The sequence below is a fragment of the Nothobranchius furzeri genome, chromosome 9 (genome assembly GCF_043380555.1).
Source record: "Nothobranchius furzeri strain GRZ-AD chromosome 9, NfurGRZ-RIMD1, whole genome shotgun sequence".
Taxonomy (NCBI): Eukaryota; Metazoa; Chordata; class Actinopteri; order Cyprinodontiformes; family Nothobranchiidae; genus Nothobranchius; species Nothobranchius furzeri.
This window is the reverse complement of record NC_091749.1, coordinates 73,204,444-73,348,622: the sequence shown is the minus strand read 5'-3', so window position 1 is coordinate 73,348,622 and position 144,179 is coordinate 73,204,444. Positions and strand designations below refer to the sequence as shown.

The 144,179-nt window shown below is 43.4% G+C and overlaps 3 protein-coding genes across 5 annotated transcripts; 2 read left to right on the top strand and 1 right to left on the bottom strand.

The window, feature by feature from the left end:
* Positions 1–61,026: 61,026 nt before the first annotated feature.
* On the top strand, positions 61,027–63,276 carry LOC107381262 (ribonuclease P protein subunit p25-like protein). 2 transcript variants are annotated; one of them, XM_070555173.1, is made up of 2 exons: positions 61,027–61,350; positions 61,558–63,276. In XM_070555173.1, exon 2 carries the CDS (start codon positions 61,875–61,877, stop codon positions 62,709–62,711), a length of 837 nt encoding a protein of 278 aa, XP_070411274.1. In that variant the 5' UTR covers positions 61,027–61,350; positions 61,558–61,874; the 3' UTR covers positions 62,712–63,276. The 2 variants fall into 2 exon arrangements, with proteins under 2 accessions (XP_070411274.1, XP_015808334.3); XM_015952848.3 differs by having other exon boundaries at positions 61,027–61,389.
* A 2,646-nt stretch (positions 63,277–65,922) lies between these two features.
* dpep2 (dipeptidase 2) lies at positions 65,923–85,117 on the top strand. 2 transcript variants are annotated; one of them, XM_070555172.1, is made up of 11 exons: positions 65,923–66,035; positions 72,158–72,306; positions 72,385–72,511; positions 72,608–72,737; positions 72,897–73,047; positions 73,123–73,192; positions 74,057–74,233; positions 79,916–80,000; positions 80,091–80,166; positions 81,889–82,024; positions 84,654–85,117. In XM_070555172.1, the coding sequence occupies exons 2-11, from the start codon at positions 72,161–72,163 to the stop codon at positions 84,834–84,836; spliced, it is 1,281 nt and encodes a 426-aa protein (XP_070411273.1). In that variant the 5' UTR covers positions 65,923–66,035; positions 72,158–72,160; the 3' UTR covers positions 84,837–85,117. The 2 variants fall into 2 exon arrangements, with proteins under 2 accessions (XP_070411273.1, XP_015808332.1); XM_015952846.2 differs by lacking the exon at positions 65,923–66,035 and adding an exon at positions 71,748–71,827.
* A 2,128-nt stretch (positions 85,118–87,245) lies between these two features.
* slc12a4 (solute carrier family 12 member 4) lies at positions 87,246–108,438 on the bottom strand. The gene is made up of 24 exons (XM_015952845.3): positions 108,133–108,438; positions 99,277–99,374; positions 99,067–99,198; positions 98,599–98,745; positions 98,457–98,511; positions 98,034–98,164; positions 96,356–96,597; positions 95,931–96,145; positions 94,556–94,720; positions 93,574–93,672; positions 93,431–93,488; positions 93,127–93,301; positions 92,898–93,016; positions 92,720–92,818; positions 92,422–92,541; positions 92,181–92,285; positions 91,673–91,841; positions 89,610–89,805; positions 89,185–89,354; positions 88,879–89,010; positions 88,287–88,394; positions 87,969–88,156; positions 87,718–87,851; positions 87,246–87,641 (listed from the first exon to the last, which is right to left on the bottom strand). Exons 1-24 carry the CDS (start codon positions 108,266–108,268, stop codon positions 87,550–87,552), a joined length of 3,285 nt encoding a protein of 1,094 aa, XP_015808331.1. The 5' UTR covers positions 108,269–108,438; the 3' UTR covers positions 87,246–87,549.
* Between the last annotated feature and the right edge of the window lie 35,741 nt (positions 108,439–144,179).

The window sequence follows — 144,179 nt, the reverse complement described above, 5'->3', positions numbered from 1 at the left end:
ATGTAGTGGAAGACGTGGGAGGAGGAGACGAGAGACATTTAGGTCTGAGGTGATGCAGACAGGTGGGACTTATACACGTTGCTCTCCGGCTGCATTGTTTGCCAACACAAAAACAAGAAGTGGATTTACTAACGTCATAAAACCTCCAATACTCGAGTAGCGATCAACCAGAAACAGCTTAAAATGACCTTAATGCTGAACAATACTGACCAGGTGGAGCTGATCAGTTAATCTTTAGTCTTCTCATTTATTTTGAGCACTTTCGATAATGATGCCACATTATGATTCCCAGCAGTAATGGTCACATGTAACTTTAACAGGAAGGAATGCTAGGACAGCAGTAGAGGTTGATAAAGCCATCTAGAAGTATCATATTAGCGCAACAAGGACTCGACAAACACCGATCCTAAATGTAACTTTAAAAATGGCATTTGTATAACGCTTTAAGTCAGAGGACTCCACAGAGTTCCACGTTAAAGTCACACAAAGTCCTGGATCTGACCTTGGACGTCCTCCCCGTTTAATGTGCTCAGAAAATCTCCAGAACAAGGCAACACCAGCCTAGACCACCTCCACGGACTGTTTTTGATTTGCAGGAGCTTTGGCTAAATTTAAAGTTTGTCCAAGATGGTGAAGCATCCAACCGTGTGTCCAAGGCAGGGTCCGGAAAGAGGGGAAGGCTGTCGCTGCTGCTTGCATCCAGGATTCTGTTCCTCTCATCAGGTTCAAAATCATGTGACCATGTGAGTGCTGGAAGGTTCTAGAGTCCTAGAACTGCCCAAGGTGCTTTACAATGCAATCCACCCACTCTCTCTCTCTCACACACACACACACACACCCTGGTGAGGCGCTACAGTGCAGCCACAGCTGCCCTGGGGTTCACTGACTGAGGCGAGGCTGCTGAGTACCGGCGTCCCCCGTCCCAGTGACGAGGCAGGCTGGTCGGGTGTCTTGCCCGGGATCTATCCCACAACCCTCTGATTGCTGGACAACCCGCTCTACCCCACCAGCTGGTGCTGCCCCTTTTACCCAGATAGATTTATGGAACACACTCCTGGTCCATCACTTCATCTTCCGCTCCATCCCATTTCTACTCAAACATTCACCGAGATTCCTGAACTCCGCCGTTGAAGTGCCAGAAAAATATTGTAACACCCAAAACCTTCTGTTGATGAAATCAGCAGAACACCTGAGTCACCATGGCCGACCTGGGCGGAGTAAAGAGGGCGTGACTGTACCAAACAGACAGTTGGCCATGTGGTGTGTTTGGAGCTTGACTCATCTGAGCAGCAGGAGCCCAGCGAGTTCTGTCCGTCTTGGTCAACAGCCTCGATCCGTCCCACAGAGAGGGCTGTCCATCAACGCCTGCTTAACACTTGAGATAATAGGTCATTAAAGTTTTCCTCCAATCAATGAGTCCAATCGAGTAATCAAGGCTGAATGAAGCCAAAGCAGCACGGCTCCCGCTGGGACCGAACAGCCTGTAGTAAGAATTGGACTGCTTTCCTCAGTAGACGTGCACAGAAACACTCAACAGAAAACGTAGCTTCTGTTTTCTGAAATGAAATTATTTCATGGTAAAACTATGGGATGGTCAGGATGGTGTTGCAAAAACAGTACATTTATAAAAGAAAGTGTCTTCCAAAGCACGGAGATGCATCGCTCACAGGAACGCTAAACAAACATCCCTTCCGTTTAAATGGATTTTTATGATTTCCAGCAGTGAAAGCTCTGTTAATACTCCTCGAACACTTCCTGATGTCGTCGCAGAGAAATAAGTTCATAATAAAAATATTAATAATTTAGAGACGGGCGCTCTTGCATGCAAGCTGGAGCGGCGTCAGTGAGCGAGCTGGTGTGTCCGAGCACTTGAGTGATTAGGGATTGTTGGCTGAGAGCTGAGGTGAAAACACGGGCCTGGTGACGGCGAGAAGTGAGGGATCGAGCACTATTATCAAAAACGGCTGCTGCTCCCCATCGTGACCTCACAGCTTTGTCCAGTCAAGCTGTTCCTTTGTGTGTGTGTGTGTGTGTGTGTGTGTGTGTGTGTGTGTGTGTGTGTGTGTGTGTGTGTGTTTCATCTTTTCTTGATTCTATACCCTTTTTTTTGGTTTATGGGAAAAGAGATGAAGAGGAAGAAGATACGGGAACAATTTAGAGGTGAGAGCTCCGCCCACTTTATCGTCATCTTTTAAAAACACGAATCAAATTTCCAAACCTTTATATCTCATCTGCGTCATCATTTATCTTTCTGCTAGGGGAATTAATCACGCCAGATCCACATTAAAACTCTTCCTTTCAAGTCTCGCTATGCTCTTTTACAACCTTACAAGGAATAAAAGGCACCAAGACACATATTTCTCCCACTAACCCAACAGTGGTTTGCTCCTGTAGGAGCAGGAGAACACAATGCCAGCATGGTTCATAAAAAGACACATCACTGCAGGGGAGTGTGCCTAATTCTGCTCTGAGAGTAGCTCTCGTAAAGAGACATTGTGGCTAGCCATACTAATAGAGCTGTGAGGGGAGAATGATGCAACTCAGAGGCAATGCCTTCATTTGCCCTTGGTTTTGTCTAGGAACAGCCACTGTGTTCCAGAGCTGATTGGCCCGTTTACCTTTAGACATGGGCCAACCACTCGCCTCTGAGGTATGAGGTAGCTGGATTTAGTTCCGTTGTGTTCCTTTGTCGGCCTGGGTAGGTCACGCGAAGACGATGCAATCCCCGCGGCTGCAGGCGTAACTCTGGAGTGTTTGAGTCCGGTTACAGTTCTCGCTGCCTGTAATGGTTTCTTTTGCCTTTCACGTTGCTCTTTAATGTTTAAATTTATTCTCATCGAGACGTGTTTGCAGTTCCGTCCGGGATGCTGTTTGTATCGTAGCAACCTGTGCTGCAACAGGAGAAGTTCAGAGAAGCTACTTATTAACCTGTTGCTATGACTACAGCTGCAGGCAACAACTCAGATTTCTTAACCCTCACTCCCAACGCTGCAGCCCCACATCAACAGAGACAGACGATGCTCACTACATTTGGTAAAGGGAAGGTTTGCAGCCTCATCTCTCTCTCTCTCTCTCTCTCTCTCTCTCTCTCTCTCTCTCTCTCTCTCTCTCTCTCTCTCTCTCTCTGTGTGTGTGTGTGTGTGTGTGTGTGTGTGTGTGTGTGTAACAGTTTGCCTTTTTGGTAAATCCCTTGCAAAGTTCTCTGATCCACAAACTTAGAAACATGATTTCAATTGAAGCTGAATAAAAATGCATTTTTTTCCTTCACAAAGTCTTGGCCAAACTTCACTGCATGAATATAAACGTGTTGCATTTGCAACGCACCACGAGCTCAATCACTCAGGTGTGCAGACGCGACCGAGTGCAGATGTTTCCGGGTTTTTTCTGTCTACCTCCACACAGGAGCACTGAGCGGAGACAAATGCTTTCAGCACGCAGGTTGAAGGGTGAGTGTGAACTGATTTGAATTGATATTATTCCAGGCAAAATCAATGTGTGTTTTTTTAACAGCTGCAATTACGCCCCTCACGTCAATTCATCAGGAGATTTGCATGAGGTAATTGTTGGCGCAATGTCTAGTGATGCATTTTTATTACGTTTCAATTAGGAACTGAATCCAATTAGGGGAGTCACTCCAATCAACAAACAGGAGTCTCTTCTGAAGGCGAAGCCTCCGGCGTGAAGAGGCTGCTGAGCCAGAGGACAGCCACGGCACCAGAGGTCCTTCTATTGTTTCACTCACTCTCATTTGCATTACTTATCACAGTGATGTTTATTTTTCTATTTGTTTCCTTCACAAAAATACAAAGTAAACTCATTTACAGTAAATTAAGAGAACCAGTCTGAGAAATTATGAACCAATGAATTCCTCCTTTTTAATTTATTCATAGATGAGTTTTGTTTGGTTGCATTAAAACTGCAACGTAATCAGACAGGCAAGAAAATCATTAATGACAAATTACAAAATACTTCAGTTATTTTTTTATTTTAATTTATTTCTTGAAACATTTCAGATCCATGAGTAACTTCTGTGACTCTGGACAACAGAACCACGTTTACGAACCACAGCTGAACCTCGTTAGTAAGCACACGCCTGGTGTTTGCTCCTGCGGCTGATGAATGAGTGAAACACACACACACACACACACACACACACACACACACACACACACACACACACACACACACACACACACACTTGGAACAGGTCAGAGGTAAAGGTGTGTGATCGTGTTAGTTCTAACACTTCCAGCACACTAAGAAAAGCTGAATGTTGGATTTTGAGGTCCTATTCCCTGACGTGTTATTAGCAGCATTTTTAAACCAGAGGAACACTTTATAGAAGACAACAATAAAAGGGATGCAGAAGCAGGAGTACTTGATCAGGCCAGAGCAGAGTGCAGTGCCGTGGGTACAGTGCTACTGCCCCCTAGGGGCTGAGCGAGGAACACTAGTCTGACAACAGCAGATGGCTCCTACAGCTTCAGCACCGAAGAGCGCCGTTCCCATCAACGAGGAAGCTTGTGAAGCGTAAGCTGTCCCATGGGTTTCTATCATCAGCACACTAATCGGATCAGTGTTGGGGGAAAAAAGTGACAGCTTGTGTTTTATACGGCCACCAGCGCTAATAAACAGAGAGCTGTTACTGTCTTTGTAGCATCTGCAACCTCTGTGGCAATAAGAAGCCCTCTAGAAGATCTATAACATCTACAGCTGGATTTACCTTCACCATTCTAATGCCGCGTTATAATTCCCTGTTCTTTAATTGCATGTTCAATATTGCTGCTTTAAAATCAGTGGAAACACAAATGCTGAGGTTTACTCAGAAACTTTTCAGCTCCATGTCGCCCCAGGAGGTTACACACTTTTAAGTCTTCACTTTCCTGTTTTAGGATAATAGTCAGCTTTTCAAAAAGTGCATGATTTCCCATTTTCCTCTGTCAGTCTGCACGTGCAGAGCAAACACACACACACAGAAACTCTCAAGCACATGCACAAACACACATGCTAAGAAGCTGTTGCAGCAAATGGGGGTGTGCAGATTGCCCACTTAGACTGTTGCATTATCCTTTTACATTCACCTTCCTTCTGCGGCCTCTTTGTGCCAGTGCTCACACATCCTCCCTCCGTCAGGCGTGTGCATCTATTTCCTGTTCCTATTGTCCTGTCTCTTGTCATCATTTCACCCGTCCCTCATCTCTCTGCCATCATCAAGGACCCACTGGCCTCCTACGTAGCACCGGTGGAGAGAAGGGTCTGTATCTCAGCAACGCACCTAGCAACCATTCCTCGTAACTGTGGATTATAACCTGTTGCCAAGGGAAACGGTGATCAGGGATTGATTTTGTTTTTGTTCTGTGATAAAATTCAAAGTGAAGATGATTAACAAATAAATAATACATGAAGACAACGACATTTGTGAATGATGTTAATAAACGTTTGAGTCTGAAAACGTCTGATCTGCCACAGGATTGATTTAAAACACCAAATGTTCATTTTTTATTTTGCTTTTGATAATTCTGCTTATGCTAGTTTAAAGTTACTTTGCTGCTATAAACCAGAACATGTCTTCAACACAAGAAGACAACCATTTAAAGGTGGTTTATAAATAAAGGCATTCAGCCGTGTCACCAGACAACTTTAAAAGATTTGACTGCTTCTAAAAGGTGTCTTTTGTTTTAAATGCTGCTCATTTTCTTTCAAATTAAGTTTTAGTGTCAGACCTTTGGGATACAGATGTTAGTGTGTACACTATTAGCAAAAGAAAACTGAGCTCAAACAAAGGTGGAGGGCAGATGCTAGCACGCTGATGCCATCCCTTGTCCCTCTTCTTTGCGGTCCCTGCACTCTGATGAGTGCTTTTACATGGCTACGTAAACTTGTCATTAAACTAACACACTATTTTCCATCACCTCTGAGCTAAATTACCACACTCTCCTTGGCACCCTGTGGACCAGCTTGTGGAAATGAAAGCCCACAATTCCCCTGCTATCACCTCTCTAGTCTCTCGCAAGTGCACTAATGATAGCCTGCCATCAGAGAGCCGGTGGAATGGAGCAGTAATGTCCTTGGAAAGTGTTGGCTGGTGAGCGTGCTGCAGGAGAGGGGCCTGCTCTGTGGCTCGCTCGCTCGCTCACTCACTCTCCCCCCGGTGTGAATAGCCTGCATCCAGCAGCCTCCGTGTTAATGGGCAGATAGGTTGAACCCTGATGGCTGGATGCTTGTGATGGGGTCCTGGATCTGACAGGGGTCTGGACCATTAGCTCGCCTGTGTTCACACCAGAGAGTGCTGATGCAGGCATGGACACACACACACACACACACACACACACACACACACACACACACTTGTATTTATATGTTTGTGTGGACCTCCATTGACTTCCATTTATTTTATTTACTCTACTATGCCTAATCCTCACCATAACCCTCACTTTAACCAAGGGTGTTCTATTCCTGACCCTAACCTCAACTAACCTAAACCAACAGTTGATTCACACCATACCATTAAAACCGAGTTTGAGGGTGCTTAGCGTTGTGTGAAGCAGCAACATGCCCCACAAAGTAGAAATATCCACACAGGTTAACGTCAAAAACTGTCCACATAAAACTATAAACACACACACACACACACACACAGTAAACTACAGTGACTGAAGATCGGTTGTTGTTTTGAAAGTGGATGTTTGCCAGGTCTATCTTTGGCTGAAACAGCGTTATGGAGCTGCTTTATTCTAATTTCGGTCTCATGATGCACCAACTGTTTTTAATGAGTGATATATCTGGACTGGAAACAGGACAGTTCAGCACCTGGACTTTCCAGTTGTGAAAATGATGCATGCCATGTGTGCTAATGTACCCAAATAGCAAAAGGAATGCGGGATTTCAAACAAAACCATTTTAAATGAGCTTCAGCCCACCTAATGTGTGTCTGATTTCCTGTTATACAGTTTATATTTTTATGTTTCCCCTGCATGGTTGAATTTTAACTTTGTGGATGCACATGCTAACCAAGACTGAAAGTAGTATTTCTGACTACAAACACTATCGAGCAAACATACGCAAACATGTTTGTATTAACCACCTACTTTCCCCACCTGGTGCATTTTTATGGAGGCCACTTTCACCAGTGTGACTTATTTAGGAAAAAGTTGAATGTTCTCCAGATGAATCAGCATCACTGATGCACCAACAACAATTGTCACCACCACTTACACTTGCAGAGAGCTGATAAAGGTGCACAACGTGAACTTGACCAAATGTAGTCAGCTTTGCTACCAACTGTCCCATAAATCCAACTTTCAAAGCTGCTGATAACCAACAGGCATGTTTTCCACCAACAAGTGCAGATCCAAGTACCACTTGCTTGTGTGGTGAGGTGTTGCATCTATTTGGGCTGCACTGGGACCGTTTTACCAAATAGGTGGGTAGCATTCATCTATCTAGCCTAACTGAACTAACGCGTGTTAACCTCTGGCCAGTAGGTCAGCAGTTAGCTGCTAGCTGCACGAGAGAGCCAGTAGATCAGTGGTTAGCTGCTAGCTGCACGAGAGGGCCAGTAGATCAGCGGTTAGCTGCTAGCTGCACGAGAGGGCCAGTAGATCAGCGGTTAGCTGCTAGCTGCACGAGAGGGCCAGTAGATCAGCGGTTAGCTGCTAGCTGCACGAGAGGGCCAGAGTTAAGAAGCTGCTGCTGCAAAAAAAAAAAAAAAAAAAAAAAAAAAAACTGAAATGGAGAGAGAGAGTTGGATTCTCAGGCCCTGCTCCATGACTGTGCTGGCACCATGACAACCCATCTGTAAATCTGTCTAAATAAAAACCAGTTTATTATCAATCTGATTCTGATCCCCATGCCTCTTATATGATTCAGTGTTTTATTCAAATATTGTGAAAAAAACCAAATACGGTCAAAATAAAAGGCTTATGAGTAACCTCAGGGACCCGCTGGGGGTGTAGGGACTAAGAAGATCACCAATGTAAGATGGTGCTTGTCCATGTAAGGCCCTATAGACCAGAACCAGGATCTTGAAATGAACCCTGAAGTTGACTGGCAGCCAGTGAAGCTGGAGGAGAAGCGGGGTGATGTGGGTGTGTTTGGAGGACTTGGTCAGAAGCGAAGAAAGGACAACAAGAGAACTGACTTGGGAGTCTATGTGACTTGGGAGAGGGATTCCTTGTGTGTTCAGCTGGATGTCTAGGTGAATGGACCAGCATCTTCATCAAACGGCACAAAAAATATATCATAAAAGTTCATTCAAAAATAATTTGGCTCCTTATTAGAAACAATGTATCCTTGCAGCATAAAATGAATATAAATATTAGAAATAATACAGAAATAAAATGCCTAAACAGCATGCTGGGTGACACTTGGTAACAATACGAGCAGTAATAATAAAACCACTCAGGTCCCGCTGCTTTATCGCCACCTTATGGTCACTCTGGATACTGCATGAGCACAAGAAAGAAAATTATACATTTTCATTTAAATCACATTTTGACATTTCAGAAAACACATTGTAATGATATAACTGTCCCGTGTAATGTGCCAAAAAGTGTTCATGTACTGACTGAGGAACGTAACTGTTGGGTTTTAAGCATCAATACTTTATTACTCTTGACTGTTTCGTGTCCAGCAGGATGTCGGTAACGGTGTCCATGAGCAGAAAGGGTGTAATGCATCTTCTCTCCACTTGAGGGCAGTATGTCTTTAGGCCAAACTAAGTGGACACAGTACAACTCACTCACTCCTGGGAGCAAAGGATTAGCTGGTGGTCCAGCACAATCAAAGAGTGTTGTATGTAAATCATGTTAATCCATGATGGAAGAGGACGGCTATGCCATTCTGATTTCATGCCCAGTCAGCCAACTGGAAATGGACCTCCAGCCAGCAGACCCCCGTGTTTGAATAGTAAAGGAGAGAAAGACCTTTGTAAATAAGTCATGCAGTGTCACTGTTGCTGCAAATGTGGCTTCAGAGGGGCGACTTCTGGTTCTTTCTACCATGTCTGTGTTCTTTAGACACGCCTGCAGTCCCAAATTAGAAAAGCCCCTCTTGCTGAGTTACTACACGGTAGTTGGTCAGATACAAGTTGTAGGAACTGTTTAAATAAACTTGGACAGGTGTCTGTATGTTTGCTGGTTTTGTTTTGAGCGTAGTTTTCCACTTGTCCCATTATGATCACAGCCACACTTTGCCATTCCAGTCAGGCGGTTGGCCTCTTGGGGACGATGGGAGCTTAGCAGTGAGGGAGAGAGAGTAAGTAAATAATTTGAGAGAGGAGATAGGGACACAATTAAACTGGCACATGCAAATGCTGGCTAAATAGGATGTGTGGGGGAGTGGAAACCTTCTCAAGCAGCTAATTGATCAATTAAGAAAGCACAGGCCATTCCTGCAGGGGGGCCAAGGTGAGGAGGGAGAATAGGTGCAAGATAAGGTGCTAATGAATCATCTGTCAGCAAACTATGAATTTAGAAAAGATCGTTCTACAAACATAAAAACACTTGGTTCTGATGTGCACTGGTCGCTGAGACAAAACAAGGGTATAGCATCATCTTGTTGTAGGAATAGTTTTGATTTGGACAATAATCAAATGTTAGCGATGTTCATTTTTTTGTGAGTGTTGTTGCACTCGATGGTTTGATTTAAGACTGTAAAACAGTTTTCCCCACATTTTCTATTAGAGTGGGAACAGGTTTCGCGTCTGCTTTCACATGCACATCGTTGTAATAGGCAGATAATATGGTTGTGCATGAGGCTGCCAAAAAATGGATGACCCTAGGAAATGGGTCACCTTGAAGGCAGCACATGTTGCCATAAAACAGTACTTTTCCGTGTCATTGCTCCTGCTCCATAGGTGTAAACGGACTTTGTCAAAGGGGCGGATACGGTGCACGGTGTGGGACGGCTGTCTGCAGAGCACAGAGGAGTCAATGCAGTAAAATGTATAAAACACTTAAACACATTATTTTATAGTAATCTTTAGAAAAGCCATCAGTGAAAAACAGCTATTAAGTATTTTATCATCACCTTAAACTTCTATTGGGCCTTCTATTAAAACTCCTACTAATTATTAGATCATTTATTATTTCTATGCCACATCATTAGAATTTTAATTTCAGATACATTGTTGGTAAACTAAGCAGTTGAATTTGTTCCATTGTTTCTTTCTGCACACCGCGTGATGAAGACTTGTTTTTACCTTAACTCTGTAGCCTTCCTCGGAACACCGCCGACTTCAGTCTCCGTATATCTGTGCCAAAACAAGGCTGCTGAACTAATGATCAGTATGATTTATTATATTTTAGACTCGTCAGGGAAACACATTTATGTTCTCCCAGGTCTCTGTACTTATGAACGAGAACAGTAAATTAATCTGTATTAAATAAAATCATCACAGTCTGATTTAGCCTTAAAGTCGACCCTTTTTAAATGTCTTCTGGCTTTTAAATGGGATTTAAATGTCATGCAAATTCTCCCCAGGGTGATGTCAACATGTGTTGGTGATACTTTGAGATCCTTCGATGTGAAGGCCTTTCACTTGTGCACTTTGCAGTTCTTTGAGGCACTTTGTGAGATCATTTCACCGGCGTTTTATTGCAGAAGAAAAGAACAATGATATGACTTAGATATGTAAGAGCATCCTTGCCATTTCCGTTGCACCTGGAAGACTCAAGCTCTTAGACTTTGTCTTACTGTGATCACATCTGGCCTCGTAACGCGGTCCTGTATAAAATGCATTGTCCCCTTTCTTCAGAAGAGGGTAATACATTGACTAGAGACGTGCTCTGATGTTCTAAGCGTCTGGAGAAGTGGCGCTGAACACGACTGGTTCCAAAGCTGACAACCAGGTGGACAGGTCCCCACCCTCATTCCCTCTGTCTTTCATTTGAATAATGCATGCTAATTACCTACTTGCCAAGAGCAGAACTGTCACCCCACAGGCCTCAGCAGGCATTAAAAAGGAACATATGAACACACACACACACACACACACACACACACACACACACACACACACACACACACACACACGCACACACACATAGAGTGGTTGTCACCGCTGCAATTCTGCCTACATCTTAAAAACTGGCACATTTACAATAGAAACTTCAGAGTCTAGTTGATGGACTCGGGGGATTCCTTTATCAAAAGAGCCTGTCAGGACGGTATGTAGGCTAATGACAGACCACATCCACCACTCTGCTAAAGGAGCTGAGCAAGGCACTTCTTAATGCTTCACCAATGAACACTTGTCTCTTGTGATGGAGACTGACAGCAAGGGTGATATCATATCCAACTATGGCCAACGTATTTTTACAGTGGCTTATTATGTCACAGGCAGGGTTGCAGTGCAGACTAGATTTTATTACAAAAGCTAATGAACCCAACTTTTGTAATTTGGATAATTTCCAGTCCTGATACTGATAAGTACCATCTAAATCACCCAAGGTCACCTTACAAGACGTGATTAAAACAACAAGAGGAGGTTGGCCAGTTGTCTTTTCAGTTACAATTTCAGGATAGAGAGCTCACAGTTAAAGAAGTCAGGACGAGGGAATAGCTGGGTGTCATCTGCATAGTAATGAGAATTTTACGGTTTTCCTACAAAATCCTTGACCAGGGGAGGGATGTAGATTTTCAACAAAGAGGCCTTAGAAAAGAGCACTGTGGGACTCCAGGAGTTACGGGAAGAGATCAAATTTAAACCAGTCAGAGACGGAAGGTCTAACAGGTGCGTTTCCACTGTTGGAACTTCAGGGTATATTTAAAGGAACTTCCCGGCGTGTGTGTGTCTTCCCTTAACCGGGCCGGCCAAATGGCCACTTTCCAGAACCTTTCCAGGCCATTTTCCAGGGGTTAGGGCGAAGTAGGTACCTTTGATCTACTCACGCTGATTGGTTGTAACTCAGTAGGAAATTACATCAGCAGACGTTGTCCTAAACAACTGACATTAGTAAAATTAGAAGAGTTGCTTGTGAAGCAGAATGGAAGCAAAAAATAAAAACAAGCACCAGTCGCACTTACATGTTCGTTACTGAACTCCCGACACCGGAAAACAACTTGATTCATGGGGTTTTGCTGTCTCACGGAGCTTCTTCCGGTCAGTGAATGCCACATTTTACATCACGCAGCTGCTCTCGTGCTCCGAATGGATGAAATGATGATGTACTTCAGCAGAATGAAACCTTTAATGTTAGGAATTATTATTGTGGCTGCTTTTTGCCACTGATCAGTGACATCATTCACTGCCGAAGGGCGATGTGCTGACGTCCTGAAAGGGCTGAATTTGAATGTTGACACCACAGCTGAGAGGACAGAGACGTCGTATTTCCCCCTCCCAGAATTTACCCTGAAGTTCCAACAATGGAAACATGCTGAAGGCTGCATTTGGATCGAGGAGGATACAGCAGGGACAGTAATCTAGAATGTGTTGTGATGAGACTTTAGCTTTGCCTGACTTAAAATGTTAAAGTGGTAGGATCCAGATTAACAGTTTTATAAAATAATTCTTGTTGACAAAGCGACAGATGTATAAACATGCAACATTTTGCTAGTTTGGATGAGATGAGACTTGGTCTTCCTACGCAAGCAATGAGTAAATAAAATTGATCTGTAAAACTGTTTGGCCTAAAATCTTACAGAGAAGCACCAATCTAAGGCTGAAAAATAATGTGTGAGCTACTAAATCTGCAGATCTTTATGGACACACACTTTACACATTCAAACAGCTCCATTCACACACACAAACACATCCATTTAAATACATTTGTCAGTTTCTATTCACTCTGACTCACGCCACCAACCCGGTCCACTTGAATACCATTTGGCATGACGATGGCGTAGCGGGGGACTAATGCTTATTCCTACCTTTGCAGAGTCTCACCAACAGTTTTATCATGGGAGCTCAGAGGTTTTTCATTCCATTCATTTGAGGCTTGGTGACACAGAAAAACCCAGTTGGCTAAACCTGCAATTCCAGTGATGAGCTTCCTGGCTGCTTACCCAAAACAGAGGTAGAACCATTAAAACTGTGTGGGTGTGGGCTCCTGTGTGTTTATGTGCCCACGTGATCATTGACTAAATGTAGCTGCCAGCCTTAGCGGCTCATCTTCCAATCCATCAGCACAATCCACAGTGATCCGAGGATAACTTTACGGCCCTGCCTGCCTGTCTGTCTGTCGGTGAAAGACCTCCCATTGGTATGCGTGGTAGAGTGCTATCTCAACAATAATTTGGGGATAAAATCGATGATGCTGCTAGTGCATGGCCCGTGGTTTTAACTGGCTCCATCAGTAGCTTTGGGAGGTGTGTGTGCACGTGTGCGTGCGTGAACGTGCATGACAGATATTCAACAGCTGTGTTGGCAGAGGGCCATGTGCGAATAGGATGGGGATGTTGACAGGGTTGTCCGTTATAGCTGCAAGTGACACATGAGCAGCAATGAAGCTGGTCTGTTCCGTTACCATCACAACGTCGCCAGTTTGCAAAAGCTCAGAGTTCAGCCCTAGAATAATGGATTTCTACTTGGAGGATTCCACTTGATCACATCTCAGTTGAATCTCCATTAAGACGTCAACGCTGTGGTTAATGCATTTGAGATTCTCCCCCTCGTCCTGCTAAACTGTTATTTATGACACTTATTAGGAAGCATAACCCAGCCATCAATTAATGTCCTGCAGGCATGCTAAGCAATTGGGCACATTGGTATAAGACCAAATGTACTGGAACGTCCATTAATTCTCCAATCTACACACAAGAGCTCACATTCAAATGAGCACACTAATGCATTTCTTTAGAGGCATCACACGCGTACATATTTGCAATTTTCTCAGGGTGCATTCTGAGAAATTGTCTAATGTATCATAAAATGGAGATTCTTGCTTGCTTCATAGAAGTGAGACATGATTCCAGAATGGTTTTGAAACTGTTGATATAAAATTATTAAATCACAAACTTTTTGACTGAATCAGCCTGAAAATCTGTATGATCCAATTTCCGTGGATGTTCAGGATTTCATGGATTGTGGTGGGCTGCACAGTGGCACAGTGGTTAGCACTGTTGCCTTGCCTTGGGTCTCTCTGCATACTCCAGGTTCCTCCCATGGTCCAAAAACATGACTGTCAGGTTGACTGGCCTCTCTAATTTGTCCTTAGGTGGGAGTTTGCATGGCTGTTTGTCTTGTGTGTCTCTGTGTTTTCCTGTGATGGACTGGCAACCTGTCCAAGGTGTTTCCTGCCTGTTTGCTGGAAGTAGTCGCCAGCCCCCCGTGACCCTGCGTGGATAAGCAGGTATAGAAAGCGAACGGAGTGATTGTTGGATTACGTGTCTAATGAAAACCTTACATACATTTCGATTCTGGCTTCTTCGATGAAAATATTGTATCACCATTAGATAAAGAAGTGGGTTGTAACATTTACTTGTGTAACTTAAAAAATATATATCCTATGAGTAGTTTACTGCATAGTACTTTTATTTAGAAATACACTGTTTACACATCAGTGTTTCATGACTCACTTGTTGTCAGGCAAATTAGGTTTCTGTAACTACTTGACAATCTGCATGGAGCATCTAGAAAAATAGACTTCATGCAGAAATATTCAGGAGATTTACATCTGGATCTGCACCGCACCGCAGCCAGTGTGAATGCTCGATTTTTGGTCTTTGCCGGAGTCGTATGGACATCATTTCACATGTAAATGTATTTCTTCTGCCTTGATTAGTTATTTTAAAATGTAGTTAGTCATTGTTTCAATATACCCCTTTTGTTCATTAAACCAGAATAGTTTGCACATACCATTATAGTTATGATTAAAAAGAAATACATCAAGAGGTACAAGCAGCAACCCCTTGCTCTGTAGAAAGAGAGAGAAACACACACACACACACACACACACACACACACACACACACACACACACACACACCAGAATCAAGATATCACAGCGCCAAAATCCATTTGGTTTTATAACAGTAACAATGTTTACTGAAAAGCACACAATAATCAGTGCAGGGTGCATTTAGTGCCAACCACGCCCCAACATAAGGTATGAAAATCATCTGAGTCGATACTTGTGAGAACAGAGGGGCACCACTGAGTGGTTTCATTTTTAAAAAAAGGATCCTCTGATCCTATTGCATAAAAATGTTTTTTATTTTTTATTTATTTTCATGTTGACAGAGGCAGTCATGTCTTAAATTCAGCGAGAGCTTTGGCTTTAAACCCGGACCACACTGTGTGCTTTTGACGGTCCTTGAAAAATCTGTCATCTTGAAAAGAATCATGACAATAAAAGTGAACATGAGGGTGATTTGCAAGTCTGTGGCCATCCAGTGTGACCAGCTCTGGAACAGCTTATTGACAACTCTCTACCAACAGTCTTGAAGCACTCCTTGAAAATCTCCCACTCCTGACTACAATCGACCAATGAAAATACACCCAGGGAGTGACTGGAACAGCTAGTCAGGAGAGTGCAACATGAGAGAAGAATTAGCAACATTAGCAACAGTGGAAGCTACACACAGGAACTTGTGGAGTTCCAAGTCTAATAAAATAAGTGTTAATGGCAGAAGTCAGCATAACAGATCACTGCACAAGAGAAAGCCATGTAATGGACTGGGACAACACAAGAATCATAAACACCGAACAACAGAAATACAAAACATGGATGAAGGAAGCTATAGAGATAAGAAGACGTGGATGTGGGACCATGAACAGGGATGATGGAGTTTACTCGTTGGATCGAGCATGGGACTGCATCATCGGAGAGGGGAGAGCGAGCAGCAGAGGGCGACAACGTCCTCTGCTGCCCGCGGATAAACGGAGAAGGAAGTGACGCGCCACCATCAGCGTCAGCCTGACGAAGTTTGCAGCCGTAAACGAAACGTTGCAGGTAAATAAAACCTTTCTGTGTTTTAAAGATGAACTAAAAGAATTTCAACACAGCAGAACACACCAAAGATGTTAATGGCAGAACTTGTTTCTCTTTTCATCGTTTTGGTTAGCTGTCAGCCTTAAGAGATGGATGCTTTTCGAGGGGTGTGCTCCTGACATTAGCTCGTCCTGCTAGAGCAAGACGTGCAGTTTGGCTCACTGAAATCTTGGACCGTACAGTGTGTCACCTCGCTAGAGTTAGAGTTAGGTTTGCTAGGTTTGGTCGGCTGGTACAGCAAATTCATCCCACATTTTGCTGGCAGAGGAGCCATCCTGACTGACATCACAAAGACTTCAGCGCCTGCCGAGGTGAAATGGACAGCTGACTGTGACAGAGCCTTTAAGGACTTGAAGACAGCTGTCACAAGTAAGTCTGTTCTTCACAGCCCTGATTTGAGCCATCCCTTCATTCACCAAACTGACGCTTCTGCAGTTGGGCTTGGAGCTGTGCTTTTGCAGGATGTGAAAGGAGAGAGGAAACCAGTCCTGTTCCTGAGCCAAAAACTCCTGGATCGAGAGACTCGCTACTCGACTGTGGAAAAGGAGTGTCTGGCCTTAAAGTGGGCAGTTAGGACCCTGATGTACTACCTGTTGGGACGTAACTTCTTCTTGGAAATGGACCACCGGGCTCTGCAATGGCTCAACCGATGAAAGACTCAAACACTCGTCTCACAGGGTGGTATCTGTCTCTCCAGCCTTATGACTTTACAATTCAGTATCGTTCAGGGAAGGCCAACCTGGTGGCCGACTGCATTTCCAAGCTGCATGAAACTTGAGGTTCGGTATTCTTGGGTGACGGGGGAGGAGATGTAACAATGAGACGCTGTTACATACATATTTAATTACGTTTATTGTTGAAGTAAATAAAAACATTGATAAAATAGGTACGCAGCAACAAAGTTGTAAATGAAGTGTATTTTGGTTGAGTATTGTTTTGGTTTGCAGATTCCTTTTACCTTTGGGTGTCTGTAAAGGGAAATAGTTCATTGTTGATAAATGGGCAAACAATAGTTCATCTTTTTTTTTGCATAACATTTACCTTACCCATGTTGTCTCCATGCAGGTGTGCGCAGACACAATCTTCTCCGGGGGTTTGTGCACACTTAGATGGTTCTGGGACTGTACCGACACAAAGTGGGTTGAGGAGAAGTTGTGTGGCATTGTGTTGTTTTCTGCTTGAATTTGTAGTGATTATTGTGACTGAATAAGTTAAGCTTGTTTGTTCAGTTTATGAATGTATTTTAGTTCTTTTACATGAACAGGTTTTTGCTTTTCCTTTAGAGGTTGTACTGTTTTCCCCTTGAATGGGTTCTCCCAATTTACTGTAGGTCACCTGTATAAATTGTCTGTCTCCCCGTTGTTCTGGGTTGGTATCACCGTTGGAGAATAAAAATGAAAAGAAGCTTGCACTGATGTCCATCTTTCCTTGATTTATGCTGCTGTTTGGGTCAATACCTTATACTTTGGGGGTGTGTGTGTGTGTGTGTGTGTGTGTGGCCTGTGGGGCAGAGGTTTCTATCAGAGCTGAGACTGAATGATGAATATGTGCAGAAGAAGGGGAAACAGCAACCCTCCTTATGTGTGTCTGTCTGTGCTGCATTCTGGTGCCGATTTAAGTATCTGAACAAAGAAAAATCTATGCACAAGTTCACGCGTTTGTAGCCCTCGACTCCACAAACAAGTGTGTATAGGACCACTGTAACACACGTGTGTGTGTGGGATTCAAAGAAAAAAGCTCCTTCTCCCTTTCTCATCTCCCTCGCCCTCGCTCATCCTGACACCTTCCATGCCCTCTTCGTCACACTGCTGCCTCTCATCACAAACCTAATCGTCTCACCCCCTCGGCAACTACGTGCTGTGTGAATTAAAGCGCCCCTGCCCTCTTCTTTTTTCTTTCTTATTCTTCTTTGTCTTCTTTTCACCTTCCACTTATACCTCCTCTTCATCCACCTAATAATTTTTGCTTCTTGTAAAGAATGGCTGTCCAACTTTAAGTGGCCACGGCGTCAATAATGTGTTTACTAATCTCCATTTAGCTATTGAGCTTCTGACATTTTCAATTTGTGTTTACAAATTGCAAACATTAGCATGTAAATGTGGAGGATGCCTCACAGGGCTTCCATACTCTTTGAAAAGGGGTCATGAAATAAGACAACAGAGTCGTGGCACAGCTTCCTCTCAACCATTTGTGTGCATCAGCACTCTATGTCTAAAATAATTTTCTTGCTAAGGGGCTTAGATATGTGCACAAAATATCTGTGGTGGAAACGTGTTTTTACTTAGGCTCAGTGGGTCATTTATGTGACACATGAGGCCACAGATAATCACATTAAAGTACTATTTGTATGCATGTGATACGATACAGTTACACTATATAATACCATCAGAGTAAAACAAAACAACATTTTTAACTTAGATAAACATTTTTGCTGAGCTTTGCTTTTATTACCACGATTGGAAAAATTACAGTTTTAAATGACCAACAGGAGCTGGAAAAAAAGAACACATTTTCCGTTAAGTCACTGGATTCCTGACATGTCTGCTTGTGAATGTCTCTTTGATAAATATCAGGAACATCATCAGTTTTTAAAATGAGTTTAGTGACAAAATCCAACAGCTTTTAGATCAAATTTGCAAAGAAGTGGTTTGAATTATGGAGCCTGCACAACCGTGTCCTCTGGTGTTTTGAAGGGACGCCGCAATAAATCCACTTCTGTCACAGTTTTACATCGTTGGATAAGAAATGAAAAATGAAACACAACCTGTCCTGGTCTGCAATCTTTGTATTAAGAGTAAAAAAACACCAACAGGCTCCTTCTTTTTGCTTCTATAGTGCTTTTTACCCACCGTGTACCCGCATCACTTCACAGCTTCTGAGCAGTGTTGTGCATGCGCAGATTTTGCAATAGAAAACAAATAAATCACATTTTCACTTCTTAAAATTTCTAAAATTAATACAAACTCCCAGACTTAACTAGTTCGTGTTCATTTGTAATAAAAAATAAATGTTGATAACGATGTCGTCATTTGATTGGCTGCATCTTTTCTTTCATAGCCCGTTTACATCCTTGTAATTCCCATGCTCCCACCATGCTCTCACCATGCTCCCACCATGCTCCCACCATGCTCCCACCATGCTCCCACCATGCTCCCACCATGCTCCCACCATGCTCCCACCATGCTCCCACCATGCTCCCACCATGTTCCCACCATGCTCCCACCATGCTCCCACCATGTTCCCACCATGCTCCTACCATGCTCCCACCATGCTCCCACCATGCTCTCACCATGCTCCCACCATGCTTGCACATGCTGCATCTGAACAGGCTACATTTACAGTAAAATACATGTAAGGGTTGTTGTAGGGCCCAAGGTGTAGGTGAAGCTCCAGAGGCAGGTTGGTAAACTCAAAAAATACTTTAACCCTTTCATGCATGACCAGTGTTGGGAGTAACGAGGTACAAAAGTAATTAATTACTGTAATGCATTGCTTTTTGCTGTAATGTGGTAATGTAAGGCATTACAGGGAAAGACAATGGTAATATTTACTCAGTACAATTGTCAGTAACGCAGTAATTACAATACATTTTTAAACCCAGAATCAAGATGTGGGTTTCCTAAAAATTCAAATTGCGGGAAGCCTGAAAAAAGATCCAGTATCCACATATATGACGTCATTAATGGACTCAGCTTTGCGGGCATTCTATGAGCAGAAAGGACGCAGCGGAAACGGCTCAAATACTCCAGCTGCGTCCTGCGCGCGGCCGCTGTTATATTCACAAAATCGCTCCACCAAAACAAAGTCATTCGTTTGCGATCGTTTGTATCAGCCCATATTCTCTGGTACTTCATGTACTTTTCAGCTGAGTTTGTAATCTGTGCCCCGGTGATTTCAACTCATTGCTGCTGGAGCACAGCGCATATTAAGCTTTTTTATTTTTTGTTTGTTTTTTGCGTTCGGTAGATGCCTTTGGCTGATTAGTTAGAAAGTAGGAAATCTAGGAAACAGTTTTTCTGGAAGACGGAGAAAACATGCAGCATGCAGGAAGGTGAGAGAGAGAAAGAGCCGGAAATTATTCAAATAAAATCAAGAAAACAAAACAAAGTGCTTGAAAAGGAAAAAAACTAGGTAGATTTATCCCCAACACACATTTTTACCAGTGAAAAGCAATAATATATAAGCATTTAATATTTATACATGTGATAGAATCAGATCTCCCCAGAAGTCAGCCCCACATCCAGGGCCGTATCAAGGCATTTGGGGACCAAGGCAAATATAGGCTTGGAGCCCCCACCACCTCACTCCCTGCTCAGATGGCCCTATAAGACGGCAGCGTGCTGAGAGTACAGATTGTTGTTGCTTTTATTTAATAAACAATCATTTTAAAGCGCTGTTATTATATCTGACTGTTTTTAACAGCAACCCTAGCTCAGACACCACATCACCTTCCACATATATGTCATGAGCTCGCTGAGCGTCACATGACCAGATTCATGTTGAAGTTGTTTTGGTGAAAGTTACTTAAAGTTATGCAAAAGTAGTGTAATGCCTTACATTTAAAATCAGTAATATTGTAATGTAATGAATTACTTTAAAATGAGGGTAACAAGTAATAAATAATGCATTACAGTTTTGAAGTAACTTGCTAACACTGTGCATGACAGCCATTACAGAGGACAGCCAGCTATACTTGTTTTTATATGTTTGCTATTAAGCACAGCTGACAAATGGTGGATAAGCCTGGGTAACTTAAACTTTGGGAAATGATTACAAAACAGGAACAGGCGAGCTGATTACTGATGGACTACAGATGCAAGGGAAATGGATCTAAAGGAACACAAGAGAACATCTTACAAAGGTGCAGAAGCAATGACTGAATAAAGTGACACAAAAGAATAATCTATCATAACATTTATAATCTAGTCAAAGTGTTCCACTTGACAAAGTTTTGTCTTAAAAAACTAATATAGAGACTGAAATGCAGCCTTTGATCAAAGTCCACTTCTAAACACCACAGGGTGCACACTCAAACACGTTTTACTTCAATCAGAGGGTTTTTGAGTCATTTTTGAGTGAGTTCACCTGTAAGGTGTAGTATTATTTACTGTTTCCTGGAACAGTTTCTGTTTCAGGACTGATCAGCTAACAGCTAGCTTGAGCGCAGCCAAGCAGTGTTCATTTTGAGTGAACATTTTAGTTTAGTTATAGTCTTTTGACTAATTTTTTTTTTTAGTCACAATTTAGTCGTTTAACTTGTTTTTAACTTAGTAGACTAAAATAAATGTCGATGCAATAATTTTCTGTAGAAGAAATGTTGACTACACCTACCTGAAGATGTAAAGGACAATGACAAATTCATGTTTCACACTTTGGACCAATAAAACTCTATATTTGTAATTGTTATTATTGTTGAAAAATAACTAAATAAACACTGACCATTTGAAATTGTGTCTCTCATTATAAATAAAGTAAACAAGTATGTATAACATGCAGTAATATTTGTAAACATGACATGAAATGACATCATACTCTTAAAATATTCAAATGGATTACTTTAATAATGCAAGGAGGAAAACAAAAGGTAAGAATTATCTTCAAAAGTATTTATCAGAGTTTTCCCTGCACTCTTTTACCAAGGAAGGTTATTTCTAACAGAAAAAGACAACCCTAGCTCTGATAGCTCTAGGACACTTAAGGCTTAGAAAGTCGGTCAGAGCAGCGCCAGCGAAAGAAAAGCAAAAAATAATCAACAGATGCACCAACACACTCCCCGTGCCCTGACCCCGCCCCACCTGTTTGCTGCTTCGACCGTGGACGTGCACTCACCAAGCAAATACTTGTCAGGTCACCACATGTATCATCATTCGTCACACTGGGCATCGGGAGTTAGAGCGGGTTGTCCAGTAATCCGAGGGTTATAGGCTCAATCCCGACTCCTGGCAGAGAATGCTACTGTTGTGTCCTTGGGCAAGACACCTCACCTTGCCTGCTGGGGGTGGTCGGGGCGACCTGGGGCACCTGTGCTCGGCACATTGCCCCAGGGCAGCTGTAGCTGCATTATGGAGTGTGTGCGTGAATGGATGAATGATTTACTGTAGTGTGAAGCGCTTTGGTGTGCTCTGACTCTGAGAGGTGTGGAGGCTTCTGCCTCAGCTGTGGGCATTTTCTCCCTTTAGACATAAATTGTTCAGCAGTTACCGGCAGCTCGTTTAAACAGCGGCTGGCTCCGGTCTCTGATTAGTTCTTTTGTCTGTTCCTCACATCGTTCGTGTCTTCTGGTTGGATTTTTATTAATGTCAATGTTTGTTGTTGTCTTTTATGTTCACACTTTATTTATAAAACCCTTTGCATAAAAAAGGCATTTTAAACAGCACTGACCCATTCAAGGGCCAACAAAGTGTACATTAGGACAAATAAAACAGAAGATAAAAGCAAACGATGCTAGTAAAAGAACACACTATAAAAATAAGATAAATGACCTAAACATAGGGCTAACTCACGTGCTGAGGGAACGTCTTCATCCGCCACGGCAGCGAGGGTGCTTGTCTGACCTCGAGTGGAAGGCCATTCCACAGCTTAGGGCAAACCTGGGCATTTTACGGCCCGCGGGCCACATACGGCCCTTTGGTTGACTTTGACCGGCTCGCGTAAGGTTAATTTGAAATTACAAAATTAATGTATTTTCTCATTTTACCTCATGCATGGACTAAGGCTGCATTGCTTTTATTTTGAAGTTGGTTTTTACGTGCACAATGACGCAATACGTATAGCAACAAGTGCCTGTGGTTGACATGGTGATTGTAGCCCCAGAAATGTCCGCTCATGCAAAAACAAAAAAGAACGATGCCGAATGCAGGATTTTCAACAAAAATTGGACTGCTAAGTATTTTTTTACTGAAGTCGGAGGTAAAGCCGTGTTTGGTTTGCGGGAAGGAGATTTCCGTGTTTAAGGACTACAATTTGAGTCGGCATTACGACAAGAAACACTCGGAAAAATACAAGAACTTGTCTGATGCTGAGAGGGCACGGACATCCGAAGCTTTGCTAGCAAAGTTGCAAAAGCAGCAAGGCTTTTTTACTAAGCTTCACACATCCAGGGATGCAGCAACCAGGACCAGCTTTGTGATATATCCCACAAAATAGCTAAGAACAGCAAGCCGTTTTCGGAGGGAGAGTTTGTCAAAGAGTGCATGGTGGACTCTGCCGCACTAATATGTCCTGAAAAAAGGCGCATTTGAGCAAATCCCGCTGTCCAGGCGAACCGTGACCAGGAGGATCGAGGACATTGCGGGGAACCCGGAGCTTCAGCTGCAACGTGAAGTGGCAAGTTTTGACTTTTTCTCATTGGCCTTAGACGAGAGCTGTGATGTCCGCGACACAGCCCAGCTGCTCGTATTTGTCCGGGGATAACGGACTTCAAGCTCACAGAGAAGCTGGCAGCAATGCGGTCGATGAAAGGGACAACGACAGGGAGTGATCTTTTTACAGAGGTAAATGCGTGCACGGACACTCTGGGATTGAAATGGGAGAGACTGTCAGGTGTCACAACAGACGGTTGTCCAAATCTTACAGGGAAAAATGTCGGACTTTTGAAACGCATGCAAGATAAAGTGACAGAAATCGATGCAGATCAAAAATAGATGTTTTTGCATTGTTTTATACACCAACGTGTGTTGTGCAAGCCAGTGCTAAAAATCAACCATGTTACTGATATTTTTACTAAAATAATAAACTTCATCAGGGCGCGGGCGATGGATCACAGACAGTTTGTGGCTCTTTTGGAGGACTCCACACAGCTGTCAGATGGCTCAGCCTGGGGAAAGTGCTGAAGAGGGTTTGGGACTTGAAAGCAGAGATTCGAGAGTTTTGCGAGAGGAAAGGCAAAGACATTCCAGAGCTCTCAGACGAGGATTGGATGGAAGATTTAGCATTTGCTGTTGATGTGACTGCACTGATGAATGAACTGAACACCAAACTGCAAGGCAAGGGCCTTTTTGTTCATGAAATGCACAGCCTCGTGAAGGCCTTCATGAGAAAGCTGCAGCTTCCTTCAAGTCAACTGGAGAGCAACACTCACTCACATGCACACCCTGAACGAAGTCACACCATCAGATGATCACCTCAGCAGGTGCTCATCCATGTTAGGAGCATTACATGGTGAGTTTTCAAGGCGTTTTGAAGATCTCAGAACAATGGAGGATGAAATGCACATGATTTCCTCTCCCTTTACCTGCAGTGTGGATAATGCACCCAGTGATGTGCAGCTGGAGCTCATTGACCTTCAGTCTGATGCAGTACTGGCAGAGCACTTTAAGTCAGGATCTCTGCTGGATTTCTTCTCTTCTCTTAAGGAGGAGAACTTTCCAAACCTGAGGAGACATGCTGAGAAGATATTGGTTCTCTTCGGCTCTACCTACATTTGTGAACAAACATTTTCAATGATAAGTTTACAAAATCCAGGTATAGATCCTCTCTCACTGATGATCATTAGTCAGCTGTGCTTCGCATCTCCACCTCAGACATTCAACCTGACTTTGATGCACTCGTTAAAGCCCAGCAGAGACTAGATTTCTCTCACTGAATAAGAAAAAAAATCGCTTAAAAACACAAAATAAAGTGTTTGGACCAAAAATGTAGGCAGCTAGCAGTGAACTGGGACACTTTTTTTTAAAACCTCTTTCTCAAGATCACAGTTCAGTGATTTTATTTTACAGACAACACTGTGTGTCTGTAGAATGCCAAGAACCTCTTTCCAACAATATTTGAAACTCAAAATGAGTTTTGGAGTGAATGTGACTGAAACTGTTAACTAACATGTGTAGAAATTAAAACGAACAGCGTGTGTCATTAGGGAAATAGCGAGCGAGCGGCATTGATGCAGGATTGCGCATGCGCCGTGAGCGGTTCTGATACTTTTTGGGTCGCAGCTGCTCGCAGCGCCGCTTCAACAGTGCGATACCCTCACGAGGGACGAGCGAAATATTAAACCCGCCAGAAGTTTCTGCGAGCTCACGACTGCTGAACGGCAGCTGGTCACGTGGTGTTAATCGCCTCTCGTAACCCTCTGTACACTACACGACCGCTCGGCGCAAAACTCGCCCCGATGTCGTGGATTCTTGCACGACTGGAAAATCGGCTCAAAAAAGTGAAAAAGTTGCACAGTGTACGCCCGGCTTAAGTGTTTTTCTCCCCAGAAGAAGCTACAACGATGTTCTGCTGAGCTGTGGTGGCCTCATGGAGGAGGCCATCGGCTAGCACACTGCTGCTAACCACTAAAACATTCTCTCTCTCCTGATAATAACTTTATGCTTTCCTTGACGTTGGATGTGCTACTACTAGTTTACCCGTTTAATTATAGATTCACTAGGATAAATACAATAAAGTTTATCTCTCACCAAATAGAATATTTACTAAGCAATCACGGTGTAACCATGGACACAATGCTTGGTTTGTGTGTGTGTGTGTGTGTGTGTGTGTGTGTGTGTGTGTGTGTGTGTGTGTGTGTGTGTGTGTGTCTGCTCTGTTTTCTCGATCCCCAGTGAGTCGTGGAGGATGGCTGCTTATACTGAGCCAGGATCCTCTGGAGGTTTCTTCCTGTTAAATGGGAGTTTTCCTCTCCACTGTCGCTATATGCTTGCTTGGTATAAGGATTGCTGTACTTGATGCAATTTGCTGGGTTCCTCATGTCCATCCATCCATTTTCTGAACCCGCTTCGTCCACGCAGGGTTGCGGGGGTGGGCTGGTGCCTATCTCCAGCGGTCAACGGGCAATCAGGCGGGGCACACCCTGGACAGAGAGCCAGTCCATCGCAGGGCAACACAGAGACACACACACACTCACACCTAAGGACAATTTAGACAGAGCAATCAACCTAACAGTCATGTTTTATGGACTGTGGGAGGAAGCCGGAGTACCCAGAGAGAACCCACGCATGCACAGGGAGAACATGAAAACAAACTCCATGCAGAAAGATCCCAGGCCGGGAAGCGAACCCAGGACCTTCTTGCTGCAAGGCAACAGCTCTAACCACTGCGCAGCCGGTTCCTTATATAGGAAACATTTTTTCTGATTGGCTTAATGAACTGACCTGAATTGGAATGTTTATTATGTGAAGTGCCTTGAGACGACTCTTGTCGTGATTTGGCGCTTAATAAATAAAATAGAATTGAATTGAATTAATTCTAAACCAGCTTCATTCTCCAAAGTTTCTGCTTAGTACTTTTTTTTCCTGACAGGCTCACCAAATATGTAGAGAGGTGATTATTGTATGTATTTGGGTGCTTTTAAAGCTTAATATACTACTCTACACTTTGACCAATGTGACTGAATTTCCATCTAAATATGGAAATCCAGTCTGATTGGTCTTTAATGTTTAACCAGAAGATTTAGAATTCTTTGTTTATTTAGGGATTGTAGAACACTTTGTACTGATGCAAGAAGAGATTCAGGTTTATACAAAGTAGGAATTTATTTTCCAAACAATTAAAAACATGACAAGTTAACTAATACTACTGTGATGGATGGATCTAGGTGGTTGGAAGGTGATGTGTGGTGACTGTACGTGAATGTGAGGTTATCAGAACTTTTGTATCTAGAAGAACTGAGTTCTGGGTGTCAAAATAATTGGTTTGCATTAAACTATGAAGTTGGTTCTTATCAAAAAGACATCAGACCCCATCTGTCATGTATACGTACCCCAAGTGGAGACTCTCTTTTGGATCCGAGACGTCGGCGGGTCGGGTGACCCCAAGGTACCAAAGTTGGTAGGAAAAACCACAGTACGACCAGGTCAGTCCAGAGTCGTCTCCAGGTCACGGCAGGTTGGAACTAGTTTGCGTCTCGAATGGATTCTTAAGGAATCTTGCTGTGTCCGCTGCAGGCAGCTTTTAGCAGGGTTTTGACAGCTTGTCAAAAATGCTCAGAGTTAAAGAGGTTTCGCTCCAGACGGCCGTTCCGTAGCTCTCTCTAGAACTGAGTCACCATCTCGTGAGCTCTGTTTTAATATTGTCATATTATGAATTCTTGTCCATTCGGAACGTACCATGTTAAGGGATATCACCAAGAACCTCAGAACATCACGCCTTCTTTCAGATACTGGATGCTCTGATTAGGGGTAAAGAAATATCTATGTGTCATGAGTTTAACTTAACTTTAATGGACATTGTGTCTGAGTGTAGGTGATGATCTCCTTGTCATATCAAACATTACTGATTACCATATATATATAAATCATTCAATGTAATAATTCATTTCATTTCAAACGTTCAGTAGTTCAAGCACAGATTAATCAAAATATTATTGTTCATTTCATAGTCACTCTTATAACAGTCCAGTCCAGCCTAGATAAGCAGGCAGGCTTGGCACAGAAGGACCTTGAGAAGGGAACAGTTTGTTGACAGCATGTTATCATGTGTTCCGAGCTGCAGAGAGGCCCGGACTCCAGCTGATGGAATGGCAGGACCCGGCAGATTAAAGGCCACAAATGTAGACCCCTGTCTCCATATGACCAACTACTGAAGGGGTCAAACTGTACATGAAAAACTGACCATTTCTGGACATTACACCTCTCAATATACTTTTACTGATTCACAGGTAAGTACTTGGATGTAAGTCATTATGTACAAGCGTAATCTCACAGTTGGAAACCAAATGTAGTACTTCCTTGAGGAAAAATCCATCAGTAATCACAATAAAGCTTTTAAAAAGTTCATAAATTAATGTTTTCACAACCTGCAGTTCTATTTTGGAAACCTAATTTTTTAAATTGTATTTATTTATTTCATTCTGATCACTTAAAATCACGACCCATCAAATTCTGAAAATGATTAAAAACAAAGTTCCAACAAAACGTTTTGTGGGTTTAAACAATAAGCGACTGCTACTCCAGTCCTGTCCTAGCTTCCCGTTACACTTTCAACAAATAGTAGATTACACCAAAAATGCATTTTCAGACACGCGCTCAATAACTGCATTATATGTTTTTAGTTAAACATTTAAAGGATTTTTTTTTCTATTTCTAAACAAAAGTTTGGTTTTGGATAAACGTCTATATAGATAATTTATTTCTGTAAAACCAAGATTTAACTTTATTCATTACAATCTCCAATAGCTGCTTTAAATCCTCCCCAAAACAGAAACGTTTTGTGTCATTTGCAAATACAAGACACACCAGAGTATTTGTCCCTCTACACAGGTCATCAGTGTATTAAATAAATAACTGTTATCTAGGAAAACTGTAGAGGTAGAGTTAATAAATACCACCTTAATATAAATGGATAACGTTGGCTATTTTCTTTTTGCCTGAGAAGATACCTGCTATGATGATAAATTACATAAAAATGTTGTTGGAGACACAATTACTTTCCTTAGTCATGTCAGTGTCATCACAATCTGATCACAGTTCATACACCACCCCTATAACCCTACGTTCTTCTTCTGTATGAAGAAGAAAATCATTTGTTTGCTTTTAGCTTGTCCGTAAGGTCCAACCACACCCATATCAAAAACAGATTGCAATCATTTTAAAAACTGTCCCGCATTTTGCTCCAACTCGTGATGCATACACAAGTGAATGACCAAGGAATTCCATATGAATGACTCAGTAATGAACCATTTATGCGTAACATACAACAGGGGCGGATGTAGGACTGAAGAAGATCCGGGGCTTAACACACACATGCACGTGCACACACACATGACACGCACTAGTCAACATCATATATATATATATATATATATATATATATATATATATATATATATATATATATGTCTTGTACCACATAATTTTTAATCTGAAGCTACATATTAAGCATATTCAGGGCAGAGTATTGTTCCTGTTAGTGTTTAGTGTGAGATGATAGTAAATATTCCTTTTCTTTCTCCAACAACTTTACCTGATAGTAAGCTAACTTTAGGCAAACCAGCAACACAACAAATATTTTCAAATAAGACCCACAAACCTGAGTCAACACCAGTCTCATCAAAGCTGCGGTTCTGTCGTTGTACTTTTGGTCTAAAAAACGTCCTTATGTCCATCTTCACTCATGCGTTTCAGGCAGAGAGTGTAGAAGCAGCCGGCTGCTGAAGGGCTTCTTCTTCAGTGGTGGAGGCTCAGGCAGGCTGTATACAAACTACTGCCAGCTGCGCCCTCTCTGTTGGACTTTGGTACTGCATGTTACTTCCGCGATTTAGATCCGGGGCTTTCCATGAAAGATCCGGGGCTTCAGCCCAAGTAGCCGGACCTATTGTGAGAACATTTCAGATTGCTATTGGCAAAACCTTACAATGCTACTGTAGCGTCCAGCAATGGTCAGTTTGGGCACTGTCTGACCTTTCACCATCTATTCAACATCTGGTCAGAAAGAAGACACAACATTGCATGTGTTCCCTTTAAATGAGTCTTCCTTCATACCAGATGGGATTCACAGACTCTGCAAGTCTGAAAGATAAACGATAACTTTCTTTCCCAAGGTCCCATCTGTCTGCCTCCAGAAGAAACAACTCCAGCTCGAATCAGTTGCTAAATTCAAGAATGATTTCCTAAATCAGTATGAACTTCTTCCATGATTTATAATCTAGATAATCATTAAATAAACATTCGTTTATCACTACTTATAATAATTATAGTATAATGAAATGCTTCATCTGTGCTCACTGAATGGATGTTATGTTATGATGTCTACTAGAACCTGCCACGTGTTCACCATGTTATGACGACGAGGTCCTCACATCTGCACTCACACCATAACAAGTACGGCTAAGTTAAACCCTGACACACGTAGAATTAACCAGTCAGGACGTCCTGTATCAAGAAGGCGTTTTTCTGAGTTGTCTTGGTAAAACATCTCCAAACTTGTCAGCCTCTGATTGGCTGTGCAAATCATAACAGCTAAACCTTAAACCTGGATCATCCTGAGCGATTCGACAGTTCTAGAGAATCGCTCAGACCGTCCACCTGCAGCAAAACCTCTTTAACCATCAAAGATTTAGACACGTCGTCAAAACCTTTATGCACCTGTGAAGCTGATGAGCGAACAGTTCCTGCAGAAACAACGCTGCTCCTTAAGAGTTCCATCCAGCTGCCGTGACCCGAGACATCTCTGGACCGAAGAGTCGGTACCACGGTGTTCTACCGCCCTCCGGTGCCAGCCGTCAGCCGACCCCTGCGACTTTCGGATCCACCAAGAGTGTCTCTCTGAAACGGGTGAAGTAGACATGACAGAAAGCGTCTGATGTGTTTATGAAAGATAACAACTTCATAGTTTAGAGCAAACCAAATTCTTTTTCATCCGGAGACGCCGCTCTCCGAGATTCGGAAGTTCTGACCATCATCCCACTGACTCATAGGTTCCTTCATCACGTTTAGTTACATCCACTCACAGTAAATGCTTAGTTACTTAGTCATGTTTTAAATTGTTTGTAAGAAAAATTCTTACTTTTATTAACTTGACTCTTTCTTGAAATAACACGAAGCGTGGTTGATCACTGAAAAAGCAAAGAACCTAGATCTTCTGAATTAAATCCTAGAATCTTCTGCATAATTACAGTAAAGACTTTGCAGGTTAATGTTTAATATTTATATAGAATATTACATCTTCCTGGTCATAACAGATGAAATCATCACTTTGCCTCCGCTACACAACAGAGTGTTGCAGAGGCAGTGTTGTTCCTTTGCACGTTTCGTCACATCGCTCATGGGACTGCCGCCTCACCCATGAAGCACGTTGAAAATCCTGTAATTTATCAATTTTATTTACTTGATTTCACAGTAAATGGTAATGGTTGGCTGCACTAACAGAGAAGGGTGTAAACTCAACTTTTCATTTTTAAAAATAATTCAGATGAGACAGAAGCCCTCAAAGTCTTTTCTAACTTGCAGTAGCAGCTGAACCCGGTCACCGGCGGAGTGAATTCTGGTAAATCCGGCAACTTGTTTACATCAGTGAACAACAGCAGCAGGGAGAACGTGAGCTAACGTTAAGCTAACTTACACTTAACTTTGGTTAAAAAAAAAAAAGCTCTCTATGAGCCCACCTAGGTGTGCGAAACTTTCCCACTTCAATTCTGGTCCTGGAGGGCCGGTATCCAGCAGGTTTTAGTATTAACCTGCTTCAACACACCTGATTTCAGTCAGCAGGTGATTAACAGGCTTCTGCAGAGCCTGATGAGCTGCTGCACAGGTGATTCAACCACTGTATCTAGTGTGTTGAAGCAGAGAAACCTCTGAAATGTGCTGGATATCGACCCTTGAGGCCCAGAATTGAATACCCCTGCTGTACACTATGGTGGACCCCTGTCATCAGGTAAAGGGTCAGTAGCACATGTGAGACCTGCAACAGGGACCAAGAAGAAGACATATCAGAGGCTGCATGCATGTGTGTATAATTATTACAAACACATCTATGGTGTTTATTCCCTTAGACTTAGAGACAAAGACTCATTCAAACGTTGAGATTAAGAAAAATGTATTGGTTTAAAGACAAGAAGGAGATCCACGAGGGACTGATTAGTTTTGGTTTGCAAGCTTACTTTATTATAAACTGTGGCCTTTAAATTTAATGTTCGATTTTTACAGCAAAGCATACATTTTTTATCAGCAATGGCTTCTGACAAAGGTGGGAATCTGCAAACGCTTGTGTGTCCTGAGTCTGCAGGGTGCAGAGCAGACAACCCACCCTCAAGGAGTGATGACGTAAAGGTTTCTCTTTATCATAAAGTACCTGATGTTTACTTGAAATAAAAAAAATGTCAGTTTAAAGTTCACACAATGTTCTATCATCAGTCGTAAACTAAACTCATTTAAATTTGTTGTGAAGTCGACTTGAATCACAAATTTAGCATATCGTCCTGCAGCTGCACTTTGGACCAACACTTTGTTTGCAACAGTTTTTTTTCTGCTTGTGGCACACACACACACACACACACACACACACACACACACACACACACACACACACACACACACACACACACACACACACACACACACATGCCGATGCTTTGACTTTGAAACATTACAGGCTCCGTTTCCTCCAGCTGAGCAGCAGACAATACAAAGTAAAAGGAAAGAGCGTATCATAAACCAGCTACTTAGCTTCCCTCAGAAGTCTTTTCAATCAAACAAGAAGCCCTAATTCATTTTCTCCTCCAGCCTGCAGTTGCTTGCAGTTGAAACCACGATTACACGGACAGACGGGGTGACTTAATTCTCATAAAAGGAAAATGAAAAGCAGAGTCTATGTTCAGAGGTTCAAACTGTTTGGTGCAAGTGTGGCTGTGTAGACTGTAACAGAGACTGCCTGTGGCTGGGGAGACGAGTAAGGCAGGAGTAATCTATAACTGAGAGGCTAGTAATGAGAAAGATGTGCCAGCCGTCTGCTCACTGTGATAAGATGAGGAAGTTCCCTCAGGGCCTAAAACATCTTTGACCCAAACAACAACAAAGACAACAAACGGGTAATAACCCATTTGTTGTCCCATCGTTTGGATGCGCCCAAACATCCCCACTTTTCCCCTTTTCATGCAGATTCACTCATTTTTTCTCTCATCATTCTCTTCCCGTCTCACTCGACCTTTTTGTCTTCTGTTTTCCTCTCTTCACGACGTCCTCCTCGCCACCATTCTCCTCTCCCTTCTCTCGTATCTAAATCCCGATCAGCACAAAGCCGTTCTGTCCTCCAATCGGTTTCATCTGCGTTTTTACATTAGCTAAAGAAAAATGTGGGGTAATTAAGGGGAGTGTGGCCAAGCATGATGGGAAGAGGCTTCACCCAGCTGCTGATGTGGAACCGGGGGGAAAGAAAGAAAAAGAAGGGATGGAGGGGAGAGGGTGGGGAGCGCAGGGGCAAGGACAGAAAAAAAGCAGACAAAGGGCAAGAATGGAAACGGGAGAACACAGAGACTGAGATGGGGGGGGGGGGGGGATTGCTTGAATGGCCACAGGAAATGAAAGGCTGGAGCGTGAGGGTCGCAGTCGTTTCAGCAGTCCTCTCTCTCTCTCTCCAGTGTTGTGGGAACGCACACGTTGTCAGAATGGAAATGAGACTAATGTCGTGTTAATGTGGTCCGAGTCACACTGCACCGATATGAGGACCTCGACTGCCATCATCCGCCTAATCCCCTGCGTCCACTTAAACGGCCCATTCAGGACGAGAGCAGCACGAGGGAGCGATCGGAGCGATGACTCCAGCATTGTTTCACACTAGGTCGATTTTTATGTTCTTCAGACGGGCTGAATAACACGTTCTAATGAAGTAGACAAGAGATGGCCCTCTTCGTAGACCAAATGATATTACAGAGGCTCTGAGACTGATCACATTTTACTCTCACTGCATTCTCTTTCCGAGCATGCTTGACATTTCGAAATGATTCGAGTCGTTCACACACATTAGGATCAAGGGCAAACGCCTGTGCAGTAAAAGAAACACTTTTAAATCTCATTACAAAGATCCCCTGCACCCTCGGTGAGACAACCTACCCCTCTAACATTTTCAGCATTAGCGCTGATCTTTAGGTTTGCAGCGAAATGCCTAAATGTGTGTGCGATGGCCTGAATTCACACAAAAACAACACCCGTTCTCCCTGTGCAGACGTTCATTTCACACACAAAGAGCTGAAGCAGAAACCAGCAGACCAGAGAGACCCAACTCAGAGTATATTTCCTAAAACATGCCGACCGCCCTGCCGCCAAGCTGCGCTAACATTAATTTTCTGCTGAAACAGCCACTGGCCTATGAGAGCCCAGAGCTGAAATATCAATTATACTGTTCTCCCTGGCAGAGAGTGAAAAGCTTTAATCTTCACACAACCAATCGAAACGTTATGTGGACTGGACTGGAAAAAGCGCATTGTTGGCCACACTTGAAAAAAGGGTCCGTTTTCACCCATCTAGTTAACACGGACACAAAGGAGGTATGTTAGTCGCTGGTTGTTGTTCTCCTTCCTACATGCATGAGGACACAGCCGCCCACGAGCAAATAAACACGTTTATCCATCTTCTCCTGATCCCCGATGCCCCGAAGAGTGTTGCTCCAGACCGGAAAACAACTTTATATCCCGATTCCAGCCTAAAATACTGATACAAATCAAACCTCTATAAGAACAGAGGACAATAAATCGTCAAGTTAAACATGAACAAAGCAACCGCCCCTCTTCCTCCCCACTGCCACACGGGCATTATACAGCTACGTCCTCCCAGCTCCACGGTCTCTTCACCGAGCACCGACGGCCCCCGTTGAGCGGTGGGAGCAGCCTCACTGGCTGGCATGTGAAGACTGTAATTTTCCGCCACACTTCCCCTGCTGTTTGCCGGCTCTTTTCTTGGTACCATGGAGATAGCAGGAGAGCGAGCGGTGAACAAGGTGCGGGCCTCGGCAGCTCTCCTGGCTCCCCGATTATTAATGCAGCACCAGCCAGCGTGGCCGCCGGGTCAAAGCAGCAATCAGCACACACTAAATAAGATCATTCACAGCCTCTTTAAAGGCAAACACACACACACACACACACACGGGTGAAAGAAGGTGCTTTTGAATGGAAGGCACATGTAAACACGCGCAGTCATAACAGACTGAATAATTAAGCAGATTTATAAATATTACATATACCTTTAACATAAATATGCAACATGCCAAAATAAAGTTTTACCCTCTGTGGGAAAGCCGGGTGTCTTGTAAAACAGAAGGACACGTTTTAACTATTTCTGCTGTTAAAGGAAAAACTCAGATTACAAATGTAATAGACTGGCACAGGCAGCTACAACATACCACTGTTAGCGCTAACCCTCTGAATAATCCTCAAACTGGTGACTCCGCATGACGTGATGCAGGAAAGAACAACAAGAGGCGATTATATCGGGCAGCTTGATTATGGCTAAAATCCCAGTTATGTAGCATGACTGCTTGTTGAGTTGGACAGGTCACTAGTCCAACAGCGACACACAACAAGTCACACACTAACCCTACAGACATAGTCACAAATGTTTCTGGGTTGTAGGAGTAAACCAGAGGACCTGCAGATGAGCCACACACCTGGGGAGAACTGAGATTTGAACCTGCAACTTTCTTCCTGGAGGCTGCAAGGCAATTGTTCTAGCAGTAGTGCCACTATGCTTTCATGTGCTCTTATGTTCTTTAAAACTTATTTTTTCAAATATTTGGATAAAATTAAAAGTACACATCCCACAAAAGCCCAGGGGGCCTCATTTATCAACCGTACTTGTCCACAGCTCTCGTGTGTTGGAACAAATTGACTCATTGTGTTGTGGTCATCATTTTGCACTTGTGCAAGATTTTCCTATAAAAGTCAGCATTTCTCAGACCATGCCTACAAACAGCACTGACCTCCCTGATGGAGATCCTTCTGGAGCAACGCTGTGATGTGGAACCCTTTGTGGAGCGGGAAACTAAACGCACAAATCTGATTCCAGTCCATGTTCGCTTATTGACAACTAAAAGAAGAACCCTCAGGACCTCCTCCACTCCCATAAAGAGCAAGTCACCCCCAAATCTACTTTTTTCCTGATAAACTAAATAAATGTGTGTCTAATCGTGCTGCAGACACGTGTAGTCAATAGTTTTGTGTCAGGCGTGCTGGTGAGTGAGACGGAGGTGAGGATCCACACGCGGGTGAAGAAGGAGGCAGGCAGGCAGACAGGAACATTAAAACTGGGATTTTAATCGGGAACACACTAACATAGACACAATGATCCAACACGAGACACAGAACTGAAGGGGTTTAACTACAAGAGGGCTGGGAGCTTGGGTGATTGGAAAACGAGAGGCAGGTGGGGGCAATTAACAGAGACACATGGCTGAACCAAACGGGGAGACAGGACAGGGTGTGACATTTTGCAGGTGTCGACTTCAGAACACCAGGAGGCGTCGACATCAGGACTGGAAGAGGCATCCACCACAGGACTGGAAGAGGGGCCGACCTCCGTCGACTTCCAGTCCAGGGGCGTCGACCTCCGGTCCGGGGCATCAACTTCTGGTCCAGGGGTGTCGGCCTCTGGACCGCCGACTTCAGGACCGTCGGCCTCTGGACCGCCGACTTCCGGACCGCCGACTTCAGGACCGCCGACTTCTGGACCATCGACTTCTGGACCCCCGACTTCTGGACCGCCGACTTCTGGACCGCCGACCTCTGGACCGCCGACTTCTGGACCACGGACCGAATTGGAGGAGCTGGAAACTGGGAGAGCAGGGAGGACAGACTGCCCAGCCGGAGCTCCTGGAGACTGAGGGTACGATGAAGCTGGGCCAGCTCAGCTCGGAAATCAGTGAGCTCTGCTGGGTGGCCTGCAGGCTCGATCCTTTGGTCCTGTGACGAGGGAGCTGCTGACTGGACCGACACCTTCTCCTGGTGATGCGGGGAGGATAGGGTGTCCAGCTGGAACTCCTGGAGGCTGACGAGCTGACAGATCTGGCCAAGCTCCGCCTGGAGACCGGCGAGCTCTGTCAGCTGGGCTGTAGGCGTGGTTCCTCCGCCTGCAGATGACGGAGGCGCTGATTGGACCGGAGGCGGGACTGCTGGTCTGACTGGGGGCGGGTCCAAGCTGGTGCGCCTAGCCGGGGCAGCGGCGAGCTTGCGGCTCCGTCCTGGGACACAGGGTTGTGGTGGAGCCCGGCATCCTTCCCCATGCCGTGGGCCAACTCCGGGGGAGCACACAGCCAGTCTGGTGCCCACGTAGCAGGAGCGGTCTGGCAGCGTCTCCCGGTCCAACCTCTTCTCTGGCTCCGGGAGGGTGGAGAGGATCGCCAAGGCTGAAGTTCGGTGGTGGCGCCTGCGGCGAGGCGACGCCGGAGGAGGAGAAGCCGGCCGGTGGTCCGAGGAGAGGAATTGGAGCAGGCACTCCCAGGGGAGAATCTCCCCGCTGGATCCTTTAGTGGGTTTGATCATTCTGTCAGACGTGCTGGTGAGTGAGACGGAGGTGAGGATCCACACGCGGGTGAAGAAGGAGGCATGCAGGCAGACAGGAACATTAAAACAGGGATTTTAATCGGGAACACGCTGACATAGAAACAATGATCCAACACGAGACACAGAAATGAAGGGGTTTAGCTACAAGGGGGCTGGGGGCTTGGGTGATTGGAAAACGAGAAGCAGGTGGGAGCAATTAACAGAGACACATGGCTGAACCAAACGGGGAGACAGGACAGGGTGTGACATTTTGCACTTTATTGCGTTTCTGTTAAAATTGTAATGTTCTGCCTAAAACTGTCAGTGTTGTGCCGTTGTCATGTAAAAACTCTGTACTGCACTGAATTTATATCTGCCATCACTATTGGCTAAAGGGTACCCTAGAACGTTAGCTGGTACCATACCATACCATACCAACTTTATTTATGAAGCACATTTAAAAACGGCATGGCAGCCGACCAAAGTGCTGTACAGAATAAAAAGTAAAAACACAATATAAAACAATACACGGTCAACAATAAAATACACAACAAGGCTGACAATCACGGTCAATAAAAGTCAAGGATTTAAAAATGCCCGGTCGTAAAAGTGAGCCTTAGGCAGCGACTTGAAACAGAGGAGGGATGGTGCCGGCCTCACTGAAAGAGGAAGAGAATTCCAGAGTGTCGGAGCAGCATAGACAAAAGCACGCTGACCCCGCGTTTTGTATTTCATTGTTGGAACACGAAGCAGCAGGCAATCAGCAGATCTCAACGCCCGGTTTGGCACATAACAAGTCACAAGATCCGACAGGTAATCCGGAGCCAGACCATTCAGGGCCTTAAAAACAAAAGTCAGGATTTTAAACTTGACTCTGAAGTTTACGGGTAGCCAGTGGAGCTGCGTCAGTACAGGTGTGATATGGTCTCTTCTAGGGGTGTTTGTTAAAAACCTGGCTGCCGTGTTCTGTACGACCTGAAGCCTGTTAAGAGCGGAGGCAGGTAAACCAATTAAAATAGAATTTGCGTAATCCAGTCGGGAGATGATAAAAAGCATGAATTACAGATTCCAGGTGCGCTCGTTTCCGGATCGGTTTGAAGCTAACTAGTCTGCGCAGCTGATAAAAACACGATCTGACCACTGCGTTAATCTGAGGGCCCATGGAAAACTGTGTATCCAGTTTCATCCTCAGGTTGGTAACACACTGCTTGAGGTCATATGGGAGAAGGTCCAAATCAGAGGATAAGTGTGTGGTTTTGTTAGGGGTTATCAGGAATGCCTCAGGCTTAGAATTGTTCAGATTAAGAAAATTGTTGGCAAGCCAAACCCTCACTTCAGCCAAACGTTGGTCCAGAAGAGAGAGGGAGCCTGGTTTGTTCAAAACCAGGTAGATCTGGCAATTGTCTGCATAAATGTGATAGCCCAGGCCATATTTCCTCAGGATGAAACCCAGGGGGAGGATGTAAATTGAAAACAGTAGAGGCCCATGCACAGATCCCTGCGGGACTCCCCATGGAAGTGGAAGGAATGTAGAGGAACAATTACCCAACTGAACCTGGAAAACTCTCTTTGACAGGTATGAGCAGAACCACTGAAGTGAGGTACCCCTAAGCCCTACCCATGACTCAAGTCTGTCCAGCAAAATATTGTGGTCAACGGTATCAAATGCTGCAGAAAGATCTAATAGTAGGAGCAAAACAGGAGACCCAGAGTCAGAAGCCACCAGCATGTCATTGGTCACGCGACGAAGGGCTGATACTGTGAAGTGGCCTAAACCCAGACTGGAACAATGATGTCACAATGTCGTTGTGAGCCTGTTTGTGTGTGTGTATTTGTTAGCGGCTCCGCCCTCTCGGTCTGCCAGGCAACAGCATTTGTTGCATTTTTCAAACAGGAAGTGGGAGTGGAGTAAGAATCTGGTAGGGAGTGACTTGCTCTTTAACAAACATGCGTTGCCAAGGTAAACAGCTCGGAAGAAGCTTTTCCAAACAAGAACAAAACCGACTCCAAACAGAACATCATATAAATCCTTAAATGTAAACTGTGAATGACAACAGAATGGAACATTCGGTCTGTTATTCAACGTATTTTCTTCCAATTTTATTTATTGCTGACAGAGACCTCCCCTCTGTCTCTACACTTCTGCAGCCAGTGCCTCGATCCCACCTGCAGTTCAGTTTGTTTTCCCCCATGGGAAGAGCGCAGGCACTCTCCTCATGAGCTGAAGACGTGGTGTGACCAAATATGGTTAATTGAGGTAGTTTCTGATTGTAAATGACACGAGAGTGTCACAGGTGGGATGTATCAACAGACAATTACAGAGGAACGTGTGTAAGAGGGGCCACCGCGTGTTTGATGAACCACCAAAGAGTTCCCGAGCGCAGCCGCAGCTGCAGCTCACCATTTCCCACGGGGATGGGCCAGATGTGGAGAGGAATTTCTCCAGTGTGTGATGGCTAATGGAACTTCAACTTAAATCAGGATTTTGACTGTTTGTATGAACATTTTAAATTTCATTCATTCAGTTTCTACGAATGTCTGATGAATGAGGCCCCAGGTCTTAGGTGGATGCTCATCATACTCAGATCATACTCATACAAATATTTATCAAAAACTGATGTCTAAGAAAGTAATAAAAATCCTTAATTTTACACATTTTATTTTACTTTAAGTCTAAAAATAGAATGCATTCTTCTCTAGAAAAATAGCATAACTTTAAAGAAGTTAAATATTCTTAAATAAAGCCAGTTCAGGTGTCTCGGGCATCTGGTTAGGCCTCCTGGACACCTCCCTGGTGAGGTTTACCGGGCACGTCCAGCTGGGAGGAAACGTAAAGGAAGACCCAGGACACGCTGGAGAGACCGTGTCCCTCGGCTGGCCAGGGATCGCCTTGGGATTCCCCGGAGGAGCTGGCACAAGTGGCTGGGGAGAGGGAGGTCTGGGCCTCCCCGCTTATGGCTGCTGCTCCCGCGACCCGACCCTGAATAAGCGGAGGAGGATGGATGGATGGATTCTTAAATATGAACCTGATGTTCTTGTTTTTAGTTTAAAACATCGGCCAAAAGGTTAAACAAAAGTTACTTGGCTAGAAATCTTAAAACTAGCAAAAAAAAAAAAACCCTAATATTTGATTATTTTGCTAGTTCAAACTATTCTACTCAAGTAACTTTTGCTTACCCCACTGGCAGAATTTTTACTCAGAAGAAGAATATCTGGCTCAAATTCAAGAATGTTTACATTCATTTAAGTAATGCTGTTTTCTATAGAGAAAGATTTGCTTTCTTTTTTGACTAAAATGTCTAAAAATGAGGATTTTTCACTTCCTTAGAAGAAAAATCTAGATACGTCACCACAAACGTGTGACACTATTTCTGATGAGAAGGAAGTGCTCGTCGTGTGAAAGGCAAAATAAATAAATAAATAAATAAATACTGTTTATAAAGCAATCAATAATTTTTTCATTCCTTTATTTTTTCATTGATTTCAAGCCAAAAGTGAATCTGAAATTCAAATTTCAATGCTTCTACTTCACCACTCTGTGTTCAATACTGATTAAGTTGTGTTTCACAGTCGAGGGGCTGCTGCTGCTTCTAACTCCAACCAAAAAATCCTGCGTGGGGTGGGGGGTGGGGAATGGGGGGTGCTTGTCATGTCACAGGCAAGTGAGTAGAAATCAATAGGAAGAAGGCTGAAGTGTAAATGTATTATTAACTCTTTGTTCCGTGTCCATTTCACTGTATTCCATACCGCTTTGATTCCCAATGGGCAACCTGAAGCACAATAGATTTCCAGGTGAGTGCTCTGCAGAAATCCATTGGTAATTTCAACCTGATCAATTATCCAGCCAAGCTCATCACATTCTCGGTTTTGTTTGTTTTAGTGCATTGCTGTGTGTGCACCATTGACAAGTTGTTTTCTAAGCAGATTTTTATAAGTCGTGCTGCGTTTTCCACATCTTCTCAGTCAAACCTGCAACCTGATTATTTAGACTTAAATCAAAGACCTCAAAAACACAAGAAAGGAGATTTTTATCCACCAAATTAGTTAAATGAACTATCATTCAGAAGAGTCACGTGGGACCGCCGAGGAAGATGGCCGCACGTTAGAGGCGCTCCTAAAACCTGTCGATTAATGATCTGAATCTGAAACATACACTCCAGCTGTAGTCATAAATTGGACACCCCTTGTCGACTTTTTAAGTTTTGCGAGGAGTACCGTCTTTGGAAAATGGCCGGTAATAACAAGGTAAACTTTTTTTAAGGGAGCTACCACGAGGAAGAAGCAAGCTAGCATTAGCCTTGCACTGGAGACGCCGTAAAATGCGCCTGCATCTGAGGCCGCCTCTCCAACAGCAGTGGAGGAAGGTATGGGGACCGAGAGCAAAAAGGACATTTTTGAGGAAATTAAGAAAATGAATGCTACTCTTCAGGTCGTAGCAAAAGATGTCACCACTATTAAAGAAACCACGAAATAATTTAAAGACTTGGTGGAAGACATAAAAGTGAGGTTAGGAGAGGCGGAACAACGTATCTCAGAAATGGAAGATGCTAGCGTTCTTACCGAAGCAAAAGTGGATAAAGTCCAGTAAAGGTTGGAGGCGTTGTGGTCACGAGTGGAGGACTTTGAAAACCGTAGTAGGAGAAATAACGTACAGATAATTGGACTTAAAGAAGGGGTGGAGGCACCCAGGAACGTCGACAAATATGTGACGGAGATTCTGGCCAAAGCACTTGAGCTTTCGGGAAGTGAATTTGAAATTGAACGTGCGCATCGTTCCCTGGTGCCAATGCTGGAACCTAACAAGCCTCCCAGGGCGATATTGGTCCGCTTTCTACGTTCATCTGCCAGGGAGAAAGTACTACGGGTGGCCAGAGAGAAGCGTGGAGTCGTCTGGCAAAGCGTCAAGCTTTCCTTCTTTGAAGATGTTACAAGGGAGCTGGCGGAGAAGAGGAAGGCTTTCAACTCGGTGAAGAAGCGTCTCCGAGAGCTACAAGTGAAGCATGGGTCGGTGTATCCTGCAACGCTCATCTTTACGTGGAACGGACAAAAGAAAGTATTCAAAGACGGGAAGGAGACCGAGAAGTTTCTGCAGGAGTCGACTTAGAGGAGTGCAGGACATGAAGTAACAGATCGGAGAAGTGTATGCGAATTTTAAAATACGGTAAATAAACAATGGGCATCACGGGGTTGCGGCGGTTGTGCTGCTGTTGGACGATTAGTGTGTCTGACGGAACAAGGGCAGTTTAGTGTCTCAAGCTAAAGTTAGGTTTGGTTGGGAGGGGAGGGAGGGGGTGTTTAAAGATGCTGTTTTGGGTTGTTCTGCAAGGAAGGGTGTTTGTTTGGTTCAGGGTTTATTTATTTTTTATTTTTTTAAAGGCAGCTAGTTTGACAGGACCAGATGGGCTTTGTAATATTGAGTGCCTATGTATATATTTGTGTTGTGTTCTAAAGCGCACAAGGCGTGTCCTTACCCCATTTCTATTAGAAAGCGATGAACAGGTATACTAAAATAATATCATGGAACATAAAAGGATGTGGGGACCCAATTAAAAGGAGGAAGGTTCTAACATACTTAAAATCTAAAAACACAGATATAGCATTTATTCAGGAATCCCACAGTGCTGGGGAGGAAGAGGCAAAAAAGTTTAAACGAGACTGGGTGGGCTCCGTTTTTCATAGTTCATATTCAAGTAGACAAAATGGTGTTTTGATCCTTATTAATAAAAAGCTAAGCTTCGTGTTGCTGAAAGAATATAATGATAAAAAAGGGTGCATTATATGCTTAGAAGCCTTAATTAATGGGGTTCGAACAGTATTGTGTAATATTTATGCACCTAATAAAGAAGAGCCAGCTTTTTTTCACAGAATTAACAAGATAATAGGAGATCGTGAGGGACAGGTAATATTGGCCGGAGATTTCAACTAGGTGATGGATGGGATACTTGATAAGAGCAAACCCAAGGGTAGGCCTACACCCAGGGATAGAGAGGCTATTCAATTATTGATGGAGGATCTGTGCCTAGTAGACATTTGGAGGTTAGTTAACCCTAGTTCAAGGGAATATACATTTTACTCCAATTGTCACAAAAATTATTCAAGAATAAATTTCGCCTTAATATCAAAGTCTTTGGTTGATTCAGTGGTAGACTGTGAGATTGGTGCCATTGCTATTAGTGGCCATGCTACGGTAGAGTTGCAAATTGACTTAAGCTTGGTTTATGTTTGACGCATTCACTTTCCGCGCGGTGATGCGGCTCGCGGATGGAACGTGCTTCACAACTCGCAGCGTTTATGGTTTGTGCGGCTCGTCTCTGCGGTGAGCCAATATTCTCCCAAACTGTAGGGGGCAGCATGGAGCTCTACGGCATGCATCCAACACTACACCATAGTAGAAGTAGAAATGACTGTTTACAACATGGCATTTCAGCATTTTTAACAGCGTCCTCGTCTTTTCCGACAGTGCGAGCTATTTCTCTCCAGGTATTATTAACAACATGTTGATCACGGTGATCTCTGAGAGCTGAATCATACAAATGTCTGTGTTTACGAACCTCTGCCATACTAGTTCTTGCCGGTCCGCCATGTTTTTCCACGTCCGTCCGTCTGCGTGGTTAGAAATTTTCCGAGGTGCGCGTTGCGGGAATCTTCGGCCATGCGGAGACGCGGTGGAGGGGCGTGGTTGTTAAAATGACGCAAAATGACGCAACTTTTCCACGTGGAGCCGTGCGAACCTCGCGGACGCGTCAAGCATAAACCAACCTTTAAACACAGATAGAATAAAAAGGGGTCGCTGGAGGCTTAACACAATGTTGTTGCAGAACAAAAGTTTTAGTGAAGAGTTAACAAAGGATCTGAAAATTTTCTTCGAAATCAATATGGGCTCCACAGATAAAGCAGCCACAGTTTGGGAAGCATCTAAAGCATATATAAGAGGAAAGATAATTGCATATGCAACAAAAGTTAAGTAAAGTGACCTAGAACGGGAAAAAACTTTAGATAAAAAATACGAGAGCTGGAGAAGGATTTAGCGAGACAATATTCAAATTATAAATACCAGACTATATGTTAATTGAAATACCAGCTGAATGACATTTATAACAAAAAGGCAGAGTATGCTTTATTTAGGCTTAAAACGAAATTTTATGAAGGTGGCGAAAAGAATGGTAGACTATTGACAAGGCAACTGAAGCAGCAAGATAAAGGTAATAATATAGCTATGAATAAGAAAGACAGCCAAGTGGTAACCTCATCAAAAGAAATAAATTCAATTTTCAAATCATTTTATCAAGATTTGTATACTTCTGCTGGTGCACTTAATGAGGGGGAGGTGAAGACATTTTTTTCAGGTCTACAATTACCAACTCTTTCTGAGGAACAGAAAACAAGACTGGATATACCTATAACTGAAGAAGGAGTTAGAGCTGCGATCTCTTCAATGAAAAACGGGAAATCACCAGGTTTGGATGGCTTCCCGATAGAGTATTATAAGAAATATATTGATATTTTAGCGCCAGTCCTGCATAAAGTTTATCTTGAGGCACTGGAATCAGACTCCTTACCGAGCACACTTAATGAGGCACTAATCTCCCTTATTCCTAAAAAGGATAAGGATCTATCGGATCCATCAAATTATCGGCCAGTAAGCCTTTAAGGCGTAGACTGCAAAATTTTGACAAAGGTTTTGGCCTTCCGCGTTGAACAAATATTACCAGATATCATCAATGGTGATCAGGTTGGTTTTGTTAAGAATAGGTCTTCAGGTGATAACATTAAAAGACTCCTTCATCTCATGCATAAAAGCTAATCTAGTCTAGCCCTGGTTGCGGCCTTCTCGCTGGATGCTGAGTAGGCTTTTGATCGGATGGAGAGGGGATTCCTTGTGACGACCCTTGAAAGGTCCGGGTTTGGGCCTAGATTTTGTAATTGGATCAAAACTGTATATGCAAGTCCAAGAGCAGCAGTTTTGACAAACAGAGTGGTATCAGAGTTTTTTCATCTCACTCGTGGGACCCGGCAGGGGTGTTCTTTATCCCCGCTGCTCTTCATAATATTTTTGGAACCACTGGCCTTGGCTATTCGGGCCAACAGGGATGTCAAAGGGGTGCATGCTGGGGGTATGGAGCACAAGTTATTTCTATATGCTGATGACATCTTAGCAGTATTAACGGATCCGATACAGTCTCTACCAGCGCTACTCACATGTGTTGAGTCATTTTCAAGGTTGTCAGGTTATAAGATAAACTGGTACAAATCGGAAGGCATGCCACTTTCAGCATCATGTCATTCTAGATGCATTACTCCATTCACTCAGGTATGAAGTATTTAGGAATAATAGTAAAACCAAAACTAGAAGATATTATACTTTCAAATATGGAACCTCTCCTCCTAAAGATAAAAACAAATTTGGATAAATGGGGTAAATTGAATCTTACACTATGGGGTAAGATTAATGTGATTAAAATGATGGTGGCCCCACAGTTCAATTATGTTTCCATGATGTTACCTGTGAGAATTCCTTTACATATATTTAGTGAGTTTGAGAAGTTCATTAAAGATTTTTTGTGGAATAACAAAAAGCCAAGAGTGAATATAAAAAAAATGTGGGCCTCTAAAGACACTGGGGGAATGGCCCTACCAAATGTGAAGTTGTATAATTTAGCTTTTGAAATGTCAAGACTGGCCAAGCACTGGACGGGTTCGGACCCTGAGCTGAGCTGGATGAAGATCGAACAGGAACTAGTGAGCCCTTTTACACCCTTGGATGTTCTCTCTCCGGGCTCAGCAAGTAATGGACAAGACTTTTATGATAACACAGTGCTCGGGTATTCAAAAGCTGTCTGGGTAGAGGTGCACAAGATGTGTGGAGCATCTCACTTAAGACAACCTTACACCTCACTATGGAACAACACTGCTGTACAGATTGGGCGGAAAACAGTGTTTTGGAAGGAATGGCTTGTCAAAGGTATACACAGGATAAGTGATCTTTACTCGGGGGTGGGGGGTGGGGGGTGTGTGTGGGGGGGGGGGGGTTATGTCTTTCGCTGAAATAACCCAAAAAAATGGTTTGATAAGAGAAAATAATTTTTGGAAGTATTTACAAATAAGGGACTGTATTACCAAAGGAAAATTTAGTCAAAGCTCAAATATGATGGTGGAGTTTTTAGAATTGCCCAGTACAGCACATAGAGCAGCTGTTTTCTACAAACTGTTTAACAATCCAAAGAAAGAAATATGTGAAAACTTGAGGATTATATGGCAGAGGGATTTGAGTTGTGCAATTTCTAAAGAAAACTCGGGTAGAATTTTGTCATTCTCGGATAAATATATGAGAGGTCAGGGGTAAATTTATTCAGTACAAATTAATACACAGGTGGTACTTCACTCCGTCCAAACTTTATAGAATGGGAATCAGTACCAGTAATAGGTGTTGGAAATGTAGTTCAGATCCAGGGACATTTCTGTATGCTATTTGGGAATGTGGGAAAGTTGATCCCTTTTGGCAAAAAGTATTGGACAAAATAGGTAGGTGGATTGGGAGGATAATACCCTTGTCACCAAGATTGTGTTTTTTAGGGGATCGGTCGGTGTTGCCTGGGGTTTCAAAATATGATTTTGTGGTTATAAGGGTGGGGGGTGATTGCAGCGGCCCGAGTTATCCTCAGCGTATGGAAGCAACCATCTCCTCCACAATATAATACAGGGTATCTGCAGGTTTAAGGGAGCCAAATTCAAGACTTTTTAAGACATTTTTAAGGCCACTTTGACCAAATTTAAGCTTTTTTTTTAATTAAATTTAAGCTATAATTTCCAGCTATTGCCTGGAACCCGTGCTAACCATGTCGCAAATGTGGGATTAGCCATCCAGTTACCATTAATGTTGCGCTTCCCCATGGTACAAGCTCCCACTAGCATGCTCATCTAAAAATGGCCCCCTTTTCACAACCAACCAAACGTGTACGGTTCCGCTTACGCCAATGTCATACACAAAAAATGCTGAACACTAACTAGAAATTCACGAAAATTTTATAGAAATAAAATAATTTTGTTTATTGGGTCTTTGGTAATTTAAGACCTTTGGAAACTGTATTTAAGGATTATTTGTCATTTTTAAGGATTTTTAAGGCCTTAAATTTGGAAAAGCAAATTTAAGACGTTTTAAGGACCCGCGGATACCCTGATAATAGGTGGGAAGAAAATATGCTGAAAATGGTGGCATATGAAATTTTTTTGGCTAGGATTAATGATGATAGGGAGGGTTTTGACAAATCATGGGGACGGGTTTTTGGCTAAGACGGTTGGAATTTATTTGGTTGGAGCGATCATCTTTAGTTTAATCTTAAGCGTACTGCGCTGCATGTTAGTAAGTATTGAAAATAGACCAAAAATACAACGGTGAATTTATCACGGAATTGGAAGCTGTCCTTTTTATTTATTTATTTTTTTCTCTGTTGTTGTTTTGTTTCTGACTGTTCTGTTTTCGTTTCTATGTTCTCATATGGTTAAAAGCTAAAAGTAAATAAAGACTTCAATTACAAAAAAAAAAAGAAAGAACTATCATTCAAATGTTTTACCAATGAGACGAAACACACTACGCTCATGGGACATGTCCTCTGCCAAGGTGAGATTGAAGGTTTGCAGAGAATTTTTAGAAACGTGGCACTGAAGTTCAATAGAAGTGACGTTTGCTGCAGATCTGAATCTTTGTCTTTAAAAATGCAAATTAGAGCTGAGCATATGGCTCATCAGAGGAAGCATTCAGAGTTCCTGCCATCAGTGTTTTGGGCTGATTGATTTAGCTTTGCAGACATTTGCTTGTACCTACTTGTGAAACCTGAACCCATACTTTGTTTAAACCAAGAACTGTCTGCATTACAAACCCAACGTTAGCCTAAATTATATTTTCTTTGGAGTTTATAGCTTCATCCTAAAAATACTCCTTTTTCACAGGGTAGAGGTTTATTGGAGGAGCAAGGTGGAAAAAATCGGCAGGATTTGGAGAATTACTCACTAGCATTTATAATATGCAAGCATCTGATTGGCTAACATCAACACGACTCTTCTTCTGCATCCTTTTGCTCACCTTTCCTGGGCGGGGAAACTAAACGCTGATGTTTTATCTCCATTAATAGGGCTTGGGATTGTGTCGTCATCACTGATGCAGCCGCCATTTGGTTGCCTCCGAGTCCTTACATGCTGCTTGTTACGTCAGACATCAGCATGCTCAGTCTTGGTCTTGCGGCTTCGCTGGATCTTTTCTTCATTTCATCTGTTATTAACATTCTCAGTTCTCAAAGCCAGTTTATTTTTAAAAGATAGTTTCCAGGTTTTCCTAAATGTTGCTGGCTTCTTTTGTTTTGTAAACGGGCTGAACCAGAAATGCTCTTGCAAGGTTATGAAAACTAGAAAAACAATGAGCAGATAAGCACAAGTTCAAAACAAGAAAGGAAAGATCTGAAACCGTTTCAAGGCAGAAAAGGGCAACTTCAAACAAAGTCGACATTGTTAGCTCTCCTCTATGCACTCAAATCCAAATAAACGGTGTCAGCTACGGTCAGAAACATTCTGCATTAAGTATTATTGCAGCTCTAGGCTTTGTGTCATTTTTATGACAAAAGCTCCACAAGTTTTTACTGCATTTGTGATAAAACTCATGCACTTTGTGTCCAATCCCCCCAAAACACTCAGTCAGAAATCCTTTACGTAAGTAGGCATGCGACGGTGTTTTCACCCAACCCCGTTGTTTAGTGAACAGTTAGAAATAGAAAGTACAGAGGAGCCATTTTTCAGTCCTCTGCACTTCTACAAGTATGATGGGATTGAGCGATGGAAAAAAAACAGCATTTAGACAACGAGTGGCTCTGAGTGAAGCAATAGTGTGAGTGGGGTAGGTCGGGGGAGAAAAGCTTGTTGATTGTGTTGAGCCATCCATGGTGAGAGACCAAGTGTTTTTGCTGCTCTCAGATTGAGGAAGAGTAGTCTCTGGGCACATAGATGGGAGGAAAACTCTGCTGTGGCACTGATAAAGTGACCGAGGACCACTACTGCCACACTTGGACAACTCCAGACACAATCTTCTCTGCTCTTTTCTTCTCTTTTCTCTGCTGCCACTGGCTGTTGTCGTTGCAGGCATAATAATGGCTTCTTCTGTCCCCTTGTTCTTCTGGCGCCCTCATGCATGTGTCTTTGCACACACACGAGAACTCACAACCGTACAGTGTTTATAAAAGCTGTGTGGACACGTAGGCGGGTAGCTGTTTTTGGTGCGTGCAGCCCTGACAACCTTTCATTAAGGAGGCCAAATTAGAGGTTTGTAAACCGTCTTCCACCTCAGCCGCTCAGGCTCATCTTCCTCCATCTTATCTTTCATGTCCCCAGCCTACGGATTGTGTATCTCAGGGCTGTCACACGAGGGCGTCTGCTGAAGATACTGGGAGAGAAATAGTTTCAGATCTGCACTCGCGCATTATCACTGGAATGTAAAATTCTTTCTGTCTGTACACCACAAGCTCAGCTAAAGTTGAAAATGGTGGTGGTGGTGGTGGTGATGGGGAGTGTGTGTGTGTGTGTGGGGGTACACATTACCACAAAGGTTCACAGTTGACAGCATGCAGATTCGCTGATGCCTGTAATAAAATAAGGCCAGCCGCGTGTGCAGGAGTTGACATTGCGTATAGGTGCACAGCCGGGCATCTGCATAAAGCGCCTGTGCTCCTGCTAGCAACCGTCACTGCCTCGACAGATTAGAAATTGTATGTGTAAGGCTCCGCCGCAAATAATGAGAAATGAGTTTAAAATTGTGGCTCAGGCGCAGTGAAAAAATAGGCCCTGTCAATATGTGGTGAGTCTGATGCAGAGAGAGGGAGGAAGGGACTGAGAGAGAGCGTTAGAGGATTTAAGGCCGAGAGACACCCAGAGACAGAGGGAGAGAGAGAACGAGGGATCCGGGGAAGACTTTGTTTTGGTTTACTGCTTATTACCATCATAATCCTTTGTCCCGTTTTCCACTCGGCAGTCCAGGCACACCTCTTGCCTCATCTCTGCGTTAGGCGCCCTGATTGCCTTGTATTTAAGAAGCCTTCTGTGAGCCTCTGTTCCGACAAATGCTTTTCCAATACCAATCACAGCTGAGTGCACCTCATTTGAATCTGTGAAAGGGGTTTTGATTCCATCAGCAGAATGCTCCTCCAAGCGCGGCGCAGACCATTCAATACCGTGGTGACGTGTGAAAGCCTCAGAATATTCTCACCTATTCTGCATACAGTGTAAAGGGTCCGGGCGAGCGCTGTCTCTTCAAACCGCGTTGTTCATTAATCCCTCCTTTATTCTCCACACAGGGCCTCATTAGCTGCACCCCTTTATGTCATTTGGAGTTTTTAAGCCATGTAAGTTTCTGCTGTGTGGTAAAATGGAAGCATTTTACCACACAGCAGAAACGTTGACGAGTAGTGAAAAAGGCTAATTGTACACACTGTTTTGGTGTTCGAGTGTTTACGCCACCTGGTCACCCCGTGTGTGTACTGTGTGGTATATTACTCCGGTGGTACAGACCAGCTGCTGATATTTCACCTGCCACAGCTTGCTGACCTTGAAACGTATCAGCGCGTATCTTTTGTCAGAGCACTCGCCTTCTGGGCTGAAAGGAGTTTGGATAATGCATTCAAATTAAAACCTTCTGTAAATCCCATTGCTTGATTGCTTGAGAGCCACTGAGAGTTGTTCAACATTAATGGCAAAAGACTTCCTGATTCTCAAAGTCATTTCCCTCCGTGGTTCAGTAGTGTACCAGCGCGTTTTTGCTTCTCACACAGATAGCACCCTGCTACTAAACCGCCTCATCTGGCACCGTTGGAGTGGAAAACAAACACGTCACCTTTTATTCTGCATTTCAGTTTGGGTTTTTGTGGAAAATGTGAGGTTAAGAAATTGTATGTAGTCACATAAAAATTGAAAAACATATTATTTTACAAGAGTAAAGTCAAATGTCACAGATTGTGCCAAACCGTTAGCCTGGCCTGCCAGACACGTCCTCTGTTTAATTCTGCACAGAGAACGAGTCTGGTATCTCATGGGCAGAGAGGCACTTGGGGGGCGGGACTAGGAAGCTCAAAAATGACCAATCAGAAAAAAGACGGAAATCCCGACTGTACCGCACGACGCGGTAGATTCTTAGTTGTAGTAAAAAAAAAATTAGCGTCTGGCAACGACGCAAACATCTTTTATTTTTTTAGAATAAAGGCTTTTAGCGCTTCTACTTGTGGTTTTAAAGACATCTGAGTCATTTAGAGCAGAGGAAAGAGCCGCAGCGAACTCCACCGCTGTCTTCGTGGTTTATGAGAAACTGAGCGACGCTGTAGTTTTTTTAGCTGAAGTAAAAATGGAGTCTGACGACAGCGCAAAGATCTTTGTTTAGAAAAAAGGCTTTTAGCGCTTCCACTTGTTGTGGTTTTAAAGACGTGTTCAAATCATTAAGAACAAAAGAAAGAGCTGCAGCAAACTCCACTTCAGTCATCATGTTTATGATAAACTCAGCGCGGTGGTGTGTGACGTGCGATACTCAGCGCTGATTGGCTCAGTTAGAAGGGGGTGGGGTTATTTGAATAGGAGAGTTCCCAGATTCTTTCTCTGTGCAGAATTAAACAGAGGAGGAGTCTGGCAGGCTAGGCTACCAAACCGTGCCATTGGAGACCTTGCCTGAAGTGTCGGTACATAAAAAACTGTAAAATTGTTGTTCTTCACTTAATCAAGCTGTGTACGTAAAGCTAATATCAAGGCGAAAGTCTGAATTCGGTGACGTCTGAAGCTACTGTTGACTTTTCCCAACGAGGGATTCATCTTGAAATCTACATTTTCTTTTCTTCAGGCAGAAAAGAAACAGTCAACTTTTTATAAATGTTCATGTCCATTCACACTTCATCAGTGACATCTATAGTATTATTTATATAGCTCAACAAATCCCACAGGAGTTCCCTTTAAAACGAGACCAACATTAATCACACAGGCCTTGTGGTTACAGAAATACACCCAATAGAGAGTGGACATGTCCTTTTGGAGCAGATCTCTCAAAATAAAAAGGAATAAATGACCCGCACTTGTATAGCGCCTCTCAGAGTAAGGACTCCAAAGTGCTTTACACTACAGTGTATCATTCACCCATTCACACACACATTCATACACTGGTGGGGATGAGCTACGATGTAGCCACAGCTGCCCTGGGGCGCACTGATAGAGGCGAGGCTGCCGAGCACAGGCGCCACCGGTCCCTCCGACCACCACCAGCAGTCAAGGTGGTTTAAGTGTCTTGCCCAAGGGCACAACAGCAGAATTCTCTGTCCGGAGCCGGGATGGATCCTGCAACCTTCCGATTACTGGACAACCCGCCCAACCTGTTGAGCTACTGCTGCCCAAAAAATCCCTAGAGCCCAATCAAATGTCTGGATTCACACACACACACACACACACACACAAAAAGTGTAGTTTTTTGTTGAATTTTGTAAACCACTTAGCATAGCAGGCAAAAGTCAGTTATATCCATTCATGGAAAATTTTTAATTATTAGGAATGAAAAACATTTTTTGAATATTTTCTTATTTGAGTTGGACTTTAAATGGTAAATGGTAAATGGCCTGTATTTGATATAGCGCTTTCTAGAGTCATGGAACCCCCCAAGGTGCTTTACAACACAATCAGTCATTCATCCATTCACACACACATTCATACACTGGTGGGGATGAGCTACGATGTAGCCACAGCTGCCCTGGGGCGCACTGACAGAGGCGAGGCTGCCGAGCACTGGCGCCACCGGTCCCTCCGACCACCACCAGCAGGCAACGTGGGTTAAGTGTCTTGCCCAAGGACACAACGACAGCGACAGACTGAGCAGGACTCGAACCTGCAACCTTCCGAATTACAGGGTGAGCACTTGACTCCTGTGCCACCGTCGCCCCTAAAGGTGAGTACTGTGGCAGAGGAGGTAGACGTTGTAGCGCCGTAACTGTTAGTGACTGTAGAGGTCAGGGTCAGCTCCTCATTTTGGTTTCATTTCAATCACAGCATGTAATCACCTTATTGTGTGTAGATTAAATACAGTTATATTACATTACAGTTATATTACATTACTGGAGTTACATGATTGTTCAAGAAGAAAGGTAAACATAACAGGGACTAAACCTGCCTCTGATTTGGTATAATTTAAAGTTAGACTGAATTTTCATGTTTGGATCACTGCACTTCATTTTGCTCGGTGGTTTTGCTTTTTTGTTCTCCGCACATCTAATCTGCATTTTGTCTGGCCATTACCTCCCACAGTAACAGACTTCCTTCGTTCAGCACAGAATCCTCTTTCTATTGAGCAGCTTTATTTTTACATTTGACATTTTCTCTGACTGCAATCAGCTGACTTAATAAAACTAACAAAGCTGGCCCATGTACGTTCAAAAGTAGAAGTGCTTTTATATAAAATCTCTCAAGATTAAAACCATGAGGCGCGTCACAAAAACAAAGATTTTAAATTTTAAAGAAAAAGATACAAAAATACCATTAAATTGGGAGAAGTTGTGATTTAAAAATATGAAAAAGGGGAAGTGAAAGTGGATAGGAGAGATAATCAGTGGATCCTGTTAAAGGCAGAGCGGAATGAGAAGTTAGTGATGAAGAATCAGCGGAAGGCCTCGCAAAAGCCGGCCCGAACAAAGAGTAAACATTTTAAAAGTTAAGGTCATAGCAGCTCGCCTGAGTACCATATTACATACATCACATGTCTCAAACAGAAGCATGTTCCAGTGAAAACCAGTAAGACTGAGTCTTTTACCAGTGTAGTACACATATAATATCTGTCAACTGTGTTAGGTGTTTCTGCCACATCAAACACAATTCCACGGCTGACAGGGTGGAAGAGGATTAACGCCCAATGTTTATACCTTTAAATGAAACAGACTGCTAATGCTGTAACTTCTAATCCTCCCAACCCTCCAGGCACGGGCTGCGTTCAGTCTGCTAGTCAAAATGTGCCGACTGGCCCAGATAGACGAGGACTAAAATAGTGACTGAGCGAGTGCAAAGGCCACTGGGAAATCAAGAGTTGCTGTACCCAGCAGCCAAGAGAGGAACTTGACAGTGTCAAAGGATTATGTACTGTGGGGCTAACAATACTAATGGCACTTCTTTTGCATTATGATAATTGCCAAGACAAAATTGCCACGTAATTCCTCCCTGTTTCTAATTATTGGGCTCTTCAACGTAAGCAGGCAGTGGGAGCGGAGCATTGGCAGGCAATTAAACTCCTGCAATTATGGTTCTATTGTAAAGCACAGCTTTACCAAGGATTTGCAGGGCAGAGACTGATTGCTCTCTGATGCAATTAAATATGGAATAAAACTGGTGTGGACCTCTGAACAGATCCTGCAAAGTTCACTGCTGTGTTTCCTAACAACCATCATCATCATCAGGCACCGAGTCTGCTAGAAAGGTCACTTATCCAATGAGTCGCATTGTGCTGCTCTGTGTCTTTCTGCACTGTCTCTCTTTTAGTTTCTTCAAGTAAATAAATAAATGAAAGAAAAACAGCTATTTGCATGTAGACTGTTTCCAGGGAGACATGCTGGGTTAGATTCGAGCTTCTTCCTCCAGTGTGTCAGCCTGAGCAGTGACCCGACGCAAATGGGAACACTAGGAAGTTTAGGGACATGAACAGTGGGGTTCAGAGGAGCGTAGCCATCTGGAAGCTCAGTGACCGAATGGTGTTTATAAAGGAAACAAAAAGTCACAACCTCGTTTTTCCCACTTTGCTTTACAAAAGCCTCTAATTTAGAGCTGGGTTGTTGGAAGAATAGCCTGCTGCTCAGAGACAAATCAATAAAGTTGGTTATTTTGGCTGAAAGTGAGACACAAAACACGTTCACCACTAAATGCTAAATGCTCCAAGGTGCTTTACAACCCCACCAACCATTCACCCATGCACACGCACGCACTCACGCATGCACGCACGCACGCACGCACGCACACACACACACACACACACACACACACACACACATGCTGAATAACCAATGAAATGCAGCCAAGTAAACTTTACCCAAATGGCTGAAGTTTAACTAGTATCAACTTGAAATATATTTGAAACAAACATCAACAGTATTCAGTGATTTTAAAGTGAACATAGCCTATCACGTTTGGCCACACCTACTCATTCAGTTAAATGAGCAATGTTTTTGACAGGTCATGTACCGCCCAGCTGCACTAGGAGCCAATGGCCGTGTTCGAGTTGAGCAGCGCCTCGCCTGGAAACCAGACGAGAGCAGACGGAAGCAGCAGGGGGCGTGGCTGAAAGCCGGCGTTTAAGTCGGACAGATTTCCCTACATGTGTAGCTCGCGGGTGACGATGGCTGAAGATATCCCGTTAGAGTTCACACTTGTTTAATTTTACATTTTAATTCTGGTGCCTATTAGCAGCTGACACACATCCTCACGTGCTTGTGGATATCATATATTGTATATGGAGACATGACTGTAATAATAAGTAAAGGTTATCAGCTGTAGGTTCAGTGTGCTCATAGGAAACGTGACAAATAACACAAACCACATTTCTCTTTATGGCCCATATAGTTGCCATCATCAACGTAACATGATTTACAGAATACATGTGACCAACTAACATTTCATGTTCTACCACCGGATGTTTGGATCAAAATGTGAACCAATCAGATCTTAGATCAGGTGAGAGCCAGGCGTTTCCCGTCATCATCTAGGTTTTGCAGCCGGTGGAGAGCAACTGCAGCGCCTTGCTCCAAAATCTGAGGCCGCCTTGATCTCACGAGGTTATCGTTGCCTACGTATGCATGACGTCAGAGCAAGTCGGCGTCAATTCGGACACAAATCTAACCGGCAGGCATCGCTCGCCGATCACCGCTGGTCTAATCTGCACAGAACTGGCTCAACTCAAACACGGCCGTTTTTAAATAAGCTTTACTGAGTTTTACTGAACTGCATTTTGTTAAAATTGTGTTTTTGGATGTTGTGCAATAAAATAATTTAGACATAAGCAATGGAACCAAGAAAAACCAATGTTGAGTTGGGATTCGTAGAATGAATGAAATAATTTCAGTAAATGATGAGATCTAAACATTTAAAATCTGCGAAAGGCACAAAAATCACGCCAAATTAATTATTACAACACATTAGGAATAAACCTTAAGGCTGCAACGGCAAATTCAGACTCCTCAATTCCAAATAGAAAAGATCTTTATTCATTTTGAAACTCATGCAATTCTTTAAGGCAACATTACGAACCGAACTTCTCAAAACAGAGATACTGTTACTCCATGCGTACTTTTTGTTATTGCTGAAAGAATAAAACAAGAAGACATGAGCATGTGCAATTCAATTCAATTCAATTCAAAAGTACTTTATTAATCCCAGAGGGAAACTGATTAAGCATATACATTTTAAGGAAAGTTGTTTATGTATAATTTGCAGTTTGCTTGTAATACTGTTTATTTTTGAATGAATGAAATAAAAAAAAGGCAAAAAAAAAATAATAAAAGTTTTTGATTTATATGTTTAAACTGGATGTGTTGTCCTGGGTTGTTGGTTCCAAACCATCGGTGCTTCTAAGCAGCATCATTCTCTGCCTCCCTGTTTGCTTCCTCTGATCGCCGGTGACAACGCACACCTGTCTCTCATTAAGCACTCAGCTCACCTGTTTCTCTTCTGTAATCCCATCTCAGTGATCGAGCTCCTTGGTTCACACCTTCAGCGGTTGGGTTCCTAGTCAGCATCTCCCCGAGGCTTCCGTGTTGTTTCCAGAGGTTTACTAAATATGACTTTAATTCACCTAAATCACTGCTTTCCAACAATCAGAGTGTCTAATTGTGACACAACCTTTGGCATCTTGAGTTAGGCAAATCTCTGTGGGGCCAACATGAAAACCACAGACAAACCCTGTTGGCACCCGTGTAGTTAGCCCATCTAGAGCCCACCTATGCTGGCTGGGCTCTTGTTCTTCTTTTAAAATTATTTGTAATCATTTTTCATGTTTCTCTGTGCTGTCTCATCATTAGAGACATGTTTTCATTCATGTGTGAAAGTCCAGTTTAACAATGAGACATTTAACCTGCAGAAAACATTAAACGTGCTTTAAATTTAAAAAGTCATTCAGAAACGGGCTGACATTCTGGTAAAGCACAAACTGAAACAAGGGGATAAAAACAATCAATCAGTCAATCAAAGCTTTATTTATAAAGCGCCTTCCGCAACCCTGTCAGGAAGCCCAAAGCGCTGAACATGGTTCAGTAGAAGGTAAATATATTGAATAAATAAAAAATAAAAGCAATTCAAATTACAAAATAGGTGAAACATTCTGGTCCAGGACAAATGTGTAAAACAAGGGATAAAGTGAACCAATGAAAACTGTGACATAAATTCAACATAAAAGAGGGCCAAAATCCAACATGTTCTGGAAACGCCAAGCGGTAACAACACAAACAAGTAACTGACCGACGTAAGACCAAAACGATGCCACATGGACCACCTGCTTTTCTTTTGGGCTCCATGATGCAACAGAGGAATAACGTTGCTTCAAAAGATGACAGATGGAGACACTCCTCCATTCAAACACAGTTTAGCGCTTCAGTGACGGGCGAAACAGCAACGGCATCGGTCACATGACTACTTCTTATTAACAAATGTTAGTCATTTCAATCGGGATGGGTCTATAATGTGAAATTAGTATTTCAGAAATGACAGAAAAGACACAGTTTAAGGTCTTGACAATGGTTTTGATCCATTTCTTGAATTTTGAGCATTTAAATGTCTTTGTCAGAGATTTCTGCATCATGTGATGTCAGCCGAAGTGCCTACCCAAACCAGACAGCATTATATAAATTCATTCTGCTCAAATACTGAATTAGATGGTGTGTTTTTCCTCTTTTCAGCCACGTGTGTCCTTAAACACAGCGTCTGCAGTGGGAATGTGCAACGACCTCCTCAGAGGCATCCATCAGCTTTTTGCTTCATTACAACACGGCAAATTAATTCTCAATATAATTGATCACATTTTTTCCTATCAAGCCCATTAACTTTCACCCTGAGGCCAGACCAAAACAGAAGCAGCAAACTCTTGCTGTTTCAAACACCGCCGAAAATTAAAGATAGTGCCATTAATCACTCTGCATACGAATCCTAAACCTACAAGTGCAGAACGACACCGCTAAACTCCACCTGCTCCTGTGAAATGTGAAATACATTGACATTCTTATACTCAGAAATGGGTGAGGTAACAAACCCTTCCATCTTTTAAAAATGTCACATGCCATCGCAATATTTTGTGTCCCTTTCTGTCTGCTTCAGCTTCAGCTTCATCTCTTTCCTTCCAGCCTCTCATGTTTGCTCAAACACATCCTCAGTGAAACTTTCCCGTCTCCATGTGCGACACATCTGCATTGCAGCACCCACCGGGAGGCAGCAGCTGGAAGAAGAGATGCAGTGAAACTGAAAACCTGACCACTCTTTTACCCGAATCGTTGATATAAAACACAGTTTGATGCTCGTCCTGATGTGTGGCGTTAGATTTGCTCCTTTGTTTATTCTTGCCTTTGACATAAAAAATAAATGCCAATTCAAACGTTCAAACATCTAATAGAAACACGACCATTTGCACCTCAAAGTGCTGTCACGGGAAAATCACAGAGAGGGTCATCTGCCTCCTCCTCCCTGCGTGCCTCTGAGCCACGCTGTTATTAATGGCGTCATCATTTTTCTTCTGCTCACTCTATTTCCTTTCTGATAGCGGGGCCTGCTTCGTCGTGTTCTGTCATGTTTCTGTAATTGCTCCAACAGCCTGCCTTATGCTGAGCATATAGTGTGTGTGTGTGTGTGTGTGTGTGTGTGTGTGTGTGTGTGTGTGTGTGTGTGTTCCTCGTTCTCCCCACCGAGGCCGGCTGTGAGTTTGTGGGGCAGAACCAAGCTGCGGGCGAGCTCCACACAGAGCGAAATGACAGCCTCCAGGCCACCGTTGGTTGATGACCGTGAAAACACTCGCGGTTAACATAAAGTGAGCGACCGGCTGTCACAGTGAGGCGCCGCGGCTCTGCTCGGCCCTGACGACAGCACAACGAGCTGCTCTACAACCCAACTCTGCAGTGATGCCACAAACCAAACAGGCTCTAATAATTCAGAGCGTTGTTTGTCTCCAACGCCTGAAAAAGCAAAGAGGTGGAAGAGCAGGAGCCACGGCTGCGTGTCAGAGCGTTTGTGGGTAAATGGTTTCTCAGCTCTGGAGGGAAGGACGAGCAGCTGAAGGCGGTTGGTGAGGGAAGACAGCAACGCCAGTGTGCAGGAGAGAAGACTGTCACAGGTGCCAGCCAGGGTCAGATAAAGTGAGGAGTAAGTGCTTAGAGAGCTGCAGGGGCAGAGGCCAGCCGTGTGGAGGAGGTGTAAAAAGTTGAGCGACCAAGCATGAGCACCACCTCCACCCATCATTAAATGAAGCCTCTTAAAGGGAATCGCCTCCACTCAGAAAGGTCGATGCATGGCACTTCTGAGGGTTTTATCTGGTGTTAGGAGCGTTTGATCATCTTTTTGTCGGACGGGTAGATAGCATGCTGCGTTTGATTTGCTCGGTCTCTATCACGTTCCCACAAGCTAACGTGTTCCTTAAGTGAAGCTGAAAAACACTAAATGATGCATCAGCTTTTGGCCAGAAGGACGGATAATTACAGAACATTTTAACCTCTCTGTGGCTGAATGAGAGTTGTTTCTACCCCCTGCCCTCCCAGACTCCAGTCCTGCCCGACATGCACGCGTGTGCACCGACGTAAACACGGTTTATTATGCAGTGACATTACCAGATCCCCTCAGGCAGCTGTGCATCTCTGTCTGACTGATGAGGGTAATTTCTCCCAAACAACAGAATGATCACTTTAGTGCGACAGACACTCCCTCCACCCCCCGTCTCCCCCTCTCCCTCCCGCCTTCCCTTTAGCTTACAAAAAAGGCAAGACGAAGACAGGCATTTGTTACCGTGTCTCCTGCGGAGCCTGAAACGTTCCCGGAGATAAATAGTGCTGCCACCTCGCACAGATGCATTAAAAACAAAAGTTAATCATTCAACCTGATCCAGCCAATCTACTCATCCTCTGGATGGGAATCACATTCAGTCCCTGCTAATAAACCTTAGATTTTAGATATGGGCTCAGGAGCGTTTCCTTATTTTTTCCTTGATTACCATAGGGAGCCAATATAATACACATGCCAGTGTGAATTAGCCTCATATTAGGAACTGAGAGACCCACAGTGAGTTTAAACCATGTATGCGCTGCCGTGCACCGTGGGATCCACAGAGCTGAGAGTAGTTAGGACTTGTCTGCCTCTCTCTCTTGGCCTTATAGTTTCAGCCTCAGTGGGCTGTCTTTACCCATTCTTCAATCTGTCAGTCACACACACAAACAAATCCACCTGTCCACCAGGAGTCTGAGCTGAACAGGGCGATGCCACAGCTGTCTGGGCCCGGCTCGGTGCAGCGGGGTGCGAGCCAGCGCCCTCCGCTGGTGACAGAAATCCCATTAGGAGGCTTATTACCCCACCTGTCACCCCATCATCTCACGTGCGCCCACGAGCCAGGTAATGAAGACGGTTACCACTACAGCACGTTGGACACGGAAGTCGTGCTTCTGTGCGTTTTGTGGTGCTCGTGTCCTTGATCACAAGGGCTCTCTGGGCTTGTAACTATATACCAACCCAGGCGTGAAGAGGCAGACACCCTTCCCGCACCACTTGATTGCTCCAACAATGAAGCTATTAATGCTGCCGTATGAAAATTGGAATGGTCACAAACATCTAACGAGATAAAGGCTAAGTACAGAGCAGTTTAATGCTGCTGACTTTCAGCAGCCCTTTGAAGGATGTTTTCAATTATAACCCAGCTAATTTAATTCATTGTTTCGTGGCTGAAAATGCATTTGTAAAGCTTGGCTGAGTCTCTATTTCAGAGCTCAGGTTTAATCAGTCATGTGCATTTAGCGCTGGAATGTCCTCTACAGAGATTGACAAAGTTGCCGGGGATCTGCATTGTAGGGTTTAAAGGGACGCAGTGGCTTTAGCCTTCTCTCCTTTATTTTCTCACATGGCAGGTTTCGGTCGTGGAGGGGAGGGGGCGTTCGTCTGAAAGATGAAAGGACCTGCGCCTTTAAGAGGGCTGTCTCCCCTTTTCCTCTCGCTCCCCCTCAACCATACAGACACTCCTCCTGTGAGCATTTGTGAGGCGGCTCCTGTCCCTTATGTCTCTTCGTGGAGAACAGAGCCGACTTCCCAGAGCATCACTGAAGACGAGCTGGGACTCCAGGGACGACGGCCCAGTTGCAGACCTCCGCCTCAGCTGCAGCCGATGCCAAAGCGGGCGCGTGGAAAGGCGAGACTCGCCAACTTATGCTGGAGTTAAATAAAAAATCCAAAGTCAAGGGGAGGTGGAACTTAACCGAACTCTTCAAGAGGTCAACTGTAGACGAAAGTCGAGATGATCAGCAGGTGAGAGTCAACAAGGCTGGGCTGGAGCGTTGAGAAAAGGTGGTGTTTTAATACAAGATTTCAGTTTTTCTTTCAAAGTTTGAGTAACTCTGCAAAAGTGATTCAGTTTGTGTGCAGCTGTTTAGAGAAAATTACACACGGGTACATCAAAAAGGAGTTGATTTAACTTTGCATTTTTCTTCTCTTCTCTTTCTGAAACAACCCCAGAACACGTTCTGAACAGCCAGTGGTGTGAAAATGGGATGCTCTTTAAAGAACATCTTGAAAGGCCCCGAGAGTACTTTTAATTCACCAGCCAAGCGTTTATCTTATTTCTCCAGCTTCCTCTGAGAGCGAACTTTAAAGACTTCGCTGTGCTTGGGGAGTGAGCAATAATTCTTATATGAAGACCTGAAACTTTGCAGCTGTTTACTGGAGGGAGAGAGATGTGCCAAATGCATGAGGAGATCATGGCATGTTGTTTTTCACGTGGGGGAAGCGTGTGTCAGGACTAACAACACGGTAAAGCACCGAGTTCTGCAGCAATGTTTACAGGGTGTGGTGTGGTCAACGGCCAGAACCACTGCCTGACCAGTAACACCATAAAGCCTCAACCAGGACTAGAGGTAAACAGACCAATTCAATGTGGAAATGGAGTAAACCAAGGGATGTGCCCGACCTACCCGGGTCACACGTACACAAACACTGTAACACAACCGCCGGTGTTTAACGGCGTCTCTAACCTCCTTAAGCCTGCCCCTCTGCCGGTATCGCCTCCAGCTGTTAAACTAGGGCAGGAAGGATTCAAAAAAGTTTGTCGCACTGAGGAGGAGAGCCCCTGCCCCTTCCCAGGTCTTCCTTCTGGGGTGCTGGAGATGCGCGTGAAGGAGGGAAGCAAGATCCGCAACTTAATGGGATTTGCCATGGCACGGATGCAGGGAGAGAAGGCTGGAAGCGGGGAAGGCGCGAGCAGCGCCGGACTAAGGCAGGTGGTCTTTACTGGGTCAGGCCGTGCAGTCACTAAAACCATCACCTGTGCCGAGATCATGAAACGAAAAGTGGGCTGCCTGCACCAGCTGACCAAGCTGCAGTACAAGGTGGTGAAAGAGGTGTGGGAGAGCGACCAGGGCGGAGCGTCTGAGATGACCGTGCACAGGACTGTACCGTCCATCAGCATCCTTCTCTCCAAAGACCCCCTGGATCCACGGGAGCCAGGCTACCAGCCTCCAGAGGCTCTCAGTGCATTATGGGAGGACAAAGACGGCGCTGAACCTGCAGCACCAACATGCAAGAGACCTCATGTGGCTGCATCACACAGCAGCTTCCTCCAGCCCAAGAGGCTGTGTTTGGGAGAGGGAGTCTCGGTCCTCCCTCCGCACTGACTGGCCAAACCGGTGTCACAGTGGAGAGGACTGAATGAGCAAAGTTCATGTTGCCGCTGCACTCCACTCCGGCACAATGCTGAGACAATCAGAACATTCGCTCAGTCAGAACAGTGGTTTCTTAGAGGAACCGATACCAACTAAAGCCCGCAGAGGTCAGTTTGACAACTTTCATCTGTACAGAAAGCATCTTCGGGACACTTTTCATTCCTTCCACAAAACTGTGATGACCTGCTCTGCTGTTTTATGCCACAGTGGGCTGATTTCCACCTCTACGACCAAAAAGAAGAAAAAAGAAAAAGAGCCATAAATCGTGCAGATTCCAAAACACTCACTCAACAACCCGCGTGGAGAAGGTCACTCACTGGTGTGACTTTACGATTATCTATACTCATGAATGCTTCAAATTAAAGGTCTTCTGACGACGAAACACAGACTAAAGAACTAAACATGAAAACTGCTGAAGCCCATTGATGATATGCAAATCCAAAACACGCCAATTTCGTTTGTCTAATTACCCCCCCCCCCCCCTTCCCCCCAATAAACGTTTATTTCCAAAGGAAAATTTCCTTTGTATTTAATCTTTCTTACCCATACATCACTGAATATGCAAAGCTCTGATGGAACAAAAAACAAAAAAATCACAGTGTGCTGATGTTTTGATAAGAGTACCGGCAGTGAAATTCGTCTGTAGAAAAACAGATTTAATGACAAAGACGTTGATAAGGCACCAAACCGACTCCGCCTGACAGAAATGCCGAGGGGAGAAATGCAGGCGGAGATTATCATTAAGATAACAATGGAACATCACAGAACACAGTGGAGAAAAGGGTTTAAACTGGGCTAGACGGAGCTCTGTTCCTGCAAAATATCAAACCGAGGCGACGAGGTACGCTCCTAGTTTCGGCCTGCGGGCTATCCAGTGCTGTCATCTCTCTGCCTGCTGTATAATCTTCCTCTGCTCAAGTGAAATAAAACAGAAAGAGATCCAGTTTGAAGATGAGCTACGTTTTAAAGTAACACCGTGCAACACCCAGTCGACGGAAAGAAATGAAACGGCTGCCGAGTTTCTCCAGCGGACATTTTTCATGCGCCGACTTCCTGTTTCTCACAGCTTTTAGATGCAATTCGTGTTGCTAAAAAAGGTGCGCCTGAGTTATTGCTGAAGTTTAACTCGATTTTGCAGACGTGGCGGCACCTGGATCAGAGCCGAACCGGGCAGGAGGAGCAGTGGAAGGAAAAACAAGCTGCTGGAAGCACGGCACTTCCAATGTACGGATCAGAGACTTCTGTAAAAAAATCCGTGGAATTAAACCACTTAGAATTATTCAGTCAAAAATATTCATCAAATTTCATCTACGGAACCACATTTTTGTCACTGTTGCTAAAATTCAACTATATTCACCACAAGAGACGGTGAGCCAAGATAAAAACTGATTGAAACAATTGTGTTGGACAATAAAGTTGCAGAAAAGAATAAAGAAGTAACTCCCATAAAAGAAGATTTCAGAGCAAAAAGAGATAAACTCACGAGTCATCAGAAAGTGATTCTCTCTCTCTCTCTCTCTCTCTCTCTCTCTCTCTCTCTCTCTCTCTCTCTCTCTCTCTCTCTCTCTCTCTCTCTCTCTCTCTCTCTCTCTCTCTCTCTCTCTCTCTCTCTCTCTCTCTCTCTCTCTCTCTCTCTCTCTCTCTCTCTCTCTCTCTCTCTCTCTCTCTCTCTCTCTCTCTCTCTCTCTCTCTCTCTCTCTCTCTCTCTCTCTCTCTCTCTCTCTCTCTCTCTCTCTCTCTCTCTCTCTCTCTCTCTCTCTCTCTCTCTCTCTCTCTCTCTCTCTCTCTCTCTCTCTCTCTCTCTCTCTCTCTCTCTCTCTCTCTCTCTCTCTCTCTCTCTCTCTCTCTCTCCATCTTATTAAATGAATCAGAGCACAGCAGAATAACCAAGGTTGAATCAGAAACGCTGCGACTGCAACACAGCACATACGTAGCCGACGGTGTGTCCTCGGGACGGCGGGAAGGTTATCATTTCAGGTTGTTGTTGTTATCACAGAGTTAACAGCTTTCACCCGAGAGCTTTTGGGACAGCCGGTCTGCAGTGCAGGTGAAAACAGATAATGCCTCAATGAGTACATTTCGAATCGACCTGCATTTGTTATCGTGCATTAAGAATTCAGGGCCAAGCGTGAAATGCAAGAGGGGTAATTAGGGATAACGACGTGGCGTACCTGAGTGAGAGAACAGATAAAACACACTGACAAAAACATCATCCAGCAGCTAAATCCAATGTGGCTGAAGCGAAATAGGTTTGTGAAGAAGTCAACAAAGTGCTTCATAAGATCAGGGACAAGGTTATTCACACGCTGGGAGTCTTCTCGTCGGTGATGTTTGCTTTCAAAGACGCAGTTGAAGTGTGAAGAAGGAGGTTCGTCAACATCTGTTTACAGAGATCTGCTCTTGTTGTTCTTACTGACATTTTCAGTCTTTGAAACACACAAGGTCTAAAATCGGGGTTTGTTGGTGTTGTGATGCACGCCTGTGTCTTCCCATGGAGTAAAAAAACACAGAAAAATAAATGTTTTCTGCAAGCTTGACGTTTCTGTTTAAGTGGACACAGCAGTGATGTTCTGTTTACCAAAGCCAATGAGCGACCGCGTGCACCGACTGTGAATAAATTCATTCTGAAGTTAACATAATGAAAGTGTTGGCGCTCAATTTTCTCCCCGTTTCTGCTGCAGCAGCAGATGAGAGTGAGGTCTCTGGGATGGCGTGGGAGTTCGCTATCTCCCAGCCTCCAGATGGCTCCGTCTCCTCTTATCTAGAAGAATGGGTGCCGCCTCAATTTTTCAACTCGCCCTTATCTGGGAATCCTTTAAATAGAATATTTACTGGGCCTATGTTTTCTGCCCGCGTTAGCCCTCAGAAGTGCACATTCCTCCTGCTTGTTCAGACAGGGCAAAAGGTTTTTCTCACTCACACACTTCCTTTGTCTGCCTTGTCAAGTAATGGGACAGTGATTGATTATGTGATTGCCTGGAGAGAATGGAAGGTTAGGCAGTAAGGCGGAGAGCGGAGGGGACGCCACAAACGGCCAAAGAGGGAATAAGATGAACACTAGAGGAACGTGCATTAGCCAAACATGACACTGGCCACCTCTGTTTCACGTCAGGGTAAAATAAAATAAATGAATCATTTTCTGAACGGTCTATTGTTTTCTGTACAGCGTTCACAAGAGGATAAGAGAACCCTTAAGCAGCCACTGAAAACATCTTATTGCCATTTGACTGGCTGCGTTCTATCTGCATAAACAAGCTGTGCCCCAGCTACTCCCTGGTAAGTGTCTGGAAACGTCTTTTCAAAGCCATTTTGTGAAATGTCTCCATGTTGGACTAATCAGTGCAGCTGAGGATGTAATTGCAGCGCTGAAGTCAAAGCTGTAAGAACAGATAATGAACACTAACTTCAGGGCTGCCAGAACCCAGGAAGAAAAAAAAGACAAGTTTTCAGACCAAAATGCCTCCAACACTTCCTCGTGAAGCGTCAGAGGAAAGGAAACTCCGTTTTTAGAAGAAATACCTGTTAAAGAAAGATTCAGTGGTTCACATGGAAATGGGATGAAATGGCATGGCTGCTGTGTGCAGTTCACATTAAAAGGGAAGCAGAAATTAACAGTTGGGACCTTTTCTAAAGATTTTGAAGTAATGTTTTCCCTTTTGAGAAGTTTGCAACTTGATGTAAATTTGTGTAAATTCTTCCTTTTCTAAATATAACACCTGTGCTGACAGAGAATCCCAACCAGAGCAACTGCTGCCCTCTAGTGAAGAGACGCCTCGCATTTTGGATGATTTTATTACTGAAAGGGTCAAAAACAAAAGTGTCACAACGACGTTTCATAAAGTGTTGTTTCAGTTTGCTCAGAGACTGGTCAAGCATGCAAATTATAAAAACAACTTATTTAAAATGATTGTGTTTTTATTAGGATTGTTGGCATTGTTTCTGCAATTCTGCCAAGTCAGCAGGTGTGTTTTCATAGTAAACAGCTCAAAGTCAGGTTTGTGTGTGATTTCTAAAACAGTTTGTGTGTCTTGCTGTCTAAAAACAATCAGCCAAGCATCAGAGTAATCAAATATTTCAAACTTCTGTATTTCCACCTGGTAACTGTGGTTACTGTCTCCTTCCCTTCCATATTTGGTCAATCTTCCTTCTGGTAAAATTATTCTTTATCCCGTGTAATAAATAACGTTCCATCTAACTTTGGAAAACTCAAAAGCCTTCATGAATGATTTCATTTTATTGTGTGTGTGTGTGTGTGTGTGTGTGTGTGTGTGTGTGTGTGTGTGTGTGTGTGTGTGTGATTGGCTGGTTGTGTAACATCTCAGCTCATTTACCTTTTAGTGTTTTTCTCTGCAGGTATAAGTTGAGTCTTGTCTCAACAAGTGTAGGCGTTTAAAGCAAATTACTGCGAGAAAAGAAAATGTGGAAATGCATAACTATGACGTAGAATGCAACTGGTGATATTCTTGATTATTCTTATTATTTTAATTGCATATGAAAATAGATGGATAGATTTTTATATATCCATCCATCCATCCATCCATCCATCCTTCTATCCATTTTCACCCGCTTATCCGGAGTCGGGTCGAGGGGGAAGCAGTCTAAGGTGAGAGGCCCAGACTTCCCTCTCCCCAGCCACTTGGGCCAGCTCCTCCGGGGGGAATCCCAAGGTGTTCCCTGGCCAGGTGAGAGACATATTCCCTCCACCGTGTCCTGGGTCTACCTTTAGGTCTCCTCCCAGTTGGACGTGCCCGGAAAACCTCACCAGGGAGGCGTCCAGGAGGCATCCTGACCAGATGCCCGAGCCACCTCAACTGGCTCCTCTCGATGTGGAGGAGCAGCGGGTCTACTCCGAGCCCCTCCCGGATGACCGAGCTTCTCACCCTATCTCTAAGGGAGAGCCCAGACACCCTGTGGAGAAAAATCATTTTGGCCGCTTGTATCCACTATCTCGTTCTTTCGGTCACTACCCAAAGCTCATGACCAAAGGTGAGGGTAGGAACGTAGATTGACCGGTAAATCGAGAACTTCGCCTTCTGACTCAGCTCTCCCTTCACCACGACAGACCGGTACAACGCCCGCATCACTGCAGACGCAGCACTTATCCGCCTACCGATCTCACGCTCCAGCTTTCCCTCACTCGTGAACAAGACCCCGAGATACTTAAACTCCTCCACTTGGGGCAGGACCTCATCCCTGACCCGGAGAAGCTATTCTACCCTTTTCCGAATCAAGGCCATGGTCTCAGATTTAGAGGAGCTGATTTTCATCCCAGCTGCTTCACACTCGGCTGCGAACCGCTCCAGCGAAAGCTGAAGATCACGTTCTGATGTATTTATTTACATGGTACATCATTTTATCCTGAATAAGGCCACATGGTGCCTGGCTCCAACAGGAGAGAGGTGGAGGACATATCACCAGTCCGTCTTTAGTTAATAATTCTTGTCAAACTCAAACAAGGCGTATATAATATGTATATATATATATATATATATATATATATATATATATATATATATATATATATATATATAAAATGCTAATAAAGTAAAGTCAAGTGAAACATTATATGGTTTTGTTATCATGGATTTTTTAAAATACATTATTAGTAAGTTTAGAAGGTTATTTACAGAGATTGTCGTTTGATTCACAAGAAGGAAACAGAAAATATAAACTCTGGAGCAGCTTTCCTCACACACCCAGACCTCCCAGTACCAATCACCTCCTTCCCCAGTATACATGGGATTAACAACTGCGAGGAGGACACAACGTGATGGTTTTGTCTCATTTGTACAGCTGATTACACTCTACACTGAGGTCGACAGTACGACTAGCTGATTTGGTTAATTTGAATTCAAACAGTGTCAGCTGGGGTTCCACTCTGCTCAGCAGGGGGCCTGGTGGAGTAATATCAACACAGTAATGATTACTCCACTGAAGCAGTAGGTTGGCTCCAATCAGAGCCTGATCGCTTTGCTCATTACGGACTACAAGGCCAAATCTCAGTGGGTGGACCTCTGAGTGAGACCTCACATCTTCCTTCTGAAATGAATTGAAATTCATTTGAGGCACCCTCATGTTCGTACACCAACACCAGACTCATTTGCTTTTGCACGTTGACCCAAGAAGCACTAGGATTTGGAGCACACGGTAATGTTTAAGCAGAGTTTGTGCTTGGTGACCTTGAACTCTGCTTTTATAAACTAAGCAAAAACACAGGTGTGGGAGGAGTTCGGTGAGACCATGGAGCCAGACTTCCAATCGGCTTCGAGGGGATTCTGGTCCACTGTCGGGCGTCTCAGGTGGGAAAGCAGTGTGCTACCGACAATGTTCATAGTGGGTACAGTGCACTGCTGACCTCAACCCAGGACATTGTGGATCGGTGGGCGGAATACTTTAAAGACTTCCTCAATCCCACCGACACGTCTTCCAGTGAAGAAGCAGTTTGGGGACTTTTGGTTAGACTCTCCAATCTCTGGAGCCGACGTCATTGAGGTGTTCAAAAAACTCCTCAGTGACGAGGTCCCATGGGTGGATGAGATTGGCACGGAGTTCCTTAAGGCTCTGGATGTCGCGGGGCTGTGTTGGTTAACACGGCTTTGCAGCATCACGTGGACATCCTCAGGCCTGGTTTCCATTTGTTTGGTCTTTACAACAGATCGGAGCAAACATTTTTTGAACGTGTTGTTTTCATTTCAAGAGTCTGATTTCACACCAAAAAAAAAACAGGTCTTGTGGGGGTACGGAGAAAAATATACACTTCATGGATAAAAAATATGTATTTTCAGAAAAATAAAGAAAAGATCTTGTACATAACTCCCTGGAAACGTGTTTGTAAATGAGTAGATATGATCAGCAGATGGTGCTGTGTCTACTTCATTGTTCCATGTGGATTTCTGAATCTCAGAAACCCAGAGAAATGTCATGTGTTAAAAAACGTTTGCACATGATGACATTAACCCTTTGATGCATGAATTATGAAATCTTCAACCATGATTTTTTAACTTTTTTTCGTTCATCTTTAGGTGCGAATGAAACAACTGTCAACAAATATTTTTATAACATTTAATAATTCACAAAAAATGTATTACGTGTCCACCTGAGTGGACAGCGTGCGCTCTGAACATGAAATGTGTTGGCTTGCCGTACTGAAGTCCAAATGGAGGGGCTCAAATGCAACAAAGTCTTCAACAGCTCTGCTTAATAGCAAAAAAAAAAAAAAAAAAAAAAAACATTTTGAGTTCCTGTCCACTGTAGTGACCATTATGCAACAAAGGGTTAATTCTACATACAATTAGTCACTTATTTTTTATTGAAATACAGTGCATGCAGAGTATGGTCAGAAACCTCTAGTGCCGTGACTAAAGTGAGGAGAGAAGTTGTCTCTTTCACACAATGCAGTTAAACACAGATGTGAAATGATTTCTATGGAGAGAGATCAGACTCAAAAGATCTGAGTTTGTAACTCTTTATTTGTAAATTGTGTTTACTTTTGACCAAGTGTACCTTTTCATTTGCTAGTGTTTGGATTTGTGTGTATGGAGAGAAATATTGCTCAAAAACAATCTCTAGATAGACCTGCACAAAACTATATTAAAGCACAAATCAGTTTACAAGTACATAGTATTTATCATATGTAGACCTATAGTTACTTTTAAAATGTTAGAAGTTGTTTATTTAGGCATATACATATATCACTTGCAAAGTAATCAGTAGATGTTTAAAATTGACTACTTGATGGTAGAGTGGTTCTTTAGATGGGAAGAGTAGGCAAGTCAAACTGAGAGAAAACAACAACACAACGATCCCTGGGGTTTAAAAGGACTTTCTACCCTAAAGTAAAATCGTGTCTCTTGCTAAATTCCCCATTTTTAGAAAAGTAAAAAATAATATTTGCAACCAGCTTCAGACAGCAGGATTTGGAGTCTTTTCTGATATTTGGACATTACCTGATATTTCCTGCCTCTGATTGGCTAACAGCAGCATGACTTCACTACTGACTACATTTGCTTTGCAAAAATGATGTTTTATATCCGTGAACAGCACACGCCTGAGGGGATTCTGCTTTGTGGTTGAGTTGCTAATGCTAACAGCTAGCTTATACCAGTCAGAACATTCTCAGCTGTTCCCTGGACGCTAAACCAACAACAGTCTTCCACGTTGTGAGTCAAGATGGGTGAGACCATGTCTGTTAAACGTGGAGTTTCATGTCTCGGATGCATTTCAGAAGCATAGCCTTGCAAGGCATTGATAAATTTCTGCCTCTGGTCTATTTTTATGCACTAAACTCAGCAGTTCGGATTGAGCCAGACAAGAAACACTTGCCCTAACTGCACAAGTTATGAGTGATCTTGCAAGACCAGCTGCGTGGAAAGTTTTCACAACTTAAATGCTCTTAAGAGAAAAGAAGAAAAGGAGTTTAGAGGTGCTCCAAAGTAAATTCTGATTTCCTAGCGTTCAACCAGCATTTAAATGCACCATGTACACAAAAATGTGTGAGATGTGAAAAGACCCAAAACCATCCATGTACATGTAAACTGACCTGTGCGTGAATGTGATTTTGTTCATGGTTTAAAGCCAATGTGTGCATGTGTGTATGCTTAGGAGCTGAAGTGATACAAAAAGAGCTTGAGAGCCTTAAAAGCCGACTAAAAACCCATCTGTTCTCATTGGCGTTTGGTTATTAAAGTTGGGATTGGGTGGGCAGCGTCACCTTGATTGTTTCTGGATCTCATTCTGGAAACAGGACTGATAAGGATAGCGAAACTGTACTCGGGAACTCTTATTGTATTTTAAGGGCTATATATGTTTGTTTTATTGCTGTGTTTTTTATTGGTGTACAGCACTTTGTTTGTCCACTTTGGGCATGTGAAATCGCTTTATAAATAAAGTTGATTTGATTTTAAAAAGCTAAAAACAAGTTGCACGTTCACAGATCTTTTGAGTGTGATTTCACACCATACAATAGGCTGGTGTTGGGTACTGTGTGAGGCGGAGAGCTGGAAAGTTCCTAGTTTGTGTCCGGCTGCTCAGCAACGTTGTCAGCTCACAGATTAACAACATCCTGTCTGGTAAGAATACTTTTGCAACATTTTACAGGGTCTAGCTTTTCAAATTAAGGGTGTACAACATCACTTGTATCTTAGTTTTGCAAGTCCAACATTATTAGCCAAATTGAAATGGGTGTCATGAAAATAGCTTGTGACAGAGTTTATATGAAGTGGAGTTGTTAATTTCTACTCTTCAAACACCAAACAGTACCCTAGTTAGATTTTATTATAAAAACAAAAACGAGTTATGAATCAGTGATGAGAGCTTGCGGCGTTGTTTGCGGGTTTATTATCATCATGCATGCAGCTGTAATAGTTCACATATGTTTCTTTTTTTTTCTTTTTTCTCAGGATATGTGTTCTCGGGAGCTTTTATCAGCCAGCCTTTGGTATCTGTCTCTCAGAGCTCTCGTGTTGTTCTGTCTGTGCCATTTCATTTCTGGATACTCTGAAGTGGACAGAGCAAATGAGCTGATGTCCAAATATCCTCTTATTGATGGGTAAAGCTTGGATCTCTCAAACAGATCTTTCATTTATGGTATTTAATGTTTAACCTATTGTTCTTTTTTGTTGCTAAGACATAATGACCTACCTCTGCAGCTGAGAATCCATTACAACAATAGTCTGAGTCTGACTAATCTCAGTCAGCTCGAGCATGCCTCCACTAGCATCAGTCGCCTCCAAGCTGGCCATGTACAGGCTCAGGTATTGAAAAAATAGCACCGGCATCCAAAAGAGCCAGAACAAACGCTGCCATGACTCTCACCTCGTCGCCCATTCTCCTGTGCACCCCTTTGTCAGATGTTTGCTGCCTATGTTATGTGTGGGGCCCAGCAGAAGGATGCCGTGAGGCTGACTCTGGAACAAATTGATGTCATCAGACGTATGTGCACCGAGTACCAGGACTTGGTGTTGGTCACTTCCACTAGAGGTGTGGTATATTCTTCCCATAATGAAACTTCAGACTTCCTCCGTGTGCTTTACACAGGAATGTTTGATTTTCTGTGGCCTTCCAACAAAGCTGCTTTAGGATTTCAGGCAAATTGCACACTACTTGTTTTAGTCACTGTAGATGTTTGTGTGTTTGTAGAGCTCAGAGAAGCAGAGATGAGGCATAAAATAGCCTGTCTGATAAGCGTAGAGGGAGGTCACTCCATTGACAGCAGTCTTCCAGCCCTGCGGATGTTTTACCAGCTCGGCGTTCGCTCCATGTCCCTCACACACACCTGCAACACTCCCTGGTAACTACTATCACTTAGTCTCATTAATCCTGACGAGTAATTACATCATAACACGCTTTTTTTTTTACCAAACAGGGCTGAGTCATCCTCCAAACTCTACAACGTCTTTCAAAGACAGGGTAACAGCCTGACGGGGTTTGGAAAGGTAATTCCCTTCTGTAGCTTGTGGCGGGTTTCATCTCACAAAGCTGTACACATGCAGTCAGCTTCCTGTGTTGTTTACATGTTTTATTTGGTTTGTTGATTAGGGAAAGTGGTGATAAATAAAGAGGAAATGTGGTTTTACCTTGTAACACTATAAATAACCTTTTACAAAATCAGATTTGAGATAAAAAATATTTTGACTGCAGGGAATAGAACGTCCTTGTTAACCAACATGTATACGACTGGCTTTACGTTCTTCCCCTCCTAGATACACAAAAGAACACCGCATAATATACGCTAAAACCAGCCTAAGACAACGAGAACCAGTGCACAGGTCCGTTGCAGTCGAAGAGGTTGTCCCTATTGGACGTAAATTAACCTTTTAAGTCCCGATTCTGTTCAAATCTAGGCCTTGCCGATGAGCTACACAGCTTCGTCTCTGGAGATAGGATCTGATACGTCAGAACCGAGCGGGAAAACCCGCCGCAGACGACTGCGTCTCCATTAAAATCCCTTTGGGTAAACATTTTGGCTCTTAAAACTGCCGTGTTTTTAGCCAAAAACCAGAGCTCAGCTAAAATAGCTCAGTTCGCCTGTGGATCTGATTAAGGGGAGTGACGAAACCTTGCCTCGCCTCCATTAATCACATTCCTTTCTTACGGATGGAACAGCAGTCAGATAAAGGCAGTCAGATTAAAGATGGTTTACGGCAGACTTCACGTCTCCTGTGATGGATAATCTGCAGATAGAAGTACAGCCAGGACAGCTCGACCCAGCTGAGGAAGTGTGACCTTTGGGTCACAAATGAGGCCATTCATGTCGCTACACCTCTTTCATGTGCATCTTGTTTGTTTGCTGTTTGCAGGCTGTAGTTGAGGAGATGAACAGACTGGGAATGATGGTGGACCTCTCCCACACATCTTGGGCCACAGCTTGGGCTGTGCTGAACCATTCCAGGGCTCCTGTGATTTTTAGTCACTCGTCTTCCTATTTCATTTGTAAAACCTCCCGCAACGTACCCGACGAGCTGCTTCATGAGCTGGTGAGGGGAACAACGCTATGGCTTCACTCATTCATTTCCTGCACATGCACTTGACTAAATATTTGTCAGATCAGAATCTTGAATGTGTTCCACTGAAATAAGTGTGTTAAGCCGGGTGTACACTGTGCAACCTTTTCCCTTTTTTGAGCCGATTTTCCACTCATGCGAGAATCCACGAGATCGGGGCGAGTTTAGCTCTGAGCGTGGTGTAGTGTACAGGGGGTTACGAGAGGCGATTAACACCACGTGACCAGCTACCGATCAGCAGTCGTGAGCTCGCACGAACTTCTGGCGTGTTTGATATTTTGCTCGTCCCTCGTGAGGGTATCGCACTGTTGAAGCGGCGCTGCAAGCGGCTGCCACCCAATAAGTACCAGAACCGCTAACAGCGCATGCGCAATCAGGCATCAACACCCCTCACCCGCTATTTCCCTAATAACACGTTGTTCGTTTTTATTTCTACACGTTTTTTTACTCTTAATTATTGTCAAGAAAGCGTGTTTGTCGTGTTCATGTCAAATTAAACTGATCACAAACACAGATTTACTTTCTTTATTTCGTTTTCCTCATCCAACCCCCATAAATCCCTGTGTGTCCTCCTGCAGCACTCCCGAAGGACAACAGGCAAAACAAGACAAAAAAGTCTGACATGTTGTGTAAAAACTGCTATTTTTAGCATAATTTTTGGGCCGACGTGTTGCTACCAGACGTACAGTGTGAGCACATGACTCCTGAGATCTGCCCTGCAAGGAAGTTGTATAGTTTTAGCTGAAGTTAAGTGCTACGAGTGAAAAAGTCGCACAGTGTCCACCCAGCTTAATACATATTTTAAATAATCACAAACCTGATTAGAAACAGGACAGCTGGAGGACAGGGGCCAGAATAGAAGAGTTGTTAAAGTGGCAGTGATTGGTTTTACCTGTAATCTCTGGAAATATCCATTTTCATGCTGTTGAATATGAATAAAATGATGTTTGGTAATTGAAAAACACTGGCAGCTTTGTAAAATATGAGCATAAAACTGGGTCTAAAGTATGTAGGGTGCAGGTCTGGTGTCTGGGGGGGACACCTTTGAGACGCCATGTTTCCTTCTGGTCGGCATGCTTTCTGCTCCCCTGGTAACGACATTTACCGTAATGTTTTTTGTTTGTTTTTTTTAACTAGTGACAGTCACAATATGGTGTAAAACTACCCTGACGTGTATGTATGCACTGCCCCCTTGTGCCAGGAGACTACACACTGCCACTTTAATGTCACTTTAGATCAAATTACGCAAACAAGGAGGTTTAAGTCAGTTATCTGCCCAAGTGATGGCTTGCATTTGGGTTTTAGGGTTCTATAACCCCCCAAGGTGCTTTACAATGCAACCAGTCATTCATCTACACACTAAAGTCAATTCTACTGGTCAGTAAATGTTAATTTAAATCCCTCAAATCTACTCTTTAAATAATAAGAGAGAAACAGTGATTTGCAAAAATATCACACCTTTTAATTGGACTAAATCCTAAATTTCATAATCAACATATTTTAAATCACAATTTTAAATTTTGTCCCACTTGATTCAGTAAAATAAATGATGTTCAGGATGCTGCAGTTAAACGGCTGTTGGGTGATGACAGAAAATCTGCCACTCTGGGTGAATTAGGAGTTTGAAGCTGATGTCATGTTCTTACAAAGCGTCAAATAAAATGGATTTATTTTCTAGAATATCAGCTGATCATGTGCGTACAGCTCGGAAATCTTGATCTTCTGTTGATGATTGCAGGTGAATGACTTTGCAGAAGTCTAATGCTAATGCTAGCTTGTTTCTTCTCATTTTCTAAGTGGCCTTTATAAGCTGGTTGTCTTCCAAGTATCGAAAAGCATCTTTTTGTTGCAGCGATCTGTGTTTGAGGCTCCTGCTTCATTTTGAATGAAGGAGTAAGCTGAAATAGACTCTTTTATTTGTCAAACTTTGTTGATTTATCCACATTTTCCACACGGAGGAAACACGCGGCCTTAAATATTCTAGGAACTATTTTCTAGTCCTGATTTTTGAGTCTCACACAGGTTAGAACTTGCATTAACCAACATTCATGTACAGTATTTTAGTCAGGTCTCAACAACAACATCCCAGTCAAAAGAAAAAAATTAAAAATGATGTGAAATAGAAATAAATGTAACAGGCAGGCTACAATTACCAAAACCATGACTCAGCAAAGACCGACTGCTTTCTGTCATTCTGGTCCTTAAGTAGATTTTACTCATCATCTGTGGTGTTGCGGTTATTAGCCAACAAATAGTTTGTAAGTTTTACTTACCCTTTGGATTCATCAATAAAATTCGTAAATATGGAAATATTTACCGATTTTATTACTTAATTAGAATATCCATGGATATTCCCCAGGGCACCACCCATTTTAACAGGGGAAAAATGAATCCAAACCTCTATCAATCTGTCCAAAGTTCGTAAAATTCTTTTAACGAGCGGCGGTCATATTCTATCCAACACAGACAAATTCACTTGAGACAAAACTTAATTGGCGATTACATTTATTAACTAATATAACCACGTCAGCTCCTCCAAGGCGCTAGCCAATCAACACGTCAACCAACTGGTTTTATCAAACAAACAACAAGCAAGGAAACAATGGAGTGATACTGTGAAGTAACAATCTAATCAGACTGGTGGGATGAGATGGTGATGTAATCAAGCAAAGGTGGTGTTGCTTGATGATGTAATCAGACAGAGATAGGCTGATTACCAAACTGGAGGGAGTTTTGAAAAACAAAATGGCGGATCCTTTGTTTGGTTGAACAAAGGATTGAAACTAGGTGTGTGTGTGTGTGGAATTTAGACTGGCTTCCAAAACACGTATAATCAGCGGGCGTGGGCCCCCTGATCGGACGCGTATTTGACGGTGTGAGCACGTTCTAAACTAGGGAGAAACAGACGGGGGTCGGCCTAGATCCGCGCCTGAACGTAGATCCAGCCTCAACCCGCTGCACGGTGATGAACAAAAGGCTGGAGTGTGTTTTACTGAAATGGCGGCCGCATAGCATTATCTCGACGCAGCGTCGGGTGAGCCGGCGCGCCACGCTTCGATATAGCAGCTCGGACCATAATTTGGAATTAGAGATGGAGTTTTACTAAGGGTTGAGCGGCCGAGCGCTCAACACAAAGGTTGCATGGGAATCGCGGCAAACAGCAGCAACGTTCAGAGTAAACTTGATCAGAACAACTTCAAATCGCTTCACACAGCTCAAGAGAAAAACACAGCAACAGATCGATCATAAAGGCAAATTAAATATCTAAACAGTCTGTCTGGCCTGGCCACAGCGTAAAACAAACTTAGATATAAAAAAAAAACAAGAGAAGAGGAGCTTACTTCGAGATGGTCTGTTGGCGTTTTTGGTACGGAAGAGAGAGACCATCTAGTATTTTAAAGCAGTCACGTGGTCGACCACTTGTTTTGGACTATTGGAGAAGCAGGAGAGAAAGAGAGAGAAAAACAAGAAAAATCTTGAATGAACGGGCACAAGGCGTCCCTCTGTGTCCGGGGCTGAGCAGATAAGATGGCGTTGGTCCGTTGATCCCAGCAGCTAGGCCTCACACACTCGCCGTCCGGAGCGGCAGGAGCAGAGGCGGGGGTCTCCTTACACCAGGTGACTGGACAGGGGAGAGAAAGAGTTCCGCTCTGCACCTCAGCTTTATAGACTCGTCCAGCGGGCGGTCTCTGTAGGGGCCGGTATCCACCGGGCCGGTCAGACTTGGCGTCGCATGATGACGTCATCAAGCTGCTGCGGGCTGCAGAGGATCATGGGTCATGGAGTCCCTGCTGGCGCTGATATTAATATGCTTTATTGTCTATGCTTCAGGGCGTAGATGGCACAGTCCTTTGGAGAAAATACTGCGTAGTAATTTTCTTATGAGGGTAGGACCCCAACAGTGGTAAGTGAGCTTTGGAAAGTTTCCTCATTTCTTCGTAGTCGTCTTCGTCTTCCTCCGCTTATCCGGGTCCGGGTCGCGGGGGCAGCATCCCAACTAGGGAGCTCCAGACCGTCCTCTCCCCGGCCACCTCCACCAGCTCCTCCGGCAGGACCCCAAGGCGTTCCCGGACCAGATTGGAGATGTAACCTCTCCAACGTGTCCTGGGTCGACCCGGGGGCCTCCTGCCGGCAGGACATGCCCGAAACACCTCCCCAGGGAGGCGTCCAGGAGGCATCCTGACCAGATGCCCAAACCACCTGAACTGACTCCTTTCGATCCGGAGGAGCAGCGGTTCTACTCCGAGTCCCTCCCGAATGTCCGAGCTCCTCACCCTATCTCTAAGGCTGAGCCCGGCCACCCTACGGAGGAAACTCATTTCGGCCGCTTGTATCCGCGATCTCGTTCTTTCGGTCATTACCCAAAGCTCATGACCATAGGTGAGGATTGGGACGTAGATCGACCGGTAAATCGAGAGCCTGGCTTTCTGGCTCAGCTCCCTCTTCACCACGACAGATCGGCTCAGCGTCCGCATCACTGCAGACGCCGAACCAATCCGCCTGTCGATCTCCCGATCCCTCCTACCCTCACTCGTGAACAAGACCCCGAGATACTTGAACTCCTCCACTTGAGGTAGGACCTCTCCCCCGACCCGGAGTTGGCAAGCCACCCTTTTCCGGTCGAGAACCATGGTCTCAGATTTGGAGGTGCTGATCCTCATCCCAGCCGCTTCACACTCGGCCGCGAACCTACCCAGCAAGAGCTGAAGGTCAGAGCTGGATGAAGCTAGGAGGACCACATCATCCGCAAAAAGCAGAGACGACATTCTCCTGCCACCAAACTCGACACACGACACTCGACACACTCCTCATTTCTTATTTAATTTAAATCAAAAACACAGTAAACTTTAAAAAATAGTCAAAATCAAACAAAATGTAAGGAAATTCTCACACACGTGTTGGTATGTGTTTGTAGGAGTCCAGGGCAACTGAGAAACATGTTGTGACCCTGAAGTTTTGGGAAATGTTGTGTTTGACATTTATTCATGCAGAAGCTATAACAGACATGGAGACAGGAGACGTCCGTCTCAAGTGGACATGTTTGATGATGTCACCTACAGATAGCTGCAGGGGCTGTAATTAAAAAACTGATGATTATACCTGTTCAAGTCTGTTGTTCTACTGCTGTCAGCGAAGGTTTGTTAATATCAGTTTTGCAGCTTCAGATGTTTGCCTGTATCCTTACAAATCACACGTATTCGAGAATAACGCACTGCTTTGATGCTCTTTTATGAAAGTGCCTTAAAATCAAAGTTTTAACTCTTTATTTGCTCCTTTTGACAAGTAAACTTTACACGCAGGTAGAGTTCATTACGTAAGAGCATTCATCTCAGTTCTTCTTTCAGCTGCAGAGCAGCACGTTGACAAATACTGAAAAGGACCTTTACGTTTATTTTTCCTTTGTCTTGTTTGCACAATGGAAGATAATCTCCAACCGAACGCCCTCGCCTGCATCCTGAACAGGCTTGTTTCTCATTATGTCATCAGCTTTTACTTGCGTCAACAAAATGCTGACTTACATACCTAATGTGACCTTTCTTTTGCACCTATAAACTAGTGCACATGAAACAAACACTGAAAGTAGGATTTTTAATGAGATGATATTTTATTAGACTTGATGTATTATTTTTTTTTACTCTGTGTTTTTGTTTTCAGAAAAAGAACAAGGGCTTAATCATGGTGAATTTTTATAGCCCCTTTACTTCCTGCAATCACGAGGGGAATGTGTCCCATGTGGCTGGTAAGGAATCCCTCTTAAATGGATGCATATGAAATCGAGGTTTAAACTTCTCCTAAACTCATCATTAGTGTTTGCTGCTGTTCTTAACAGACCACTTTGATCACGTTAAGAAGGTTATTGGAGCCGAATTCATCGGAATCGGAGGAGACTATGACGGTGGGAAGAGGTAAGTTGCAGATGACTGTAAGTCCTTTACACACCTGTAAAGCATAAGGGTCAGAGGTCATTTATTGTTCATGTTCTAGTCAGTTTTAAGTGTCATGATCTCATGAGCCGGCAGTCCAGCAGATGCATCAGCACATCTGGATTACGATGTTTTTACAGACGCTAGGACACATTTCTCAGTGCTTGGGTCACTTTTGCAGAACTCTTCACACAAATCTCCTGACTGAGTTTTAGCGTGGCAAAGCCGTTCATTTCACATTCAAAATGCACTCCAGCTACCAAAACACTTCCTTCAGGTCTCAAATAAACACGTTCTTCCAGAACATTAGCAAAGGCTGACAGCCGACAAACACACTTTGTGACCCACAAAACAACGAGCTAAAAAACAACAACAACACGCAGCATTACGGTGTTTTCCTGTGTAGAACAAGGGCACGTCTCGGTCTCCATGGAGTATATATTGTCCATAACTGCAATGCATGTTTTATTCATTGTTTTAATGTGTTCTTAGTATTCATCATGGTTTATCTGCCTTTGATTGAGATTTTTTATCCTTTGTTTTAGCTCCTTGTAATGGTTGTGTTTTGTTTTAGCCTGTGCAGCACTTTGGGCAGCTCCCATGCTGCATTTTAAACGTGCTATATAAATAAACTATGCTATGCTATGCTATTCTGGAACGAATCAGACATGATGCAGAATGAGTCATTTTATGTTGCTTATTTATTTTCAGGCTTTTGCTAATTCCATAATACAAGAATTTGTACACACACCATCCACCGATACATGTACAATAGACAGATACGTATCCCCCGCCCCTCCCAGCCGCTCTTCTTCCTCTTTCAGCCACCACTCTATTTCTGGCTGGTTCCATGTTTACATCACAACACAAACGTATTCAGCAGTTGTCTCCTTCTGGAATGAATTGGAAAGAACAACACCGGTGTAGATGTTCATCTACAATGAGAATCAGCTGTGGCTGCTTAAACTGCATTTTTAGTATGTTTCAGTAAAATCTTGCCGTCTCATTCAGTTTAGCCTGATGTTGTTGTTTTGAACATAAGGTTAACAGTGTGTTAGCACGTGTAAAATGTGCTGTCTGCACAAAGACTTTCGGCAGTTGTTGTGTCTGAGTGAGAAAATAATTCATGAAACTTAAGAGATGTTGTCACTGAATGCATTTTGTGCCAAAACAATGATAATTGATCCTCAGTTTAGCCCACATAGACTTCTGTGTGAAACGATTAGCAAAAGTGACCCAAGTACTGAGAAATGTGTCCTAGCTTCTGGAAAATCTGTAAATAAGCAGGACGTTATGAAGCTTTTTCAGATGCCCAGGTGTCTAAAAGAGGAGCGCTGTGTCCTGAAGATGCGTGCCGAATGCAAAGAGAAACTTCAGTTCATGTTTCAAAGACTGCTTTTTAACCAGATAAAAATTATTTTTCCATTTGATATCGGTGTGCTTCAGAAACTAGTTTAAAATCTATTTTGAAATGTGCTAGAAGGCATGGCAGAGCCTGAGCCGTGAACACTAAATGATCCTATAAATAATTCATGAATTTAGTTGTTGCTGCTGCACAGAACTGCATTTGTGATCGTTTAGACGAGAACGGCGATTGATCCATTTTCAAAAGAAACTTCTACTGAGTGTGTGTGCGTGTGCGTGTGTGCGTGTGTGCGTGTGTGCATGTGTGCGTGTGTGTGTGTGTGTGTGTGTGTGTGATAGCTTTCCTAAGGGGTTGGAGGATGTGTCAAAGTATCCTGCCATAATCCAGGAACTCTTGAGAAGAAACTGGACAGAGGACGAGTTGGCTGATGTTCTTCGACGAAATTTCCTTCGAGTGTTTGAGGAGGTTGAAAAGGTGAGATGTGAAAAAAAAGAAAAATATATATATCAAATATTCCCACCCCACCCTCCACAGGTGGTCTCACCCTTCCAAGCTCGGGTCCTCTACCAGAGGTCTGGGAGCTTGAGGGTTCTGCAGGATCTTAGCCGTTCCTAGAACTGCTCTTTTCTGGGCTGAGATGTCTGATGTTGTCCTGGGGTCTGCTTTAGCCGCTTTGTCAGTCTGGACCTGGAAGTCCCACAGGAGCTTGGCTCTCTGGTTCTCTACCACTTTAGGGGGCGTTACCCACTTTGACCTTGGTGCTTCCAGTCCATCCTCTGCACAGATGTTCCTGTACACAATGCCAGCCACTTGGTTGTGGCGTTCTCTGTAAGCTTTCTCTGCTAGCATCTTAGACCCTGCAGGTATGTGGTGGATTGTCTCAGGGGCCTCTTTGCATGGCCTACACCTTGGGTCTTGTCGGGTGTGGTAGATCGTGGCCTCTGTTGCTCTGGTGTTCAGGGCCTGCTCCTGTGCAGCCATGATGAGTGCCTCTGTGCTGTCCTTCAGACCAGATCTTTCTACCCATTGGTAGGGTTTCTTGATGTCAGCCACTTCAGTTATCTGTTGGTGGTACATCCCATGTAGGGGCTTGTCCTCCAACAATGGTATTCACAGCATCTCCTCCTCTGTTTGCCATTGTCTGAGACATTCACTGAGCACGTCATGTGTTGGGGCCTTGTCCTTGATGTACTCATGGATATTGGATGTTTCATCCTAGATAGTGGCTCTCACTCTCGCTAGTTTTCAGCCTTTTTTTATACAGCTACTGTACAGTGTCAGGGTGCTGGATTTGGGATGGAACCATCCATGCATGGTTAGGAGCATCTGTGGTCTGTGTTTCTACCTTTGGCCAGTTCATTATTCCTGCAGGATATCTGAATACTGGCAGGGCGTAGCTGTTAAACGCGCAGGTCTTCTTCTTGCTGTTGAGTTGACTTCTTAGACTTGCCTTACTTGTTGTACGTATTTGGGATGGCTCCTTTCATTGCAGCTTCATCAAGGTTGTTATTTGCCTCCATCTAAAAGGCTAGGTTATCCAGAGTTATCTCTGTAGTTATGCTGCTATAGGCTATAACCATTTAAACATTCTCCCTCTCCTGATAATAACATTTTACTCTCTTTGACGTTGGATGTGCTACTGCTAGTTTACCCGTTTAATTATAGATCCACTAGAATAAATACAATAAAGTTTATCTCTCACCAAATAGAATATTTACTAAGAAATCACAATAGAGCTATAGACACATTGCTTTGTGTGTGTGTGTGCGTGCGTGCGTGCGTGCGTGTGTGTGTGTGTGTGTGTGTGTGTGTGTGTCTGTGTGTGTGTGTGTGTGTGTATGGCTGCTTATACTGAGCCAGGATTCTCTGGAGGTTTCTTCCTGTTAAAAGGGAGTTTTCCTCTCCACTGTCGCTTTATGCTTGCTTAGTATGAGGATTGCTGTAAAGACTCTGACACTAGTCAGTGACTCAATGCAATTTGCTGGGTTCCTTATATAGGAACCATTTTACTGATTGGCTTAATGACCTGACCTGTAGTGAAATGTTTACTGTGTGAAGGTCCTTGAGACGACTCTTGTCCTGGTTTGATGCTATGTAAATAAATTTGAATTGAATTTGCTGGTGGGACACCGAGGTACTTGTAGCTGTCCTCAGTGTCTGCTATTGTTGCTTCTGGAGGGAGAACCCTTCTGTGTGGACTACCTTTCCTTACTTTGTCACCATCCGACCACACTTCTCAAGTCCGAATGGCATTCCGATATCAGTGCTGTAGATCCTGGTGGTGTGGATCAGTGAGTCGATGTCTCGCTCATTCTTGGCGTACAGCTTTATGTCATCCATGTAGAGGAGGTGGCTGATTTTGGTTCCGTTCTTGAGTTGGTATCCATAGCCTTTGCACTGTTGGGCAACTGTTCGGTCTATCAGCAGCTGGCGTTTGGCTCCTCTGGTACCTCTGCCACTGCCCTTTTGTGTTCTGCTCGTGATTCGATCTATTTGCCCATTTATCTTAGTCACTATGATGCCTGACAAGATCTTTCGTGTTGTGGGGAAACAAGTAATTGTCCAGTTGCTGGATGGGAGTGCACCCTTTGAGGGGTCTGTCATGATGAGGACTGTGAGCCCTTCATTTAGTCTTTCAGGGTGAGTCCCATCCTTTAGCAGCTGGTTCATTTGTGCTGCTAATATCCTTTTCCCTACAAGATTGGCAGGATTACCACTACTACCATCATCCAAAATGGATTAGTACCTCCTTAAAACATCACAAATGACTGGTAATATCTCACTGATGAGGTAAAGTGGTATGGTAAACAATTTTCTCTTATAAAAATCAACATGCTGAGTCACCCTGTGTCCTTCAGAACTGGCCCTACTGTGACTAGCAGTTAGCTCATTGATCCAAGCAGAACCGTTGTTTCTCCAGTCGGAAGTAATGTTTTTAGCTATATGTTCTACTGAACACCACTTCAAAATATCTCAGCTTTTAGGTAGGTCCTTGTTTTAAACATATCAATTAAATCCACATCAATGAATTTAACATCAGTAAAGCAACACCTGCAAAAGCTCTTCAACGTCTACAGCCGTTGTTTCTCTTATTTCCATCCAGGTCCGTGATTGGCTGAGCCATCTCCGACCCAGTGAGGCTCACATCTCCTTAGAGGAGGTGCAGAACCCCTGCAGACTGGTTCTCAAACATCCTGACTTGTCATCCACGGCAGAACGAAAACCTTTTAACCGGCTCGTCCTGACCACCATTCTGCTCCTCTCCCTCCTTTTCTGGATTGACTGAATATTTATGATCTAGTTAGAAAGCAAATATTTTATTGTCTATATAAATGAAGAAGTTTTGAGTCTGCAGTGGCCAGTTGTGAGTTTTACAGCATCTTTTTGGAGAGGATTATTATTTTTATATTTAATATTTTACATTGTTCTTTTTAAATCTCATCCTCTGGGAAGCATTTTATAACTTGTTTTTGAACATATTTATTCTAATTCTAAGCCGTGACATTTGTTTATATTTATCTTTGAGGGCATCAACAAGAATGTGGATCAATAAAACTCAGAACTGAATTTGTTACTTTTTCATTGTTGAACAAAAAGAGGCCTTATCAGTTGTTTAGTGTTGCTTTAGAAGAAACCAGGTGTTCTTAATGCAGTCATGTTTCTGCTAACTGCATTAGAACCAGAACCATAACATGCATTAGAACCAGAACCGTAACATGCATTAGAACCAGAACCGTAACATGCATTAGAACCAGAACCGTAACATGCATTAGAACCAGAACCGTAACATGCATTAGAACCAGAACCGTAACATGCATTAGAACCAGAACCGTAACATGCATTAGAACCAGAACCGTAACATGCATTAGAACCAGAACCGTAACATGCATTAGAACCAGAACCGTAACATGCATTAGAACCAGAACCGTAACATGCATTAGAACCAGAACCATGACAGTCGTGGTTTTCAACGCTGCAGTGTTTGAAGGAATGTTGTTTGTCCCAAACATCTGGAGGAGTTTGCCACAAATCCTCTGTGCATCTGACTCCACTGATTTCATAATCCCAGACACATCTGAGCTCCGAGCTTATGATGAAATCGTGTTCAGGATAACTAATACTCTGTACTGGGGGGTGGGGGTCACCCTGCTGTAGAATGGATGGATAGAATAGACTTGGGCCAGTCTGGTAACACTTTCATTAGATTTTTCTAAACGAAAGAGAAAAATCTCCAACTTTGAGCAGAACTATACCTGCACCTGCTTCCCTGTTAGCGGCGGCTTCAGTACTGCCCCACGCTGCAGCTCTTCAGTGAGCAAACCGCCTTCTGCTCCAGCCAAATGTTTCTGATTTCAACTCATCAGGCTGAAGCAGCTGCTATCATTCTTCTGCACCACAGTTCTTTTGTGCACTGTTGACTCATTTGGTCTTGTTTCCATGACGAAAGCTTAGCCTTTGGGTTCTGAGTGCTACATGAACATCTTTTTTCTGCAGAGCAGGTATGTGACACTAGGCTGCACAGGTTTCTGCAGGTTTGGAGCTGATGGCAAAGCTGGATAACATTACATTGGAGATCCCATTTGCAAATGTTTAAAGCAAAAAGAATGTTGAATGCTACATACAGCCCTTAAAATCACTGGAAATATGTTTGCAATTGATGTAAATGTACTGACAGACCCAGAGATTGGACTGATTTATTATCACCTTTTGATAACCGGTGTAACATAAAATTATTTATCACTAAAAACACTTTATAAGCAGCTACTCAGGCAGTTTTAAGTACCATAGATATACCATGCAGATATTTATTTATTGAAAATACACAAAGTGACAAATACAAAACACAAATAAAATAAGCGTTATAAATACTAAACCTTGGGTCTGATATTACAAAAATGTTAAACATCATTTAAAAAAAAAAAAAAAAAAAAAAAGAAGACATTCTTTGTCTCAACGGATAAAGGTCCCAGGTGAGTAAAAATAAAGTACAAATAAAATCGTTTCACGGTTCGATGCTTCGCTTCTCGATTCAACAGCAAAACTAAGCTTCCAAACATATAAACTTCATGAAAAATTTGATTTCTGCCTTCCAGAATTTCTAACTGGACTTCTTCTGGAACATCAAACATGAAGCCTCAGTTATTAAAAGGTTGGAAAATAAATAGTATAAATATTAAATAAAAATACGTAAAATACACTGTTTTGGAATCTAATTCTGGTATAAAAGTACGATATTTTTAACAACATTATTTTCCCGCCTCACTCGATGGGCCACTGCACAAATGGCCGCTGATCCAGAGAAAAACGCAGCGGTGGAAACTGGGATGTAACAGCTATTTGCATTATGTAAAAGTTCTGGTGATAGGAATGTGTACCGCGGCGACGTGAATGGTGTTATTCATCCTTGAAAAATAAAAATGCAAATGACTTATTTTGGGTCCCGCTTCACTCCTGACACATTCTTTGTTTCATCTGTCACGTCATGTACTTTTGGTCAGATGTGTGTTTATGCTTCTTGCACCAGAAACCAAAACAGAAACAGAATCCTTGTCCGTGTAATCTTTTCAGGAGATCATTTTGATATTTAAGGGCATAATTAGCTTTTGTCTTTGTACACAATTAGAAAAATAAAGATTTGTTGCTATATTTTATTTTTAGATCCTTAACTAATTGACCTAGGATTTACCTAAAGGTGAGCTGCGTCCATCCAGCACAGTTCGATCACTAAATAATAATACTGTATAACACGCTGTTTTGGCCTCCTGCAAACATAAAAACAGCAATCATGTAATGTTTGTGTTTGATAAATGCACTGAATTTCATATTAGAAGTATAAAATTACAAACCGACAGGTACATACGTACGGTTGATTAAAGATGTTCTACAAAAATAGAATAAACTCTTTTGCACTCAAAAGTTGGTATGTGAACCAAGAGCTGCTGGAAGTCCCAAAGCAGAACGTCTTCTTCCAAAGCCCTTCCATAGGAACTCCTAACTAGTCATGAGTAGATGGTGATGACCTCCCGACCTCCTCCTCTCACCAGCAGCACGCGTTCCAAACCCTCAGTCAACACCTCCAGAAACTCCATGTCTGAGCGAAGCGCTGAGGAAACGAAACCCACAAACAAACATCTGCTTTACTGCATGTTTGCAGAAGGAAAGGATACAGTTTTCATCTCCGTCCGTGTTGCGAGGAGGACCCGGCATGTTGAGCAGCACTAGCCGAGCGTCGTGGGACCTGTTGACTATCACTTCATTCAGCTTCACAGCTGTGTGCATCCTTCTCACGTTGGACTGATCCCTGGCGAGAGGCAAAAAGAAGAGCCTAGATGCGTTAAAAGGGCCAGAAGCTTTTCTTTACTTGTCTATAAATGTACAATCAGGTGTGAAGAAGATGTTGGACATGAGTTTGACTCACGGTTTGAGGCTCATGAGCTCTCTGAAGTTCTCAGGAGCATTGTTGCGATTTCGCTTTTCAGCTTCATGCTTCTCTCTGGTCCATGTCATCTGAACCTTCTGTGGAGGAACTTCCACAGGCTCCTCCTCCTCATCTGAGTATAGACTTCCCATTCGCACCAGTGAGTGTCTGTCTTTAACCAGCTGAGCCTGCAGCACAGTCACACGATCTGCCTCAGATACGATTTCAAAACGTTCGACTCGTTCCTAGAGGTGTTCTCATTCAGCTGTGAAGGTCTTTAGTTTGATAAGAAGTAAAACCGAGGCGCGTGCAGCCCACCTCTCGTTGCCGCTCTGTAGTGGAAAGCCTCATCTGCCGTAGCATTTGGGACCTCTGCTCCATCATTAATGTCCGTTCGTAGGTGTAAGCCGAGATGTCGCTGTCATGCTGAAATCCCAGTCGATGAAAGTTGCATCAACAGAAAGTTCAAATCAAACATGTTTGTCTCTAACGTGGAAAGTCTCATAGTCAGAACTTTTCTCCTAAATCAGATCCACTGAGCTAACTCTTTAGCTCAGTGGGAGTTTTTTCCAGCCTTTATTTTTGTTTTAACCCGCTCAGGCTCAAAATAAGTTCTGATAAACTTTTGACAACTAAGTCCTTCAGGGGTACTTCTGAGTTAAAGAATGCTCATGAAACACGTGTGTGGAGTAACCGGGTAGGTAGGTTTTAACGTTGCTATCCTGCATCGCCTGCCTCCAGAGGGTTAGCAGCCTATTTGGTGAAATCGTGTAGAGTTGTTTGAGTTTGGCACTGTGGACATCTGGTTCCACTAACAGACTCAATTAAATGGCCTACATGATCCAAACTCTTAAAGAGGCCTTGGTCAGGGTCGACATTCTTTCTGAAGGATATGAGCAGAAACACCCACCATCTCCACCACCTCCACCTCAGCCTCTATTCTCAGCTGATACAGGAATGTGGCCAGATCCTTCTTCATCTGGATGCTGTTGTCATCCATCTGGGCTACAGTGAAGATGCGCATCTTACATTTCTTCCAGACCTAAAACCAAAAGTGTTGATTCATGTAAGATGCATGCGCGCCACATAGGATGGAAACAAAGAGTAAAGGCTCTCGTCACATTTTTGATTGGAGAATGAAACACACCTTTTCCTTTGGTGTATCTGGTTTTTGTGCCGTGTTTAAACTACAGTAGGACATTAAACCGAGGCTCACCTTGTGCTGTTTGAGCAGGAACGGGAGCAGCATTAGCATTCCCCCATCGTGGACGATCCACCACACATCAATGTTGCCATCTGTGAAGCGTTCGTGGTTGCTCGGGTAAAAGGACACATTTTTGGGGACCATCAGAGCCAGGTGGGCAGCTGTTGTGCAGCGAACCGTGTCTGGGTAGAGAAGACAGCACACTGGCTGAGACATTTACACGCTAGCGCACCCCTGCTGTGTGTGTGAGGGTGCAGTCAGATGAGAATCTCACCACAGACACTACTGAGTTAATTAGGAGCCAGCAACAAAGCAACACAATCTGGTGTGTGAGCAGCACACGGGCAATTACACATAAATGCCACAATTTAATGTTGCAGTCGTACAGAGATTGGGTTGTTTAGCTACTGCGGGATCGCTGCTTCATTAAAACTCACTAATAAAAGTCTTCCATGCTCGAGGGTCTTCGCTCTGTCTCCAGCCGTACGGCCAGCCCATCACCACCGTGTTGTGCTTCATCCCCCCAAGGCCGCAGGACTGGATCAGATGGACGACGCCCTCCCGGACCTTAGTGGCCACCACAACTTGACAGAAACCTTTGACCCGCTCGATCTCCATCATGTTCTTTATTGCCTGAAGGACAAATTGGCGACAGGTTGATTGTACTGATACTAATTCATACATTTCACAATCAGGTACAGCGTCATGTGTTTGCTTATAGTAGAGATAGCCATCATGCCTCAAAATGATAGAGGATATAAAGAGTTAAATTCCACTTTTTTATAATTAGATCCAACACTAAACAAATGATAGAGAATGATTTTATTGCAGTTTCACATTACTCATAGGTATGTTTTATTATTATTATTTTTGCCATTTTGAAGCATATTTATGTGTAAAAGTTATAAATAATCAACCTTTGACCCCTCATAGCTTCTAAAAATATAAGCTAAAGGCTAATCCAAATACAGACAGGATAAATTATTTGCAGCTGTGATAAAACAGCTCCAGTTTTCAAGATGTCGAAAGGATTTGTACTAATATTTATATAAACCATTTCAGTCATTCACTGCCAATGACGACTAAAGTCATCATTTGCATGTTTTTACTGTGTGGGCGTCGGACGAGCCCCCACACCGTGAGAACAAACATCTCAGCTCTGAAGCCGATCTTCATCCGCGTACGTCACACGTCACGTGATCAGGGAGCAGAACATCCGTGTGTTAGGAGATCATTTTGGGCCGCTGCTGTAAAAAAAGCGGAAAAGCTTCTGCCGATCACAATTCAACAACGGATTATGAAAGAACGGATAACGCTCGAAACGCGCGGATTCTTCCTGATGTAAAGGTGAGTCTCTGCTCTGTTTTGGTTGTTTTGGCATCGACATCATGCTAGCGCGCAACGTTCTGTCACTCTTAAAAAAAACAGTAAAAACGATGAGAAAGGCCAGCAGCGAATTGTTTAAAATAACTTGATTATTTTACACAAAATGTGAAACGTTACCTGCTGCATTGGACCCGGTTAACACCAGATAAGCCACACTTTGTTGCTCCTGGTGATATTTAATAAAGGTAAATAACTGTAAAGCAAAACTGAAAGGTGAACACTTGATTAATTACATTCATACTATAAAATGTTGACGTGCTGCAGCAGTAACACACTTAGGTTTCAGCTGCCTGAACTAGCTGTTAGCGTATCAGTCCTGTGGGACGTCAACTGAATTGTTGAAACAGCAGCTGTTCAGGACACCATCTATAATGGGTGAAATAAAAATATGTGCACACAAACTTTGAATATTGGATCACTTGTTGTCACATAAAGCAAAATAAGTTATTTATCAGACAAACTACTGTTTCTGTAATTTGTCTGAAATCCCCCTTTAGTCCATTGTTGTGGAAACACAGTTTAACTTGGATTAAAATGAAATGGGCAGGTAATAATTAAACATTTTTAAAAGTACAATTTATAAAACAAATACTCATTTGTGCCAAAAAAGTATCAAAATGTGCACAAAACCATTTCTAACTTTTTCTTATTTTGGTTTCACAATTTACAAATGTTGCTGCGTCGTGGCGCAGTGGTTAGAGCTGCAGCCTGGGATCTTTCTGCATGGAGTTAGCATGTTCTTCCTGTGCATGCGCGGGTTCTCTCCGGGTTCTCCGGCTTCCTCCCACAGTCCAAAAACATGACTGTTAGGTTGATTGGTCTGTCTAAATTGTCCTTAGGTGTGTGTGTGTGTGTGTGTGTGTGTGTGTGTGTGTGTGTGTGTGTGTGTGTGTGTGTGTGTGTGTGTGTGTGTGTGTTGCCCTGTGATGGACTGGCTAACTGTCCAGGGTGTACCCTGCCTGATTGCCCACTGACCGCTGGAGATAGGCACCAGCCCCCTACGACCCCACGTGGACAAGTGGGCAAGGATGGATGAAGTCACAAATGTTTGCAGCTGCTACGGTCAAGCAAAACCAAAAAAGCACCAATTTATTTGTAGTTCTTAAGCAAATACCTGCTCCGCTGCCTGCATTTCCCCATAGCTGTCCAGGAAGTTGCCCTGGATGGCCGAGCCAACAATAGTCAGACCTTTTCCTGCTTTCAGCTGAGAGGCAAAGGTGAGCAGCCTGGGGTATTTTACATGAAGGTCTTCATCCAGCTTCAACAGCACCAAGAGCTGAGGTCTGCAGAACGCAAATCACAGTTCAGTAGGAAATGACACAGCTGCAGATGAAAAGAATATAAAAGATATGAATTAATAAATAATGCATTAGAATGGTGGATTATGTTATTACAGCAATTATCCATAATCCACTTTGGAGATTTGTTGTCTCACCTTGTTGGAGCAGTGAACAAGCGGTTTAGAAAGAAGGAAGTCATTTTTTATTAATATTATTATTATATTGCAACTAAACACATTCTTGCTTAAATCAATGTTATTTAAAAAAATGAAAGATATTTGTTTTCTAATTATTAATGTTTTTGCTTTATGTCTTACAGCACCCCCTGCTGGTTGGCCTCACCTCCAATTTTTGGTGTGAGGAGGTCCAGCTTCTAGCCTCAGCAGGGCGTAACGTGCAGCACTGAGAGATAATCCTCTTATCCCATCGCCCCACTCCTTCTCGGCTCTGGTTTTGTTTGTGAGAACAACACAAGGAAAGAAGAATGGCGTGATCAGCGAACTGCGAACATGCAGAAACTCCCCCATACTGATAAAAAACCTGACGAGGATGTATTGTGGTAAAACATCGACTCCATACGCACCCCTGGTACTCAATGTACTTGTAGATCATCCCAGCAATCCCCATGGCCACTATGGCATAGTACCAGGAGGAAATGAACATCAAAGCCAGACACATACTCATGCCCAGGAATGATAAAGTCCTGTGGGTGCAATACACAAAGCTTTGATGTTTACAACTGCATAGTAGGAAGAGGAGGGTGTAAAAAATGGTCATAAAACAGGTCAATAGTTTTCAATTATTCTCTGCAAAGAAAAATGTTAATTGATGTTGTTAAGGACAGCATCACAGAAGACAGGATTTAGCAAACAGAAACTCACCAGTGGTAATATTTAAACCTTGGCCTCCAGTTAGGCGTTCGCAGGAGCGTTTGAACAGCACATGCTAGGTTTACAAAGAGATAACACATCAAGAAGAACCTGTTGAGTAAAAATAAAATGATTATTAATTATTTATTACCATCAAAACAGAAGTATGTTTTCAATCTTTTGAGTTTACATGGAAAGGATGGGAGCCACCATGTCCAGTGATGCAATAAGGATGCCAAGTTCCGCTATGAGACCAGTCAGCAGCAGGGCCCACGTCGGCTCCCCGTTGGTCTTTCCGTGCCCAAACACCTGGAGCAAAAACACTCGACACGTCTGTGTGCACGCAGCTTATTTTGGCAGCTCAAGCTCTGCCAGCGCAACTGTTTGTACCACAACAAATTTAGGAATATGTGCCATACCCTAAGAAAGGGGATGATGTTGTCTTTTGCTATCGCTTGCAGAAGTCGTGGCGCACCAGTGAGAGATTGCAGCCCTGCACCAACAGTGGAGAAGAAGGAGCCAATCACAATTACCCATGGAGAAGGCCACGACAGAGTCCCAACAACAAGGTTCTTGTGAACGGCATCTCCGAATCTGAAAGAAAAGTAAAAGCTGTAATTAAATGATCCGTTTCTCGCTAGCTCTTATTTTACATAAATATACACATTTGCATGGACTGAACAGCAGGTAATAAGTCCAAGCCCAAGAAATAAATAAACATACTTGTCTCTCAGGACAACTCCCTCTATACACGATCCAAACAACACCACCGAGCTTAGATCTGAACATGAGCAATTAGGGAACTCAAGACAGTACACATGTGTGCAATAAATCTTTTCTTTCCTCTTTCAAATGAGGTAGGATACAAACAAGTGACGTAGTGGTGATGGCCAAGATTGTTCCCACAGGGATGGACTTCTGAGCATCTCTGAGATCCCCAGATCTGTTTGAACCTGCCATTATCCCTGAAAAAAGAAGGGCACACATACCGAGAGAGACGAATCAGACAACATCCTCCGTCGGTAGGGTGGTGAATATGTCGCAGAAACAGAGACGCAGTGTTATTATTTACTAACATTAGGCTTTAAAAGTGAATGCTTTTACTGGCATTCTACTTGGTCAATCTCACACTCTGAGGACATCTACAGTCTCTGAAAATGGAGCTTAATTCTTAACAATAAAAAATGTAAATGTTAATAAATCCATTAAACTTTAGTTTAAAGTGGTTAAAACCAGGGGCGGCGTTAGGCCCGGCTACTTGGGCTGAAGCCCCGGATGTTTCATGAAAAGCCCCGGATCTAAATCGCGGAAGTAGCATGCAGTACCAAAGTCCAACAGAGAGGGCGCAGCGGGCAGTAGTTTGTATACAGCCTGCCTGAGCCTCCACCACTGAAGAAGAAGCCCTTCAGCAGCCGGCTTCTTCTACACTCTCTGCCTGAAACGCATGAGTGAAGATGGACATAAGGACGTTTTTTAGACCAAAAGTACCGCGACAGAACCCCAGCTTTGATGAGACTGGTGCTGACTCAGGTTTGTGAGTCTTATTAGAAAATATTTGTTGTGCTGCTGGTTTGCCTAAAGTTAGCTTACTATCAGGTAAAGTTGTTGGAGAGAGAAAGGGAATATTTACTATCATCTCACACTAAACACTAACAGGAACAATACTCTGCCCTGAAAATGCTGAATATGTAGCTTCAGATTAAAAATGATGTGGTACAAGACATATATATATATGATGTTGACTAGTGTGTGTCACGCATGTGTGTGCATGTGTGTGTGTTAAGCCCCGGATCTTCTTCAGTCCTAAATCCGCCCCTGGTTAAAACTGACCTTTAAAATGAGTCTAACCTGTGGCAGAAGGGAAGAAGATGCCAACTAGAAGTGTGAAGGATGTGGCGATGTCTGCTGACACGTAGTTCAGAAAGTTCTCTACGGGACTGTGAGCCTCCACTGACTGCAGCCCGGCTTTCTCTAAGATCTCCCCTTTCTGCAGGTAGTCGCTCCACATGTTGTCTGTCTCGTAAAAACAAAAACACAGTTAGACCATTCAATTGGGATTCAGTTCAAATGAAACTTTTAAATTAAAATTAAATCTAATAACATTTCCTTGTCGGGCCCATTCAACCGAGTCATCGCTAAGTTTATAGTAACAAGTCATTTTTGTAAATGAGTTTTTTCTGTGATTTTGATCTTTACTTGATGCTTTTTTCTGAAACGTGGTTAAATGCTGGTAACCGAGCACCAGTTCCCATGGAATCAGCACCACCACATTTCACATCTTCATACATGGTTCTGTCCGACAGGACGGTTGGAGACTAATTCCAATGAAAATGTGTATTAAAGCTATATATCAGTGTCTTATTAGCTCCATTATTAGTAGATTTCAAATAGGATTTAAAAATATATTATTTTTATGTTTTTGAAGTTTTTTCTTGTACCTGAAAAGTAACTTGAAGTGCCTCTGTGTATGAAAAGTACTACATAAACAAAGCTGCCGTGCCTTACTTTTAATCAAGCAGTACTTTGACTTCTCAGCTGGATAGAAGATGAGATTTGTGTGCATTAGAGTTACGTTTGGAGGACAATTCATGTACACAACAAAATTCAGTAAACTGTTTAACAACTAACTTAATTTTATCACAAAAATACAACTGCTGTATAAAAGACTTCAGTTCTGTTATTTTCTCTTTGTGAATACATTTTTATATATTTTCTAAATACTGTTCACTGGAGCAGTCATATTTAATTGTTTAGCATTTTTATAACTCACTTTACTTTAAGCCTGGTACTCTGGACCAGTACCAGCTCTTGGCCCAGTGGCTGGGGAACCAGATTTTTTAACCCTTTGATGCATAATGGTCACTACAGTGGACAGGTACTCAAAATTGTTATGTATTTGTTTTTGCTATTAAGCACAGCTGTTGAAGACTTTATTGCATGTGAGCCCCTCCATTTGGACTTCAGTAAGCCAAGCCAACATATTTCATGTTCAGAATGCACACTGTCCACTGAGGTGGACATGTAATAAAATATTTGTAAATTATAAAATTTTACAAAAAATATTTGTTGAAATTTGTTTCATTCACACCTAAAGATGAATGAAAAAGAATTGTTAAAAAAAATCATGGTTGAAGATTTCATAATTCATGCATCAGAGGGTTAAAGTTAAAACTATTTGCGTTTTGCACTACGTGCACATTTCACATGCTTTACTCAGAACAACCTCTGATGACGCCACTGCCCAGTCCAGGGATGCCTTGGATCTCTGTCACGTTGTTCTGGATGAAGTAGTCGTCACATTGAGCGGTACTAAGATTCCCAGGGAGGCAGAACCTGTCCCACAGCTGGCTCGGTTCTGTCACGTTCCCCCTCACCACAGTTTTAGCACACACATCAAAGCGATCCCTCACCAAAGTCCTGTTGCCCAGCATGCAAATCCTGCAGCAGCAACATGGAAAACATTTTAAATCAACACTGCCTTCACAAGTTAAGCTAAAGCTGCAAAACAAGATAAAAACAACTCTAACTCATGATGACACGTGTGATGTACGAGTACCAGCGGAAAAGAGGCAACAAGTTCTACATTCATGCGTCTCATGGTTCATGGCACATCCCGCTCAGACATTAGTTTGTTTTTAAAGCACTTACGGGAATTCTGGTGGATGAGTCATGGATTTGACTGCTCCGGCGTAGATGGAGACTATTGAAATAATAACGCAGGCCAGGAAAAGGGAGGCCAACTTGTTGACATACTTGACCCCGACGAAAACAACCACGGCCATCAGGCTGAGACAAATGGAGCCATACACTCGCATGTTGTTGAGCAAGGTGCTGTCATTTCCCAGCGGATCTGTGGAGTGAAAAATGGCCGCCTGAGGGACCAGGTATTTCTGGAGAGGACAAAGTAAAAGCTGTTTAGTGCAGATATGATTTACTCAGCGTGTCAGTCATTTACTGAAGAAAACAAAAAGTGTAAATCAATTAGACAGACGGTTCAAACATTTCCCGCTCGTATTGCACTTCTAAGACATTTGGTTACATCATCACACCCTGGAGAAACTACCTCTGCACTGGACCCACCCCCCTGGGCAGCGGTCAGCTGCAGCAGTGGCTGCGCTCGGGAACTATTTGGTGATTAAACCGTCCAATCCAACCCCTTCAAGTTGAGTGTCAAGCAGGGAGGCACTGGGTCACATTTTTGAGTCTTTGGTGTGACCCGACCAAGATATGAACCCCGATCTCCCAGAGCGGATACTCTACCACTAGGCCACTGAGAAGGTATATTACCTATTTATAATACCTGCAGTCAAAATTACAATTCTTAATTTACTTCTTCAATGATCTTCTCAGTTAGTGGGCCTCTTTCTTCAGCTGGACGCTGGAAGTGTTACACCAACGTTAGGAAAAGCAATCCCTTATAGATGACTTATGTTAAACTTCTGGCCTTCATGTATGACCAAGGACAAGCTTTATGATTGTTAAATTGTTATAATATTACTTATAAAGCTGGATGGATCGTCACAGTTTTATGTAAAATATTGTGAAAATTTGACTGATAAAACCAAACAACACATCATGTAGTAACTAAATGGTTTTACTTCAGGCATCTTTGAGTTGTTTGTGGCCGCCGTGTGTTTCCTCTCTGTAAGTTTCTAGGACTGACTTTCTTAAGTTAGGAACATTTGATGTAGAGTAAGCTCGTGTGTTTCCTGCTGCTTGGTGGAAATAACTCCTGAAAAGCCTCGAGTCGATCAAATGTTTTATTAGGATTGATCGGTAAAAATCACATTTCTCCTAATTTAGTTTCTGGACATTGTGTCTTGATAAAATCTGTAAAAAAGGCTTTTTTCTCTCACTAAGCTCTTATTAACCACACTCTATCTAGAAGAGTCTGAACAGGCTGTGCTCAGACGGCAGCTTTAAGCGTGGCTCCGGGAGGAGGGGCAGCAACATCAGGCTCCGCGTTTCAAATCCAAACTCTGTTTTCTGTACTCAGGGCTTCAGTTGTAAGCTGTTTCTGTCATGATTGTGTTCTGGTCCTGATTTGTCATCCACCAACTGTAAGGACGTTATTAAAATTCCCCACACTACTCTAATATTGAGTCCACATGAATAGAAGTATTGGATAAACTGATAAGGTTTGATTTGGAAAACTCTTTTTTTCATAATGTGAACAAATTCCCTAAAATTAAAGTTAGAAATAAATCGGTTGTTGTCACACTTTTGAGTAATTTCACATTCATGGCAGAGGGACGAACTTTTCATCAGAATTATGAGGCAATTGAGAATTAAATCACCAAGAGAAACTAAAAGTTAATCGACTGACCAAGAAGATTTCAATGGCTCCCAGTATGTACATGGCAGAAGCAAATGTGGTGCCCAAGTAGAAGCACAGACCCACGGCTCCTCCAAACTCAGGGCCGAGGGAGCGGGAGATCATGAAATAGGCTCCTCCAGCTGCAGCAGACAAGAAAAAATACACCATTACTTATTATAAACATGGTGCAAAGGTGTGCTGGACTTAGAAACTATACAACTAAGGGGTTTAGTTTTGTACTTTAGAAGTGGAAAATAAAGCTAAATAAACCACTAGTGTGTGGTTTCAATGATTTCTACTAGCTTAGAGGAGTATTTTCTCTCAGCAACACAAAGTTAAAGTCATATTCCTAAAGTAGGTAATAATAATGAGTAAAGAATAGATCAGATGAGACTTTTACAATGAAGAAAGACCGTGACTGTCTGGCGTTACCTGGAACAACACCGTTGGTGGCGATGGCGCTCATGGATATGGCTGTCAACATGGTCTGGATCGGAAAGAACAAAACAGGGGGGTGGGGTAAATCTATAAGATCTCACTAAAGTCAAACGTGGCGGAGACCTGTCATACTGACACAAGAGCAGCACATGATGACAATCAGGAGGGACTGGATGATGCCGGCCATTCCCACGATCCACGTCAGCCGCAGGAACAGAATGACCCCGAAGATGTTCTGGAGGCACGGCAGGTACACCCCCATCAGGGTGCCCATGTTGGGAGACTGACAGACGGGAGAGAGAGTACGGCAGACTTCTGAGCACGCCATTTCAGGAAACAAGTGTAGCAATCGTTAGTATTGATTAGTGCACTTTTTAAAGGTCGCTCAATCATGTTATCAGCACTTTGCATGTATCCAGGTCCTACGTAGGCACAGACTAGCAGCCCAGTCCCCAATGTCAGGAGCAATCCATCAGCAAGCTCTAATAATGTGGATGAGGAAGCATGCAGAGAGTCGGCAGCGGAGTCTCGTGTTTCCAAATGTCTAAAGTCCGAGAGCCAATATGCATCAAGCATAATAATAAGTTCTGCACAGACTGCTGACCTTGGGGGTCTTACGACGTGAGGTCTCAGCGCTCTCCTCCTCCTCGTGCTCCTTGGCCCCCTGAGTGATGCTGGTGTAGCTGACCAAGCGGCTGAGTAGAGACGACACCTTCGGCCGGATGTCCAGCTCTTCCTGGGAGCACAGCAGGAGCAGATGAAGGTCACTTTCGGGCGGATTAGAAGGAAATATTGTAAAGTACAAATAGCAGACCTCGAACAGAGCCAGGTTTCTGTCGTAGAAGTCATTTCTTTTGCCATCTGAGTCGGGACTGCTGAGGAAAGGACTGTCTTCTTTATGATTCCCGTGTCCTGTTGGGGAGCAGAAGAAACGCAAGCTTCAAGAGAACGAATGAGGAAAAATCAGAACTGACTTTGAGGAAAACGCCTGACAACATAAAGGGTTTACAACTATCAAAAATATTAAAAGACAAAACGTGTTATTGGACCATGTGAAGCACGGAGTCCAATCAAAAAGGTCATTAGCTATTAAAGTTTACATCAGATAAGGTCACTTCCTGGTCTCTTCTCCAGAACCCTTTTGTCTAAATAAGGAACAAAAATAAACTCTGAAATCCTTTGGATGAATGAGATGAAATAAAACATAAATGACTCAAGAGAACAAAAAATAAAATAAAATAAACACTCCTGGTTTCTTCTGATGTCCTTTTCTAGCTTTAAAAAGCATTTTCTTTTTTTCTAATTCCAATTAAAAGATCTTAACAGTGTCTGTTTAGCAGAAACCATTCACCCGGTGAAGCTGGAGGAAAAATAATGACAGTAAAGCAGAATGAATAAAGCAAAGTCCAGATAATAAGCAGGGATGTAATTACGCTTTCATTTACTTCAGCTTTTGAGGAAAAACAGATAAGCAGACCTCCTGGGACAACAGAAAACAGACACACACACACACACACACACACACACACACCTCATTACAGTGAATTACCTAACCTCAAATTATTAGAGCATGTAAACTTCATCAGCAGCATCTTGAAGCCTAACGTCCTGCAAAACAACACTCTTAACTCACGGCGTGCTGCATGACCTCCAGCAGAGGTCCTGACTCACCTGAGCCTCGGGTCCCACTGCTGCTAATAAGGCTGCGGGGAAGCATGGCTCTGTGCAGCGTGCACCACGACACTCAGTGCTCTGGCTTGGGGAATTGTCGATTACAATCCGGGACAGCAGGTCACCCGTGGTGAAAACTCATTCAGGGCTCTGATTTAGCACATGGTGTACAGGGAGGGGGGTGATGCCCACTCATGGACAGGCACACATATGTGCACGTTTGTGTTTTCCATGATTTAGTTGGTCGTGTTGGTAAACTTCCTGTACCCGTTTCTGATCCATGGCTGATGTGGTTCTCATGCTGGTTTTCTGGTGATTTATCAGACCCACGCACATTCATTTAAATGTATTTACTAAGAACATTCCTCTAATATGAAAGCTTCACAGATTTAAGTGATGAAACCGTCAACAAACTTGTAATATTTTGTGTCAGTAAAAATAAATTTACTTTTCAAAAAGACTAAAGTAATGTAACAGTAACATTACCTTTTCTTTGTCTAATCTTTTGCAAATAAATAAAAAACAATCTGACAAAATGTGTCATTGATATCTCTTTGCTTGCAGACACAACTCAACACTGCCCTCTAGCGTCCCTTCAGCATATTGGCAGTGATCATATCTGAGTAATAATATGCAGATGGGGGGGGGGGGGGGGGTCACTGTCATTGTATTGTTTAAGGACATCTCAAACCTAGTCAGACTGATTTTGTAGTTTTTTTAATGCACACAGTTTTATTGAAACAAGACTTTAAATATTGATGATGAGAGCAGAGGCTTGGATGAAAGGTCCGGTGGCAAAAAGATTCTTTTTAAATCTAATCAAGAGGTAAAACTCCCACTGAGTCTTTTTTTTTTTTTCAAAACAAAAGTGTTTGTAGATATTTGTTTCATGTTAAATAACAAAAGACCTGACTGCTCAGAATTTTCTCTGAGGTCATCCCTCGGCTCTTTTTAAAGGGGATTTGAACATCAGGTTGTTTTTCATAAGCTCCTTTAAAAAAGCCTCTTCGCTCAAACTCCTCTTTAGCTAACATTTAGGATCTAGCACAGCAGGGAGAGGTCAAAGGTCAGGGATTTAAATGACGACACACCCTTAGAGGTTAGGTAGCATTAGAGGTTAGGTGTGTGTGTGTGTGTGTGTGTGTGTGTGTGTGTGTGTGTGTGCATGTGTGTGTGCGTGTGTGGGTTTGTGTGTGTGTGCGTGCATGCGCGTTTGCGCGGGCATGCGTGTGCGTGTGTGTTTGCGTGTGTGTGTGCGTGCATACGTGGGTGCGTACGTGCACGTGCGTGCGTGCATGTGTGCGTGTGTGTGTGTGTGTATGTGTGTGTGTGTGTGTGTGTGTGTGTGCGCGCATTTGTGTGTGTGTGCGTGCGTGCGCGTTTACGCGGGCGTGCGGGCAAGCGCGTGTGTGTGCGTATGTACATGTGCGTGTGTGTGTATGTGTGCGTGTGTGTGTGTGTGGTTTATGTTTACAGGAGCTGAGATTCAGTTTTAAAAGTCGGTCCCTGATCACAAAGATAGACGACTGAAGGAAAGTTTAACAGAATTAAATATCTACAACTTTCTTCACCATTACATCATATAACGATTTTCCTTTGATAACACAGAATGACCTTAAAACACAGATTTCTGCAGCACTGGAACTGTGTTGAGCAAACGTGCAACAGTTGCCTGGCAGAAACTAAGAGATCGAAGCTGAATTCAGCTCATTACAACAATATGTGCTTGTAAAATGTTGCTCCAAAGTCACACACACACACACACACACACACACACACACACACACACGCGCGCACACGCACACGCACACGCACACACACACACAGATCAATACATTGTCTGGATTTTCTTAGCAAGCTGCAAAAAGAAATTAGCTCTAAAACAAAAAAATCATATTTGAGAATTGCACCAGAGTGGAAACTGGTGCAGACAGGATGACCGTCGTTTAGTAGAAACATCAAGAGCTCAGAATCAGTAAATGTTATTTACACCAGTATAACCAGTAAATGTTATTTACACCAGTATAACCAGTACAAGTTATTTACACCAGTATAACCAGTAAAGGTCATTCCCAGCAGTATAAATCAGAACAGAGGGACTCTAACCCGCTGTGACTTACAGCAAATCATGTTGACTCTGATTTGCAGTAATGATGAGAAAAAGATGGCGGCACCTCCTGATTTCATTAGGAGGTAAAGGCGACCCGTTACTCTAACACATTCCAAAAGGTGTGTGTGTGTGTGTGTGTGTGTGTGTGTGTGTGTGTGTGTGTGTGTGTGTGTGTGTGTGTGTGTGTGTGTGTGTGTGTGTGTGTGTGTGTGTGTGTGTGTGTGTGTGTGCACCCATTACCAGTAAATCTGATGAAGGGAAACTTTTATGTGTTTGATTAGCTGTGACTTATTAGTCATTCACTGTCCTGACAGAGGTGGAAAGAGTACTAAAATTTCCTACTTAAGTACGAGTTCCAATACTTTGATAATTTTTTACTCAATTACAAGTAAAAGTACTTGCCTAAATTTTTACTCAAGTAAAAGTAAAAAGTATCGTAAACAAAATGTACTCAAAGTAAAAGTTACTTAGTTACATTTTTGTCAGCGTAAGGATGGCTACATCTAAGTAGTGCTAAATCACAACGCCAGTTCACAATTCGCTCGTGTGTGTATGTGTGTGCGCGCACACACATACACACACGCTCAGCTTGAAGGAGGGATTTCTATCCAATCAGTGAGAACAGGACGTGCACATTGATTGGACGAGGTTTTTTTAGGATGGTAAGTTTCAATTGTGATTAAAATTATTCTTTATTTTGAGAAAAAATAATTTTTTAGATGTCATCAGTGTGTGAGGTATCTCAATGTCCTCATGACAAAACTAACATGAGACTGTGCTCTAACCTGTCACATAACAAGCCTAATGCAGTCAAACATCTCAGATGGACCGTATGACAGCTGCTAACGTTGGCCCTGCCCTACTTTACCTCTACATTACAGTTCCTTCATCCGTGTCCATCCTAGAGCTCCTCTCTGACCTTCATGCTTATTTAGAACAGCTGATTTTTAAAGTTAGCAGAGTTCATCCTTGGTGGTGGGTTCACTCACTCATTTAACCCTTCACCACTGAAATCAGTTTGTTCATTCCAATCCTCCTAAATAATCCTCCAATCATCCAGCTGGAATCCTTAAGGGTCCCGTAACGTCCATCCTGTCAGAACAGGCCTTGGGAGCCCAGGTGTTACTAGAACTAACGGTGTCTCCTCACCAGCGTGAGCCTCCAATCTGTGAAGGTTGGCCTCCAAACATGAACTTCAAATTTATGCATTTATCTCCTCTTGTAACACTTTAACCTGTTTTAAAAGGCTTGTATCATGATAAGTTACACCTCCCAGACCAAAGATAGGTCCAATATAAGATAAAATATTATCATAAACACTGCAGAGACGTCATTATTTATGAAATAGAAGTTATTTTCCTGAGCCATTACTTCAGCCAAGATATAGGATGCATGGATTTGATGAAGCCATGCTGTCTTATGCAGTCCCACACACACACACACACGCGTGTGCGCACACACACACACACACACACACACACACACACACACACACACACACACACACACACACACACACACACACACACACTGCAGCATGTTAGAATCATTTGAATGACTAATTTAACTACACTGAACTGCTTTAGTAATAATTTAATCTCTTATTCTGGAGTAAAATAAAGAAACAAGCTAAATCATCACATATCTGTGGCATCAAGGAGCATCTTCTGAGTTCAAACACAGGGATGGAGCACAATGTTTACACCTGAACAGTATCAGGATGTTTTAACTCAGAGGCCTGCGGGTCTTCTGTTTTATGAGCACAGCACTGATAATCCGCTTGTTATGAGCGCTAAACGTTATTTTGCCACTTCCGTGCGGAGCGGTAGGAGAACACATTTCAAAACCGAGTCTGGCTACCGAACCGAGCAGAATTCTGTTAACGTCACACAGGTGCGCGAAGGTGCGTGTTCCAAGGTTCCAACCCACAGGAGAGGAGGGAGAGAGGAGGTGAACAGCGAGTTGAGGAACTGAACTGATGTCTTTGAGCTAAAGTGTACACCCCCACGGTTTAGACGCGGCGCTCATGCAGGTGTCTCTTTCCGTTCCGACGCTGCTACACGTAATATTTTTAATTTATTAAGCCTATAATTTATTTTTACTCAGTAACGGATATGATTTAAAATGTAGCGAATTACAATTCTTTTTTAAAAACGCATTCAAGTAAAAGTAAAAGTACAGCTTTTAAAAACGACTTAAAAAGTATATACAAAAAAGCTACTCAATTACTGTAACGTGAGTAAATGTAATTTGTTACTTTCCACCTCTGTGTCCTGACGAATGCTTTCTGAAGTTTCACTACTTTCTGTTTAGTGGTTTGAGGAATTTTGTCCTCAACGCAAGACCATCTTCAGGCGTTTCTAAATAAATAAACAACACTATGATTCCCCGTTTAAAACTGCATTATTTTCCAGACTGGTTCCTTTGACACGTCCCTACGAGAACTTGAGGAGAAAAGAGAAGGTGCCTAAAGTTTAGAGCATGTGTTTGTTTGGCAACAGAGGAGCAAAACCGACCGGATAAGGTCCAGCTCTCCGACCGCCCTGCTGGTGCTGCCCTGAGCTGAACAGAGCCGAGTTCAGAGCCTGGAACAAACTCCCCTCTGTCACGTCCATCACACACGTCACACACTCTGGATGAAACACACACCTTCACACACTCTGGACGAAACACACACGTCACACACTCTGGACGAAACACACACGTCACACACTCTGGACGAAACACACACTCGTCACACACTCTGGATGAAACACACACCCGTCACACACTCTGGATGAAACACACACCTCCACACACTCTGGATGAAACATACACCACCACACACTCTGGATGAAACACACACCCGTCACACACTCTGGATGAAACACACACCTCCACACACTCTGGATGAAACATACACCACCACACACTCTGGATGAAACACACACCCGTCACACACTCTGGATGAAACACACACCGTCACACACTCTGGATGAAACACACACCGTCACACACTCTGGATGAAACACACACCTCCACACACTCTGGATGAAACACACACCTCCACACACTCTGGATGAAACCATCGACATAAATATACTGGACAATTCCTTTCCATAGACTCTAATATCACGTTTTTGAGGCCAAATGGGAGGTGGCCACCACCGCCATTTTGACCGTGTCACAGGTTCCGTCAAGCCCAGACAATTCCAAAAAAGGGAAGAGAGGTGGAGCTGAGGGTGGGGCTGTAAGGCTGGGATCAACTGACGACACCCGGTCGAACTAGCTACAAGATAACCTGAAGCTAACCCAAAGCTAACGCGGGGGTGGGAGCTAAGCTAATGGAGGTAGCAACCTAGCTACAACCGGAGTTAACTGTGCACAACACCAGAGCTTCTGAGTCAGAGATACGCCGGGCTGACCGCTGGGTAAAACCGGGTGGAACACAGAGGTCTCCGAGACCTCCACAAGCCAGCAGCCGCACAGCAGACAAGCGCCGCTGCGATCTGAGATGCACAGAGCTGCCGCTGGGGAGAACCGGGTGGAAAGGTTTCCATCCCAGAGCTCCACAAGCCGTCAGCCCGTGCAGCAGACAGAAGCCACGATCAGACAGAGATGCGCCGAGCTGCGGGGAGAACCAGCCGTCAGCCCGCCGCAGCAAACAGAAGCCGTGAAGCCAGGGGAGAACCGGGTGGAAAACATCGGTGTCCCGAGAGCTCCACAAGCCGATAGTTCGAACCCAGCTCCACCAACATGTTATATTTCAACCCATTTTCTAAAGTGCAGCATTATGTTAAATGCACTGGGTTTTACCCTATTACATTTAAATGTCATGGTTAAACAGTACATGTTAAAATCTAAGCTCAGCTCGGCAGTGACCTAAAATACATAAATATAATTTTACTTACCGAAAAAAATGAAGTGGAGACTCCTTGGACGCTCTATTAGTGCAATTAATGCCACAGCAAGTCATTTTGTCCAACAATTGCACAAAAAATATCCAAAACAGAATACACATGTGACAGTGTGAGTGTCCTGTCACAGTGTCCCGATTGATCATGCGCCCTGGCTACTTGGCCAAGGGGATGCCCCTTTGGCTGACTGGTTAGAGCAGTATGACTCTCACCCGGGAGTCTGTGGATCGAATCCCGCCCGGGTCCTCGTTTATCCACCTTGCCACACACAAACACAGAGACTCAAAATCCCGGAACAGTTTCCAAGCCAGACCGAGGCTCTACTGAGGCCTTTCCCCGGAGCTAGCTCTGTGGTCACGTGGGTCTGATGCTCATAATTATACAGAATTTTAGGCTTTTAATACACTTAAACAGAAGAGTGAGAAAAAAATTCACCCCCCTCAGAGTTGTCATGAGTGTAAACTAGATCATTTAAACCAAAAACATGTTTTGGTACCAGGCTGTAAACATGTTTATTTCTGCTGTGAAATTGATATTTTTAACATGGGAGTCAATGAGGATTTGCTCGCTTCTGACACCAGCCCCTAGTGGATGAGGGTGGAACTGCAATTTATTTCATTTCCGGGTTTGACTCAATTTTAGAGCTGCATTGTGGGGGCTTGGATGAAACACAAACCTTCACACACTCTGGATGAAACACACACCGTCACACACTCTGGATGAAACACACACCTTCACACACTCTGGATGAAACACATTTTTAAATATTTAATGCTTCTACCCACCAGCACTGATTATGACTGGGTCTGTTTATCTTTAGGGACTATTATTACCAGAAAGCGGTGCTTGTTTGGATGGATGGACGTAAATTATGAGTTTTTTAAATCCACATGGAAGATTGGACGTTCTGAATCAACGCTCAGCAGAAGTGAGCTCTTAAGTCTATCAGGCTGACAAATGACTGATTTGCTTCATCTCTGATAATTACTCAGCTGTTCCTGAAGCAAATGTTGAAATGAGTCTTTTGGGGCTCACGTGAAGTTATTTTGTGAGTTTAGCTATGATACGTGTGAGCAGAAGTTGCTTTTCTGCCGAGTTAGCAGATTTATTGGCTGCAACACGAAACGTTTGTTAGCCAACAGCTGGATCAACAAGTGCAAAGACTTTCCTCCAGCTTTGAGACACACGTGTCACTTCATCAGCATTTGAACCTCCTGCTCTGTGTTCTTCGTGCCTCCGGCGACTAACTCACATTTATAACTCATCATTCTCTGCCCAGCCCTGCCTGGGGAGTGGCCGTGATTTCTGAAACACACCCACGTCAAAAAAAGAAGTCTGTTTGATTTTCTCAGCCCACATAAACAAGCCGCTTACAGAAACCAGAACCTACTCTTTAAGGTCCTGCTGTTGTTGCTGCCCTGGCCTCTGAGAGGTGGCCAGCTCTCTCTCTCTTTATGCTGATCCAGGGAAGAACCTCAAGTGACAGCTGGGACATGCTGAGGCACAGACATGATGGGAATAGTATGTGTGGGTCGTGAGCTGCTGTCTGTGTGAAAGAGAACCCCCTCAGCACAAAGAAAGCTTCTTCTTTTGTGCACAGAGCGACTCGAGGCCCTCTTTTGTAGCGGCACCGGCCCCTCCAACACCACTCCACACCCGGAGTGTTTGTCCCACTGCTTCACCCTTTTTATTGTCTCATTATCCTAAACTTCAGGAATGCCACAGGAGGGAAAAGATGGTTTCCAACTTTTAACAAACGGGACCTGACAACAGCAGACCTGCTCGAAGAAGAAGACACTTTCTGGCCCTGAATTATTGCCATGGTAACCATTCAACCAGATGTTTAGAAGACTTTCGAGTCAAACCCATCTTACTCAGGCTGATGGTTGTAGTTTGTGAAGGAAGAGAAACTGAAGAAAACTCAGTGTGAACATCTCCAAAGATTCCACGTTGCATCCTGAGATGAAAATCTGTGTGAAGGTCTCAGACTCACCATCAGAACTAACCGTGTCCTGCTGGTCAAAGCTGTCCTGTCCAGTGTCCCTGTAATCAACCCAGTTGATCCCCTCCAGGCTGTCGTAGCTGGCCTGAGTTTGGTCCTTCACGGGCACGACTGTGAAGTGAGGCATGTTTTCATCACTTTCCTCTGCGTCCTCAGCTCTAACTCAGCTTAGCAGGCTAGCTGTTAGCAACTCCCACTGAAGGCAACTACATTCCACTTCACTGCGCTCATTTCCTCCGGAGGGCATTACCATACTGCCCGCCCACAAGCCCGCCTGGTTTTTAGTGTGTGTGTGTGTGTGTGTGTGTGTGTGTGTGTGTGTGTGTGTGTGTGTGTGTGTGTGTGTGTGAACTGAATGGGTAGGTTATGAGGGTTTGTCTGGAAAGATACCCATCCCTCTCCCACCCCACCCCAGGAGGAGGGACATGTGGAGCTGTGTTAGTGCTGAAGAGTAAAGTGACCCCCTTCCTGATGTCAGAATGACAGCAAACAGAGCAGTTTCTGTGTGTGCAAGGTTCACACAGGCTTACGTGTGTGTGTGTGTGTGTGTGTGTGCGTGCGTGCGTGTCTGTGTGTGTCAGCAGGCCGGTGAGAGATGAACACAGAAAGTTCAGCCTTTCCTTTCCAAGTGTGATTGCCGGTCTATAATAATAAAACAGCTGATCAAAGGCCGCCTAACCAGAAGCTGTTTTTAGACAACCTATTTCGGTGAGTTAGAAACACGCTGTTCATTCCTGTTGGAAAGACTTTCTACTTCATTTAAGTCCTTCATTTTCTACTAAAGTAAAACTAAATATGTAAAATATTCAAATATAAACACGGCAGGAACTTCCAAAACCGTGGATGTGTTCGTTGAAAATAAAGAATGGTCTGTATTTGATATAGCGCCTTCTAGAGTTCTGGAACCCCCCAAGGCGCTTTACAACACAACCAGTCATTCACCCATTCACACACACATTCACACACTGGTGGGGATGAGCTACATCATAGCCACAGCTGCCCTGGGGCGCACTGACAGAAGCAAGGTTGCCGAGCACTGGCACCACCGGTCCCTCCGACCACCACCAGCAGGCAACGTGGGTTAAGTGTCTTGCCCAAGGACACAACGACAGCAACAGACTGAGCGGGGCTCGAACCGGCAACCTTCCGATTACAAGGTGAGGACTTAACTCCTGTGCCACCGTCGCCCCAGAAAACAACATGTTTCTGTTTGTTTTGTTTTTTTTATGTCCGATGATGAAATATGGCTTTTAAAGAAAATGCTGAACCTTCATTCGGCACGCCTCTAAACGCCCCATAGAGGTCTTTATTAGAAAATATAAAGATGTTTATAAAATTGTTCCATATTCAACCTTTAAGTGTTAAATCTTTTTAAACTCGGATGTAACACGAGTACTTTATTTTCCAGACTTGGATGTGCAATGCACAAGGAGCCCCATTCACCATACAAGGACGTCTCCCAACCCATGAAGAGTTGTGTGCAGGTCAGCGAGCAGCAGGAAGGCAGGGACTGCCTCACTCACTTCTCCCATCACGATTACTCAGTCTTGTGTAAGGATCTGTAGGCGGGAGGGGCGAGTCCGGGAACGGGTGAGGCCCTGAGAGGTCAGCTTGTTCACAGCAGAGGAACTGAGAGGCGAGGAAAACATTGTGATAGGAGCTTCGACAGCTACCAACGCTGCTTCTCAGTAATACCACCTTCTCTTAGTGGCAGAGTGTCCGCCAGGGGGGACTGGCCTATCTGGCATTCTGGCACTGTCCCGGTGGGCCACTTAGTCAACACAAACTAGAGACTAGTCTGCGAGCAGCACACACACCAAGCAAATTGCCCCACCCACCCATCCCACATTCAACAGCATCCACACACCCCCCACTTCTGAGAGCCGACGGTTCGTAAAAATGCCATAGCTGAATTTCTGTCCCAGTCCACCACTGTTGTCCACCCTGGGACTTCAGATCTGAGCTCATATTCAGATGGTCCCTGCTCCCTGGTTCTGCATCTTAGGTTCTGTCTGGTTCGGGTAGACCTTGGCCTCAGTAGTACCTCTGTATTGTCCTTCAGTCCACGGTTTGATGGTGTGATGGTTCTTCCTCCTCCTCCTCCTTCACAAAGTTGTTTACCCAGATTGTTGTTTCCTCCCATTGGGTCGCTAACCTCCCTCACAATGTTTGACAACCTTCCCCAGATGTGTCAGTAAAAGATCTCAGGGGCTCTACCAGATGTTCCCAGGCTTGCCCAGCAGCTGCCGACCGTGAGTGAATTTTAAGGGAGATCTAACAAGTGACTATGTCATCAAGAGGAGCTTTGTTCTGTTCCACAGCTACCAAGTGTGAGGGTTTGTTTCCATTGTGCCTGGTCATGATGGTTAAACTCTGCAGACCCAACCGTGATGAAGTTTACAGAGAAGCAAAACAAAACTAAGAAAAAATGATCTCAGATTTCAAAAAAGCATCTAAAAGGCGGAGCCACTTACTGCTTTTATTGATCTTATTTGTTGTTTGAAGAAAAGGGATTTTGTGGAAAATCGACATTGAAAGAACTCAAAGTTTAACTACGTAATCAGTGTGTCAAACTGAAGTCTGGAAGCTTCTAAAACATCTGTACCAATCCCTGATTAAGTTTAATACTGACATATATTCTAGTAATAAGCAAACACTTAAGTTTCTGCTCCTCATTTTCACTTTATTATTTATTCATCACTTTAAATAATAAAAACATGTGAAGTACAGTGTCAGTGCTGCTAAATAGAAAAAACACAGTTTATTATAAAAGATCAAGTAATGATTGAAATGCAGTGACGTGTACCTACGCCTGCTCCTACTCCTTCCTGAAGGGCAGGTTTGACACTTACCTGTGATCCATAAGTAGCAGTGTTACCATTAATGCCTAATACAGTTGGTGCTGATGTGTCGAACACCTGTAGTTACTAATATCACTCACTAGGTGGCAGCATTGACCAGTCCAAACAATAAAAGGTTGATAATCCATAAGTGATCTCTTCTCAGACTTCATGAAATGTCAAACTGCAGTTTTCTAGATGATGTTTAGTTATAAATAAGGTATACCACAGAGGAAAAAAAAAGGTTTATTTTAAAAACGAATACAATAATTCTCAAACTCTTTTATTTTGAAGTATTATGGAGGTGGCTTTTCTTCACAAAACAAGTCATGAATTATGATGAAGGGATTGTGTTTCTTTTTTTAAATTCAGATGAAACAGAATGATCTAATGAATGTAAACTATCGACATCTACATTTGCTTCTTCTTAGGAAAGAAAATGAAGGGCGTATTTTGTAAGAATTATGGCAGTCCGTTCTGGCATAATTTGTGCAAATGTGATGTAAACCTTTCACCTTTTAGTGCACTGCTCCGCTGTTATTGAAACCAGAGAAACTAAAGGTGTGGTTCACTGAATAAACATGTTTTATGTTGATTTCTGATTCTAACAGGTCACTCTGAGTTTTTCATGCAGGCTGAACATGAAAATAGTCTCCTACACCTATGTCCCACATTAACTTCTGATAGAAAACAGACGGTGAAACTCTAGGATTGGAAAATCCTGACAGATCTACGTCACACTGTCACTAACATTCATGGACTCACCCATCTGGACTCACGACGGGGAAGGCTGTTGTTAGTTTAGCATCTAGGAAACGACAGAGCACATCTCAGCTAGTAGAAGCTAACTGTTAGCATTAGCAACTCCATCACACTGCAGAACTCCTCCAGACATAAAGGAGTCCATATGTGCTCTTGGCACCAGGATACCTTAGGCCGCAGCTCAATGATCGACTTTGTTGTTGTTTCATCTGACCTGTGGCTGCGGGTCTTGGACACTCGGGTGGAGAGAGGGGCGGAGCTGTCAACTGACCACTACCTGGTGGTGAGTTGGCTCAGATGGTGGGGGAGGATGCCAGTCAGACCAGGCAGTAGGGCTGTCGCGGTTGAGGAATTCCCCCTGCGGTGATTCAGGGTGGCTTAATATTGCGGTGTGCGATATGATTGCAGCACTTTTTTTTATTGCAGTGCTATCTAAACATAATGCTTACACATTTAAAAACGGTTAAAAATTACCATGCCTTCTTTTATAACACTTTACTGAATGCAGATCAAAGGGCAGTAACAACACAGATCGCAGTAACGTTTGTTTCTCCGCCAGCCGAAGTCCGACTGAACTTAAAAACAACAAAATTCAGGAGAAGGTTAAACTTTTAAATGCAAGTTTGGCTGCAGCATCTAACAAATAAGAAACAAGTCCCCATTTTGTTTAATTGTTTAAAATCAAGCCTGAAAAATTACATGTACCGGGCGCGGGGGGTGGGGGTGGGGGGGGGGCTGCTATCATTTCAATTTCACACACACGAAGCAGGGACCTGAAAAGGCTCAACAGCGTAATAACAAAGGCTGGTTCTGTTCTGGGGACGACTGTGGAACCGCTGGAGGAGATAACGCAAAGAAGGATTCTCCAGAGAATCAAGAACATGATGGACAACCCTGAGCATTCTCTTCACAAGACTGTCCGACAACGGAAGAGTGTCTTCAGTCAGAGGCTTCTTCAGTTTGGCTGCAACACTGACCGCTACTGGAGATCCTTCCTGCCAACAGCCATTGTAATATACAACAACTCTTTGATGACTTGATTATTATTATTATTCTGAGCTACTACAGCCATCAATTTCCCTCTGGGATTAATAAAGTATTTTTGAATTGAATTGAATTGAATTGAATGACGGTGATTTATAGATCGGTCACGTCCTTGTTACCCACAAGGAAAACCAGCATGTTAACCATATACGGTTTGAGAGAGGATCTGAGAGGGGTGGCAACATTTCCAGCAACACTGAAAACCCTCTCGGATGGTGCGCTCGTTGCACTAACGCACACGTACTTGCGTGCGACTGGCGAGCAAAGGGAATCTCTCCCGGTTGTTGCTCCACCATGTCAGGGGGGTTCTTTAGGGTGGATGCATTCCTCCTGCAGGTAGCGAGTGAGCTCCAGCTCAGCTCAAAATCTCTTCAGGACAGTTGCAGAAGCAGTGCTTGTCCGGTACTTCAGCAGGTCTCCGAGCGTTTATTATTATTTTTTTGCCGCTGGTGGCAGCTCTGTCTCGGCCAAGGACTCTGGCTGTGCAGCAGCTGATGTACTGAAAACCAAAGTGCTCCCAAAGGAGCAAAGTAACATTTCGTTTTGATACCAGTGCAGTCATCCTTCTCAACATGCATCATTGAGTTGAATCAAGTTCGGTAATCGTGGTGGCCCATGATGCAGCGCGGTGGGTTTCTTCATATTGCGATATTTCATTTTTGCGGTTACCGCGACAGCCCTACCAGGCAGGTCCAAACATATCACGAGGGTGTGCTGGGAACATCTGGCAGAGTCTCCTGTAAGAAGGAGCTTTAATTCCCACCACCGACAGAACTTCCAAAATGATCCGGGGGAGGTGGGGGACATTGAGTCTGAATGGACCCTGTTCCGTGCCTCCATTGTTGAGGCGGCCGACCGGAGCTGTGGTCGCAGGATCGTCGGTGCCTGTCGTGGTGGCAACCCCTGAACCCGCTGGTGGACACCGGCGGTTAGGGATGCTGTCAAGCTGAAGGAAGAATCCTATCAGGTCTTTTTGGCCTGTGGGACTCCAGAGGCAGCTGATGGGTACCGGCAGTCCAAGCGGAACGTGGCTCGGGTGGTCACCAAGGCAAAAACCTGGGCATGGGAGGAGTTCGGTGAGACCATGGATCAAGACTTCCGTACGGCTTTGAGGAGATTCTGGTCCACCATCCGGCGCTTGAGGGGAGGAAGCAATGTGCTACCAACACTATCTATAGTGGGGACGGTGTGCTGCTGACCTCTACTCAGGACGTTCTGGATCAGTGGGCATAATACTTTGAAGACCTCCTCAATCCCACCGACACGTCTTCCAGTGAGGAAGCAGAGTCTGGGGACTTTGGGTTGGCCTCTCTGGTGCTGAGGTCACTGAGGTGGTTAAAAAGCTCCTCTGTGGCAAGGCTCCGGGGGTGGATGAGATCCGCCCGGAGTTCCTTAAGACTCTGGATGTTGTGGGGCTGTGTTGGCTGACGCGGCTCTGCAATATTGCGTGGACATGGGGGGCAGTCCCACTGGACTGGCAGACCGGGGTGGTGGTCCCCTTATTTAAAAAGGGGGGCAGCAGGGTGTGTTCCAACTACAGGGGGATCACACTCCTGGTAAGGTCTATTCAGGGGTTCTGGAGGAGGGTCCGTCGGATTGTTGAACCTCAGATTCAGGAGAAGCAATGTGGTTTTGGTCCTGGCCGTGGAACACTGGACCAGCTCTATACCCTTAGGGGGATCCTGGAGGGTGCGTGGGAATTTGCCCAACCAGTCTACATGTGTTTTGTGGATTTGGAGAAGGCGTTTGACTGCGTCCCTCGGGGGGCCCTGTGGGGGGTACTCCGGGAGTATGGTGTACCAGGCCCTCTGATACAGGCTGTTAGGTCCCTGTATGACCGGTGTCAGAGCTTGGTCCGCATTGCCGGCAGTAAGTCGGGCTCGTTCCCAGTGAGAGTTGGACTCTGCCAAGGCTGCACTTAGTCACCGATTCTGTTCATAACCTTTATGGACAGGATTTCTAGGTGCAGCCAAGGTGTGGAGGGCATCCGTTTTGGTGGCCTGAGGATCAGGTCTCTGCTTTTTGCAGATGATGTGGTCCTGTTGGCTTCATCAGAACGTGATCTTCAGCTTCGCTGGAGCGATTCGCAGCCGAGTGTGAAGCAGCTGGGATGAGAATAAGCTCCTCTAAATCTGAGACCATGGTCTTGATTTGGAAAAGGGTAGAATGCCTTCTTCGGGTCAGGGATGAGGTCATGCCCCAAGTGGAGGAGTTTAAGTATCTCGGGGTCTTGTTCACGAGTGAGGGAAAGCTGGAGCGTGAGATCGATAGGTGGATTGGTGCTGCATCTGCAGTGATGCGGGCGTTGTACCGGTCTGTCGTGGTGAAGAGAGAGCTGAGTCAGAAGGCGAAGCTCTCCATTTACCGGCCGATCTACGTTCCTACCCTCACCTATGGTCATGAGCTTTGGGTAGTGACTGAAAGAACGAGATCATGAATACAAGCGGCCGAAATGAGTTTTCTCCGAAAAGTGGCTGGGCTCTCCCTTAGAGATAGGGTGAGAAGCTCGGTCATCTGAGAGGGGCTTGAAGTAGACCCGCTGCTCCTCCACATCGAGAGGAGCCAGTTGAGGTGATTCAGGTTGATTCAGGTGCATCTGAGTTCCCCCCCCCCCCCCCCCCATCACCCCAGTACGACTCCCAAGGCATTCATTCCTGATTGAACGAGTGTTCAACACCTTTAAAGAGTCGACTTCTGTAGCCGAAAGGTCACGTTTTCCAGCAAGTATCTGGTACCTAAAAACATGTGAATCAGGGTTTTTATAGCATATAAAATTAAATTTAATAAATATGATGGTATAAATAGACCTTAAGTTGAAGGCCAATGAGCTAAATGCCTGAAGAGTAGTGTACCAACTAGAACGGATTGATGGAGAAGCATTTGCTAAAAGGCGTTATGGTATTCGGCTCTAATCTCTTACAGCATGAAGGTCTGCAGTTTGGATCTCAGCTGGGGCCTTCCTGTGAACAGCTGTCTTTCTGTGCCTGAATGGATTTTCTTTAAGTTTGTGATTTTCTCCCACAATTTAAAAAAGCATTTGAACTAATTCAACAGGTCATTTCAAAGTGACCTTAGAGGCGTTTGGGAACAGTTCGCTGTTGTCACATAGTTGTGTGTTTGCTTGTAAACCTGCAAATGTTTCTTTGTTATATTATATTGCACTATTGATTTTAATTTCTCATTAATTTCTCATTAAACTTCTCTCTAAGGGTGCAGATGCGCTCTTTCTAAGGATTCCAGCTTTTAAGACCCAGTGGTTGTTTGTACCAAACTAGAGAACAACTGGAGCAAAGAGTTGAATTTTTAATGAATGCTTCTTAGCTAGAATGCTAACTCTAATTATATGTGAGAGCAAAGCGCCCCTTTGTCTTCCCACCAGTGACACTGATTAGGATTTTCTAATACTGTGCCTGTGGGGACTTAAGTCAATCCAATTACCGTTGGCTACCATGATTAACTTGACGTAGACCCAGGGGTCTTTCCACTTTCTGTCCAGAGCTGAAAATCCGTATCTGTCCACAGTGAATACCACGAATGCTGGCTGGACAGGGGAAAGCTTGGCCAAGATGTTCCTCAAAAAATGTTTCTAGGTGGTTTATTTTATTTTGTTATTTTTAAACCTGTTCACTATTATTCCGTCACATTTTGAGGTAAAACCCAGTAGTTAATTAGTAAATATTGTTTTTCCCCCCAATCTGTGTTTTGAGCAGTGTAGCTTTTTCCAAAAATCAAGAAAATGTTAGAAAAAAATGAACTGCTAATCAGATCATTTCTTGATTAAGGGATGCACATTTTGCCGGTGAGGCCTCTCACATTTACCTGTACCATCGCTTTGGAAGACGATTCTTCCAAATAACTCACCGACTTGTATTTAACTCCCCCAGCTCAAGTTTCCAGCTCTTAAACGACATCTATCACGGTAAGTTGGGAAAAAGTTTCAGGTCAAAACTAAAGAAAACTAAATCTCCAGGGTGTTTTCCCTCCATGTGTGCTTTCAGTCAAGGCTCCAGCTGTAAACAAGAAGATTATTGCTAAATCACTGAGTGAGTAAATGCCATTTCATTTACACTAATGAAAATGAGGGTGTTTTCTCCCTAGCTTTCAGATAGGCCAACAACTAGTCTTATTGCATTAGATGTGGCATGTTCCCCGAAGAGGCAAAGCCGGAGACTAATGAAATACTTCTGTCATTCTGAGATTGAAAGCTTGCTACAGTACTGGTAAGAAAGCATGCTAGTGTTTCCATGCATTTAATCTCTGGTTTGCTTGTCATAAAACTTCCTGTCAGCGTTGCGTTAGACGGTAGCCAGTTCTGTATGGCTTCAAGCATGCACGAAATACAAATTCACCTTGAATTATCAGGAAGTTTATGTCGTGGTTTAAAATGAATTGTAATAGATAAAGTTTGAGATTTGGATTTTGTTTAAATAAAATCCTCTAAAGGGTTCAGTCTTTGGATTACCCTCAATGTCACAATTTAGTTGCTTCTGTTCAATATTTAATTGAATTTTTGGCTTAAAGCAAGGCTGCAAAGAACCAGGAGGATCTGTAATCAAAACACAAAACTGTGTGGCTGATTTTATACAAGGGACACCACAGATGATTTTATTAGGGAATCATTGAAACTGTAGTGCACACTAATGCACTCTTATTAGTCAGTCATTTAACAGACTTAACATTTGCTAACTTGGCAAAGTCTGTTTTCAAACACATTTGCTGCTGTTGCATTACACAGTGGTAGTAAAATCATGCCCGAAGATGCATAGAAAAGAAACCCCACCATATACAGCCTTGCTACCAAGTAAGACCCAACGCCCGTCTTTGTGCTTCAGACACAAACTTAACCTTGAATCAAACAAACCAAAGTGTGACAAGAGGCAGACTAAACATTCATCTAAAGGCAAATGAAAAATGTAATTTGCCCAGACTGGAATTCAGGCTATGCAGAAGAAAAACACACATTTCTAGGATAATCATAAATGAAGGGACCCTAATGTTGGTGCTTTCACGAAGCTCATTATTATTTCTATAGCACTTATCACAGATAAAGAATCACAACGTGCTTCACATAGATCAAAACTGAATAAAACATAATGATCTCAAAACAGAAATAGATTAACATCAGAAAAAATAAAGTCATGAAATTATAAATTTTCATAAACAGATGAGAGATTACAAATTTGAGTTAAAAATAAGAAAATAAAAAAAGTTTAGGTTAAAGCAGCTTCAAATAAAAGGATCTTTAGCTGTTGTTTAAAAGTGTCCAGACTGTCAACGCTGAGTAAGGATAAAGGAAGGTCATTCTAGAGTCGGGGTGCAACAGTCTGGAAGGAGCGATCACCTCCAATTTTGTATCTGGTCTGTGGAACATCTTGAAGGTTCTGGTGTGTGGACCTGAGGGCTCGGGTTGGAGCATAAGGCTTCTTCTTACAGCTCTTGGAGAGTACAGATGCTTTTTTCCTCCTCTCCTCCCTATCTTATCCCAAGGCTCTTTGTCTGTCTTTGGGTGTACGGCGCTTCTGCATTTTTTCTGGAAACTGGAAATTATTAAAATGGACCTCGTCAGCTGGTCTCTCAACGCGATTGACAAAATGTTTTCAACGATGAGAACGGGAGAAGGGGCTCCCGGATGCCCCCCTGGGAAAGAGCCAGCTGGGCATATCATGGACTCCTGGAAACAGTGGAACCTGATCTGCCTCTCTCAACTGTCTGTAGAGGATTCTGAAGACGTCTGGATATTCGTGGTGTTGGTGTCAGGTTTCCTGCTTTTTGGCCTGGGAGGTTATTTGGCTTACCGGAAAATTAATGAGCTGTTGAGGAATATTGGCTCAATCTCAGAGCTCAGGGATGGATTACACCGTGCTGTGAATACACAGACTCATATAATTGTAGAGATGGGTCGTAAGCTTGGAACTTTGGCTGGGATTCAGACTCTGGCACAGAAGGTGGATTCCATCAAGGAGCGAGTTGAAGGATCAGCACGGATTGGGATAGATTAATTTACGCCATTATTGGATTCAGAGGGGTTGAGGACCAACGGAACTTTAAGACAAGAGTAAATTATCTCTGTTTGGCCCCAAAACAATTTCTTATCTGAATCTGGTGCCCTTGAGCCTGTGAGGCTGAAGCGAATACTCCCCCTCAGAAGAAATGCAGAATGCTGCCGTCGCCATGGTAACTCTGTCTCCCTATCCCAGCCTGGGCGGGACTGCGACCAAAGGTCGTTGAAACGTTCCAGGAGTCACTGTGCTCTCTAAAACCCAACGACCTCCCACTCCTGTCCAAATGGAGGTGATGAGCACTGCTTATTGAGACTGCATGCACTGATGTGTGGACAGTCCCCAACCCTAACTCCCCACCTAATGGACACTTATGTTGTGTGATGTCTGGAGTCTGCTGCATTTCTGTCTGAGGTGTTTTTGCATTGCAAAACTGCCCTTCCTGTGGACGGTAACTCTGAAGTGCCTTTTTTTCCTCCACCCGACCGTATCCTCATGTAAACCCCTCTGATCTCTAATAAGGTAGCGCGACTCGGGTTGCGAATGACCACAGTCACCAATTCTTGTCATGTGTCTATGTATGTATGTCTGATCTCAGAACTGTGTGTACTGAAACTCTAATTTCCCTCTGGGATTAATAAAGTATCTTTGAATTTAATTTAACGGTTCAGTACTATAGGGAGGAGCTTGACCATGTAGAGCTCTGAGAATTATGTTTATGTTTATGTATTTAGCAGACACTTTTGTCCAAAGCGACTTACAAGTGATAATCGGCATTTTCTCCCTTGAGGCTAACAACAACAATAACAACAACAACATTGACATCAGTCATGGAGAGGAGGGAACAAGGAGTGGACAGTAGAGAGGGGGGACGGGTACAGGGAGGGTGCTAGTTTAGAAGATGCTCTCTGAAGAGCAGGGTCTTCAGGAGTTTCTTGAAAACTGAAAAGGAAGCTCCTGTTCTGGTAGTGCTTGGAAGGTCATTCCACATCTGTGGAACGATGCATGAGAAGAGTCTGGATTGTCCTGAGCGTGGTGTAGGCACTGCTAGCCGACCATCCTGTGATGACCGGAGCGGCCGGGCCGAGACGTAAGCCTTTGCAAGAGGATTCAGGTAGATGGGAGCCGTACCATCTCGGACTTTGTATGCTAGTGTTAGCGATTTGAATTTGATGCGTGCTGCTAGCGGTAGCCAGTGGAGCTCAATGAACAGAGGGGTGATGTGTGCTCTTTTAGGCTGATTGAAGACCAGACGCACCACTGCATTCTGGACCATTTGAAGAGGTCTCACAGTACAGGCTGGAAGACCAGTTAGAAGGGCGTTGCAGTAATCGAGGCGGGAGATGACAGTAGATTGCACCAGGAGCTGGGTGGCATGTTGTGTTAGGTATGGTCTGATCTTTCATATGTTATACAGCATGGGTGTCAAACTCAAACTCACACGGGGCCGAAATGAAACTCTGGGACGGAGTCGAGGGCCAAACTTAATATTTTTTGAAAAAGTGACGGCAAATTTGCACATTTTCTTTATCAACATAAATGCAATTTTGAACCTTTAAATTTGGAAACAAACATATTTCTGCATTAACACTGAATGTGGAATAACCAAATTACACACGAGCAAGTCAGTTTTAGATAAAAGGCATCAGTGGTATTCATTACTTGTGGTATAATCAGCATTTTTAAAATCTATTCAGGATTTATGTTTTCTTGTTTATTCATTTTTCTTATTTTTTATTCTTCATTTTTTCTCCTGTAATACGTGTCATCGCTGCTGTGACGTCTAGCTTTCCCCACTGAGGAACAACAAAGGGATTTTCTATTCTATTCATCTATCTGCAGCCTTTCCACTTCCTGTTTACTGTAGGTTAAATCTTTTCTCATGGGCCAACAACAAAATAAAATATCATTTTGTCTTAAATGAAAATGCAACATCTCACCTGTTAACTTTCATGTTTTGGAGCAGAAAAAGAGCATAAAACCTAAATATTTGAAGCGCAGTTTGCTCCACTGGTTTACTGTGATGCTCACCTGTTCCAGCCAGATACCTGCATCATGGGGTTGATCTGAGCTGAGGAGGAGACTCCTGTTGTTTTGTTCATCTTCATCATAATAACGACAACATTAGATGACAACAGGTGCTCACATAGGTTTGTGCTGATGAACATGTCTGAGCAGCTTGACCACGTTGTTGTGTGTCGGGGAGGAAACACAACGACAACAGACACAGTCGTGCTGGTTTGAGCGTGTCGCTGCTCCCTGGAGTTATATCGGCTCTGTCTGGATGTTAGTTGGAAAACTTTCTCTTTCAGTCGTGAACACGTTACTGAGCTGCTAGAATCTCCGTTTCTGGGCTTCAACGTCAGAAAACAGTTGAGTGAACTCGGCGCTGAGTGAGAGGAGTGTAGTTTGTCCGAGACAGCGGAGCTGCAGACACCGGTAGCAGGCGCTGGAAAAAACACAAAGGAGGGGGCGCGTTGGCTCCGCGCTGACGCCGCAAAGCATCATGGGAGTTTAAGTCTTTGCGGTAAAATCGACCAGCGGGCCAGTTTTAATATATTTTTGATATTTATCTCGCGGGCCACATAAAAATGCTCCACGGGCCGCATCTGGCCCGCGGGCCTTGTGTCTGACATATGTGTTATACAGCGCAAAGCGGCATGAACGAGCAACAGAGGCAACATGATGTTTAAAGGTCAGGTGTTCATCAATCACAACACCCAGGTTTCAAACTACCTTTGAAGGAACCAGAGATAGGAAGTCATTTTGGATTGAGATATTGTGCTGTATGGATGGTTTTGCTGGGATGACAAGTACCGTAAATCCTCTAATACAGGCCTGTATTCAATTAACGGCCGGGTCTCATATTTTGGCCGGTGTCGGAGTCGGCCGAGGTGAATAATGGCTGGTCTCTTATTGTGGCCGGGTGGAATGTGGTAACAAGCATGTACGGGGGGCGGTTGTGTCATCGTCTCACTTTTGATTTGCCTGTGATAGACCGCGAGGGTAACTTTTAACGGTGCGGAGACAAAGAGGAGGCGAAAATTTGATATCAAGTTCAAAGAGAACGTGCTGATTATGCTGCAGAACACTCTGGGGAGCAGTAGAAGGGGTTGTATGAACTAGTCGACTTCACTATAGTGACTTATTATGCCTGTCATCGACTAGTCGCTGTCACGTGATAATGACTGGCAAGATGCAGCCCTCGGAAAAGACAGCAGCCTGCTGTCAGCAGGTGACAAGCTCCTGCGCTCGGGGCGGCAACGCACTGTGCCAGAGCGTCGGTACTGACACGCGATCGTTCATGTCGTTTCATTTCCTTTAAAGTTTTCTGTCTTTTATTTGCGCCTGATGCATTTCGCTGTGGAGCGGGGCGCATCACCTTGTCCTCCGGTGACGCACCGATCACTGATGCGCCCACCAAGCAGGGAGCACTCCGCTGTTTTTGCGGTCGGTAGATCTGCGTCCTGAGCATGGCCACAGTAACATTATCAAATCAGGTGTCGCCACCTCAAAAACTAATTTAACACGCAATCGTTCATGTCGGTTCATTTCCTATAATGTTTTCTGTTTTTTATTTGCGACTGATGCGTTTCGCTGTGGAGCGGGGCGCATCACCTTGTCATCCGGTGACGCACCGATCACTGATGCGGCCACCAAGCAGCGAGCACTCCGCTGTTTTTGCAGTCGGTAGATCTTTTAGAACTGCAGTTCAAAGGTAACTCCTAAGGTGAATATATATGAACCCAGGTAGTAGTTTCTCTTAAGGATTGAGAGGAGATGCAGGAAGATAATAGAACTGAAAAACTGAATAACTGTGAAAGAGGCCAAAAGAAAACACTTATCGGACATTATTTTGTCTAACTGCCACAACCCGGGTTTTTTTATTTAAAACTATTAACTCTGTTCTTAGTGCACCATATGCTGACTGTATCGAGCCCTCATTAGAAGCCTGTGAAAATTGGTTACTCTTCTTTATTGAGAAGGTCTCCTCCACAAGGGCTCAAATCTGTCCTTGTGCTCATGACCCCTCAGTCGTTGTTTCCTGCTCTGTTGTCTTTGACAGGTTTGAGCCTGTGACTCTGTCTTGTCCACAGGAGACTGTTGGTCATCTTAAGCCTGCAGGGTCTCCAAATGATGCTGTTCCTCCTCGACTTTTAAAAGAGGTGTTACCTACAGTTGGTCCTCTGGTTCTTGAGCTGGTAAACCACAGTCTGAGGTCAGGCGTTGTCCCTAAAGATTTTAAGCATGCAGTAGTCAAACCCCTGATAAAAAAATCCTGCTCTTGATCCAAAGGTTTTTGCAAATTACAGGCCTATCTCCAAACTACCTTTTCTTTCTAAAATTCTTTAAAAGGTAGTTTATAGCCAAATATTGGCCTTCCTGGAAAAGCAATATCTATTAGAGGTTTTCCAATCTGGTTTTAAACCCTTTCACAGCACTGAATCAGCCCTTTTAAACGTTTTTAATGACATATTTTTAGCAATGGGTGCTGGGGACTGTGTTGTTCTTGTGCTTTTAGATTTAACAGCTGCTTTTTATACTGTGGATCATGCCATTTTATTATCTCGTTTAGACACTGGGTGGGCATTAGCGGCACAGCTCTGGAGCGGTTCAGGTCCTATTTGGCGGGGCGAACATTTTGTGTCAGTCTCGGTGACTATGTGTCGTCCTCCGCTCCTCTTGTGTGGTGTCCCGCAGGACTCGGTTCTAGGCCCCCTCCTCTTCTCTTTGTATCTTCTTCCTCTCGGTTCTATATTGAGAAAGCACGGCATTGCTTTCCACTTGTATGCTGACGACTGTCAGATCTATGTCCCTCTAAAGAAAAAAGGGAGAAACCTCATACAGCCATTACTTCAGTGTCTTGACGACATTAAGGCTTGGATGTCTGTGAACTTTTTAAAATTCAATGATAAAAAGACTGAGGTGATGATTTTTGGTAGTCCTACTGAGACCCCCAATGTGTTTGTAGATTCCTTGGCCCAGTTTGTTAAACCAACTGTCACCAACCTGGGGGTCAAAGTGGACTGTGATCTGAAGTTTGAACATCAGATTCAGGCGGTGGTAAAATCTGGCTTCTTTCACCTCAGGCAGCTGGCAAAAATAAAGCCAATTCTTTCACGGCAGCACTTTGAGACAGTGATCCACGCCTTTGTAACCACTCGGCTGGATTACTGTAACGCACTGTACATTGGGGTCAGTGCATCATGTATTAGTCACCTACAGAGGATGCAAAATGCCACAGCTCGTCTTTTAACTGGCACTCGAAAGTTTGAGCACATTTCCCCTGTTTTAGCTTCACTTCACTGACTGCCCATTTCTTTTAGGATTCCTTTTAAAATCCTCTTGTTTGCTTTTAAAGGTCTTCATGGCCTCGCCCCCTCTCATCTCTCTGACCTGATACAGCCTTACACTCCCTCCCGCTCTCTCAGGTCTGCTGATCAGCTGCTCCTGATTGTACCCAGGACTGAGCGTAAACTTAGAGGAGATTGCGCTTTTGCTGTTGCAGCTCCAAAACTGTGGAACGAACTTCCTTTAGAGATAAGACAGGCCAGTTCCTTATCTGTTTTTAAGGCACTCCTGAAAACCCACCTATTTACCCTGGCTTTTGATACCTTGTGAGATGTTGGTTTCTATTTTTTTATTTTATTTTAGCTGTTTTAGGTGATTCAATGCGGTTTTATCAAGTTTTTATTTTTAATATAGGGCTAGTTTAATTTAATGTATCATGTGTTTTATTTATTTATTTATCTTTGCTGTTTTCTGTTTAGTCAATTGTTTTAATGTATTTTCTGTACAGCACTTTGTTCCTGTGCTGGGTCTTTTAAAGTGCTTTATAAATAAAACTGGATTGGATTGGATTGGATAATAAACAGGCAGGACAGAAAAATAGTCAAATAAAAACAAGTTAGTTTTTGTACTTGGTGGTTGCAACAGACACCATTGAAGGTAATCAGAAGTGAGGAACAGAAAATGAAATAATTATTTTAATGTTTAGAGCAGCAGGAACTCCGAGAGGCTGCAGGCGCATCAGTGAGTTTGCGGCCGCTGCGCAGGGGGAGGGGGGAGAGGGCTGAAGCAGAAACTACCGTTGTTAAAAGAAATGTGTTTAACTTTGAAAATGTGGGCGCAATTTTAATTGTCAAAAACTCCAGCGAACCATTAGTTCATTTTGCTCCAATAGAAATAGAGGCCTGCCTCTAATTCTGGCCCTCCTTCCAATAAAGGCCTGGAGCTTTGTTAAACACAGCCCAGATATACTGGCCTAAACTTGCTTGTGTCTGGAGAGAACAAACATGACTGCAGTCTGGATGCAATGAGGACACTCAATCACTCGTTTATTGGTACAGGTGCAGCTTAAATAGGAGAGCACATGACATGATCACATGACAAACACACCTGTAAGGAATGAACAATAATTGGGAGCACCTTCATCAGTCACTGAATCTGTTAACATCCCCGCTTGCTCACACATTATTTACAATCAACAAAACAAAACAAACATAGGAACATCATGAAAACCAACTACATTGCATCTTTGCTTGGCTGCTCCCCAAACAGAAACATGGAAAAGGTAAACAGTTTCCCTTTTGTAGCTGGCTTAGTCATAAGGTCAGCTACCATCTGATCCGTTGGGCAATACTCCAAAAACACTTCACCATTGTTAACAGTTGATCTCACAAACTGGTATTTGATATCTATATGCTTGCACCTCTGTCTTTGAACAGGATTCTTTGCCAGCATAATTGTGCCCTGGTTATCTTCAAAGATAACAGGCAAATCACACCGATCATTTAGATCAGGGGTGTAAAACTCAAACTCACACGGGGCCGAAATGAAACTCTGGGACCAAGTCGCGGGCCAAACTTAATATTTTTTGAAAAAGTGACGGCAAATTTGCACATTTTCTTTATCAACATTTATGCAATTTTGAACCTTTAAATTTGGAAACAAACTTATTTCTGCATTAACACTGAATGTGGAATAACCAAATTACAGACGAGCAAGTCAGTTTTAAATAAAAGGTGTAGCGGAATATAGTTGGTATATTCTTACACTTTTATTAAGGTCCAGAGATATCACTGATCCAAACCTGAGCTGGATCATTAATCTTTGGACCGGGCCCTTAGAATCAAAAGAGGTTGTTTTTACTACAGGGAATTTTATTCAAACACCTTGTATTGAATTAGAGACAAGAAGAGAGCGAGAGGGGACGTTTAAGAATATTTATTTTATAATTATTCGAAACAATCACCAGGACTAACTCTCTAATGATGGATGCAGATGGATGTAATGCTGAAGAGTTGGTGTGTGTGTGTGTGTCAGTTCAGAATCTCCATCTGGTGGAAGAGAGTCTGAGTGCGAGATGTTGTTTACCCTAACTGACCGACGATGGACTTCAGGAGGAAGACATGAGACGCAATCTATGCCGATCTACGTACCGTGCGGAGACCTCCGTGTTAGATCTGGATGCCAGGTCCTCGACCCTCCTTGGTGCTGGAACTGGTGAAACAGCGTCGGCAGCACGACAAACCAGTCTTATGGATCGTCTTCCGGTACAACAGCAGGTTTCAGCGTCACGTAGAGACCCCCCTTATTGGGTCATAGAGTTCAGCTTTTATTCTGAAGGAACCGTCGTCTTGTTGATAAAACGACAGAGTTTTCCAGCTTGACAGTTCTCAGCTTAAAAGTAGAAAATACAGCTGGCCAGTCTGCACTTCACTTAGCGATGATGGACATCAGATGGATTTGAGAGCTGGTTGAACTCACATTGGAACTACGTTGAAACTGAATTAAAATGGCGTTGTTCTGTTTTATTAAGTTTAGTTGTTTATGATTCTTAGCGAATCGAAGTAGACAGATTAACTAAGCACCACAGAACTCTGCCACGCATCAGAAAAAGAAGTTCTGATTGGATGAGTGAACAATGTGTCATGTGTTTACCTTATGTGGATCAGGATGTCTAGCTGAGTTAGCCCAAGTCCTGTTATTCATTAAACACATAAATCATAACATTGTGATTTCACAGATCGGTCACCTGATTATTATTGACCAACAGTTGTTTTGATTAGCTTTATTAGAAATAAAGTTCTTTGATTAACTAATGAAAAGCGTTCTTCGTCCTTCTTCTGTCTTCTTTGCTGGAATGTAAACATCAGAAGCAAGAGCAGCTGTTAAGGGCAGAAATGGCATATTCATAACACTATAAAGGCATCAGTGGTATTCATTACTTGTGGTACATTCAGCTTTTTAAAAATCTATTCAGGATTTATGTTTTCTTGTTTATTCACTTTTCTTATGTTTTATTCTCCTTTTTCTCCTGTAATAAGAGTCATCGCTGCTGTGACATCTAGCTTTCCCCACTGAGGAACAATAAAGGGATTTTCACGGGCCAACAACAAAATAAAAATATAATTTTATCTTAAATGAAAATGCAACATCTCACCTGTTAACTTTCATGTTCTGGAGCAGAAAAAGAGCATAAAACCAACATATTTAAAGCTCAGTTTGCTCCACTGGTTTACTGTGATGCTCACCTGTTCCAGCCAGATACCTGCATCATGGGGTTGATCTGAGCTGAGGAGGAGACTCCTGTTGTTTTGTTCATCTTCATCATAATAATGACAACATTAGAGGACAACAGGTACTCACATAGATTTGTGCTGCTGAACATGTCTGAGCAGTGTGACCACGTTGTTGTGTGTCGGGGAGGAAACACAACCACAGAGCCGTGCTGGTTTGAGTGTGTCGCTGCTCGCTGGAGTTATATCAGCTCTGTCTGGACGTTAGTTGGAAAAGTTTCTCTTTCAGTCATGAACACATTACTGAGCGGCTAGAATCTCCGTTTCTGGGCTTCAACGTCAGAAAACGCGTTAACTCGGCGCTGAGTGAGAGGAGTGTAGTTTGTCCGAGACAGCGGAGCTGCACACCGGCAGCAGGTGCTGGGAAAAACACAAAGGAGGGGGTGCGTCGGCTCCGCGCTGACGCCGCAAAGCATCATGGGAGTTGTAGTCTTTGCAGTAAAATCGGCCAGCGGTCCAGTTTTAATATATTTTTTATATTTATCTCGTGGGCCACAAAAAAATGCTCCGCCGGCCGCATCTGGCCCGCGGGCCTTGAGTCTGACATATGTGATTTAGATGTTCAAGCAGTTGAGTCAAATACAAACACTCTTGTATGGTGTAAGCCAATGCAATGTACTCAGCCTCACATGTTGACAGTGCAACAGTTGGCTGCTTTTTGGTTTTCCAAAAAATCAGAGGACCATTCCTACATAGGCTAACACAATAACCAGATGTACTCCGTCTGTCATTTGTGTCACCGGCCCAGTCTGCATCACTGTAAGCTAACAAGCTTAACCCTTCACCACATTTCCTGTAACAGAGGATCTTGTCTTTTGTGCCTTTCAGATATTTCAGTACATGCTTTACAGTTATCCATTGCTTTTCTGTTGGCTCACTAAAATACTGTGACAACTTGCTGACAATATAACTTAGATCAGGTCTAGTGCATGTGGTCAGGTGGATTAGGCTTCCAACTGCCTCTCTGTATTTCCTGGGATCATTCAGTTTTTCATCACCATCAGTGTAATTTAATTTCAGTTCACAAGATGTCGACCTGGGTTTACAATCCTGCATGTCAAACCTTTGAAGCAGTTTGCCAACAATACTGTGCTGTGACATAGTCACACTTCCATCACACTGGTAAAAGGAGATACCTAGAAAAGTTTTCAATCTTCCCAAATCTTTCATGTTTAACTCCTCAGCAAGCATTTCTTTAACAGCTTTTAAGGCTCTCTCATCACTAGCAGCAATAATCAAGTCATCCACCCATATCAATATTACTAATTTTTCATGTTCTGTTTCTCTTTTGTAAACACAATGGTCTGCTGGATTCTGTACAAAGGTGTGTTCACACAGATAGTCATGTAACATTTTATTCCAGGTTCGACCTGATTGCTTTAGCCATACAATGATTTCTCAAGTTTGCACACAAGTTTTTCATTTGTCTGAGACTTTACATCATATCCTTCTGGCTGCTCCATGTAAATCTCACAATCAATCGGTGCATGTAGGTAGGCTGTTTTAACATCCATCTGATGGAGATTCAGATCCTCCTGAGCAGCTTTCTGCATTAACACTCTAACACTGGTAAGGTTAGCAGTAGGAGAAAAAGTCTCTCCATAATCTATACCCTTCTCCTGACTATACCCCTTGGCAACATAACGGGCTTTGTACTTTTCAGATCCATCAGCATTGTTTTTGATAGAATACACCCATCGACCCCCCACTGCTTTCTTTCCCTCAGGTAGGGTGGTCAGAGTAAATGTGTGGTTATCCCTCAATGATCTAATCTCCTCATCCATTGCATCTACCCACTCTCTTGAGTTGGATGAAGCTACGGCTTCTCTGAAAGATTAAGGTATGTTGGAAACCATCGTGTAGCAGTAATCAATGTTGATCTGAGCCTGATCCCGCTCCACCCCATAGAAGTCTGGCCTCCTTCTCTCCCTTCTAGGGTATCTCTGTGGGGAAACTGATTCTGGCTTGACCTCAGCTGGCTACAGGCTTATCTGATCTAGGTCTTGCCTAGTCTCGGGGATGTCAAACTGCTTATGTTCATCAGGGTCAGGTCTGGTTGTACTACACTCTACACAAACTTCATCTTCAGACATGTCCACAGTCTCATGTCCATCATTTGAGATGAACCTCACCAGTCTGTGTTTCATCACCTTTCCACTGTCAGGATAATAGACCATATAGGCTGGACTGTTTTTGTCATAGCCAACAAAAATACCTTTGTCAGACCTTGGGTCTAGCTTTTTCCAGTCCTGCCTATAGGCATAGCATACAGTACCAAACTTCTGCATCCTAGACAAATTGGGTCTCCTTCCTGTCAGCATAAAGTAAGGTGTCTGTCTGGTACGATTATTGAAACATCTATTTCTCACCACTGCTGCTGTCTGGACTGCATATGGCCATAGCTCCTTTGTTAACTGGCTTTCTAAGAGCATACATCTAGCCATGTCAAAAAGAGTTCTCCAGTACCGCTCAGCAGTACCGTACTGGTGTGGTGAGTATGGTGCTGATCTATCATGTCTGATTCTGTTCTTACGAAGTAGTGCTTGATAACTTTGCCCAGTAAACTCAGTACCATTGTCAGATCTGATACATGTTACTTTATCATTTGGGGCTGTGTCAGCTAAGAACCGCTCTGTGGCTTCCACTGTGTCACTTTTATTTTTCAGAAAGTACACAAACACTGCACTTGAGTAGTCACCAATAAAGGACAGAGCATACCTATAGCCTTCTCTGGACTTAGGCTCAATGGAGCCTGCCAAATCTGTATGCACCAACCCTAAAGCTGACTTGGCCCTCACACCAGGTTTCCTGTTCCTGCTCTGAGTGAATTTGCCTTGAACACACACTTCACATTGCATAGGCTTGGATACTTTGCCCTTTATTGACATACCGACTACAACGCTCCCTAACTTCTGAACATCGTCAAAATTGCAGTGTCCCAAAATCTCATGCCACGTCTGGATATCATGACAACTCATAGATGTATCATCACAGTCATTGTTCGGTGGCACAGTAGGCAAATAAAACAGTATGTTGTATTCATGAATGAGAAAACATGTACCGTCTTTGTACTGCAGGATGTCTTCACCCTCCTTGAAGATCACCGTTGCCCCGTTGGAAGTTGCAGCTCTCACAGAGAAGATATCTTGGGGATAAGTGGGGATGTACAGCGCTTGTTTCAGTCTAGCTGCGAGGTGCCGCCCCTTGTTGTCAACCAGGCACACCTTTGCTTCTCCTCTCCGCTCGGCAACCCCCTTGCACCTCGTGACATCTGCCAGCTCTATGCAGTGCATCTCAGCCTGGAATGAGTCATCAAAGCTCTTGAACTTGGCCAGGTCTGTGATGATTTGCGATGTTGCACCGGTGTCAACCATCAACCCTTTTCTGGTGGCACCACCCTTCGATCGACGATCACTGGTCACCAGCTTGAAGATAAAGGTGTTGTCCGTCTCCCCGTACACCCCACGTGCATTATCTTGCTGCTGCTGTTTCCGTCCTCCCCGCCATGCAGTATTCTTTCCTTGGCTGTACCGCTGTTGACCACGATGACACCGTCTTGCCTTGGGTCCTTTCTGGCCACAACGGAAACATTCAATTTCCTTGCTTTCAGTACCCCGTGCCCTTGCTTCTGCTGGAGTGCAGGCCTTCCTTGGTGATGCCCAGGCCCCTAAGACGTTGTCATCAGCCACAGCTGTGCGGATACTCTCAGTACTCTCATAACTTTGCAACTTTGTCTTAAAGTCTGCAAAAGAGAGAGTCTCTTCACTTTGAGTGATACAAATGGAAAAAAGGCTTAAATGATTCTGGAAGGCCATTCAAAACCATTGCAAGTAATAGTCCATCACTCAATATTTCTCTAGCATTCCGCAGCGCTGTGATTAAAGTCTCAGCCCGTATGACAGTCGGTCACACTCTCACCGCTCAGCTTTTGCAAGGTGGTCAACTCTGTGTACAGACTAACAATGCGGGGCTTCCCCTTGCCAGCATAATAGTCCCGCAAAATCTTGAGTGCACCACGCCCGTCATCTGTAGCCTCTCGCATGACCAGGGACAAACTTTTGTCATCAAGGAACTGAATCAACTCAGCATATGCTTCAGCATTCTTCCCTGTGTCCTCAGCCTGTGCTTCTGCATCCGCATCCTCATCAGGCCCATTTAAAATTGTGTCCATCAATTTCTGCAACCGCAGATGGCCCAAAAACTTTGTCTCCCACAGTTCGTAGTTTTTTTCATCTCCATCAAACACAAGGCGGGACCAACGTGAACTTGTCCTTTCACTCATGGTGGTAGTACTCCAAAAACTTGCAAACAAACTGGCTTGCAGTGGCTACTCACACAAACTTGCACAAACATCAGTGAGAATGGGCCCATAACCTGTTAAACAGAGTCCAAATATACTGGCCTAAACTTGCTTGTGTCTGGAGAGAACAAACACGACTAGAGTCTGGATGCAATGAGGACACTCAGTCACTCGTTTATTGGTACAGGTGCAGCTTAAGTAGGAGAGCACATGACATGATCACATGACAAACACACCTGTAATGAATGAACAATAATTGGGAGCACCATCATCAGTCACTGAATCTGTTAACAAGCTTGATGAGCTTGAGTCAAATACAGGCCCGGGCCTGTATTAGAGGATTTACGGTAGTTCAGTTTTAGAGAGGTTGAGTTGGAGACGGTGGGATTTCATCCATTTTGATATGTTAGAGAGACAGTTTGATATTCCTGCAGAGACAGTGTGGCCGTCCGGTGGAAATGACAGATAGAGCTGGGTGTCGTCTGCATAGCAGTGGTAGGAGAAGCCATGTGATTGAATGATCTCACCCAGTGAGATGGTGTATATGGCAAAGAGAAGAGGTCCTAGTACAGAGCCCTGGGGGACTCCTGTGGCAAGATGGTGTACGGTAGAGGATTGTCCAAGCCAAGATACTCTGAATGATCGTCCTGTGAGGTACGATTCAAACCAGGCGTGTGCTTTCTCTGTGATGCCCATGCTAGAGAGTGTGGACAAAAGGAAGCCATGGTTGACATTGTTAAATGCAGCCGATAAGTCGAGGAGGATAAGCACTGAGGATCTGGCAGTCGCTCTAGCTTCTTTTAAGGATTCAGTCACTGCTAACAGAGCAGTTTCAGTGGAGTGGGCCTTTTTGAACCCAGATTGGTAAGGGTCAAGCAGACAGCTTTGTGAGAGGTATTCTGTGATCTGCTTGAAAGCCACCCTTTCAATGATTTTGGACAGAAAAGGGAGGAGAGAGAAAGGTCGGTAGCTCTCCACATGAATTGGAGGAAGAGACATTTTTTTTAGCAGCAGTTTAACCTGAGCATGCTTGAGAGAGGTGGGAAATGTACCGGATGTCAGTGATGCGTTGATCACATGTGTGACTGCTGCGGCTACTGTAGGAGCAATAGCTTGGAGCAGCTTAGTCGGAATGGGGTCAAGTGGGCATGTAGTAGGGCGGCTGCACATGAGAAGCTTGGACACACAGTAATCAGTGAGAGGGGAAAAAGAGGAAAATGAAGCAGTAGGGCTTGAGATGGTTGGGCTAGAAGGAGTTTGTGGTAGAGAATGTTCAGGAGTGGCCAGTTGAGTAAACTGCTTGCTTATAGCTGCCACTTTGTCAGTGAAGAATGAGGCAAAGGTGTCAGCTGATAGATTGTTGGTAGGAGGTGGAGATGGAGGGTTGAGCAGAGTTTTGAATGTTGAAAATAGTTTCTGAGAGTCAGTAGAGCTGAGAATTTTGTCAGTGTAGAAAGCTTTCTTTGCATCAGTGATGCTGGCAGAGAATGAGGACAGTAATTCATGAAATTTCAATTGATCACCAGGATCTTTTGTTTTGCGCCATTTCTGTTCCGTAGCTCTAAGATTGGTGCGTAGAGACCGGAGGGTAACATTTAGCCGAGGGTGCGACTGAGAGGATCTAGCAGGTCTAGTGGCTAAAGGGCACAAGTTGTTAAGACAAGAGCAGAGTGTGGAGCAGAGTGACTCGGTGGCTTCATTCACTTCATAAGCAGAGAATGTGCTGGGGATGGAACAGTGGAGGCAACAAGAGAGGAGAAGTGGTTGGGTGCCAGATTGCGGAGGTTGCGGCGAAATGAGACCATTGGGGAGGAAGCAGTGGACCTCCCTTGTAGAGTCGTGCTGAAATGGATGAAGTAATGATCGGAAAGATGCAGCGGTGTGACAGAGATTGTGTCTATGGCACAGTTTCTGGTGAAAATGAGGTCAAGTGCTTTTCCAGCTTTGTGCGTTGGAGGACTTTGTACTAGTTTTAGATCAAATGATGACATTAGTGATGCGAAGCCTGATGAGCTGGGATTGTCCAGGTGAATATTCATGTCTCCAAGGACAATTGTGGGACAGTCGTGCTCAGGAATGGAGGAGAGCAGGGCGTCGAGTTCATCAAGATAGTCTCTGAGTTGACCTGGTTGGCGATATATGACAACCAAAAAGAATTTTTTTGGTACAGTTACCTGGATGGCATGGTATTCAAAGGAGTTGTATTTAGTGATGGGTAGCAACTGACTGTATATCCATTTGTTGGAAATTAACATGCTCGTTCCACCACCTCGGCCAGATGCAGGAGAAGTGTGGGAGAAAGTGTGGTTAACTGAAAGAGCAGATGGGGTAGCATTGTCACATGGTTTGATCCAGGTCTCAGTGAGAGCCAGTGCATCAAGTGACAGGTGGTTTGCATATGCGGTAATGAAGTCAGCTTTGTTTACAGCTGATTGGCAGTTCCACAGTCCCATAGACAGGTGGATGTCTTCGGGGGTAGTTGGTTTTAGCGAGTGGAGGTTTTGAAGTTTGCGAAAGCGGTTTGCTGTGTGTGACCTCCCTCTGAAGCTAGTGATCACAGGAATAGGATAATGGCACATTTTGCTAGGTGTTGATGGAGCAGCATCTGGGTCGAGTTTGTTTGCTCTGTGGACACGCGCAGGTAGACACGGATGTTTTTACCCCGAAGTGTCTTCACACCGGAGGGGCTGAGACACAAGGGCTGACGCTTCCTCTGACGCTTCAGTTATGCCACCAAACTTATGCTGTGCTACTAATTGGAAACAGGTGTTCATGCAGCAGCTGATTGCAATGGTTGACACCTGGATCACCTGATGAGTGTTTTCAGGGAGGGGAGAAACAGCTCTTTCACAGCCCCCGATTGCACTTATTGTTTTCACTTGGCCCAAAACCTTAGCTACTAGACAACAGGATTACCCACAGATGAGTTTCCTTCTCTTTTCTCAATGGAAAATAGTGCAAAGCAAAAGTTTAAGAAGACAAAAACAGGCACTAACAGACACTATAGTATGTAGAATTATAGTCAGGATTCTTAAATGAACTCTAACGTTAACGGGTAACCAGTGCAGAGACATCAGAATAGGAGTGATGTGTGCTCTTCTGTTTGCTCCAGTAAGAAGCCTATGTGCCTTGCATGGGTGGGTGAGTCTCTGTGATGCATGGCACATGCGTGCAATGGTGTGGGGAACAATATTACATGTGCAACTTTTGTATTTATTAGATTTCTAGAGATTACATACAATTTAGTTTTTGGTTTTTCATGATCTACATCCGGTCCCAACCCTGGTTTTGTACACCATGATGTGGATGGCAAACACATCAGAAACTTCCTCATACAAACCTATCAGGTTTAAATTAAAACCTCTGGTTTCAAAAATATAAATATTTCCCTCTTCTTGAGTCTAAAAACAATGGATGGAAACATTTAATTCACAAAAACATTTGGGTAACTGTAAAACAACAGACTTGTGATTAATTATGGTTAGAGCAAAAACAACAAATCCAAAAATATATTTAAATTAGTTGTAACAATGCACCATTTAACCAAGCCTTGTTCCATAACCACCAAACGATCTGCATTTCCCTCCATGTGCCACTCAAGTCCTCTACATATCATCTGTGGTTCCCATCGTGTGGACCAGATGCCCTGTCTGAGACAATAAATCTGTCTGATTAGAAAACAGCTCAGATAACATAGCACCATGTCTCCTCTCACTCACACTTAATGTACATTCTGGCTCTTATCTCTGAGGTTTAGTCACAAAGCAGCAGGAGCCACACTGATTCAGAGACGACTGCATACTTAATGATATTTGCAGAGGAGGAGAGTCAATGTCAAGTAGAGTTTATTTAAAAGTGCAGTGTCATATTACAAATAAATGACTACATCCTGATAAACCTACAGCTTTGAATGTTGTGTGTTTGCATGAAAGTGTATATGCCACAGAATTTCCTATTGGTATTATCCCAGAGGTTGTTTATTTAAAATCTGTTTATAAAGCTCAGAAGTGTAGCCAGGAGAAATGACACATGCAGATGCATGCCCATATAACACAAAACACATATAAACCATCCTCTCCGGAAATCCACTCTCGATGGACAAGATAACATCAGGACCATTTTCCCTCTTCGACAGACCAAGATCCAGCAAAAACAGGTTTTAATTAAGTGAGTAAAAAGGCAGAACTGGGGGAAATTAGAGTTCAGAAGAGAGAGAAAATGAACTATGAGAAAATGGTCCAGATATCCGGAGAGGGAGAGACACTGACCCAGGCTTAAAAGAAAACAAACTCTCTCCTCTCATGCCACATCAGGGTTTGCCCTTTCCGGCTCTGCTTTGTTTTTCTAGACAGCCATTGCACACCATCGTCGTACCTCTACAGACTTCCTAACACAAAAATGTTTACACACATTTTTGTAGTAATCAGCATTAAATATTCCCAGTTCCCTGCGTGTCTGAGTTCAGTTTTTTGTTTTATGAAGTATGCAAGACAAAAGCAAACTTTCTGTTGAATTTAAGACTCAGAAAATGTTACATCTAACTATGGTAGGTTTTAAATGGAGTAATTCCTTGTTAGTTTGAATAAAATGTAAGAAATAATGAATTGAACCATGCCGCTCTTTGGGGGATTGTATGCTATACGCACTTGTGGGTTGTCACGTTTCCTCTTAAAGTCCAAAAACAATACATATTGGGTTAACTCCATGCTGTAGTTCTTTTTTTTTAAACACAGAGCAGTTTTGTTTCCCTGTTTTCCCGCTACGTTTCGTTTGCGGCTGCAACTTAGCGGGAAAACAGGTAAACAAAACTGCCCTGTGTTTTAAAAAAGAACTACAGCATGGAATTAGAGATACGACACAGTAAGAACACACCTAAGATATTGGGTTAACTGTTAAATAAAAGTTGACCCTGAATGTGTGCATGTTTGGTTGATTAATTCATAAAGTTCCAGTTAAGGGTCACAGTTGCAGCCAACCTTTTATGTAGTAGAAACGAACAAAGAAATTCATTTGCGTACAAATTCATTAGTATTTTACATTAGAACATCATTAACTTTCTGATCAAACACAAACAATGAATCAACTCTTATTTTTGCATACATTTCTGCCATGTTTTCATAGCAACACATGAAATTATGAATCTTCTGTGTACTTGCAACCACGTTGTGGACGTTTGCTGATGGGCTGACAGCCCTCAAAATCTAAAGGGATTACAATTGTAAAGAAAAGTATCATATCTCTAGCAGCAAGAAGAGATTTCTGTCTTTTATAAATCACTCAGTGGCACAGGGCCACCATGCAGGGCTCTGAGATCCTTAGGACGAAGTCAGCTGGTAGAACCGGGTCAGAACCCGACGTGGTGAAACTGCTTTTAGCTATATGCTGCACACAGATGGACTCGGCTTCTTCATGACCTCAAATGTGCCCCAGCTCTAGTAACTTTTAAATCAAAATGGAAAACTTTCATGTATTCATCGGCCTTTGAATGAATGTTTCTTATGCTGCACCTTAACCCTTATCTTTGTTGTATTTTTTTCTTTACATCTAATTTGATTTGTGTATTTTAAATTAGATTTTAGAATCTGCTGCTTTATGTTTTCACATTGATTGAAATGATTCATGTTCTTGCAGATCTTACTCCTGGAAAGCACACTGAAGTGCTTTTGTGGAGGAAATGTGCCATACAAGTAAAGCTGCCTTGCCTTTTATGTCTAGAAATATGTGCAGGATCAGAACTGCCACAAAAATGGAGATGACCTCTGATTAAACAAAGGAGTGTGCTTCAGCTTGTTCCTTGTTTTTTTCTTCTAAACTCGAGACCTTTTAATCTGCAGATTTAGTCCAAACAGTTGACAAAATGTGTACCCTTCATGTCAAATTTGCTGTGATGCATGTTTGTCTGATGTTTAATTGTCCTCTAATTCCAGTTTATCCAACAGCATGATCTACTTTTCAGCTGTATCTGATGTTTGCCCTTTAATGCTCAGCTTCCTCTCATTTGGTCCAGCAAAGTCACGCGCTGGCTCTGATTGGCTTGTTGAGGTGGTGACTCGGTCCATACTAAAAATAGCGGCCTAGGATAAAACAAACTGATGTTGATGTCTTAAATGTAATCAATCAATCAGCCAAAATAAAGCCCAAACAGCTCAGTAAAAGACAAACACACATTCTCGTCTAGTAGTCGTTGTGAGGACCTTCGTGGACTTGCATTCATTTTACTAACTGGATAGGGCCTAACCCTAACTATAACTATAACCAGTCGATTGCTAACCCTAACCTTAACTAAAACATGATTCACCCCATACTTCGAAAACTAACAAGCAGAGCTCTGTAACATTGTACCAAAGTGAGGAAAAATTTCTTCACTTTGATATTAATGTCCTCAGTTTGCAGGTAAAAAGCATTGTTCCTCCCATTGATGTATAGATGAGTACACACGCGCCACACACACACACACACACACACACACACACACACACACACACACACACACACACACACACACACACACACACACACACACACCTCTGTAACTTTCACATTTCTTTTTTTTTTTTGTAGAAAATTGCAGTGAAAGTGGGTTAGGGTAATTTAGCCATGCAGTTTTGTTCATAATAAGCATTAAATGTAAATGGTATAGCAATGGAAAGGTCATAAAACTGTATTTTGACTTTAATCTAATCTCTTAATGTGTCTTTCTTGTGAGTAACCCTTGTACCCTATCAAGAAAACGACCCACCGGATACCTGCATTTATTTTCTAATCCACTTCCTCTCTGCTCTTTGCTCTCTGATCTGATTCATTTCATTTTCTCTGCCAAGTCAGTGCTAAGGAAACATTCCAGCTGATGGAGATAAGGATACATGTGAACTGAAGTCAGAGGTTAACATTACTGTGATGATGGGTGATGGAGACTATTCCTGTTTTTTTCTGAATTTTCTGTAATTTGCTTGATTCCTTGAATTGCAAACGGTGTTTGAATGGTGATCTATGTGATTCTAACAAAGACAGACTCCACACAGATGTCAAGAGTACCTCCTAAGAACATGTGTAATTCTTGGAATTACCTAAATAAACACAGTAAATAATATGGTCAAAGAAAATAAGAGTTATTCTGAAATTATTAGGATTTTAAATAAAACCATTCATTTTTTTTATATTAAAGTAATGGTGTGTGTTTTCCCTGGCGATAGGGGACAGTGGATATCTAAGCACGCAGTATTTTTGTGTTCGAGTAAGGCTTTACCAACGGATGGCCATTAGGATCAAAAATCCCTAGGGGCGCAACCTCCAGCAAAATGACAAGCACATGAGGCCATTTCATCAGTGGCAACGAGTGAAGAGGTAAATGTGGAAAACATTGTTTATGAATGGTGATAGTTTAGTAACCGCTTGTTACAAATCTGCCAATGCATTTTGTCCTCACGGGCTACCGTAGAAGGAAACATGGCATCTAATATGGCATCGCCCAGAGACTTACACCAGCTCCTTTGTACTTTAGACCGGATTCGTATGGTTGTATAATACAATGCCACCAATATTTTTTCAGTAATTGGGCATCGTTTAATTCTTGTTCAACAACATTTTGATGAATAATTCCAGGGATTAACAGAAGAAACTACACATCGTCTATTTAATGCAGACAACAAAAGCAGTATGAAAGTGACTGTCTACGTTCTGTGTGCTGTGAAACAACACTGTGCATGTCCTGGTTCGTAGACCTTAGGTTCTGCATATGCGAACAAATGTTAGTGCTTTTGATCAGGCACTGAGGATCAGGTCTCCGCTTTTTGCAGATTATGTGGTCCTGTTGGTTTCATCAGATTGTGATCGCTCTCTGGAGCAGTCCGCAGCCGAGTGCAAAGCAGCTGGGATAAGAATCAGCTCCTTCAAATCTAAGACCATGTTCTTCAGTCGGAAAAGGGTACAATGCCTTCTCTGGGCCAGGGAGGAGGTTCTGCCTCAAGTGGAGAAGTTTAAGTATCTCAGGATCTTGTTCAGATGGTGTCACGGTTTTAGTTGATGTGGTAAAAGACGTGGGTTAACTTTTAGAGAGGGTATTAATCTCACTCTAGGATTAAAGGTTTCTCTTCTAAAGCTTCACCTCTTCCTTTCTAGTCAGCTTACTCATTCCACTTCCATCAGATCCTCTTTAATTTTAACTCGAAAGTCAGAGAAGTGATCGGCGCATTGCATTTAATGCATTTATTTTTGATCCAACAGGTGGCAACCCCTTGACTAAATAAATGTAATCAAGCAAAGCTTCAGCTCACAAGTCCTTTGCAACTGCATGAGTAACAATGACAAGGTTTATAAATAAAAGTGGGCACTGCCCTCTGGACTTACCACTCAGATCTGAGTCCAGGGAAAACTGTTGGCCAAGGGGAAATCTTCTCCACATCCTCCTGGTTCTGGACTCCACTCGTCTGTGGTCGAGGGTAACCTGCGATACAGATGCAAAGCCGGTAGACGAGTCACACCAGCTCCAGGCGATGCTGCTTTTACTCGTTACTCCTCCAGGGTCGGGGTCTCTAAAATGGTGGGTTTTTCTTATCCAGACTAAGACTCCCCTTTTGAGAAAGGAGTCTTAGTTCATGAGTAAATCTTGTGAATTACCTAGGTCAGAAGTAAAGAACCAGACACCATGTTCTCTTTTTGGGTTCAAATATAGGAAACCCTTTTAATGAATGAAAAGTTCAAAATGTAGTGAATTCACTCCAAGTAGATGAAGGTGAGTAAAAGTTTTCTGAGGTTGATGGAACAAGTTTTTTTATCTCCCTTATTCATCTGTAACTGTACCCCGTTGTGGATAATCAAGCTGAAGATCATAACGAGAAAAATCATCAAAAAGAATATAATAACCAAATGTTTTAGTTTGATTTTGTTGTTTTATGATTGATTTGGTTGATAATATGTAAAAAGCTTTTAAGTAAAATTAAAACCGTCAGTAATATGCGATATGCAAAGCAAAAACTATAAACCAGAAAACGTATAAAGTCAGTGAAATTGTAAAATGATTCTAATTAAAATGCAAATACCAAAATCTTTGAAGATTGAAGCATTTTGATGGAACAGTTGGAAAGCTGCAGGAGAAATTTGGTTAGTTTTAAAAATTCTTCTTTCCCTTTTGTTCCATTTCATATCTAGAACTCCTGTGAGTTCAAACTTTATTCATGAAATTGATGAAAACTATTACAGAACCTGAATTAGTAGGTCAGTGACCACAGCCTTGGATTCCATAGGAACCAGTATGGACCTCATTTCCTCTACTGCATCGGATAGAAGACCCTCAGTCCTGGACTCATTTATTGGTGCATTCTACACTCGTTGGTATTATTTTTCACAGCCGGTGCTTGTGTTCCAAGACGAAATCCAAAGCTTATACGATCTCTCTGGCTAAGAAAACCCTCTCTGCCTCTTTCTGCAGACTCTCATCTAGACGAGAGCCCCCGATTTGTCCCCAGTCATGAGTTTTATACCTTAATGTCGTCAGCTCCAGGTCATCACCAAAAGCTCCAATCACAATACGTGTTATACATTACTCATGCTTTGATCACACCTGTTCCTGTCTGTTTCTAGCTCAGCATCCTGAAGGTTAAAAACATTCCAAAAACCCTGTTTGTCATACAGGATACAAGCCCATGAGTTTTATTCATGTATTTATGCCATCATGGCTTCGATGGTCATGCCGGTCATTGGTGGATCTCTGATGTGGCCAAATAAATAAACATAAACCACCTCCATGAGGTCTCAGCTCCCCCCGACTTGCCCGCCTGCTCCTCCCTCAATCACACTCCACAGCAAACTCATTATTCTCCTTAGCTTTAGGTTTATACTAAGGTTGCTTTTCTTGAGCATTCAACATTATGACCTTTTTTTAGCCTGTGCCACATTCCTAGCTGAATTTCTTATCTAAATCTTTACACAAACTCCAGTTTCCATGTAAGGTTTGTGAGATGACATCAAGTCAGAAGCGCTTAGCAGGAGTTCTGAGAAGCTAAAACCATATCTTCTGTTGGATTCTGAGTTTGGCATTTATTAGATCCATGTCTTTTTTTGCCCAGGATACAGGAAACAAGCCCTACTTGTCACCGTCGTCTTCCTCCGCTTATCCGGGTCCGGGTCGCGGGGGCAGCATCCCAACTAGGGAGCTCCAGACCGTCCTCTCCCCAGCCACCTCCACCAGCTCCTCCGGCAGGACCTCAAGGCGTTCCCGGACCAGATTGGAGATGTAACCTCTCCAACGTGTCCTGGGTCGACCCGGGGGCCTCCTGCCGGCAGGACATGCCCGAAACACCTCCCCAGGGAGGCGTCCAGGAGGCATCCTGACCAGATGCCCAAACCATAAATATATATATATATATATATATATATATATATATATATATATATATATATATATATATATATATATATATATATATATATATATACACATACATACACACACACACACACACACACATATATATATATATATATATATATATATATATATGTGTGTGTGTGTGTGTGTGTGTGTGTGTGTGTGTGTGTGTGTGTGTGTGTGTGTATGTATATAGTTACATACAAACATACATACACACACACACATATATATATATATATATATATATATATATATATATGTGTGTGTGTGTGTGTGTGTGTATGTATGTGTGTGTGTGTGTGTATGTATATAGTTACATACAAACATACATACACACACACACACACACATATATATATACAGTAAACTCCAGTTAATGTTCAGATTATAATGATACTTGTTTAGCACTCATTCATCTGTTCACACGCACATCACATAGTTGTGATGAGCTAGCCACAGGTGCCCTGGAGCACACTGACACAGGCATCATCGATCCCCCCGACCACCATAGGCAAGGAGGGTAAAGTGTTTTTCTCGCAGACACAACAGCACAATTCCCTGCAGGGAGCTGGGACTGATATGACTCCTCCAGAGCTCCTGCTGCCCTAATCATGATTACATAGCAGTTTGTCTGTGCTATAAAAAGTCCCCAAATCTGAAGAGGTACATAAAACAACATGGATCTCTTTTTATCCAGTTGAATTAGTGGTGCACAGAGTTGACAGTTGCAAGGCAGTGGTCTGGCTTGACTTTGATTGGATAAACAGATTGGATGAAAGTTTGTGAGTTTGACCTTTTCGCTGAAGGAAAGAGAGGAGAAAGCAGACTGTTCAAGCCTAACTTCCAACACGGATCCAAAACATGACAGTGATTATTGGCAGTAACCATAAAGACAAGGTCCAGGGTTCAAAATAGGAAAGACAAGTAAACCTAATCATATAAATACACTAAAATGAAGTGAAATCCACAAATAGCCCTAAGAATAAAAATCAGACAAAACTAAACCCACTTATTTATAATTTGGATCAAATGGGGCAAATACAAGCTTCCTGTTCAGTACAAGGAGCTTGTTTCCAATCTGTAATGAGAATTCATTTAAATCTTTTTAGTGACGATTTTTCACATATAAGCACAGATAAATCTAACTTCTTTCACAAGCTTTGCTAGAAACCTTTGGAGACTCTGACATGAAGGTGTGTTATTCTTGTTCTGCATGGTAGCACAGTCACTGTTCCCTTGCAGAAAGAATGTTGCTGGTTCAAAACCCAGCTGCTGCCTTTGTACAGTTCCCATCTTCTCACCATGCATGCATGGATTTGGGTAATTAGCCACGATTATTAGTCGCTGTGGATAAAAGCATCTACTAAATAAATAACCATTCTTACTCTTCTGAACCATTAGCAGGTGCTACCTTGAACCCCTTCCTCCATCCAAAGGCACACGAGATAGCAGTAGGTGTTCACCCCTCTGCACACATAAAGCTGGTTCTCCTTGATCCTGTTCTGGCCAAAATAATAAGTTTCTCAGCCAGGATGCTCCCAAGCTCAGATAGAGAAGTTGACCTAACAATAAATAAATATATAAATAATTAAACAGACAAAACTGTCTTTTGAGTTTTATTGCCGACTGAGCAAATTAGGAGCTGACATCATTTAGAAATCCAAATGGTTCAAATGAAGGCAACTGGACTTCTTTAGTTTCTTGAAGATGTTTTGCTTCTAATCCGAGGGAAGCATTTTCTGGTTGCAGACTCACCGTCGGGCATGGACATGGAAAACAAAGACCTCAGTTGAACCCACGTCCTCTTGAAGATGCCAGCAATGAGTATAATGTTTTTTGTTTTTTTAAACTAGGCTCTGTTTTATGGGCTGCTTCACTAAGGTCAGATAGTTGGCTCCTGGTTGGCCACATTTACCATGTGACTCTTTTAACATGTGTTATTCCAACACAACGGTAGTAGTAGAAAAATCAATCTTTTAATGTTTTAAAACATTGTAGTCCTAAGCTCAATATTTTAACCAATGTAAATGTTTTGGTGCTTAAGATATTTGTTGGTTGAAAGTTTTCAAACCAAATATTTTAGATCACATAAGCAAAGTGGGACAAGGTCCTCAAAGACCAAAGAAAACTTGAGAAACAAAT

Excerpts from the sequence above, each read along its gene's own strand:
- slc12a4 (XM_015952845.3), bottom strand. The coding sequence starts at position 108,268 with ATGCCTCACTTCACAGTCGTGCCCGTGAAGGACCAAACTCAGGCCAGC. Across the intron at positions 89,806-91,672 it reads AAATGCAGGCAGCGGAGCAG|GCAATAAAGAACATGATGGA; the intron begins GTATTTGCTTAA and ends TTTGTCCTTCAG. Across the intron at positions 87,852-87,968 it reads GAGCTCATGAGCCTCAAACC|GGATCAGTCCAACGTGAGAA; the intron begins GTGAGTCAAACT and ends GCCTCTCGCCAG.
- LOC107381262 (XM_070555173.1), top strand. The coding sequence starts at position 61,875 with ATGTTTACAGGGTGTGGTGTGGTCAACGGCCAGAACCACTGCCTGACC.
- dpep2 (XM_070555172.1), top strand. The coding sequence starts at position 72,161 with ATGTGTTCTCGGGAGCTTTTATCAGCCAGCCTTTGGTATCTGTCTCTC. Across the intron at positions 72,307-72,384 it reads AAATATCCTCTTATTGATGG|ACATAATGACCTACCTCTGC; the intron begins GTAAAGCTTGGA and ends TTTGTTGCTAAG. Across the intron at positions 80,001-80,090 it reads GAATGTGTCCCATGTGGCTG|ACCACTTTGATCACGTTAAG; the intron begins GTAAGGAATCCC and ends TGTTCTTAACAG.